Source organism: Staurois parvus, unplaced genomic scaffold, assembly GCF_062004578.1.
Source record: "Staurois parvus isolate SC_StPar_1 unplaced genomic scaffold, SC_StPar_1.0 ptg001112l, whole genome shotgun sequence".
Classification (NCBI taxonomy): Eukaryota; Metazoa; Chordata; class Amphibia; order Anura; family Ranidae; genus Staurois; species Staurois parvus.
This window is the reverse complement of record NW_028318908.1, coordinates 1-144,179: the sequence shown is the minus strand read 5'-3', so window position 1 is coordinate 144,179 and position 144,179 is coordinate 1. Positions and strand designations below refer to the sequence as shown.

General features: G+C 45.4%; 4 protein-coding genes across 6 annotated transcripts; 2 read left to right on the top strand and 2 right to left on the bottom strand.

Annotated features, from left to right (window-relative positions):
- Positions 1–27,803: 27,803 nt before the first annotated feature.
- On the bottom strand, positions 27,804–46,504 carry LOC149440100 (extracellular tyrosine-protein kinase PKDCC-like). Its single transcript, XM_089658944.1, has 7 exons — positions 45,989–46,504; positions 38,076–38,198; positions 35,588–35,859; positions 33,354–33,433; positions 33,157–33,258; positions 30,666–30,845; positions 27,804–28,308 (listed from the first exon to the last, which is right to left on the bottom strand). The coding sequence occupies exons 1-7, from the start codon at positions 46,502–46,504 to the stop codon at positions 28,187–28,189; spliced, it is 1,395 nt and encodes a 464-aa protein (XP_089515070.1). The 3' UTR covers positions 27,804–28,186.
- Positions 46,505–52,556: 6,052 nt separating this feature from the next.
- On the bottom strand, positions 52,557–81,711 carry LOC149440099 (cholesterol 24-hydroxylase-like). Its single transcript, XM_089658943.1, has 15 exons — positions 81,530–81,711; positions 78,785–78,862; positions 75,678–75,759; positions 75,307–75,377; positions 72,730–72,816; positions 71,220–71,358; positions 70,961–71,071; positions 68,245–68,401; positions 67,685–67,747; positions 64,582–64,654; positions 61,702–61,786; positions 58,411–58,521; positions 57,213–57,301; positions 55,749–55,815; positions 52,557–52,877 (listed from the first exon to the last, which is right to left on the bottom strand). The coding sequence occupies exons 1-15, from the start codon at positions 81,664–81,666 to the stop codon at positions 52,731–52,733; spliced, it is 1,497 nt and encodes a 498-aa protein (XP_089515069.1). The 5' UTR covers positions 81,667–81,711; the 3' UTR covers positions 52,557–52,730.
- Positions 81,712–93,672: 11,961 nt separating this feature from the next.
- On the top strand, positions 93,673–132,971 carry LOC149440098 (cholesterol 24-hydroxylase-like). Of its 3 annotated transcripts, none has more exons than XM_089658913.1 (15): positions 93,674–93,893; positions 96,905–96,982; positions 98,450–98,531; positions 103,048–103,118; positions 105,850–105,936; positions 108,856–108,994; positions 112,490–112,600; positions 114,523–114,673; positions 117,498–117,560; positions 117,642–117,714; positions 118,720–118,804; positions 124,734–124,844; positions 129,498–129,586; positions 129,703–129,769; positions 131,120–132,971. In XM_089658913.1, the coding sequence occupies exons 1-15, from the start codon at positions 93,757–93,759 to the stop codon at positions 131,264–131,266; spliced, it is 1,491 nt and encodes a 496-aa protein (XP_089515039.1). In that variant the 5' UTR covers positions 93,674–93,756; the 3' UTR covers positions 131,267–132,971. The 3 variants fall into 3 exon arrangements, with proteins under 3 accessions (XP_089515040.1, XP_089515039.1, XP_089515038.1); XM_089658912.1 differs by having other exon boundaries at positions 114,523–114,679; XM_089658914.1 differs by lacking the exon at positions 124,734–124,844 and having other exon boundaries at positions 93,673–93,893; positions 114,523–114,679.
- A 1,759-nt stretch (positions 132,972–134,730) lies between these two features.
- LOC149440097 (26S proteasome regulatory subunit 10B-like) lies at positions 134,731–143,983 on the top strand (the record flags this gene model as incomplete). The annotated part of the gene is made up of 4 exons (XM_089658945.1): positions 134,731–134,889; positions 140,391–140,470; positions 142,250–142,289; positions 143,931–143,983. Coding segments are annotated over exons 1-4 (300 nt in total), but the record flags the coding sequence as incomplete, so codon positions are not given.
- Positions 143,984–144,179: the final 196 nt, after the last annotated feature.

Genomic DNA, 144,179 nt, shown 5'->3' with positions numbered 1-144,179 from the left:
CTGCCCTGCACAGGATGACACCAATGTCACCATGCAGAGACATGACTGAAGTGTCACTAGGGGACACTTCAAATAAAGTTGAAAAAACAAAAGGAAGTTGTACAATGCACTGGAACACGCATCTCATGGTTCCTTGCCAGAGTCGACACTAACCTGCATAGGAAAACACTACATTTTACTGTGCAGGGATGTGGGGCCCTAAACTAAAGGATAACTAAACCCAAGAACAAATATGCCAAATATGTAATGTATAGCAGCTTACAGTCCCTAGATGTGGTGGCTGCTTTAGTTTTCTTTCTTTGCAAAAAACATTTTCAACAAGTACAGAAAACATCTGTTGATCCTGCCAAAAAAAATACAGTGTCCTTGTCACTGCCTGGGATCTGCGCAGAAGAATATCTTCTTTGCCAGCTATCTTCTTTAAAGTATCTACAAAGCATAACCATTTTGCTTTCCTTGCATTAAGGTAGAAAATATTTAAGCATCAATACCCATACCCCCCCCCCCTTGTGACTTCTATCAGTGTCCAGCTGAGCACTGGTTAATCTTGTTGGAGGAGTTTTCATTCTGCTCTGACTGTCCTATGAGGCTGCATAACCCCTGACCTCTGTCTGGACAGTGCTCATTGGCTCTGTGCTGATCACATGCACCCTCTCTTGCAGTACATGTGAGCAATACACACCAAACTGAGCATGTTCAAAGTGTCCCCTAGGGCTCTGTACTGTTAGCAGATGGACTGGGGACAATAGAAGAAGGGGAGGATCAGAGAAGACAGGATCAAACAGCCTTTTTACACAATGCGGAGGATTAACCCCTTAGGTTCCACAGTGAGTATAACAAGCATGCTTTACTGCATATACAGACTGATTTCACTGTTGTGGGTTTAATAACACTTTTCTCATGGAAAAACACTCCAAAAAAGTTTATTTTCTGCTCCTAGAAGCTGAAGCTCAAAAAACACTAATAGCCTAAAGTAGTGAGCATGACACATAGAACACTAGTTAGCTTCTAGGAGCAGAAAAAATGCTGATAACAGCTTCTAGTGCCTTAAAAAAATGCCAGTGTGCATGGAGCCTTACGGTGGGAATACACGATTAGAAAATCAACCGATCGGTCGTCCGACAACCGAGAGGTGTTCACCACATACGTCCCAATCTGATTGTACAATCACCAATAACTATGTGAAGCAAGGTCCTGCCTGATTGGATACAGATTGATTGGATAGTTCAGATTTGTCCCCATATTACATAGATGGAAGATCTAACATTGATTTACAGAGATAGTATGGTCCGATGGCAACGTGTGAGGTGAGCCTTAAGGTGGGAATACACGATTAGAAAATCGACCGATCGGTCATCTGACAACCGAGAGGCGTTCGTTCGTTGGTCGAAATCGTGGCCCACATTGACCAATCTAAAAAAAATCATCCGTCGGGCAATACGTAGTGTTGAGGTCTTCTGTACAAGTGGAAGTGATGCAATGTGCGTGTGACCTTGTAGCCACGCCCTTCCGGCCAGAACGATCGATATACACAACGATTACCAGCAATGAGTATAATATTGTTTATTACATGACCTATATACATAAATAGTGAGACATAAAATATAATCTGCACAATTCTGGTTTCATCATCTCATTAGGCCGATCGACTTTTAACATTTTGGATTTTTCGTTCGTGTTTACAAAGATTCCTTGGACATCAACATCCGGGTCATCTTCTGTTTCCGCTCATGCGTGATAGCGCTTGATAGATTCTTTTTCGTACCGTCATAGCACCGCATAGAAAATCGGTCGTTCGTATGCGAAACCACAAAATTTGTCACTGTTATTCAACCGGATTTTTTCGTTCACAATATCGTTATCGGTTAAAATATCCTGCTCATCAACGAAGAGAAAATCGTTCGATCAGCGGCTCCGCGGAATTGTTTGTATGATTTTTTTATCGTGTGTACGGGGCATTAGGTTGTTTTTTCTTTTTACAGATGATGGAAGAGGGCGGTTACACCCAATTTATTTCCCCGCAGAATCTATGATGAAACCGACTCCCATTTATCAAAACATCTAAAACATTTCTCCTTGAATGACATCATTAGGTCCCTTTGCACAGTTCCCATTGCTGATTTCCACATCAGCTTTGAAGAAACTTTGAGGGATCGCTCTTCCATGAGCTCATCGCTGTTACTGGGAGCTGATTCAGTGTTAAAAAAAACAACTTTCTCGGGGCTAATAAAATATTCTGATTTAATTCTTCCATAGAAGTCATTGCCGGGAGAATCGGTAATCGTTCAGTGAATCATTGGACTTATGCGGTGAAGTTACATCATTTTCAGAGACCACATCAGCCTCCGGGAGACTATATCCGGTCTCCCCGGACCCTGCATTCACTATATCAGGTCTCCCCGGACCCTGCATTCACTATATCTGGTCTCCCCGGACCCTGCATTCACTATATCTGGTCTCCCCGGACCCTGCATTCACTATATCCGGTCTCCCCGGACCCTGCATTCACTGTATCTGATCTCCCCAGACCCTGCATTCACTATATCCGCTCTTCCCGGACCCTGCATCCACTATATCCGCTCTTCCCGGACCCTGCATTCACTATATCTGATCTCCCCGGACCCTGCATTCACTATATCTGGTCTCCCCGGACCCTGCATTCACTATATCTGGTCTCCCCGGACCCTGCATTCACTATATCTGGTCTCCTTGGACCCTGCATTCACTGTATCTGGTCTCCCTGGACCCTGCATTCACTATATCCGGTCTCCCCGGACCCTGCATTCATTATATATGGTCTCCCCGGACCCTGCATTCACTATATCCGGTCTCCCCGAACCCTGCATTCACTATATCTGGTCTCCCCGGACCCTGCATTCACTATATCCAGTCTCACCGGACCCTGCATTCACTATATCTGGTCTCCCAGGACCCTGCATTCACTATATCCGGTCTCACCGGACCCTGCATTCACTATATCCGCTCTCCCCGGACCCTGCATTCACTATATCTGGTCTCCCCGGACCCTGCATTCACTATATCTGGTCTCCTTGGACCCTGCATTCACTGTATCTGGTCTCCCTGGACCCTGCATTCACTATATCCGGTCTCCCCGAACCCTGCATTCATTATATATGGTCTCCCCGGACCCTGCATTCACTATATCCGGTCTCCCCGAACCCTGCATTCACTATATCTGGTCTCCCTGGACCCTGCATTCACTATATCTGGTCTCCCCGGACCCTGCATTCACTACATCTGGTCTCCCCGGACCCTGCATTCACTATATCTGGTCTCCCCGGACCCTGCATTCACTATATCTGGTCTCCCCGGACCCTGCATTCACTATATCTGCTCCCCCACAGTACACACAACATGGAAATGCAACTATTTTCTCATCAGCAGTATATAGCAGCCTTGTGACCTCTATCAGTGTCCAGCTGAGCACTGGTTAATCTTGTAGGAGGAGTTTTATTTCTGCTCTAGGAGGATGCAGAAGCCCTGACCTCTGTCTGGACAATGCTGATTGGCCCTGTGCTAAACACATGCACTCTCGCAAGAAAAAAAAAATTATCTAGCAAACCACACCAAATTGAGCATGTGCAGAGTGACTCCACACTATATGTCTTATCAGGAGATAAGAGGGTGACATCAGAAGAAGGGGAGGATCAAAGAAGTCAGGATCAAACAGCATTTTTACACAATGCAGAGGGATTAACCCCTTAGGTTCCACAGTGAGTATAACAAGCACGCTTTACTGCATCTACAGACTGATTGTACTGTTGGGGGTTTAGTAACACTTTAATTGCAACAGTGAAAAGTCAGGTCACCACCAACCTGGCTGGATGGACGGAAATACAAATATTTTGGCAGATGGAGCAGCAGCTTCCTAATGAGGGAGAATGGAGACTCGCATCACCATAGGACAGCTGGACGTTTTCCTACCAACCTCCTCCTGGCTCTCTCTGGTGAGCGTCTCCACTGGGACCCCTGAGGGCTCCTTCTAGAAATCAATCCCAGGGGCAGAACCCTTCCACAGAGGCTTCCCCCAGCAGGACTGGACCTAGGAACACCGCACAGGCCTCAGATTATTTATGGGCTCTCTCACCACCTGCTGGGAACACAAAGGGATTGGCTGGAGTTCCATAATTATTCCGGCTGCCCACTCTGCGCTTCCTCCCACTATGATACTAGGATCCTCTAGAAATAATCAGAGCAGCAGCCCTAACCCCCGGTTCACATCTGTGCGGGTGGTGCCATGGCGGATCCACACGAAAATCCATGCAGCCGCACCACCTGCACAGAGAAATGCAGACCCTCAGGCGGGTGCCATTAGTTCTCATGGCACGCCGCCCGCACTGGGAAACGCAACCGTACTGGGAACCTTGGCTGCGTTTTCCAAAGAAGTGCCGGGACTTCTTCACTGCGTATCACAGGCACGGGAATCCATTCAAAGGAATGGGCTCTCATGCCCGTGCAAAACACGGCCCGCACAGCCGCATAGATGTGAACCGGGGGGGTCAATAATCGACCCCTTCTTCTCTTACAGATGAGCCAACTCCATTTACCTAGCAGCCTACTCTACACCAAGAGGGTGTGAGATTCACCCTCTCTATTGTAATGGTGACTGTTATCACAGAGAATGAAAATTAAAGAAAATCCTACATTTTGGGGTGTCACTAGAACAGGAAAAGCGGGTAAATCTTCCAGTGGGGATACTAGTTCCAGTGACCCTGATGATTGTGGCTCTGGGACAGGAAGTGAAAGGAAGCCTCCCCTATGGGGCACAGATAGTAAAATAAACCTACAAAGGGTAATAACACTCCCTTACTCTATCAAAAAAAGAGTTGTGCCTTAACCCCCCCCCCCTCCCCTCCGGTCACATCGAAGCCGATTTTGGAATCGTGTGATTTACAGTGAAGTCGCACAATTTCAAAATCGGGTGACCTGCCGATTTCAGTTGCGATTTGCAAGACATCTAACACAGATATCTATGCAAATGGCAACAAAAGTAGTGCAGGTACTACTATAGAGATTGGTGCTGCTCCGACCGAGTCAGAACCGCACCGATATGACCGTTCAAATAGCGGACAATAGGGTGCGACTTGGCATGCGATTTGAAAGTTGCAGGGCATACAAATCACATGCCATGTCACACCCGATGAGTAAGTTCTACTTTACCCCCGGTTCACATATGTGCGGGTGGTGCCGCTGCAGATCTGCACGAAAATCTGTGCAGCCGCACCAACCGCACAGAGAATTGCGGACCCGCAGGCGGGTGCCATTAGTTCTGTGCACCTGCACTGGAAAATGCAACTGTACTGGGAACCGAGGTTCCTGTGTAGGCTGCGTTTTCCAAAGAAGAGCAGGGACTTCTTCCCTGCGTATCACGGGCACGGGAGTCCATTCAAATGAATGGGCTCTTGTGCTAGTGCAAAACGCGGCCTGCACGGCCACATAGATCATGGTGGCCCTACATGACAGCAAGCATGACAGCATGACTCTTAAAACATGGCGCCTTCCTAATGCGCATGCGCCTAGCATATAAATTGGCGTCACACGGCTCGGCGTTATTGGCAAATCCCCCCAGACGACGTGCGTGTGCACGAAACGCGTAGGAGGAGCCAGGAACGCCGTGACGTCACGCCGCCGGAGCATCGTGGAGCTCCGGAGGCCATCTTTAACACTGGACGGTTAGTCCATGATTTCTCTTGCACAATATTGATCTTTATCCTCGTTTTATCTCAATAAAATACGTATCTACTACACTATGGAGATGTCTCTGTTTTGACTCCCTCGGGGAGTATCAATTCACAGCCATTCATCTCACCGCTGGGAAAGGAGCGTTTTAAGCACTTAAGGAGCAGTCCACAGGCCAACATCCGAGGGATCATCCTGATGTCCTAGCAATAACATCCAGGAGCACTGGAGGGAGGCCATTGGATTCCAGACCCTACTTTGACCAGCTGATGACCTCAAGGGAAATATATATTTACAAACGCTCATTAAACTGTGCGTCCTGGTGAGTGTGCATTCCTTCTGCACTATATCGCACAGCACCTTGTTACCAGGAGGATAGGAACAGATGAGAGCACTTGAAGTCACCTTGATATCATCATATGAACTGCTTATTTTATATTTATTTATTTATATACTTATAGTATTTCTTGTTCAGCGCTGCATCTTCTGATTTATATTATTGTTTTATAAGGTTTATGGTTACCTGGTGCACAGCTGCTACATTGCATTTGTAGGTGCGCTCCTATACATTTCCTTCACTACATGACAGCAAACACTGCAACTGTAAAGCAGAAAATACACTATATTGCCAAAAGTATTGTCCCCGCCCTCTAAATCATGTGATTCAGGTGTTCCAATCCCCTCCATGGACACAGGTGTATACAATCAAGCCCCTAGGCATGCAGACTGCTTCTACAGACATTTGTGAAAGAATGGGTCGCTCTCAGGAGCTCAGTGACTCCAAGCGTGGTCCCGGGATAGGTTGTCACCTGTGCAATAAGTCCATCCGTGACATTTCCTGGCTACTAAATATTCCACGCTCAACTGTTAGTGGGATTATAACAAAGTGGAAGCAACTGGGAACAACAGCAACTCAGCCACCAAGTGGTAGGCCACATCACATGACAGGGCGGGGTCAGCGCATGCTGAAGCGCACAGTGCGCAGAAGTCACCAACTGTCTGCAGAGTCAATAGCTAAAGACCTCCAAACTTGGTGTAGCCTTCAGATGACCCCAACAACAGTGTGTAGAGCACTTCATGGAATGGGTTTCCATGGCCGAGCAGCTGCATCCAAGCCTTACATCACCAAGTAACAGGGGTGGACTGACAACTCATGGGGCCCCCGGGCAACAGGGGATCATGGGGCCCCTGTGTCCTCACCCACACCCAAAAAAAGCCTATGAAAGGTACCAGGGGCATCTCATGGGGCCCCCTACTGACCCTGGGCCCTCGGGCAGTGTCCAAGTGCTCGAATGGTCAGTCCGCCCCTGCCAATATAAAAATACGTATAGACAGGCGCTCCTCAGGATGTAAATATTATCACATAAAAAAGCAGACTGTAATTCCTTACTCCAAACTAACTGTGCCAAAAATAAATCATGCCATAATATAATATGCAGGGGCGGACTGACAACTCATGGGGCCCCGGGCAATAGGGGATAATGGGGTTCCTGTGTCCTTGCCCAAACTCAAAAAAGCCTATGAAAAAGGTACTAAGGGCATCTCATGGGGCCCCCTACTGACCCCGGGCCCTCGGGCAGTGTCCGAGTTTCCAAATGGTCAGTCCGCCCCTGATAATATGTTATAACCCGTGAAAACAAAGATCTTCAATACTATCACATACGTGACTATAATCAATATTCTATGTGCTTACATAAGTGTCCAGGCAATATTATCAATCTATTTTTCAATATTTTTAAATGTCCATAAATAAATGTGCAAATTAGAACATATTCAATTGTGCAATCTTTGTAAATATTCATGCTTCTTGTTAAAACCCCATCACACTGATAAATCCACCGCCAGCCAAATGAAAGAAACTCACCAGAGCTCTATGCTAGTAATGTTATAAACCAGCTAATGAGCAGTGGCTCTGGGAGCAACGATCTGCAGGGAAGCCGACAACCTGTTCACCTCTTTGGATAAATCCTCATGTATATACAGTGAAGGAAATAAGTATTTGATTCCCTGCTGATTTTGAATGTTCGCCCCTCACAAAGAAATGATCGGTCTAAAAATCGAATGTTCGGTGTATTGTAACACTGAGAGACAGAATAGCAACAAAAAATTCAGCAGAAATGCATGTCTAACAAATGATGACTGATTGGCATGTTCATGAGGGAAATAAGTATTTGATCCCCTTCACAAAACATGACTTAGTACTTGGTGGCAAATCCCTTGTTGGCAATCACAGAGGTCAGACGTTTCCTGGAGTTGGCCGCCAGGTTTGCACACATCTCAGGAGGGATTTTGGCCCACTCCTCTTGGCAGATCCTCTCCAAGTCATTAAGGTTTGGTGGCTGATGTTTGGCAACTCGAACTTTCAGCTCCCTCCACAGATTAAGGTCTGGAGACTGGCTAGGCCACTCAAGGACCTAAAGCAGGCCATAGACGGGTCGAACATCGGCCGATTTAAAAAAAATAATGTTCGATCGGCCGACGTTACCACCAATGTTAAAAAAAATCGGCCGATTTTCAACCCGTCAATGGCCGGCATTAACCCCATAACTTCTGTCCCTTGCAGAGACAGGGGAGCGCACCATACAATGTGACAGCAATACAAATACATTATTTGGATTACAATGTTTTTATTTGGATACAAATGGATACATTGTTGCAACCGCAAGACTCTTCTTCTTTCTTCTTCCTTTCCTCTTCCTCCTTCTTTCTTCTTCCTTCCTCTTCTTCTTCTTTCTTCTTCCTTCTTCTTTCTTCTTCCTTCCTCTTCTTCTTCTTTCTTCTTCCTCTTTCTTCTGCTTCTTCTTCTCCTTTTTTTCTTCTTCTTCCTTCTTCTTCTTCTTTCTTCTTCTTCCTCCTTCTTTCTTCCTCCTTCTTTCTTCCTCTTCTTCTTTCTTCTTCCTTCTTCTTCTTCTTTCTTCTTCTTCTTCTTCTTCTTCCTTCTACTTCCTTCTTCTTCTCCTTCCTGTCTCTTCTTCTTTCTTCTTATTCTTTCTTCTTCTTCTTCTTCTTTCCCCATCATTGCTGGGAAAATCGGCCACGAATTTTCCAACATGACCGATAAAAAAAATGTGCAAAACCCCCAAAAAATGGCCGACCAATTAACCCACTAATGGTGCAAAAATCGGCCGATTTTTTTTCCGCCTCATCTATGGCCAGCATTAATGTGCTTCTTCTTGAGCCACTCTTTTGTTGCCTTGGCCATGTGTTTTGGGTCATTGTCATGCTGGAACACCCATCCATGACCCGTTTTCAATGCCCTGGCTGAGGGAAGAAGGTTCTCACCTAAGATTTGATGGTACATTGCCCCGTCCATCGTCCCTTTGATGCGGTGCAGTTGTCCTGTCCCCTTAGCAGAAAAACACCCCCAAAGCAGAATGTTTCCACCACCATGTTTCACAGTTGGGATGGTGTTCTCAGGGTCATAGGCAGCATTCCTCCTCCTCCAAACATGGCGTGGGGATCAAATACTTATTTGCTTCACTGTATATACCATATGAAAGGAAGACAAGAGGACGCTTCATAGTGTAAAACCATAAAATCATTTTTATTCCATACAGAGAGCATAAACCGCACTTACAAACAAAGTGTCATGGCCGACACTAGCAGTAACAGCGTGTATATACAAGACGGATGAGCTCCGGGCTCCACGAACACCGGAGGCTTACCCGAACGTAGTGATGTCACATCCAAAGGCCCGCCCTACACGTTTCATCATTTGACGTCATCCAGGAGCGGTAGCTTGCTACATTTAACCTTCTACATGCACACTGGAACATAATGGGGGAGGCTGCATATCACAGAATCATATAACAAGAAGCTGCAATGTGGTCCAAAAGCATTTGTGAAAAACCTGCTGATTCTCACTTCTATGGTGTCCTATGGGAATTGGATTAAATGGAAATTAAATAAACGCACTGACTTTGGCACATCTGCACCATTTGCTGGATACCATTCCCAGCATATGATTGTTCCCTGAAGCTGCTCTTTCAGGATTTTAGCTGCAATGTTTCTGTTAGAAGCAGGGGCGGACTGACCATTTGGAAACTCGGGCACTGCCCAAGGGCCCGGGATCAGTAGGGGGCCCCATGAGATGCCCCTGGTACCTTTTTCATAGGCTTTTTTGAGTTTGGGCAAGGACACAGGGGCCCCATGATCCCCTATTGCCAGGGGGCCCCATGAGTTGTCAGTCCGCCCCTGGAATGAAATGAGCCTTTTATAAATCCTGTAATGATTCCCATTAGGACATATTGTGCCCAAAGCGAGACGGATCTTAGATTAGGTTCCCCATCTGATTACCTGAGGTTTGTGATGTGCGGCTGACACTGCATTATATACAGAGACAGGCGAAAATCCTGACAATGGAGCAGAGAGACAGTACATGGAGAGAAGGATTGGAGACACCGGCCTCAGGGGACACAGAGCTCCTTCTAAATGTAAAATGTTAGATTTCTTCTTTTATTCTCCTTCTTCCTTTTACGCCTGATATAAATGTCCCGGCACTTTCCTGCGCCAAGGGAGCCGCACTTTCATGTACTTGGCTGTATGAGGCTGAACTCTTCTGAATGGTGATGCTTTTTTCATCTGTGTCCCCTTGGGGAAATTTCCCTTCACTTCCTGCCCCATAGCCAAAACAGTAAGTGATTTGGAATCCCTCCAAAGCGAGGGAAATCCCTGGTTGTTACCAAAACCAGTGTCCCCACTTGAAGATTTCCCCTCTATTCCTGTTCTGGTGACAACCCAAAGTTTAGGATGTTCTTTCACTTTCATGTAATTGGCTGCATGATGTCGAATTCTTGTGAATGCTGATGCTTTTTTCATCTGTGTCCCCTTGCGGAGATTTCCCTTCACTTCCTGCCTCATAGCCAAAACAGGAGATAATTGGAAATCCCTCCAAAGCAAGGGAATCCTTGGTTGTTACCAAAACCAGTGTCCCCACTGGAAGATTTCCCCTCTATTCCTGTTCTGGTGACAACCCAAAGTTTAGGATGATTTTTCACTTTCATGTAATTGGCTGCATGAGGCCAAACTCTTTTGAATGCTGATGCTTTTTTCATCTGTTTCCCCTTGGGGAGATTTCCCTTCACTTCCTGCCCCATAGCCAAAACAGGAAGTGATTGGAAATCCCTCCAAAGCGAGGGAATCCCTGGTTGTTACCAGAACCAGTGTCCCCACTGGAAGATTTCCCCTCTATTCCTGTTCTGGTGACAACCCAAAGTTTAGGATGTTCTTTCACTTTCAGTAAGTGAAAGCCTTGAAAAGCGTTCCAACTGAGTGGTGATGTCAGGCAGAAGAGGTTCCTGTCTCACAGAAATGTACATTGTAATAATTTTAACAGACCTACATTTTGTCTGAAGAAATGGCTGTCTGTTTGTCTGTGTCCATGTGCAAAATGAATTTGAATGGGAGTGGTTTTATAACTATCGATCAACTGCTAAACTTTCAGGGCTCTAATGAGGAAAATGGCAGGGTCTGCATCCCTTTAGACGTGAGTTCCCTTTGGGAGTATCTCACCAAAAAGGACATTTTTGTTACAGGGGATGCCCAAAATCTGACTTGTATCTTAGTGCAGACTGCCAATCACACGTGCAGGAAATTACATTTCTGGAGGGCGTTCTGTGTAGAGAACACCTCCAGGCTGCCATTTTGCATGGCTTTTTACAGAAAATGACAGCACTGAAGCCCCATGAGTTGTCAGTCCGCCCCTGCCTATGGGACATGTTCACATCTCTGCTTTTTTGAGCTGCTGAATTTTCGGAAAGGTTCAGGGACTTTTATAAACGCAAAAGGCTGCATTTTTGCTACAATAGATTTCAATGGCGAAGCTGCTGAAAAGCATGTAGTGGGCAAGGACACAGGGGCCCCATGATCCCCTATTGCCCGGGGGCCCCATGAGTTGTCAGTCCGCCCCTGGTCCCTAACCCTCAAGGGGCGTACAATCTAAAGTCCCTAACTCACATTCATACATACACATACTAGGGCCAATTTAGACAGGAACCAATGAACCTACCAGCATGTCTTTGGATTGTGGGAGGAAACCGAAGTACCCGGAGGAAACCCACGCAGGCACAGGGAGGACATGCAAACTCCAGGCAGGTGGTGCCCTGGCTGAAATTCGAACCAACGACCCTAATACTATCATTATCTCCTATGACTGTAAGCGCCACCTAGTGACCATAATGCAGTATTTTTTCAAAATACCTTAATCAGAAAACAATAGCGCACTGTGGTCACTAGGTGGCGCTTAGGAGACAATTATATTCCATAAAATACGGCTCGTTTCTTCGGGGCTGTGAGAATGGTTGTTACTTTAGTACAGCAAAGTTTATTTACATAGAACTCTGAGTATTCTTACCCATTGGCTTGTGAAAGTCTGTTTTCATACAAGCAAGCATAGAGCTGAATACATTTTGTTTTTCTTTTTCTATGTTTGAGTCTTGGGTGGCGCCCCCTGTAGAGGACAGACTCGCTGTCATCCTGCTGTTTGTGAAAACCTTGATAGATCAGACACTGATGTGTGCAAGAATTCGAGGGATGCCCCACTATTCCATCATCTGGCCCCTGACCAGGCTGGGGGGGGGGGAGATGTGGCAGCTGCATATGACATTGTGGCCAGGACCGGGGGCGGACTGACCATTTGGAAACTCGGGCACTGCCTGAGGGCCCGGGGTCAGTAGGGGGCCCCATGAGATGCCCCTGGTACCTTTTTCATAGGCTTTTTTGAGTTTGGGCAAGAACACAGGGGCTCCATGATCCCCTATTGCCCGGGGGCCCCATGAGTTGTCAGTCCGCCCCTGGCCAGGACTTTGTATGTCTGGTGTTTGCTGGTGGGATCATCTATGTGTACAGTGGGGGGGGGGGGGGTCTAAGCCTTCCGCAAACAGGTTGGTTCAGCTATACTAACACAGGCTGACTTTCCTAACAAAGCCATATGGAGAAAAATGAGTCCTCATTGGCCGTTAGGTAAACTTGAATGAAGGTGCCCGTGTCGATGCGGTGCAGGTATACATGGCCCCCAGGTCGATGCGGTGCAGGTATACATGGCCCCCAGGTCGATGCGGTGCAGGTATACATGGCGCCCGTGTCGATACGGTGCAGGTATACATGGCTCCCAGGTCGATGCGGTGCAGGTATACATGGCGCCCGTGTCGATGCGGTGCAGGTATACACAGCGCCCGTGTCGATGCGGTGCAGGTATACATGGCCCACGTGTCGATGCAGTGCAGGTATACACGGCGCCTGTGTCGATGGGGTGCAAGTATACACGGCGCCCGTGTCGATGTGGTGCAGGTATACATGGCGCCCGTGTCGATGCGGTGCAGGTATACATGGCCCCCGTGTCGATGCGGTGCAGGTATACATGGAGCCCGCGTTGATGCGGTGCAGGTATACACGGCGCCCGTGTCGATGCGGTGCAGGTATACATGGCGCCCGTGTCGATGTGGTGCAGGTATACATGGCGCCTGTGTCAATGCGGTACAGGTATACATGGAGCCCGTGTCGATGCGGTGCAGGTATACATGGAGCCCGTGTCGATGCAGTGCAGGTATACACGGCGCCCGTGTCGATGCGGTGCAGGTATACATGGCCTCCAGGTCGATGCGGTGCAGGTATACATGGCGCCCGTGTCGATGCGGTGCAGGTATACACGGCGCCCTGGTCGATGCGGTGCAGGTATACATGGCCCCCAGGTCGATGCGGTGCAGGTATACACGGCGCCCGTGTCGATGCGGTGCAGGTATACACAGGGCCCGTGTCGATGCGGTGCAGGTATACATGGCCCACGTTGCATTGCGGTGCAGGTATACACGGCACCCGTGTCGATGCGGTGCAGGTATACACGGCGCCCGTGTTGATGGGGTGCAGGTATACACGGCGCCCGTGTCGATGCGGTGCAGGTATACATGGCGCCCGTGTGGATGCGGTGCAGGTATACATGGCCCCCGTGTCGATGCGGTGCAGGTATACATGGAGCCCGCGTTGATGCGGTGCAGGTATACATGGAGCCCATGTCGATGCGGTGCAGGTATACACGGCGCCCGTGACGATGCGGTGCAGGTATACACGACGCCCGTGTCGATGCGGTGCAGGTATACATGGCCCCTGTGTCGATGTGGTGCAGGTATACATGGCGCCTGTGTCGATGCGGTGCAGGTATACACGGAGCCCGTGTCGATGCGGTGCAGGTATACATGGCCCCTGTGTCGATGCGGTGCAGGTATACACGGAGCCCGTGTCGATGCGGTGCAGGTATACATGGAGCCCGTGTCGATGCGGTGCAGGTATACATGGAGCCCGTGTCGATGCGGTGCAGGTATACACGGCGCCATTGTGATTGGACGGGCTGGCTGACCTTGTTATATTACATATGTTTTCCTTGTAGCCCGACGCTGGAGCCCCAACCGTCCTCTGTAGGTTCTACAATTCCATGACATTACCATTGGTCTTTGGTTGCAGGCCATGAGGTCTCCAAACAATGGCCCATGGGCCAAGAATTTATCCAGCCCTCTAAGATGAACTCTAATGTAAAGGGGGATTCTGATGTAAGGGGGGACTCTTACAGGAACCTCCTGATGTAAGGCAGGACTCTGATAGGAACCCTGTTGTGAGTGGGGACTTTGATTGGGGGCCCTGATGTAAGGGGGGACTCCAACGTAAGGGGACCTTGATGGGAACTCTGATGTAAGGGCGGACTCTGATTAAAGGGGCCCTGATGGGAACTCTGATAAGAAGGACTTTTTGTCCCTGTAAAAAGGTACACTGATGTAAGGGGGGACTCTGAAGGGGACCCTAATGTGGGTGGGGACACTGATGGGGACTCCGATGTAAGGAGGCCCTGATGGGAACTCTGATGTAAAAGGGTCTATGATATAAGAGGCTCTGATGAGAAGGACTGTTGTTGTCCCTGTAAGAATCTACACTGATGAATACTCTGATGTAATGGGGCACTAAAGGGGGCCCCTGATGTTTTGGGGGGGTTCTGATAGGGACCCTGAAGTAAGGAGGGACTCTGATGGGGACCTTAATGTAAGAAGGTAATCTGATGGGGCCCCTAATGTGAGGGGGGACTCTGATAGGGATCCTGATGTAAGGGGAGACTCTTATGGGGACCCTGATATAAGGAGGGATTCTGATGGGGACCCTGATGTAAGGGTGGACTCAGATGGAAATCCTGATGTGAGGGAGGACTCTGAAGAGACCACTGATGTGAGGGGGGACTTTGATGGGGATACTGATTTAAGGGGGGACTCTGATGGGGACCCTGATGTGAGGGGGGCTTTGATGGGGATACTGATATGAGGGAGGACTCTGGTGGGGCTCCTGATGTAAGCAGGGACTCTGATGGGGATCATGATGTAAGGAGGAACTCTGATGGGGATCTTGATGTAAGGGGGACTCTGATGGGGTCCCTCATGTGAGGGAGGACTCTGCTTGGGACCTTGATGTAAGGAGGGACTTTGATGGGGACCTGGATGTAAGGAGGGACTCTAATGGGGCCACTGATGTGAGGGGGGGGGGGGCTCTGATGGGGACCTTGATGTAAGGAGGGACTTTGATAAAGACCTGGATGTAAGAAGGGACTCTAATGGGGCTCTGATGTGAGGGGGGACTCTGAAGGGGACCTTGATGTAAGGAGGGACTTTGATGGGGACCTGGATATAAGGAGGGACTCTAATGGGGCCACTGATGTGAGGGGGGGCTCTGATGGGGACCTTGATGTAAGGAGGGACTCTAAAGGGGCCCATGATGTGAGGGGGGACTCTGATGGGGACCTTGACGTGAGGAGGGACTCTAATGGGGACTCTGATGGGGACATTGATGTAAGTAGGGACTCTAATGGGGCCCTTGATGTGAGGAGGGACTCTAATAGGGCCCCTGATGTGAGGGGGACTCTGACAGGGACCTTGATGTAAGGAGGGACTCTAATGGGGCCCCTGATGTGAGGGGGGCCTCTAATGGGAACATTGATGTAAGGAGGGACTCTAATGGGGCCCCTGATGTGAGGGGGGCCTCTGATGGGGACATTGATGTAAGGAGGGACTCTAATGGGGTCCCTGATGTGAGGGGGAACTCTGATGGGGACATTGATGTAAGAAGGGACTCTGATGGGGCCCCTGATGTGAGGGGGGACTCTGATGGGGCCCCTGATGTGAGGGGGGACTCTGATGGGGACATTGATGTAAGAAGGGACTCTAATGGGGCCCCTGATGTGAGGGGGGACTCTAATGTGGCCCCTGATATGACTCTGACTGGCTCAAGTTTATTCAGAATGTCTTTGCTTCACTTGAACTTCCTGAAGTTTTCTTCTCTTTGTCGATGGACCTCATAGATGTTTCTCTGCCATACAATACAATAGAAGGATTTTGCTGGAAAACGTTTGTTCTCAGAATGTTCGTTTGATTTCCTCATCTGTGGTTGAGGGTTGTTGTTGGCCGCAGTGCTGAGACGATTCCAAGGAGCGGGATGGAAGGATGGAAATGAAGGAAGGAATGTACAACGGTGAATGTGATTTTCATTCAATCAAAAGCCGAATGTCACCGGCAAACGTTCTTCCAACGACATTCATCAAAGTCATCGAATCTACTGATGAGAATTGTTTGGAACGTTTGTCTGAACATCTGCTAGTGTATGGCCTGCTTTAGATTGCTGTACTTCTCCTGGTTACTTCTGATCGTATTTCTCCAATTTCTGGTGGTATGAAAGTGATTGAATTGGTTGATAATGACTTGGGGGGGACGGCGAGCTGAGGTCCAGTTGGAACTTGTTATGTAACAGCTGGAATCGTTTTCTGATCCCCCCCCCCCCCAATGAAATCCCATAAACAAGGTGTGAATGAATTATCTCTGAATGGATACTATAAATCCCCCCTAATAAGGGAGATCTCAGGTCTCAGTGTGGTCATATAATGTAGGGAGGACCCCCCCAGTCTACCCTGCAGGTATGTTAATTGGACACTCACCCCTCCCCCGTCACCTTTCATGGCATACACCTAATGTATATTCATAGCATTTATTAGGACTTTTCCCAGTTCTTATGCTAATCCCATTCATCAGGGGCACTCCTTAGGGTAGCAAATCCCTTTCTGAAGGATGTCCAGGGTCATTGTCTGGGGCAGATTTCTCTGATTGAGGAGTGAAGAAAACAATGCTGTGTTAATTAGCAAATTAATCAAGATGAGACAAGGCGGTTACTGGGTGCGTCCGGGTGTGTCTATAGAGTCCTTCTCCTCCATGTGTATCCAGAGGGACTGGGTCAGAACAGAATGGGGATGCCATGCTTGTCCTGGGGGGCCCATGTGTATTGGCTTTGTGCTGTGGTCTGCCCTGCATTCAACATGGGTCACTTAGAAAGAAGTGTATGTCTGGCAATTGCAAATTAATTAAAAAAAGACATTCAGTACCAGGGGTGGATTGACAACTCATGGGGCCCCCGGGCAATAGGGGATCATGGGGCCCCAGGGGTGGACTGACAACTCATGGGGCCCCCAAGCAATAGGGGATCATGGGGCCCCTGTGTCCTTGCCCAAACTCAAAAAAGCTTATGAAAAAGATACCAGGGGCATCCCATGGGGCCCCCTACTGACCCCGGGCCCTCGGGCAGTGCTTGAGTTTCCAAATGGTCAGTCCGCCCCTGTTCAGTACATCTCTGCAATACAAGCTCATTCCTCTGTTTTATCTCCTTAAAAACAATCAGATACAGAAGAAAAATATCTGTTGATCCGGCAGAAATCCAGTCAATTCCTAATGTTTTGTGTGAGCTGACAACGCTGGCTATGCTGCACTGAAATCCCAAGAAGTGTTGTCAGCCATGGCCACTTCTTCTCTGGTGGACTACGGAATGCCTCCCTATATGTAATGGACATGAGGCGATGGGAGAGGTGTTCTGACTACAGAACGCCTCCCTATATATGTAAAGGAAATGAGGTGATGGGAGTGGTGTTCTGACTACGGAACGCCTCCCTATATGTAATGGACATGAGGCGATGGGAGAGGTGTTCTGACTACGGAACGCCTCCCTATATGTAATGGAAATGAGGCGATGGGAGAGGCGTTCTGACTACGGAGCGCCTCCCTATATGTAATGGAAATGAGGCGATGGGAGAGGCGTTCTGACTGCGGAACGCCTTCCTATATGTAATGGAAATGAGGCGATGGGAGGGGCGTTCTGACTGCGGAACGCCTCCCTATATGTAATGGACATGAGGCGATGGGAGAGGCGTTCGGACTACGGAACGCCTCCCTATATGTAAAGGAAATGAGGCGATGGGAGAGGCGTCTGACTACGGAACGCCTCCCTATATGTAATGGAAATGAGGCGAGGGGAGAGGCGTTCAGACTACGGAACGCCTCCCTATATGTAATGGACATGAGGCGATGGGAGAGGTGTTCAGACTACGGAACGCCTCCCTATATGTAATGGACATGAGGCGATGGGAGAGATTTATTTATTTCAGGTACTTATATATCGCCGTCAATGTACACAGCACTTTACATACATATATATTGTACATTCACATCAGTCCCTAACCCTCAAGGGGTGTACAATCTAAGGTCCCTAACTCACATTCATACATATACATACTAGGGCCAATTTAGACAGGAGCCAATTGACCTACCAGCATGTCTTTGGAGTGTGGGAGGAAACCGGAGTACCCGGAGGAAACCCACACAGGCACAAGGAGAACATGCAAACTCCAGGCAGGAGATGTCGTGGCTGGGATCCAAATCAATGACCCTATTACTGCTGGGCGGAAGTGCTAACCATTTAGCCACTGTGCTGCCCGATTCTGTTAAACGTTTTTTTTTTACATCACATAGGAGACAAAAAGTCCCCTATGTGATACATTTTTTTGACGACAGGTTCTCTTTAATGAGACATCAGGGGTCTACAGTAAGGCACTCCATTAGCTCTATTAGCTTTTTCCCCTGCCATACTGGCTGGGAAAAGTGACACCAGAACCTGGAAGTAGCATTTTACATGTCGCTTCCAGGTTCTTAACAGGAAGGGGAGATTATCAAATGACATTCACTGATCTCCTTGCCCATTACCCTCCAATGGGTAGGAAAAGCCTGGAAAACATGGTGAGGGTGCGTGGTGGGAAAACCAGCACTCACAGGAGTGTGTGTAAAACCCCAAACTGCTGCCAGACAGCAAAGGAGTCAAAAGCTAACTTTTGAATTATTTTTTATGCTACACCCATATTTAGGCTCTACAGCCCCCCCCCCCCCCCCCATCTGAAAACCTTCCCCCACTTAAAGGTTCTTTTCCTTCCTTGCTCCTGTTCAGGGCCATCTTTAATATTGATTGGACCCTGGGCAAACTTTTTCTTGGACCCCCCAACCTCCCTCACCCTGATGGCTTGCAATTTCACTGTCCACCTGCTCTAATACAATACATAGCAGCTAGACTCAAAATCAGTATACTGCAGCAGATCAGGCAGCGATTGTGATTGCTTGCCAGGGGTGGCAGCTCATCATCGTTGACTGGTTGCTAGAGCTTACAGCACACATTACGGCTCACTGATTAGTTGCTAGAGGTTACAACACATCAGGTTTGCTTGCTGATTGGTTGATAGAGGTTACTGCACATCATTACCGCTCACCAATTGGGGCTGGGGGGGGGGTGTGATCAGTGGTAGTGCTGGGAGGGAGGGGGGGAATCAATGGCAATGCTGGGGAAGGTGGGGAGGGTGTAATCAATGGCAGTGCTTGGGGGGATGGGATCAGTAACACTCACTTTCTGTCACCTGTCAATCAGCGTCCACTCAGTTCCCCCTGCCTGCATGTGAGGGAGGGCAGGGGGGGAGAGAGAGGGAAGATGAGAAGGAGACGGGTGTGAGAGACAGGGGTGAGAGAGAGAGAAAAGGAAGAGAGGAAGTGGGGTGAGAGAGAGGGGAGAGAGGGCAAAGGGAGAGAGAGGTGGGGAGAGAGGGCAAAGGGAGAGAGAGGTGGGGAGAGAGGGGGAGTAAGAGAGAGCGGGGATGAGAGAGAGAGAGGGGTGTTGAGAGAGAGAGAAAGAAGGGAGAGAGGGGGTGGGGGGGGGGGGGGTGACAGAGAGGGGTAGTGAGAAAGAGAGAAGGGTGAAAGAGTGGAGATGAGAGGGAGGTTGATGATAGAGGGGAGGTAAAAGAGGTGGATGATGGGGGGGTGAGAGAGAGAGAGTGAGAGAGGGGAAGAGAGAGAGGGAGTGAGAAAAGAGGGAGAGAGAGGGGGATGAGGGGGGGGGGGAGGCAGACAGGGGGTGTTAGAGAGGGAGGGGGATAAGAGCGAGGGGTGAGAGAGGGGGAGATGACAGAGAGGGAGTGGGGTGAGAGGGGAGGGTGAGAGGGGGGAGAGAGGGGGGATGGCAGAAGGAGAGTAGGACTGAGAAGGAATGACGGGGTGAGATAGGGGGTGGCGAGAGAGGGGGGATGGGGGGGCGAGAGCGAGACCTCTAGTCCTGCCCATGTCTGCAGTCCCTCCTGTACCCCTCTGCCGAAGTCCTAGTCTGTGGGTTGGTGAGTGTGATGCCTAGTACCTACCTCCCGCCCATCCTCATCCTCTGAACAGGGCCCCCGGTCAGCCTATCCTCTCGTTGATGTCGGAGCTGGGAGCAGAGAGGAGGTTCAATAAGGATGGCAGTGTTTGGGAGGTGTCGGGGATGCTACACCCGCTTCTGCTCACCTCGGTCAGGGAGCTGGTGGAGGTCTTGTCTCTATGGGGCTCTCGGTCCTAGACACCCTTGTTCTGCTTGCCTTCCTCATGTCCTCCGTCTCCGGGGTCGCCTGCTTGCTTTGTGGAGCAAGGCGCAATCATCCTGCCTGCACCCCGAGGACACGGCTGTCGGCACCAGATTTAGTTAAGCTGCCCTGCTTCCCGTTGCCACCAGACTCTTCATGACATGGAGCTCAAGGGGCAATTTTTTTGCGCCCCACAATAATGACTGGGCCTAGAGCAGCTGCCCCTTTTTCCCAGTGTTAAAGACGGCCCTGCTCCTGTCCAATGTTCGTGTGGATGGAGCTGCATCATTTATTCACAGAGAGCTGTGAATGTGAAAAATACAAGTCCCATCTGCCACCGCAGCAAAGGGACTGTAGTTCTCAATGGGGCACAAGTGCAGTGACGTCATCCAATGATACTGTCTCCAGCTCTGTAACTGAAGGTCTGTACCAAGGTGGAGGAAACGTCTGCAGGGACCGGGGCACCGGACTCCGGATCCACTGATCACTGCTGCAATGCTTTGCAGGCTCAAATACAAAAATTAATAAATAAATGCACATTTTTGCTTTTTGCTAAATGGGTACATTTATTATTTTAGTGGAATATCCACTTTGCTTCAGATTTTCCAGTCTTTAATTTTTTTGCCATTTAGCATTGTGCTACTTTGACTGGTAATTGCGCAGTCATGCGACACTAAACCCAAATTAAATGTATATCCTTTTCTCACACAAATAGAGTTTTCTGTTGGTGGTATTTGACCACCACTGGGTTTTTTATTTTTTGTGATATCGGCAATAAAAGACAAAACATTTTTAAAAAACAGCTAATATTGTTTAATTTCTGCTATAAAACATATCTAATAAAAAATGTTGGACAAAATGTATTCTGCTAAATGTCTTTGGTAAAAAAAATCCCAATATGTGTATATTGATTGGTTTGCGTGTAAGTTATAGTGTCTACAAACGGCGGCATATATACTAGATTTTTGTTTTTAATACCAGTAATGGCGACTGCAATAGTGCAAACGGGCAATCTAACACTAACTGACGCTGGGGGGTGGGACTGGCTAACTGCCACTGACATCATCAGGTACATTAATAAAGTGATCAGTGATAATATTATACACTGTCACTGTATTACTGACACTGGCTGGCAAGGGGTTAACATCTAGGGCAGGGGTCTCCAAACTGCGGCCCCAGGGCTGGATATGGCCCTTTGCTAACCTTTATCCGGCCCTCGGGGCACTATTCCTCCCACTGAGGCCAACAATGGGGCAGCACTTCTTCCATTGAAACCAATGATAGTGTTCTTCCCACTAATACCAATGATGGGGCACTACTCCTCCTACTGACCATCAACCCTGAGGCCATGTTTATTCTCACTGATGCTTGGGCCAGGAACGTTTCTATCCTCACTGGCCCTAATTCGGTTCTCCTAAAGTCTGAAGGACCGTATACTGACCCTTTGTTTGAAAAGTTTGGGGACCCCTGATCTAGGGTGATTAAGGGGTTAAATGTGTGCCTAACTATGTGTAAAGTGTGCTGATTTTTACTAATAGATATCTTAGTTTCCCATCCCTGCTTTGCAGGGATGAGAAACAATGAGATTGTTTTCTCTGTACAGAGCTCTGTGTTGATTGTCAGCACAGGGCTCTGGGCTGTGATTGGACACAGCCGATCAGGAGGTCCCGGCAGTGAATCATTGGCCAGAAGTTGCTGACAGGCTCCCACTGTGATTGTAGGCGCGCGCCCGAACTCCTGAAACAGGCATCGACGTATGTGTATGTCGCTTGGCCTGTGCCACACATCTGCAATAAAATGCGGGCGGTCCCCAAGTGGTTAAACACAAAATGGTACTAACACACTGGATCTAAATCCACAGTTATAGAATGTGATTGTAGGCAGGCGGGGGCGCACGCCCGAACCCCTGAAACAGGCATCAATGTACGTGTATGTTGCTTGGCCTGTGCGGGCCGCACGTCTGAAGTAAAATGTTGGCGGGCGGGTGGTCCTCAAGCGGTTAAACACAAAATGGTACTGTCACACTGGATCTAAATCCACAGTTATAGAATGTGATTGTAGGCAGGCGGGGGCGCGCGTCCGAACCCCTGAAACAGGCATCAATGTATGTGTATGTCGCTTGGCCTGTGCGGGCCGCACGTCTGAAGTAAAATGTGTGCGGGCGGTCCCCAAGCGGTTAAACACAAAATGGTTCTAACACACTGGATCTAAGTCCACAGTTCTAGAATGTGTAGTAGCAAATCGTTTTAGAATTTCCAGGAAATAAAATGATGGTGTATGGATCCCAGGCTCAAACAGCTATAAAGAAGGGTCATGTTGGAGGGCCAGGAGAATTTTGGACGATTTTAGCCCCTCGTACCGAACATCCATGTTAACCCGGCCATCACCAAAGTCAAATTTAAACATCCTGCTCCCCCCTTCATACAGGAGTCCCTGTTGGACTTCTGCAGAGAGACCACTGTTTCCACACAAAGCAAGGGCCTTCCTCTGCAGTATGCTGGCAGGGGACAGGCTTTTCTGTGCGGGAAAACAAACTGTGAACCTATGCACACCTTTTGTTGGGAGCAGGGGCGGACTGACCATTTGGAAACTCGGGCACTGCCCAAGGGCCCGGGGTCAGTAGGGGGCCCCATGAGATGCCCCTGGTACCTTTTTCATAGGCTTTTTTGAGTTTGGGCAAGGACACAGGGGCCCCATGATCCCCTATTGCCCGGGGCCCCATGAGTTGTCAGTCCGCCCCTGGTTGGGAGGTATAGAATGTATTTAGCTGGTCTACACTGAAATCCATATCAGGTTTTAATTGTTTATTGCTTTGTTTTGGGTTTACTGATTAAAAAGTCATAACTTGCAAACTCTGCTGGGGGGCATCATTAGCTCTGGCTAAATCCGTACACAAGTGAGCACATGAATGCACAGCCTTCTCCCTCCAGTAAACATGTCAGATGAAACTACAAGGACTCACCTCCCATTCTGCCAATAATTAATGGTGTAACCCTGATTAATATTCAAGGACACAGGGGAGAGGCTGGCACCATGCTGCTCTTTTTTAAACTTTGTTTTTTAAATGGAACATACCCCACCAAAGCCACCATTTTCTTCACAGGTAAGAAAAAGTCATAAAAAGCACAACAAATATAAAGGATATAAATACATTAAAACAATATAAATCAATTGTAAAAGATACTCTCCTAAACATGCCCCCTTGAGTCCTTTGATGAAGATCAGATAGAAATATGACAGGGTTGGATCGGCGGATTATAGCAGATCAATGTCGGAGTGTGTTTATTGGGTCTACCCAGGGGTGGACTGACGATTTGGAAACTCGGGGTCAGTAGGGGGCCCCCTGAGATGCCCCTGGTACCTTTTTCATAGGCTTTTTTGAGTTTGGGCAAGGACACAGGGGCCCCATGATCCCCTATTGAGGGCCCGGGGTCAGTTGAGGGCCCCATGAGATGCCGCTGGTACCTTTTTCATAGGCTTTTTTGAGTTTGGGCAAGGACACAGGGGCCCCATGATCCCCTATTGAGGGCCCGGGTTCAGTAGAGGGCCCCATGAGATGCCCCTGGTACCTTTTTCATAGGCTTTTTGAGTTTGGGCAAGGACACAGGGGCCCCATGATCCTTTATTAAGGTCCCGGGGTCAGTAGAGGACCCCATGAGATGCCCCTGGTACCTTTCATAGGCTTTTTGAGTTTGGGCAAGGACACAGGAGCCCCATGATCCCCTATTGCCCGGGGGCCCCATGAGTTGTCAGTCTGCCCCTGGGTCTACCCCAGTAAAAAGGTAAAGGGGAGGGTTAAAAAAAGCAAAATGGGGGAATGAACCCAAATGGAAGAAAAATAGATTTGAAATAGATTTTAAAAATATTCTTCCCAAATATATTGCCATATATTTGAAATGCTACAATTTTGGTTTCAAAATATAATTCAATAAATAAATATATTACACTGCATGTTGAAATGTGTGTTTATTACAACATAAATGAATAATATTTTTAAAAATACATTTAAAATATACTGTAGGTCTTTAAAAATACAAATCTTCATTTTTGGAGTGCATTTACAAATATATGTAAAAATATATGTTGAAATGACTTTTTTATATGTGAAAAAAAAATCTGAAGAATATATTGAAAAAAATATATTTTTAAACTTATTTTTTTAAAATATAGTCTTCAGATTTTTTTTTAACATATAAAAAGGTAATTTTTACATATATGTTTAAATGCATTCCAAAAATGTAGATTTGTATTTTTAAAGACATACAGTATATTTGAAATGTATTCTTAAAAATATTTTTCATATATTTTGTAATAAAAGAGGATTTCAGTATGCAGTATGTGTGTATATATATATATATATATATATATATACACACACATATATGTATTGAACTATATTTTGAAATATATTGAATATGGCCAAAATTGTAGCATTTCAAATATATGGCAATATATTTGGGAAGAATATTTTTAAAATATATTTGAAATATATTTTTCTTCCATATGGGAAGTTCCTCTTTAAATATGGAGGCAAATACCCAACTGCCCCTTTTGCAGCAGGCCCATCCTATAAATAGGCTCTTTCACAAGGGCAGCTGGGGGCGGTAAAAACAGGCAACTGATCTGAGGTTTTACCGGCTAAATTCTAGCATTACAGTTATACACATGCAGCAGCAGCTTTAACTCTCCTATGCAGAGCTTGACAGGTGGCACCAAACTTGCCCATTGAGGTCAATGGGAGTGTAACACACCCTGAACCAAATGCTTGACTCATGGTTGCGGTATGGCATTTTAAAGGAGTTCTGCCTCCCCCAAAAAAGAAAAAATTAAGTCAGCAGCTACATTATACAGTATTAGGGCACTTAACTGTCCAGGCATCCAGGGGTGTCCTCACCAGAGCTGATCCTTCAAATGGATATCGGGTGCTGGTGCCACCATCTTGACTAAGGGAAACTGGCAAGGAAGCCTCGTGGCTTCACAACTGGTTTCCTATTGCACATACGCAAAGCGTGGTGCACTTTGTGAATGGCCGCAGTCTTCTGGGAACTGTGCAGTGTCCCAGAAAGCTGCGGGGGAAAGTGGAGGGAGCCAGAATTGTGAGCGGGTACCTGTCGTACCTGCTCCCCTCCAAAAGGTGCCAAATGTGGCAGTGGAGGGGGAGGCAGACCCTTCCACTCACTTCCTCTTAGCCCAGCAGGTCCTGGACCCTCCCTCGGCCTGTGACTGGACAGTGAACGGAGAATCAGCGATGAGCTCAACTCTCTCTCACTCTCTTATCCTATCAGCATGCTTCTTGTCAGCACAAGAACTGGCTCCTTGTGCTGCTTCTTCTTCTCAAACTCCAGCCCTGCTGTATAGACTACAAAAGGCTGATACCAGGTCGCATTCAGGTACTGATACTGCTTGCAATTTAAAATGCATTTAATGATTTAAAATGATCTAAAATATTATGATTTTAACCCTAAAATAAAAAAAATTATTTCAAATACATTTAATGATGTAATAATGTTAACCGAGCTGTATTTACAAATAAAAGTTCAGCTTTAATATCTGAAACAATGAGAATGAGAGATGAAACTCAGTTTGTATAAAAAAGATTTATTATAACATCAAATATAATTTTTTTAATAAAAGAATACTTTCACTGAAAGCACATTTTTTTTTTATACCTACAAGGTCAAAAATAACCCACATCTAGACCGATGCCAAAATAATCTCCATTCATCAAAACTGGAGGAAGTAAAATGTGTGTGCTGCTTACAGTAACCAATCAGAGTCCAGCGGGTGCTGCGTAAAAAATGACAGTTGGGTTCAGTTTGATTTTTATGGATGACAAATACCCCTTTACAGTTTTCATAAATCACTCTTAGGTGATATTTTTCTTTCCTGTCTATTCATTGAAGTGAAGTGGTGTTCATGTAGGTGATGGCCATGCAAGGCATGGTAGGTCAGTAGGTAGGTCAGCCCAACCATAGGGAGACCCAATTATACTGGTGACTACCTTGTTTTGGGCTCAGGTTCCAGAGTTCATTTCCCAGATGGTAAGAGGATACAGACTTGCTGCAGAAGATGGTCGGAGGCTATGGACATGCTACATAAGATGGTAAGAGACTACAGACATGATACAGGAGATGGTCAAAGACTATGGACACGCTACAGGAGATGGTCAAAGACTATGGACACGCTGCAGGAGATTGTCAAAGACTATGGACACGCTGCAGGAGATGGTCAAAGACTATGGACACGCTGCAGGAGATTGTCAAAGACTACGGACACGCTGCAGGAGATTGTCAAAGACTACGGACATGATACAGGAGATAGTCAAAGACTACGGACACGCTGCAGGAGATTGTCAGACTACGGACACGCTGCAGGAGATTGTCAAAGACTACGGACACGCTGCAGGAGATAGTCAAAGACTACGGACACGCTGCAGGAGATTGTCAAAGACTATGGACACGCTACAGGAGATTGTCAAAGACTACGGACACGCTGCAGGAGATAGTCAAAGACTACGGACACGCTGCAGGAGATTGTCAAAGACTACGGACATGATACAGGAGATAGTCAAAGACTACGGACACACTACAGGAGATGGTCAAAGACTACGAACACGCTGCAGGGGATGGTCAAAGACTACGGACACGCTGCAGGGGATGGTCAAAGACTACGGACATGATACAGGAGATAGTCAAAGACTACGGACACACTACAGGAGATGGTCAAAGACTACGGACACGCTGTAGGAGATTCTCAAAGACTACGGACATGCTGCATGAGATTGTCAAAGACTACGGACACGCTGCAGGAGATGGTCAAAGACTACGGTCATGATACAGGAGATGGTCAAAGACTATGGACACACTACAGGAGATGGTCAAAGACTATGGACATGCTACAGGAGATGGTCAGAGACTACGGACATGATACAGGAGATAGTCAAAGACTATGGACATGATACAGGAGATGATCAGAGACTACAGACATGATACAGGAGATGGCAGAGATTGCAGACCTCCTACAGGAGATGGTCAGAGGCTATCAAAAGAATACAAGATCTGGTCAGAGACTGCTACAGGAGACGGTCAAAGACTATGGACATGCTACAAGAGATGGGCAGAGACTGCAGATGTGCTACAGGAGATGATCAGAGACTATGGACATGCTACAGGAGATAGTCGGAGACCACAGACACACTATATGAGATGATCAGAGACTATGGACATGACACAAGAGATGGTCAGAAACTGTAGACATACTACAGGAGTTGAACAGATGCTACAGACATACTACAGGAGATGGTCCGATGCTACAGACATCTACAGGAGATAGTCAAAGACTGTGGACATACTACAGGAGATGGTCAGAGACTATAGACATGCAATAGGATATGGTCAGAGACTATAGACATGATACAACTGATGGTCAGAGACTGCAGACATGCTGCAAAAAATAGGAAGAGCCTGAACATCCTATAGGAGTTGGTGCTGAATGGGGGCATGGTTCAGGAGACATAGACAGGTAGCACATTACATAAGACTACTAGCAACCACTGCTTTCACAGGGCAATAGAAAAACACAAAGTAGTGTCTGCAGGAGCCCCAACAGGCACAGAAAAAGTGTCAAAGGGCCACATGTGGCCCCTGGGTCGCAGGTTGGGCATCAGGGTCCTATGGACTTGATAGCATACTTTTGTACAGTTCATAATGTTTTTGATGCTGTTTGGATGCCTTTACGTATTAAGCACTTTAATGGGCGACAAGTAATACTTCAGTCTTTCTGTATATTTTGTACGTGACTTCCGTTGTTACTTGACTGCTTGACGTAGACAATCGAATTCTCATCCGGGATTAGCTGGACTCTGTTGCTTGTAAAGGACACAAGATAGCGACCTGTATAGACACAATGGAGAGGAGAACTTTTAGAAGTTTCAAATGACAGGTTCACTTTACATAATTGAAAACGGACAGCGCAGTCTGGCGCTAGAGATGGAATTGCGAATGGACAGAGAATGTCCCCGAGGCCAAATTTCCCCACAAAAACAACAAATTTTGCCGTCTTTGAGATGGCTATCGGGTGCTTTACAGCGTGCATATCGACTTCCACATTCTCTCACAAGCTTGAATGACCCCTTGGATGGGGACAAAAGGCATATGTAACAGATTTAAAAAAAAAAAAAAAATTTCCAGGATTATAAAAAAAAAAAGCCCAAAAAAAAAAAGTTGCGTACAAGTTCCAAGGTATCGTCAGCACCACGAGCCCTGTGACGCATTAGGCGCTGGCGTTCAATAAAAGTCTTTTTATTACAACAAAAATGTCCATCTTCTGGGCCGTGTGTATCTGTAAGAGACATCATACACTGCGGCTAAATGAAGGATAACCAGCCAGATACGGATATTAAGAGCTGACATCTGTAGGCGAGGGCGACCACAACCCAATATGAAGGAACAGCTATCAGGAACGGGGATCATGTAAAAACGAGGGTGGCAACCGAGAATAGATATAAAACAGGAAATTGCCCTGAAACCTGAAATTCAAAGGAAATTGAAGATTTACAGTAATTACATATCCCCAGTTACTTTTGTAACTTTTTTTGAGAAACGTTCACGTTTTACAGGTTTGCTGTTCCATATTTCAAATATTATAATTCATACACAGATTTAAAAAGGATCCCTCTAGTGGTCGTTGGTGTATCTGGGAAAGTAAGTGGCATCCCTGATAAATGACAGTTGACAGAAGTTCAGTTAGTCTTTAAGCCCAACTCCAGGCAACAACAAAAATTTCCCATGCAGTGGGGTCTATGCACACCGTGCTAATTTTTTTCTAGGGGAGAGAATGGAGACATACAGTACTTCTATGATCCTCCCAGCGCAAGTCTGGTCCAGCAACCCCCACACTCCAGCGGTCTTGAATAGTGGACTGTTCCTAACGTCATCACGCACAGTACAGACTCTACAGACCAGGAGCAGTCCACCACTGGACTGTAGGGGAGCACCATTTTCTCTAGGATTGAAGGATCGGGTGAGTATACAGCTTTTTGCTCACCCCTAGAAAAAACGAGCAGTTGACTTGTCCAGTGCAGACACAGCCCCACTGCATAGGAAAATTCTTTTTTTTCCTGAAGTTGGTCTTTAAGCTCACCACATACTGTATGTTACATTCTGATTGTACAATCTCCTTTAGGGTTCATTCACCCTTGCTTTGCGCTCTAAAGAGTGAATCTTGTTTTGATCAATCTTCAGCATTTGACAGGCGGTGAGGAGACCATATCACCATCTGATTTAATCCCCTAAATTCCGGACTACCATGTACACAATCACACATGTTGTGCTTGGTTGCAAGACGGTTGAAGCATGGCCCCTTTTTTTGGATGGGTTGCACTCAATGGTTGGTAGTGTCAACTGAGCATGACAGGGGAGTATAATTCCGGCAGTGGCATCCGTACACCCCTGCTGCTGCACACTGGATCTGTCTGGAGTGTACAGATAACTTTGTAGGTAACCACAGCCTGTACAGTACCCCCTAGACATAACAAGCTTTTAACTGCAGGACCCCACTGCAATTGTGGGTTTTTCATATTCCTGGACTTGGGCTTCAACAGACCAAGAAGGTACAAATATGAGAATGGGTAGCACAGTGGCTAAGTCGTTAACACATCCGCCTGGCAGTACTAGGGTCGCCGGTTCGAATCCCAACCACGGCACCACCTGCCTGGAGTTTGCATGTTCTCCCTGTGCCTGCATGGCTTTCTTCCGGGTACTCCAGTTTCCTCCCACACTCCAAAGACATGCTGGTAGGTGAATTGGCTCCTGTCTCAATTGTCCCTAGTATGTGTATGTATGAATGTGAGTTAGGGACCTTAGATTGTACACCCCTTGAGGGTTAGGGATTGATGTGAATGTACAATATATATGTAAAGCGCTGTGTAAATTGACGGCGCTATATAAGTACCTGAAATAAATAAATAAATATGAGAATGTAAATTTTGTCAATTTCGGGGTTCACATACACTGTATGACTCATCATTCTTGAAAGGACATGATAACTGCTGTGCTGTCTCTTTAGCTAACCCATAGAGCTTTGGGAATCCTTTTTCATGCAATGAGTGTTTAAATACTATGTACAGGTAAAAATAAAAATAATAAAACAGTTTAAAAAAACATAAAAACATTTACATTTGAATCCATAAAATACAAGTGAGCCAAAACCGTTCTATTTTCCCTACAGTAGGTGAATATAGGACACTCACCCGTCCATGTCCTTTGTTGGCTGATGACGAAGTTCCAGCAGCGAATGTGACTGCTGCAAAATTCTGCTGCCTCAGTGGCATTGTGCATAGACAACAGGCATCCCTGGTGGTTAAAGGATGGCCAGCACCGGAAATCCTTGGTCGTCTCATTAATACGAAATCCTTTCAGCACAGAGTATTCTGGAAAATAGCAAATCAGTGAGCTTAGAACACACGACAAATGTAATAATAGTCTAATCAATAAAATGTTCACCTATGGAAAGCAAATGTGGAACTGTTATCATAGGGATTTATAATTCCAGGACCCAATGACATGTTTATTCACGTGTTTTTTTTTACCCAATAGAAAGCAATGGGAAAGGGGGGGGGGGGCAGCCAGTTCTTAAAGGCTCAAAGCCCTATATGCCAAAAAAACATTCTCAAAAACACTTGTTTATTGCATTTACAGGCACTTCTAGTTAAGTAATTTAAGCATACGGGGAAAAAAATGTCCAATTCTAGTTCAAAAATGAGATCATGTACCTTTATGAATGTCAGGTGTTAAGCTACAGGTGCCTGAGCACTGATATGTGACTGTGCTCTATTTTAAACATATTTGTTTGTTGGGAATTTTATGGAGCTTTAAGGTACAAAATGTTTGGGGGTGAATGGGCCCAATTGATTGGCACCTTGTACTGCTTCTCCCTCTCCCAGTCTGAGCACTGCTGTAAAGGGACTGCAGAAGGCTAATACCAGGTCAATTCTAGTATATACACTGCTCGCATTAAAAAAAATGAACTGAATGATGTATTAATGTATTAATAATCTGTTTGTTTTACATCTGCCTGGTGTTTAGCTTTAAAAATAATCAGGTCTTGTGGATTTTGATGCCTGGATTTTCCACTGGGCAATGGGAAATCCAGATGGTTGACAAACTTGAAAAGAGACTTGAATGGGCAAGTGTTTGGGCTAGCCAAGCCCATAATGGAGCTTTAAAACTAAAGCGAATATCCAGCAGAGAGGAATCAGAGGACTGATCACAAACCTCTTTGTGTTTGCAAACTAAATTGTGTATCAATTTTGTGCTACAGGATGAAATTTATATAATGAGTTATCAATTTTGTAACAATTTTATATAATTTTGTGCCACAAGATACATTTTGTATCACAGGTTATCCATTTTGTAACAATTTAGTATCATTTTGTGCCACAGGATTAATTTTGTATCAGAAAATATCAATTTTGTAACAATTTTGTGCCACAGGATGAGTTTTGTATCACAAGTTATCGATTTTGTAACAATTTTGTATAATTTTGTGCCACAGGATGAATTTTGTATCATGAGTTATCAATTTTTTAACAATTTTGAATCATTTCGCGCCACAGGATAAATTTTGCATCACGAGTTATCAATTTTGTAACAATTTTGTATCATTTTGTGCCACAGGATGAATTTTGTAGCACGAGTTATCAATTTTGTAACAATTTTGAATCATTTTTTGTTACAGGATGAAAATGATACACAATTGTTACAAAATGGATAATTTATGATACCAAATTTATCCTGTGGGACAAAATGTTACAAAATCGATAACTCATTTTGTAACAATTGTGTATCATTTTGTGCTACAGGATGAATTTCATATCATGAGTTATCAATTTTGTATTATTTTGCACCACAGGATCAATTTTGTATAATGAGTTATCAATTTTGTAACAATTTTGTCCTACAAGATATATTTTGTATTACAAGTTATCGATTTTGTAACAATTTTGTATCATTTTGTGCTAGAGGATTCATTTTGTATCACAAGTTATCGATTTTGTAACAATTTTGTATCATTTTGTGCTAGAGGATTCATTTTGTATCACAAGTTATCGATTTTGTAACAATTTTGTATCATTTTTTGCTACAGGATGAAATTTGTATTATGAGTTATCTATTTTCTGACAATTGTATAACATTTTGTGCCACAGGCTAAATTTTGTGTCATGGATTATCCAGTTTGTAACAATTGTGTATCATTTTGTGCTACAGGACGAATTTCATATCATGAGTTATCAATTTTGTAACATTTTGTGCTACAGGATGAATTTTGTATCATGAGCTATCAATTTTGGAATCATTTTGTATCATTTTGTGCTAGTGAATTAATTTCATATCATGAGTTATCAATTTTGTATCATTTTGCACCACAGGATGAATATTGTATCATGAGTTATCAATTTTGTATCATTTTGCACCGCAGGATAAATTTTGTATCATGAGTTATCACTTTTGTAACAATTTTGTATCATTTTGCACCACAGGATGAATTTCATATCATGAGTTATCAATTTTGTATCATTTTGCACCGCAGGATGAATTTTGTATCACGAGTTATCACTTTTGTAACAATTTTGTATCATTTTGGACTACAGGATGAAATTTGTGAACTTTGTGATGTCATCTTTTTTAAAGTAACTTTCTTTACAACTTCAAAAAGTTGGAAATGGACACTTTGGGACTGACCTCTCAGATCCTGGGTCCAGCTCTGGTTCATTCCTGACTTGTAATAGCTCAGGACATCTTCAAAGGCCTTCAGGGTTTCATGAATCCCAAAGCGTAAATCACCTGCAATCAGAGCAGACATTTTATGGCGGGTCTGTCAGACGGGACACAGGCACTTATATGGGCTGGAAACAACTGTTTTTGATTGCTCAGAGTACCTGTTGTGTTCATGATGTCCTGGAGGAGAGGTCGAAGGGCAGGAGGTGAGGCATGGGGCAAGAGGTAAGTAAAGAAAAATCTGGAAAGACAAAACCGGCTACTTAAAATCCTGGAACTTTTAAGTTCAAAGCAAAGTACAGAATATTTTCAGTAGAGATGGCCACATGCTAACAGATTTTAGAACACCCTTAGTACAGTCGATGACTTGAGGGATGTCATTCGATTGTTCTTTCATTTGTTTTTAACAATCAATTTTGGAATGAATTTGATTTCTCAAATGAAAACAGCATAAACTGTTAGGAATTTGTTTGTTGGAGAAAAAATATCCATCATGCTCCTCCGAATTTTCTCATTGAGAGCGAAAAAAGAAAATTGAGAGCAAAATCAGAAGTTTTAGGACTGCACCCAACATTTTTCTGTACCCCTTTTTTTTTTAGAGATTTCTTTCACGTCCTGTGCTGGTGACACCCTGTGATATCCTGACACACAAGCTGTCACTGAAACAGAAAACAAAGGTAAATCTTTCAAACAGGAACACAGATTTAAGGAAGATGAGAGAGATTGTAACCCTTATCCTTTCATTAAAAAAGTTTTGTCTGGAGCTCTGCTTTTTTTTTAATGCATCCTTTTTTATAGAATGTTTTCACAATGACAATGAGCAGAAAAACATAGAAATACACAAGATACAGAGACCTAACCATCCACATACAAATTCAGAAAGGGCACTGATAGGATACGACTAGAAGTCTAGGTTTAGAATATTCAACATAGGTACAACATAAACCCACATTGGGTCTAATGTATAGCCCAACAGACTTCAAGAGACCAGAAAAATTATCACGGAGCTCTGCTTTAATTTTTTGCTAATACACTGATTTTCCAATTTCCTAAACCAGACACTCTGAAATGGTTTATGTCTCTTTCCAGTGGGTCAGCATAACAAACAAGAAACAAGTGCTAGTAATGGTGAGAAAAAACCTTTGAAGATTAAAAGTTCCCATCACTAATAGCACTCAAAGCTGTCTAGACTTTCGAATTACCATTTCTTAGCCCTGATAAAGGGGGACTTCAGTAGTGCCTGGGACATATTGGATTCTCTTCGTTGACTGCTAGGTCTATCTAATAAAGACCATTCTAGACCCCTTAGGAACCCTTCAATAATTAGGTCTCAGGGAACCCCTGCTAAAAACAATTCAGTGGTGGCCAATGGAAAGGATGGACCTCTGACAGTGGTGGTCACATTGCTACTTTTACAGACAGCTGACAAGATCATTGGCATTCTGAAGCTGACTCTGTCAAGTGGTGTTGGCCCTGGAACTACTCAGGTACCATCAAATGGGAGACCAGTCAATCACTGCTCAAGGAACCTTCACCAACTGCTGGAGGAACCCTATGGTTCCATGGAACCCTACTTGAGAATGGCTGTTTTAGACACCGACTAGTGGGTTGACATTTCCACCATTTCTTATCTTTGAAGAATTCTACAAGGACCTCCTGCAAGGCTGAAGTAGCATTGGCCACTATGCAAGTACTATCAAATTGGACATCAATTAGCTACTGCTCAAAAAACAATTGGCTGGAGGAACCTTCATTTTCCATGGAACCCTGCTTGAGAATGGCTGTTCTGGACACTGACTAATGGGTTGGCATTTTGATAATTTCTTATTTTTGGAGAATTCTACACAAACCTCCTGTATTGATGGGGATCTGCCAACTAAGCCCGCAAAAGAATATTAGGATCCATTGCCACCAAACCCTACTTTAAGGCTAACTCTACTTGAAGGCCCAGCACACTTTGAACCTCCTTTGGACTATTCATGATTATTAGACATAAACCCCACTTAACTAAGGCTGAGAAGTGGTAGTTCTAAAGTCTGGATGAAAAATTTATATTCCTCGTAAAAGTCAGCAGTTCAGCTTTTAGTTACAATCACCAATGGCACTCAAAATCAGTGCAAACTTCATAACTTTCATTTCTCAGCCCTGATGAAGGGGGACATCTTCCCCCTGAAACTCATTGGCTTTCCTACTGATACCTCTAATAAAGAACATTCTAGACACTGACTAGTGGGTTGGCCCTTCCATCTTTTTTTTTTATCTTCAAACAATAGAAATTTGACGGAGGTTCCAACCTCTCCCTTTATCCAAATTCATAAAAAGAGAAAATGAAAAATGTAAGTCAAGTAGGTTACAGATAATAGGAGAAACAGAAGTCACCATTGGTGTCTAGTACCTGTAGGCATTGTAGAGATTTCTCTTCTCATTGGCTTCGACGCAGGTCCCTGCTGCAGAGCATGTAACTCCGAAACTCCTGGCAGGAAAGGTGAGGGTGCAATCAGTGTCCTGCCTACACAATATCTCTTCATTCGTGGCGTCATCCAAATCCGTCAGCTTCAGACTCCCTTCCACCAGGATGAACTGGCGCGGCTGGAAATCCAGTAGGGCAACTGAACCCAAGGGTGAATTTGCCAGGTAATGCAATAACCGCACCAGTTCTAGACAGACCTGAGGCCAGATACAGACATAGAGAATGATTTGCTGCTGTCCAATAATGGTGTCGTACACAAAAATGCATGACTGGCTAACAGCTAATACATTTCACTTAGCTGTGCCGTCACAAATAATCCCTGTAATGTGCCTAATACGCATATTTCCTTTGATGGTCAGCTCCATTTAGCGGCCATAATGTAGTATTTTCCTGAAATACTGCAATCAGTAAAATATCACATTATGGCCTCTAGATGGAGCTGACGATTATAGGAAACACACATTTTAGACACATTACAGGGACTATATGTGATGGCTGACAGCAAATATGTTAAAAATTCAGGTGAAATGTTTGTCTTTTGGATGATTATGTTATATTGTTGAGTTTTCCTTTTCTTTTTTTGTAATGAAAAATTTAATAAAAGATTTAAATTTTAAAAAAATACAATACAAAGAGAATATTTCCCTTCCTCTCTCCATGGGCACAATTTGGGCATGTTCACCAGATGTAGATGTACATTTTTATACCATGCTCTTTCATTACAATGATCACTCAGTGGTCAAAAACTAAAAAAGGAATATACTTCAGCTTTCCAGTCTTTAGGTGTAATGGCTGCATTAGTTTTCTTTTTTTTTCAGGCTTATTTTTCTTTATTTTTTACCTGGTAACAGCTCCGTATCTGCCACCCCCCCTGCCAATCCCTCCACTGGCTTCCGATTGCCCAACAGATAAAATTCAAAATGCTAACATTGACGTATAAAGCTGTTCATAATACTGGCCAAAACTACATCACCGATCTGGTATCCAAATACCACCAAAAACGTACTCTCCGCTCCTCACAAGACCTCCTTCTCTCTAGTTCCCTGGTCTCCTCCTCCCATGCCCATCTCCAGGACTTCTCCAGGGCTTCCCACATCCTCTGGAACTCCCTACCCCAATCCATCAGACTATCACCTACTCTCCTCACCTTTAGGTGCACTCTGAAAACCCATCTCTTCAGGGAAGCCTACCACTCCATCCCCCACAGCTATTTCCTCCTGTACCACTATCCCCTCCCTCCTAGATTGTAAGCTCCAAGGAGCAGGGCCCTCGAACTGCTCGTGTATTGAATTGTATTTTTACTGTACTGTCTCTTGTACTGTCTCCCATTATCATGTACAGCGCTGAGCAAACTGTTGGCGCTTTATAAATCCTGTATAATAATAATATCACCCTAGGCTTCTCTTCTGATTGCAAATGCATCTTCTGCTCTTCATCTCAATTGCATGGGGGGAGGAGGGAGCTAGTTTACAGAAGGAAGATAACATTGTAGTTTCAGTTCAGTTAATCCAGCATTTCTGGCAGGTAAACTATTTGTCTGTCCTTGCTGAAAATGTTCTTATCCTGGAAAAAGAAAACTAATGCAGCCACCACACCTAAGGACTGGTACGTTGCAATTATATACATTATATATTTTCTTATTTTTTAAAGCTTGGATAGAATGGTTAATGCACAACTCCAGCTTCCTCACTGCAGCAAGCCAGATGGAGTCTGCCTCATTTTATGGCTGGAGGACATCCAACGTTATCTAGTTCTTTCCTCCCCAGCCTAACTTAACATGGCATGACCCTATAATTGACTGGATTTCAGTTCTTTCATGGAGGCTCAGCATCACATGTAGGCGTTACCTAGAGCCGTCGTTTCATGTGCTTGTGTTGCATTTATAAAAAACCAGCTGCCACATGTGCGTTAATGCGCTCCGCAGCGCCACCTACTGTAGATGTGTATTGGGGCGCCATTCTAAATGAATAGCACCCCGATACGCCACACAAAGGGTTGCAGTATCACTCAAAAAAGTTTTGAATCAGCTGGGTCCTGAGATGAGTGGATTGATCCATTGACATGACAAGTCTTTGTCAGATCCCTGACCTTTTCCAGTGTCATTTATGTAAACACAGACCCCTGCCATTCAAAACTGATTGATTGAACAGAGAATTGTCAACAGGCTGGTCTCCCCCATTGTGTTCTGGCCACTCACAGGCTGTTTGCACAGCTCTCTGCACTAATCCCTTCTGCCCATTGAAAACTGGACTCATTAACCACATCACAGTGGGAGGCCAGAGCTTTCCAAAAGCCACAGGTTTCCATCCCGCTCCCAGCTGTGAATGGGTTAATCCTGACCCCCCAGTAGGGAGAAGGGGGGGGTGGGCTATGAGAGCCACTGAAACAATTACCATTGTTTGCTTGCCCTTACTTTAAATCTCTCCTCCCAGGGGGCCTGCAGGAGTTGAATCATCTCAAGGGGAGTCCCCAGATCCAGCATGGCGGTGACCCTGAGGTCTGCGGGATCGCTATTCACATAGCACTGTCCATGGAGCTGCGGAGAGAAAAGAGAAATTGTCATAATAAAGCGAGGGCTGAACATGGGGCCCTACTCATCATCATTAAAAAAAACATGAAGAGGGTCCTATTGTTGTTCAGTGCAGTCAAATGCTATACAGGACACAACCGTCCCGCGTAGAAAGGCTCATTGGACTACATTGAGCATAAGACCCAACGCATAGACAATCAACCTTCTGTCCTATCAGTTCAGTAAACGGTAACGAGCTGCATTGGTGTGTGCTGAGGAAAAGGAGAACATGTTGCGTCATTGGGCAGCGCGTTGCGTCATCCTATTGTTGTTCAGTGCAGTCAACTATACAGGACATCAACACGCGATGTAGAAAGGCTCATTGGGCTACATTGGGCATAAGATCCAACGCATAGACAATCTGCCTTCTGTCCTATCAGTTCAATATAAGCTAACAAGCTGCATTGGTGTGTGCTGAAGAAAAGAGAACATGTTGCATCTTTGGGCAGTGTGTTGCGTCGTCCTATTGTTGTTCAGTGCAGTCAACTATACAAGACACCAACGCATGACGTAGAAAGGCTCATTGGGCTAAATTGGGCATAAGGCCCAATGCATAGACAATCAGCCTTCTGTCCTATCACTTCAGTATACGCTAACGAGCTGCATTGGTGTTTGCTGAGGAAAAGGAGAACATGTTGCTTCGTTGGGCAGCACGTTGCATCTTTGGGCAGGCGTTGCGTCGTCATATTGTTGTTCAGTGCAGTCAACTATACAGGACACCAACACACGACGTAGAAAGGCTCATTGGGCTACATTGGGCATAAGACCCAACACATAGACAATCAGCCTTCTGTCCTATCACTTCAGTATAAGCTAACGAGCTGCATTGGTGTGTGCTGAGGAAAAGGAGAACATGTTGCGTCTTTGGGCAGCGCATTGTGTCTTTGGGCAGCGCATTGCGTCATCCTATTATTGTTCAGTGCAGTCAACTATACAAGACATCAACACGTGACGTAGAAAGGCTCATTGGGCTACATTGGGCATAAGACCCAACGCATAGACAATCAGCCTTCTGTTCTATTAGTCCAATATACGTGAAAGAGCTGCATTGGTTTGTGCTGAAGAAAAGAGAACATGTTGCATCTTTGGGCAGCGCATTGCGTCGTCCTATTGTTGTTCAGTACAGTCAACTATACAGGACACCAACACTCGACGTAGAAAGGTTCATTGGGCTACATTGGGCATAAGACCCAACGCATAGACAATCAGCCTTCTGTCCTATAAGTTCAATATACGCTAACGAGCTACATTGGTGTGTGCTGAGGAAAAGGAGAGCATGTGGCGTCGTTGGGCAGCGCGTTGCGTCATCATATTGTTGTTCAGTGCAGTCAACTATACAGGACACCAACACGCGACGTAGAAAGGCTCATTGGGCTACATTGGGCATAAGACCCAACGCATAGACAATCTGCCTTCTGTCCTATCAGTTCGGTATACGCTAACGAGCTGCATTGGTGTGTGCTGAAGGAAAGGAGAACATGTTGCGTAGTTCAATGGAGAAGCTGCTGAAAAGCATGTAGTGTGTTTTTGCCATGTTTTACATTTTTATTCTGGCCACCAACTAAAAAAATTTCCCCTTAAAAAAAAAAAAAAAACCCCTGAAAAAAACGCAAAATGCATCACAAATGCAAAACCGCGTGACAAAAAGCAACATTTCATTTTAGTGGCTGTAACAATCATTTGTTCTAGCCAATGCGTAATTGCATGTACATGCGTCAATGACACCGGTGCTCTTCTCTCTGAAAGCAGGTCCGGAGCATTTTTGCCTCTAAATGCTGTTCTAAAATACAAATCTAAACACCACAATGTACATGAAAACATTGCCAGATATAGAGCTGTCAGGTTGTTTTTTTTTTGGTTTTTTTTATGTTCCATTGGGGAGAATTCCACTCACTTCCTATCCCAGATTCAAAAACAGGAAGTAGCAGGAAATCTTTCCATTGTGTTGTCACCAGAATAGGTGTCCCCATTTGATTGTTTTGCCTCCTGTCCTGTTCTGGTGACAATTATTATTATTATACAGGACTTATATAGCGCCAACAATTTGCTCAGCGCTTTACAATATAATCGGAGACAATACAGCAACAATACAGTTCAGTACAAGAGGGTTAGGAGGGCCCTGATCCTGGGAGCTTACAATCTAAGACAACATTCTGTCCAAGTGGCAATGATCATCAGGACAAAAGAGAGGGTACGAATCCTAGACAGCAATCAAAAACCTTCTGCATTCCATCAAATAGTAAACCATAAAAAGCCTTCAGATACACTTTATCACCAAATATCTCCATATATTGACAGATGAGGAATGTTGGGAATTTGATCAATCAGAGGCGCTGGGCCTTCCCTGCGGGTTTTGTCACACATCTGACACATGTTGAAGACCAGGCCTCTGCGTTTACCTAAGGAAGTGAACTGATGGAGGTCAGGCATAGACAGGGGCCCCCAACCCCCGCTTTGGGGGGGGGGGACAGGGCAGTGACATCATTGTTGCTACAAATGTCCCTTCAAATGGGGCAACTTGAGGTCATTCGACACCTTCCTGCCCAATTAAAAGTGCTTTTCTCATGCATGGTGGGGGATACTGAGGAAAGTGACAGTATTATTGCAGGAGTGGCCAGCTACAAAGTTCCTAATGATCTCCTTGTTGTGTTTCCCACTTTTATGGACTGCAGCACTTTGATGACATCTTCTGAATACAATGGAGCCTTCTGAAAACACACTGACATGTTACGACCAATCAGCGGGCACATATTTTAAGGCGATATTGTTATGGCGTTGAGTTTAGTTTTCTTAACCATTTTGCATTTGCTGCAATTTTTTACAATTTTTCACAAACACCTTAAAATTTGCATTTTTATTGCTAGGAAGTTACCCAAACCTCTGAGCAATCATCTGTTTTCTGAATGCAAAGGCTCTGCAGAATAAAATGACAGCGCCTGCTATTTATTTTAATGGCACAACATTTCTGCAAATGTTGATCAAGTCTACATTTTCAGGAGAAAAAATATACTCCAACACAATATATGATTGCCAATTTTTTGTATGCTATAAAAGACGAAGTTTCATTAAGTAAGTAGATACCAAACATGTCAAACCTTTAAACTGCATGTCAGAAAACTACAGAACCCAAAATTGTTCACAGGCGACACTTTCAAATTCTTTACTGGTTAGCAATTTGGAGTTCATAGCAAATGATGGGCCTGAGAATTATTTCTCCCACTCTGGCTGTTGTGCGGATATCTCATATTCTAGGCACACGGGTGATGCAATAGCATTTTTAAAAAGTGGATGATGTGCATTTTTCATCTGCTGTGGTGCATTGGCATCCCATTCATAAGGAATTGACTGCCCTAATGAAATGCACAATATCGCATGTGAATTAACACAAAGCAGTGGAATGCTTCAGTGTAAAGGGACCCCACGGTGATATATTGGAAAGAGAGAAACAGAGAAGAGAGAGAGAAACAAAAGAGAGAGAAGAGAGAAACAGAGAAGAGAGAAACAAAAGAGAGAGAAGAGAGAAACAGAGAAGAGAGAAACAAAAGAGAAAGAAGAGAGAAACAGAGAAGAGAGAGAGAAACAAGAGAGGGAGAGAGAGAGAGAAAGAGAGAGAAAGAGAGACAGAGAGAGGAGAGGGGAGAGATAAAAGAGAGGGGGGGGAGAAAAGAGACAGAGAGAAAAGAGGGAGAGAGGGGGGGTGAGAAGAGAAAAGAGAGAGAGAGAAAGAGAGGGGGGAGAGAGGAGAAAGAAAGAAAGAGAAAGAAAGAAAGAAAGAAAGAAAGAAAGAAAGAAAGAAAGAAAAGAAACGAGAGAAGGGAAGGGAAGAGAAGAGAGAAAGAAAACAGACAAGAGAGACAGTTGAAAGAGAGAAGAGAGGGAAAAAAGAGAGAAGGGAAAAAAGAGAGAAGAGAAAATGAGAGAGAGCAAAAGAAAAAGATAGAGAGAGGGAAGAAAGAGAGGGGGAGGTAAGAGAGAGAGGAGAAAGAAAAAAAGAAAGAAAGAGAGAGAATAGAGTGACTGAGAGAGAGAGAAATGAGAAAGAGGAAACAAGAGGAGGGAAGGGAAGAGAAGAGAAGAAAGAGAGACGAGAGAAAGAAAAGAGACAAGAGAGACAGTTGAAAGAGAGAAGAGAGGGAAAAAAAGAGAGAATAGAAAGAAGAGAGAGAGCAAAAGAAAGAGATAGAGAGGGGGAAGAGAGAGAAGATAGAGGGGGTCAGAGAGAAAGAGAGAGGAGAGAGAGAAGAAAGAAAGAGAGAGAGAGAAAAGAGAGAAAAGAGAAGAAGAAACAAGAGGAGGGAAGGGAAGAGAAGAGAAGAAAGAGAGAAGAGAGAAAGAAAAGAGACAAGAAAGACAGTTGAAAGAGAGAAGAGAGGGAAAAAATAGACAAGAAAGAGAGGGAGAGAAAAGAGATGGAGAACACAGAGATAAGAGAGTGGAAAGAGGGAGAAAAGAGGAAGAAAAAAAGAGAAGCAAACAGAAAAGAGGGAGAAGAGATACAAAAGAGAGAATGGGGGAGACAGAAGAGAGAGATGAGAGAGAAATATAGAGAAGAGAGAGATGGAGAGGGAGAAAAAAAAGAGAGAAGAGAAAGAATAGAAAGAGAGAAGAGAAAGGAAAGTTGACACCCATAGTACCAATTGCCTAGTAGTGTCCTTGCCTTCTATGGCCAGGTTTATGTCTCTCCCTCCTTGTGCAGCACACAGGTAAGTACTATATATAAATAATAGAGGAGAAAAACAAGAGCACTGAGGTCGGGTTCACACCTAAATGCAGACCATGTTCCTGTGCGATTCAGTGTCATGCGATTTTATGCCCACTCATTTGAACGGGTTGAAATCGCACTGGATCGCACAAAAAGAAGTGGCATTTTCCTTGTAGCACTGGAGCCAGCCTTGGGCTTCAATTCCCTTTGCACATAGAGTTTGCTTTGCACAGAAAATAGTTCATGACTGGGGTGGGGGCATCAGATCATAAGTTCCTTTGAGAGCAGCAAGTGGCCTTCTGTACTTTGTCGGTGCTAAACCAATGATTGAAATAACAGCTTCCTAATGTAATGTGTGACAAATGTATCAAATCTGTAATGAGTATCAAATCTGTATCTGGACAACAAACAGCCAGAAAAGTTAGAAAGTTTGATCCGATTGCCTAAAATATGTGACAACCATCTAACCTCCATGAGCATTTATTGAACATCTGTGGATGGCTGATCTTGAAATTAAAGTAGGTTGTCAGATATTCCGGGACAATCACCATCGTTTCCTTCCATGCAGTATAAGATCCAGTACAATCTGGTTGTACAATGTTTGTACTCTCTATATCCTTAAGGCCTGGTTCACACCAAGGCATTTTTTAGAGCTTTTTGCAGAAACACACTACAATCCATCTAACATGGTTCACTATGGGACACGTTCACATCTCTGCTTTTTTGAGCTGCTGCTTTTTTGGAAAGGGTCAGGGCAGGGGCGGACTGACAACTCATGGGGCCCCCGGGCAATAGGGGATCATGGGGCCCCTGTGTCCTTGCCCAAACTCAAAAAAGCCTATGAAAAAGGTACCAGGGGCATCTCATGGGGCCCCATACTGACCCCGGGCCCTTGCGCAGTGCCTGAGTTTCTAAATGGTCAGTCCACCCCTGGGTCAGGGACTTTTTTAAACGCAAAAAGCAGCATTTTTGCTACAATATATTTCAATGGTGAAGCTGCTGAAATGCATGCAGCGCATTTCTGCCGCATTTTGCATTTTATTTCGTTTCTGGCCAGAAGCAAAAACATTTTCGCTTTAACACAAAAAGCTGTAAAAAAAAGTGAAATGCGGCAAAAATGCATGTGGAAAAACGCAAATCACAATCCAAAAAGTATCATAAAACGGATCAAAAGCAAACTGCATAGGTGTGAAGCAAGCCTTAGGGCTCATTTAGACCTGTAAAAAAGGTGGTTAGCTGCATTTTTACCACCCTCCCTAAAGCTGCAAAGGCAGCCAGATGGGAATGCAGACGTGCCACAGCAAAAATGATCACCCTGCCGCGTTTGTTGGCAGTACCACCACAGAAAGCCACCTATTCAAGCGAATGGGACCTCGCTGTATGGCACGTAGTTGAGGTGCGTTATTCACCAGATTAAAACAAGGGGTGATAAGGCAACATATCACCGCCTCACTGCCTGTCAAAAGCCTTTGAAAAGTGATCCACAGAGAGCTTGCACCTCAAACTGTCTGTGAGCATGAGCTCTAAATGGTCAGGGGTTTGAGATTGAGGGCCCATTCAATGAACCTTTATGTACCCTAAGCTCATTTATATAAATATAATAAAAATAATAATAATGAAAAAAAAATATAATAGAAAAATAAATAAAATAAATGAGGTTGTTATATACACCCAATATATTTATCAGGACGCCATACCTGGGTGATGCCAGGGTGCCCCAGAATCTGTACCCTAAGCTCGTTTATATAAATACTATAGAAATAATAATAATAATAATAATGAAAAATAAAATAAATATAATAGAAAAATAAATAAATAAATGAGGTTGTTATCTACACCCAATATATTTATCAGGACGCCATACCTGGGTGATGCTGGGGTGCCCCAGAATCTGTACCCTAAGCTAGTTTATATAAATACTATAGAAATAATAATATTAATGAAAAATAAAATAAATATAATAGAAAAATAAATAAAATAAATAAATGAGGTTGTTATATACACCCAATATATTTATCAGGACGCCATACCTGGGTGATGCCGGGGTGCCCCAGAATCTGTACCCTAAGCTCGTTTATATAAATACTATAGAAATAATAATAATAATGAAAAAGAAATATAATAGAAAAATAAATAAAATAAATAAATGAGGTTGTTATATACACCAAATATATTTATCAGGACGCCATACCTGGGTGATGCCAGGGTGCCCCAGAATCTGTACCCTAAGCTCGTTTATATACATACTATAGAAATAATAATAATAATAATAATGAAAAATAAAATAAATATAATAGAAAAATAAATAAAATAAATAGATAAATGAGGTTGTTATCTACACCCAGTATATTTATCAGGACGCCATACCTGGGTGATGCCGGGGTGCCCCAGAATCTGTACCCTAAGCTCGTTTATGAGGTTGTTATATACACCCAATATATTTATCAGGACGCCAGACCTGGGTGATGCCGGGATGCCGCAGAATCTGTACCCTAAGCTCGTTTATATAAATACTATAGAAATAATAATAATAATAATGAAAAATAAAATAAATATAATAGAAAAATAAATAAAATAAATAAATAAATGAGGTTGTTATCTACACCCAATATATTTATCAGGATGCCATACCTGGGTGATGCCAGGGTGCCCCAGAATCTGTACCCTAAGCTTGTTTATATAAATACTATAGAAATAATAATAATGAAAAATAAAATAAATATAATAGAAAAATAAATAAAATAAATAAATAAATGAGGTTGTTATTTACACCCAATATATTTATCAGGACGCCATACCTGGGTGATGCCGGAGTGTCGCAGAATCTGTACCCTAAGCTCGTTTATGAGGTTGTTATATACACCCAATATATTTATCAGGATGCCATACCTGGGTGATGCCAGGGTGCCCCAGAATATGTACCCTAAGCTCGTTTATATAAATACTATAGAAATAATAATAATAATGAAAAATAAAATAAATATAATAGAAAAATAAATAAAATAAATAAATGAGGTTGTTATCTACACCCAATATATTTATCAGGACGCCATACCTGGGTGATGCCGGGGTGCCGCAGAATCTGCATCAGTGCAATCTCCTTCTGCAGTTTGTACGTAGCCAGTCGGTGACAGCCGACGCGGTCGCCATACGCCTTCATGCAGTTTTTCACGTCGTTCCCTTCGCCGTGGACCGTCTTGATTGCAATATCTTTGCCGTTCAATAAAGTCCCCTTCAGGACTAATTTGGTAAAGCCAGACCCGATATAATAAATCCTTGACAAATAAGAGAGGTCTTGGCACGTTAGCATCCCACGTAGCGGCGGGTCCGCTCCCAGAATCCTCAGCGGCTCATCCTCAGGACCTGTCCTTTGGGAACCCAGTAACATTTTATGGAAGGACCTTAGGTCCCTGCGCCTTTCCGTAATTTCCTTCCGCAGGTCAGGGCTGTGTGGGGACCCCAGCAGGGACATGTACTTGTCATTATAGGAAGCTTTTCCTTGGGGTGAAAGTTTGACAAAAATGCCAATAAATATGAGAGAGGCTCCAAGGAAAATAATGTGTCCTTTCATTGTGCTGCTGTGACCAGCTTCTCACCTCTGTCCCTTTACTGTAAATGAGTTCATTAAGAGAGGAATGCCTGTCCCTGTTTGTCTAATGGGGAGGGCTGATGGGCTCAGGGACTCCCACTGAGGAGGAGGCATTCCTTACCTGGGCTCAGGCTCTTCTATTCAGATAGTTGGCTCTCTGCTGCCACCCCATGGACAATGCGATGACAAGGACTCACAATATCAGCAGGGGCTTATTTCGAAATATAACTTTTTGGCATATTGCCATCTATAAATAGATTGCAACGCATTTATTGAAGCTAATTGCCTTTTGGTTTATTTTCACATAGATCTTCATGTTTACTTGGATATTTTAAAGCATTACTAAACCCACAACAGTACAATCAGTCTGTATATGCAGTAAAGTATGCTTGTTATACTCACTGTGGAACCAAAGGGGTTAATCCTCCGCATTGTGTAAAAAGGATGATTGATCCTCTCATCTCTGATCCTTCCCTTCTTCCATTGTCCCCTAAATATCTCCTGATAGGACATGTTTGGAGTCACTCTGCACATGCTCAGTTTGGTGTACATTGCTAGAGAGTTTTTTTTTCTTGGGAGGGTGCATGTAATCAGCACAGGGCCAATCAGTACTGTCCAGACAAAGGTCAGGGGTTTCACATCCTCCTGAAAGGAGAAAGAAAACTCCTCCTACAAGCTTTAACATGTGCTCTGCTGAAGTCAGAAGATTGTTGTAACGGCTGATGAGAAAAGATATTTAGCAGTTTATATTTACTAAAATAATTGCATTTCCATGTTGTTTGTACTGTGGGAGACCAGATATAGTGAACGCAGAGTCCGGGGAGACCAGATATAGTGAACGCAGGGTACGGGGAGACCAGATATAGTGAACGCAGGGTCCGGGGAGAGCGGATACAGTGAATGCAGGGTCCGGGGAGACCGGATATAGTGAACGCTTGGTCCTGGGAGAGCAGATATAGTGAACGCAGGGTCCGGGGAGACCGGATATAGTGAACGCAGGGTCCGGGGAGACCAGATATAGTGAATGCAGGGTCCGTGGAGACCAGATAAAGTAATGCAGGGTCCGGGGAAACCGGATATAGTGAATGCAGGGTCCGGGGAGACCGGATATAGTGAACGCAGGGTCCGGGGAGACCGGATATAGTGAACGCAGGGTCCGGGGAGACCGGATATAGTGAACGCAGGGTCCGGGGAGACCGGATATAGTGAACGCAGGGTCCGGGGAGACCGGATATAGTGAACGCAGGGTCCGGGGAGACCGGATATAGTGAACGCAGGGTCCGGGGAGACCGGATATAGTGAACGCAGGGTCCGGGGAGACCGGATATAGTGAACGCAGGGTCCGGGGAGACCGGATATAGTGAACGCAGGGTCCGGGGAGACCGGATATAGTGAACGCAGGGTCCGGGGAGACCGGATATAGTGAACGCAGGGTCCGGGGAGACCGGATATAGTGAACGCAAGGTCCGGGGAGAGCGGATATAGTGAACGCAGGGTCCGGGGCGACCAGATATAGTGAACGCAGGGTCCGGGGAGACCGGATATAGTGAACGCAGGGTCCGGGGAGAGCGGATATAGTGAACGCAGGGTCCGGGGCGACCAGATATAGTGAACGCAGGGTCCGGGGAGACCAGATATAGTGAATGCAGGATCCTGGGTTTAGTAACACTTTAAAGTCATATTATTTTTGTTTATTTGACCGCATTCACAGGGGCAGCAAAAACAAGCCCTGGTATGCCCACCTTTAACCTAATATGGCAACAGGAGGGAATCCCACACGTTGCTGCTGCGCTCCATACAGGCCTCATTGCACACTTGAGACCCAAACAGGCGCTTGACTTTTGTCATTTTCTTCTGCCCTTTTATGTTCACCTGGGTGTTCATGCACATGTAGGCATTTAGAGAAGTTCAGAGGCGGGGGGGGGGGGGGGGGGGGGGGGTTGGCAGATAAAAAGATTGACGCATGGCAACACATCTAAACACAGCTTAATGCTAGGCACGTTTAGCATTTAAGCAGTAATTTATATCAATCTGGAGTTTGCATGTTCTCCCTGTGCCTGCGTGGGTTTGCTCCGCATACTTCGGTTTCCTCCCACACTCCAAAGACATGCTGGTAGGTTAATTGGCTCCTGTCTAAATCGGCACTAGTATGTGTATGTATGAATGTGAGTTAGGGACCTTAGATTGTACACCCCTCGGGGGCGGGGACTGATGTGAATGTACAATATATGTAAAGCGCTGCATAAATTGATGGCGCTATATAAATACCTGAAAAAAAATATCAATGGCCAGAATAAATTATTATGCAGGATAATGACATGAATTAATGCCCAAGTGCTTGACGTGTAAAAACGTGTTATGGCATTTTTACAAGCGTCAAATTTTTTTTTTCTGCTACCGGAAGAAAGGCATGGGGCTGAGATAGCTAAAGTGTCCCGTGTATATGAGGCCCAAATCTGCATATTTTAATTGCTTTTCAGGGAGGGTAGTTAACAGTGCTGCCAGTGTGCAAGGTAGATTACCAGCAAAAACATGTTATAATCTGCAGTCTTTAAGGGGGTTAGCCCCTCTGCCATGTTTTTACTGGTGCCTGGGTCTCCTCTAGGGGACATTTCCCTTCCCTGTCAGTACAGGAAAGTGACAAAGTCTTGCCGACAGAGATACAGACAAAACCGCATAGTAGTAGATCGGGAAAGTTGGGGGAACAGAAAGTGAAGGGAAAACTCCAGCTGAGACAGCTATAAAAAAAAAAATATAATAGATTTGGGGATGGCTAGAACCCCTGTCACTGTTTTAATGCTGTCTGTGTTTCTGTTGCAGACTTTCCCTCTTCGTACTCTGTAATAATATATTATATAATGCTGTCACAGGAGCAAGAAGAGAGGGGAATTCTCACCAGCAGTGCACACACAGCAATAAAAACTGGACTGAGGTTCTAACCCTTCCACCCTATCCAAAATGTAAAAATAATAAAATGAAAACTGGTTATAGTATTAAAAGTCATATGTGGCTATTAAACAAGATAAAAATGACTAGTCCGTGGCCAGCAGCTCAGTAATCAGCTCATCTCTGTCACTCTGCTCTCTCCTCCTATTAGGACATGTATTGTCAGCACATAAACCGGATTTTCTCCTTGTGCTGCTTCTTCCACTCATACTCTGAGACAACTTACTGTACAGAGATTGCAAGAGGCTGATACCGGGTCACATCCAGATACTTACACTTATTGCAAGAGGCTGATACCGGGTCACATCCAGATACTTACACGTTATCAATACAATTATCCCCTGATAAGCGCCATCTAGTGGCCATGTTGTGGTATTTTCTTGAAAAGCCTTAAAAAAAAATCTTCAATATGGGCACTAGGTGGAGCTGAGGATCATAGGATATAATCATATTACCAACAATATGGCTGGCTTTCTTGGTGCCAGTATGAATGCTTAAAGACATCTGTACAGTGAACATTTTAAATCTATACTGGACAAGGGTGCGTTTCCCTATGCACCATCTGGCCAATTCATGAATCTAAAATATATAAACTTTATTCAAATATATATGCTGAGCTGTAATTAACACCTATTGAAGTGGAATGTACTGCACACAACAAAATGACTGAATACCATGTACATTCAAAAGGTGCTCCCAAAGAAAAAAAAAAAAAAAAAAAAAAAACACCTCTACATGTTTCACTCCAGAAAACAGCTTCCTCAGGAGTATAAATAATTTAAATAGGTCACATATTGTCTAGAAATTGTGCTCAGCTGCACATGGTGGCAAAATGGCCATTTTGTGTTTTACAGTGCGTCATTTGCATTCCTCAAGACAGTGATGTATTTTTGGTGGATATGGTGATGTATGGGGCTTACCCATTAGAGGCTGACATTGAAGCCTGTGGATGAGTGTACCCGTATTACATATCTGTAGCAAGATAGATTATACTATCTAATTCGTTTTGTCCATGATGATGATATATTCAAGCTGATAGGTTTATGATCAAACTACAGTGCCTCTTTGTATGCCATCACTTCATCTAAAACAGTATGATATTTGGTCTGGTGTTATTAACCATTTGGATGCAAGGTAAATAATTGCAATGGTATCTAGTCACTGTGCGGGGCAGCACAGCAGCTAAATAGTTAGCACTTCTGCCTGGTAGTACTAGGGTTGTTGGTTCAAATCCGAACCACGGTACCACCTGCCTGGAGTTTGCATGCTCTCCCTGTGCCTGCGTGGGTTTCCTCCCACACTCAAAAGACATGCTGGTAGGCTAATTGGCTCCTGTCAAAATTGTCCCTAGTATGTGTATGGATGAATGTGAGTTAGGGACCTTAGATTGTACACCCCTTGAGGGTTAGGGACCTTAGATTGTACACCCCTTGAGGGTTCGGGACTGATGTGAATGTACAATATATATGTAAAGCGCTGCGTAAATTGACAGCGCTATACAAGTACCTGAAATAAATAAATATTGTTGTGCATAGTACATTCCACTCCAATAGGCATAAAATTACAGCTGAGCATACTTTTATATATTTGAATAAAGGTTATATATTTTAGATTCATCAATTGGCCAGATGCTGGATAGGGAAACGCTCCCTCGTCCTGTATAGATTTATTTGCCAAAGATGATGATTTACAAGTAGGGTGTAGTTCAATAATGAACATTTTATACACAAAGCCTTTAGTATTGTGCTTTAAAATACACATATTATTTATTTTCTCTTTTAAGTTAAAAGTTAGGGAAAAAAAATTAAATAAAAATCAGGAAGCAAAAAGGAGAAAATACTAATTTTGTCTAACTTAAATTACAGCTTATATTTTTAATGATTTTAAATAGCTTGAGACTTTAGATTATTATTTACAGGGTTTATGTAGCGCCAACAGTTTGTGCAGAGCTGTACAATATAAAAGATTACAGCAATAACAATTCAATACCAAAAGGGTTAGGAGGTCCCTGCTCCTGAGAGCTTACAATCTATTAAAGGAGACTTCTGCTCTTAGTTGTCTACGTAGAGCGCCATCTGCTGACACGTCATAGGCAGCACATTTGAAAGTTGTTTTTTTTTATGCAGTACATGACTTTTTTCTTCTTCAAATATAAACCTTCAGCCAATGTGATGTAGTTATTAAAATGGGGGCCTGGGGGAAGGTAGCAGCTTTGCCCTGCTCCCGCTCCCTCTTTGCCATTGATTGCAATAGGAACAGAGAAGCCATTCCATTGTCTGTACTGGTATGGCCCCTCCATCAGACACCAAGGGGATTATTTATTAAAACTGGAGTGCGCAAATCTGGTGCAGCTTTGCAGAGAAACCAATCGGCTTCCAGGTTTTATTGCCAAAGCTTAACTGAACAAGCTGACGTCAGAAGCTGATTGGCTGCTATGCACAGCTGCACCAGATTCTGAGTGATCTTGTTTTAGTAAAACTCCCCCTCACTGTCCAAGTGCATTATCCCTTTTGAGCCCGGGTTCACACTGATGCAGTCCAGAATTCTCAGTGTTTTCTGCGCAAATTCCACACCGTATCAGAATCGCACCACATTCATGCGAACCGCTGCAGGTGTGTATGTTAACCCCCCCCGAAAGCGCTCCGCAAAATGCGATGTGCAGAATCGGATTGCATAGCTGTGAATACCCATGCGATCTGATTCTAGTGCGAACCCAAAAAAAGCCATACAAAATGTACGGCTCCAATCGTACCACACACACACACACACACACACACACACACACACACACACACACCTCATGGAATTTGCACAGGAATGCGGTGCGGTTCCTGTGTTCCGATATACCGCACCGCATGCATGTGAACCTGGGCTGAAGCGACAAGTAGGTGTACAGCTTTGACCAATTACACTATCCCCCCTGGTATACGATAGGGACATGAAGATTGTAGCTGGACCCCCTGGATATCCAGCTGCCTATTCTCAATAGAAGAATATGGAAATGTTTCATCTGCAAAAGGCTTACAGTAAAAGCAAAAATGAAAAAAAAAAACCCAGCAAGTTCTACAAAATGAAGCCAAACAGAGAAAAATGTACAAATATTTTAATGTAATACCCAGAGTTAGAAGAAACCAACAGTTCCTTACAGAAGCAACCCAAAATATCTTCAATAAGAGTTCCAATTCCCATTGATCAAGAATAAAGGGTTCTTTGGAAGTCTCCAGGTTGATGAAGTCTCTAGGTTGATGATTTTGAAGTCTTCTCAGAGCTTTTCCCGGAGTTTAAGATAACATCTGACGCCGTCCATGGGGCGCAGCGTGCCTGCATCCAAAATTGTAAGCCTCTGACCCGCCACCAGCTCAAAGTCAACTCTCTGCAGCAGTTTGGCCATTATGACTCTGGCCTCCATCTGTGTATTGGCAGAAAGAGCAAACGTGATCATTTAAAGCCGAGTTCCAGTCACACTGAAAGAAAAATAAGTCAGCAGCTACACAAACTGTAGCTGCTGACTTTTAAAAAAACAGCCAATCACCTGTCCTAAGATCCTGCAGTGTCCTCCCCATGGCCCGTTTCACCAGGCACTGGAATTTTCAGTATGGGCACAAGCTGTCACAGCTGGGTGCCTGCAGCGCATGCACGAGTAGCGCTGCGCTTCCTGAATGACCCCAGAGTCTTCTGGGACCTGTCACGTGTCCCAGAAGACTACGGGGATGACTTTGTCTTCCAATCGCCAAGCTGCTGCGGGAACATGTTGCATGTTCCACTCTAAAAATGGGTGGAACATGTAACATGTTCCCATAGGTGAACTTGTCCTTAAAAAAAAAAAAAATAGTATTTTGCTAGAAAATTACTTGGAACCCCCCACAATAATATTCATTTATCAGAGGCCCTAGAGAATAAAATGGTGGGTATTGCATTTTTTTTGTCACACAGTATTTGTGCAGCATTTTTTTTTGGGGGGGGGGGGGGGGATACCTTTCATTGTGCTGCTGTGACCAGCTTCTCACCTCTGTCCCTTTACTGTAAATGAGTTCATTAAGAGAGGAATGCCTGTCCCTCTTTGTCTAATGGGGAGGGCTGATGGGCTCAGGGACTCCCACTGAGGAGGAGGCATTCCTTACCTGGGCTCAGGCTCTTCTATTCAGATAGTTGGCTCTCTGCTGCCACCCCATGGACAATGCGATGACAAGGACTCACAATATCAGCAGGGGCTTATTTCTAAATATAACTTTTTGGCATATTGCCATCTATAAATAGATTGCAACGCATTTATTGAAGCCAATTGCCTTTTGGTTTATTTTCACATAGATCTTCATGTTTACTTGGATATTTTAAAGCATTACTAAACCCACAACACTGAAATCAGTCTGTATATGTAGTAAAGCATGCTGGTTATACTCACTGTGGAATCTAAGGGGTTAATCCTCTGCATTGTGTAAAAAAAGCTGTTTGATCCTGTCTTCTCTGATCCTCCCCTTCTTCCACAGTCCCCAATCCATCTGCTGACAGCATGTGCAGCTTGCCCCAAGGCTCTGCTCTCAGTCCGGTGTGTAGTGCTAGAGGGTTTTTTTTTTTTTATCTTGGGAGGGTGCATGTGATCATCACAGGGCCAATCAGCACTGTACAGACAGAGGGTCAGGAGTCATGCAGCCTCATAGGATAGTTAGAGGAGAATGAAAACTCTTCCTACAAGCTTTACCATGTGCTCTGCTGGACACTGATAGAAGTCACAAGATGTTCTGTGTACTGTGGAAGACCAGATATTGTGAACGTAGGGTCCAGGGTAGAGTTACACAGGAGCTAAAGTTATTGCTCTTGCTCTAATGTTCACAACAATACCTCACAAGTGTGGTGCAATCACTGTTTACATACATGTGCAGAACTTGCGTATGCATTTAGGCGTAGGCACGGGGTTGCTTTTTTTTGTATTATTTCTTATATTTTAATTATTTTTTTTTTTTACACTGTCTCTTTAGTCAGTCATGCCGCTGCGATTTAAAATTGCACGATTTGTGTGCAATTTCAGCACAATTTCAGGTGCGATTTCTGAAGCTTTTATTGCTACTTGTGAAGCTTTTCAACAATTTCTTGCAATTTGCAGTGCGATTTCCATTATATTCTATGTATGTGAAATCGCAACAAAACTGCAGAAAAAAGTAATGCATGAACCATTTTAGAAATCGCGTTGCAGCAAATCGCCCATGTTAAGACACTGACATTCACTAGATACGACTTTTGGTGCGATTTCAATGAGCAAATCGCACGGTGTCACCGGGCACTAAGCCCCCAGTTGCATCAAAGCTGGTTTTGAAATCGTGTGACTTACAGTCAAGCCGTACAATTTCAAAATCAAGTGACCTACCGATTTCAATTGCGATTTTGCAAGACAACTCACACAGATGTCTATACAAATCGCAAAAAAAAAAAAAAAAGTAGTGCATGTGCTACTACAACTCAAGTAGTGCACTTCCCACCTGTAGGACATCATATGATGTCCTTGGGTTGAAGTGGTTAAAAATGCTGAGATCCAGTAAATGAAAGGGACAGGCAAGGACAGTCAGGCTGGGGTGGAAAGTGCTATGCTGGATGCACAATTTTTGTGCAATCTCAGATGAGATTTCTGAAGACATTATTGCTACTTGTGAAGCTTTTCAACATTTCCTCCAGCCAGAAAAAAAAATTTAGGCGGGTGGGGAGGGCTCCATTTATTGCAGCTTCTAATGCACACTGTGGGAAGCTCACAGTGTGCAGTGAAATCAGAAGAAGAAATTTCAGTCCAGGACAGGGGCGGACTGATAACTCATGGGGCCCCTGGGCAATAGGGGGATCATGGGGCCCGTGTCCTCATCCACACTCAAAAACTTTACCCAAAAAAGCCTATGTAAAAAAAAAAAAAAAAAAAAAAAAAAAAAAAAAAAAAAAAAAAAAGAAGAAGGTACTAGGGGCATCTCATGGGGCCCCCTACTGACCCTGGGCCCTCGGGCACTGCCCGAGAGCCCAAATGGTCAGTCCGCCCCTGGTCCAGGAGAGGAGCCGGTACAACTGTGCAAGACTGAAGGGAAGGCGGGAGGTCAAGTTTAACAATCTTCTAGATTAGTGGGACAGGATTACAAGGTAATAAAAGGAATGGAAGATTCTTTTTTTTCACTTTTGGGGACACCATGCTGACATTTATCACAAGACTGGGACCCCTATATAACAGTATGGAATGGGATTGTGTTCTGTGCCAAAATTGATTAATCGATAGGAAACATGCTGAGATATAAAATGAAGCTCATACCTGTGCAAACACCTGCCCAATACAATTTCGCGGGCCCAGAGAGAACGGGAAATAAGTGTAGTGAGGCCTATTAAAAAAAAAAAAAAAGATAAAATACCAACATTACGTCATTCTGCTATGTCACTCAACATTACCAGGAAACTGGAAAATGTTTACCTGCAAAAAATGTAATTTTTGGAGCTGGAGGTCTGCCATCTTTATTAAAACAGCAGCTGGTTGAATTTCCATGTAAACTGGCCACATTACATTCAGTGGCGTCCCTGGGGGGGGGGGGGGGGTGCGGGCCGCACCGGGTGACACCATCACAGGGGGGTGCAGGATGCTGGCAGTGACAGCTGCCCCATGCCCCGATGTAGCGGAAAAATGAGCATCCCCTGAAGCAACTGCGCATGTGCCGGTTTCAGGCTCTGTGCTAAAGTTGGAGATCGGGTTCTTCGTCCTGAAACCGGCACATGCGCAGTTGCTTCAGGGGATCCATATCTTCACAGGATACTCATTTTACCACTACACCGGTACCGCTCCTTCCTGTCTGGAGGGGGTGACACCACAGGTTACCGCACCGGGTGACACCAACCTTAGGGATGCCTCTGATTACATCTAACTATAAAATCTCTGTAAGGGAATATATATCTATACACACACACACACCTAAAACACACACAGAATCCCTTTCCAGCACCACACAGGAATGCGCTGTCATTTGCTCGATGCATAGGGGAGCTATTAACAGTTAATGGCACCCACACACACCTGCAAACGCACATACGCTTGCAGCCACCAAAACACAGTACTGTGTAGTGCCATTTTAAAAATTGCACCTAGTATACTTTTTGCACATTCCCACGCATTTGGCAGCTAATTGAAATGAATGGGCTGTAAAAAAAAAAAAAAAAAAAAAAAAAAAAAAAAAAAAAAAACTTTGCTTTGTGGTTTGAACCGGCCCAAAGTCATTTATATTTGTCACCTACACAAATCACTCATTATATATCCAGCCATTTAGGCCTCATTTACACTAGCTTTGCTCTCTGAAGAGCGATCTGTATGCAGATCACCCTCCAAAGTGCTTTTTTTTTTTTTTTTTTTTTTTTTAATAGGCAGTGTGGAGGCATTTTATCGCTTTCTCACTGCCTGTTTTTTGCCCTTTAAAACCTGCACCAGTGTGCCGCAACCACCATGGTTTTACCACCTCCCAACCTGAACAAGAACATGCGGCTGTTCAGGGCAGTAAAATTCTGTGGCTATGACAAGAATGAATCCCTCTGTTGCGCTTAGTAGGCAGTACCACCAGCATTCAAGTTAATGGGGCTGTGGTGCAACCAACCTGTGCCATGTATGTGGTTGAGGCACAGTGGTTTGGTCTTTCAGCGATTAAAACAGATGGTGAGAAGTTGACAAAATTGCCTCCCAGTGGCCTGTCAATCGGCCTCTGATCACAAGGGTGGCCGGGCCTCTGAAGCAACTCACTTGGGAGAGTCAGGGCTGAATCTGTCTGGGTTAAAAGTGAGCGGATCTGGAAAAAACTGCTCCATCCTCCCAGTAACGTAGGTGTTCAGCTGTAAGAAAGAAAAAAAAAAAAAATAGAGAAATAAATAAGAAGATGCTGCAAAAATCCATGAAAGTCATCTAATACATTAGATTTCAGACAAAGCACAGCACTGTAGTGTAAACTTTCCGTCTTGCAGGGCTATATGCAGATATCTTGACACCTCAAGCACACTTGGCAGTGTATTTATAAAACATATGCATAGCTGTTCTTCATTGAAAGTCAAATGTAAATTCATTCTGGGCAAAAACAAACATTCTTAGGCTATTTTACCTGCAGATTGAATGTTATTCATTGAAACAAAATTGTGACGGGAGAATACCATATTATGGCCACTAGATGGCAATGAGCACTATACAAAATATGTATACTTCTCAGCTCCATCTAGTGGCCAGATTGCAATATGGGAAAATATTCACACTTTTTTATTTTTTTTAAATTAAAAAACACATTCAGATCAGGGGTCCTCAAACTTTTAAACAGGATGGGCTAGTTCACTGACTGTTGGGGGGGGAGGGGGGGGACTATAGTCTGAAAAAAAAATATTAAATTCCTATGCACATCGCACATATCTTATTTGTGGTGGAAAAAAAAAAAATCCACCACCACACGACAAATAAACCCATCACACAGGAAAATATTTAAAATGCAATGGACACCAAAATGCACTGTACCTGGTGCGTTCTTTCCTGTTGCTCCTCTGGCTGCAGCAGGTGAAATCAGGGGACTTCCAGGCTGTTGCTGGTTGGGTCCTAACGGCTGAGGACCCAGCGAGCAGCCTAGCCATTTGCCATCTGGCACCTTTTTTTCCAATTTTTTTTTTTCTTCTTTTTACCTGGCCCGGCAGGCCGAGTAAAAGGTCTTCGGCGGGCCGTGTCTGGCCATAGTTTGAGGACCCCTGACTTAGAGGAATGCAGGCTTTTTAGTTATCGGCACATTGATGAATGGAGCCCAATGCTACAATGGTCTCACTTTTCCATCAGTATAGTTCAAATATTAGTGTGTTTTTTTTTTTCCTAAAAAGGAAAAATGTCTTCAGCCTCCAGATCTTCCCATCATATAGGGAGCAGAAGGTCCAGGCCTCATGGGAAACGGTCGCTCATTGTTTAAATGCCTTACCAGAACAGATGTATTTTCCGGAATCCTAACTCCATCGATCACCAGCTCCTCTGACGTCAGTCGGGATGTTCCTGCTATGCTGGGGTACAACCTAAGAGTCTCTTTCAGCACCTGTCAAAAAAAGTGGTGGTTTGTATATGTAAGGGGGGACTTTTAATTGCCTTTCTGTATGGAGTAGGAGTTTGAAGACACCAGCAGATCATTTTTTGTTAGCTTCATTCATAACAGTGGGAAGGATATCTGTTCCCCTGGAATTCAGCAGTTCTGGTTTCAGAGTGGGTATTGAATGCGATAATAAACACACACTGTTTAATTTACATGGTCCCTTCTCTTTCTGTATGTACTCTAGTAGCACACTAGGGGGTACTACACACACAGTGTAGGTAAATGTATTGCGCATAACTCATGGTAACTGTGCGAGTATGTAATTAGGTCGGGGTACTGCAGGTCAGGCTGGAAAGTTTAACAGTTTGGAACTCTATTGTCTCCACCTGGTTCTGGAGGACTTCCAGAAGTCAGTGGGCAAAAAGGGTGGAGACCTAATCTGCATGTTTATGGGTATTTAACCCCTTTACGCCGATCGTAAGCAAATATGCAGCCCCACTAAACTGGGCTTTTTCCGTGGGGATGCCAACTTGCATACCTTTGTGTTGGGAGTGTGTGCAGCGCTCCCAGCACAAAGACTGGGTTTCACTGAAAAGCCCTGGGTCCCGTTCTAATGATCAAGACCTGGAACTCCAGATTCCAGGTCACCTGATCGCCTATCACAGTGACCCGTCACTGTGAACCCCGCCCCTCTTGTTTCTCTCTGAAAGGAGGAGAGAGATACATTGCATCTCTCTGTCCTTTCAGAGAGGGGAGAAAAATTTATTATATATATATATATATATATATATATATATATATTAAAAAAATACTAAAAATAAAATAAAATTTACCTAGATCAAGGTTTGATCCAGGTCAATGCCAAGGTTAATGTTTGGGTCAAGATTTTTTTTAAATTAGGATCAGTGTCAGGATAAACAAAATGCGCACTATTGTTAGAACCCAGAAACAACTAACATTCACATACAATATGTGGTATCGGTGCAATCGTAAGGAGCAGGGAGAAAATTATGTTGTGTTCTTTGGTGGTAGGTTATGGTAGTAGCTACAAAAAAAAAAAAAAAAAAAAAAAAAAAAATTTACGTGGTATAATCCATCTGGATACACATAGTAGCTGTCATGATATGTACAGTTTTGCTATGTGTATCCAGATGGGTTATACCGCATCATTTTTTTTTTTGGCAGGTACAAAGGCATTGGTGGTATATAAGAGGGGCAGCAAATGGTGTCATTCATAGTTGGAAATCACCAGTTCATACATGTGATGTAGGGCATTGCTCAGAGCAACCAATCAGTCTCCAGCACCTCTCCTTCGATTCTCTATAGTAAGGCCCACAGGACCACCAGTTCAATGGATGCAGTAGGCCCAACAGTGGCTGGAGTGGAAGGGGTAGTGACAATAGTTCTGAGCTTGCTTTGTATCCTCTGAAAATTGATTGTTAATGGTTTGATTTACTTTCTAGCTTTGAATTTGAAGATTGATTTTGTTAACTACCCCTTCCACTCCAGCCACTGTTGGGCCTACTGCATCCATTGAACTGGTGGTCCTGTGGGCCTTACTATAGAGAATCTAAGGAGAGGTGCTGGAGACTGATTGGCTGCTCTGAGCAATGCCCTACGTCACATGTATGAACTGGTGATTTCCAACTATGAATGACACCATTTGCTGCCCCTCTTATATACCACCAGTGCCTTTGTACCTGTCAAAAAATAAATAAATAATATGACTTTGAAAAGAAAGTGGCTGGTATCGTGGAACTGTGAGAGCAGGGCTGGTGCTTCCAATAGGCAAACTAGGTGGTCTCTTAAGGCGCACTACCACTTAAGGGTGCAGTACAGGCGGTCACTCTGTGTCATGAATGATAACCCAGCTGAGAGGAGGGGCAGCAGAAGGGAGGAAGAAAGGACAGAAGAAGATGCCTGGTGTCTGGGGCCAGTGCAAAACCTGAGCTGCTGCTCATTCCAGTGTTCCTCTCAGACTCAGTCCCTTAGTGCAAACTGCCGGCTGCTGATCACTGTGGAGCTCCAGCCCTCTTCTTCCCATTGATCAGCAGAGGCGGAGCTGTGCCTGAGGAGGAAGGTAATGTCCGACTCTGAGCAATGTGTCAGTGAGTAATGACATCACAATCCCACAGCCTGCTCTTCTAGCGCCCACTGATCTGTGTCAGTGGTGGATCTTTCAGTTCCGGTATGCTCTGTGTGTAGGTGAGCTGGGCTGCCACAGCATTTTACCTCCTCCCACCCCCATTTCCTGGGGAATGCCAGCCTGGGATCTGTCAGAGTGTGGATCCATCATCCTCCACTCACTGCGACTGTCACCCTGCCACTGCCAGCCACAGATACAGTTCGTCCAGGACACTGATCTTGTCTTTAATATTGGTGCTGGTGGCACGTAGCTGGTCTTGCCTAGGAGTCAGCAAGGCCCAGAGTGGATGCCGAAAGTAGATGCAAGTATATGCGAAGCATGTGTGACACTTCACGTTTGTGCTGCACCACTTGTTTTTGTACAAGTTTGTATTAATCGATATTATACAACAAATCCAATGGCTGTATGTTTCCTTCCATCTTGACATCAAAGTGTTAATGACATTCCAAAATCTCCATACTTCTGTACTAAGTTTGTAACGGAACCGACCCCACACTGCACTTGGGTACTTCCGTTAAAATACCGCTTCCCCATCCGAACACAGACAACAGACTCCACAGCCAACCATACAAGACTAGACGACACCAATCTTGAAGTAATCTAGAAGGTAGACTCCTTTATTTGAACACAGATAAAAGATATATACACTCAGGGGGCAATCCGCCCTCCCTGCATAATGACACAGATCGGGGCAATCTACATAAAGTAACAAGAGACACACAGGTATTCAAACTTCACACCAGCAGACCGTTCCATAAAGGAAGGAGGGCTGCTGGAGACACCCCCCCCATACTAAGCGAATACACAAACACATACATGCCATAACAGTTTGCTCCCAAACCAGACAGACAAACAATAGAACAATGGGATACAATCACATAGCAAAGCCCACACAATATTAGGACAGATCCCCCTGTATCCCGAACAGGAACAGGGTGACTTGCACATAATAGGGATATTGGGGAGCGGAGACAGGGGTCTCCCCACCTCTCCAAAGTGAGCTGGATTTCATGGGTCCCCCCAACCCAAAGTTATCTTACCTGAGATAGGTACTGGAGTTTACCCAGGTCCTCATAGTTGATGTCTCTCTTAGAACCGATGACCTCCTCCACCTCAGTTTGTGCCCTGTGTATCCATAAAAAAAAACAAAAAAAAAAAAAAAAAAAAAAAAAAAAAAGACATTTACTGGCTGTTTGACAACTAAAATCTCTTAAGCTCTTGGTGCCACACCTGTGGTCCATACAGCCCCTGGACCATTGATTTTGTAAGAGGGCTGTGATCTAGTAGTCTTGGGTAACATGTTCCCAGTCTTTGTCTCCTACAGGCAAGCATACCTCCAACCAGGGCTGCTCTTAGGTTGGCTGTATGGGGCCCTGTCATGTCTGACAGCCCCCCCCCCCCCCCAAAAAAAACAAAACAAAAGAAAAACAAAAAAGTTCACTATGCTTTAGTTATGAATGAAAACAGTGAGTGATTAGTACCAATCACACATTGTGTTCCTTTAGCAAAGGAAGGAGCTAGTAAACATGACATTTATTGGTCCGTTCCCCCACTCTTCATTCTGACTGATCCTGTTGTGTGCTTCCAGTCGCCTGTGGAAACGAGAGAAACCAGCAGGGGTGGGCACACATGGGGGCCTGGGCAGCAGGGGGGAAACTTATGATGCACAGGGAAGGTGATGGGTGCAGCAGGCGGGCAATTACTGGAACCGATCCCCTGTATGTCTCTCTCTGAGAGCCAGCGGGAGGGAGAGAAGAAACAAGCAGAGAGCCACACAGGGGATCAGTTCCACTAATTGTCCCCCAGCCGTGCCGATCACCCTACTGCCCACATCCAATTCACTCACTTGCCCCCAACAAAATTTTAACTGCTGCACTTAGAAGGCGCCCTTTTCCTTTGATCTCACAGCATCATGTGATCGGATGTGACACCAGCGTCTCCTCCAGTGCCTCTTCCTAGTGTCCCAGAACTCGCAGGAAATGCTGGGAGCCACCAGCATCGCCCCCGGACACCGGACCCACAACCTGGCACAGTGACCCAAATCTCTCCACGCAGCGGATGCCAATTACATGACAAGCGCTCTTCCACTAGGTCTTTCGTGAGTTTCCAGTTTTATACTTTTCATTAAAGAGTTTTACCAGCTGCATTTAGAAAGCGCCCCTCTTCTCTTCCTTTGATCTCCTCACAGGGTCCTCTCTAGCGCTCTACCGGCTGGCAGCCTTCAAGCAACGCAACTTTTAAGGACTACAATAGATCTAGAAGGACATGGTTTGGTTTACACCAGAACTTATATATACTTTCATACGGTTCTTAGGTTATGCTCATCATGCAGAAACCACTCCAGCCCTGAGTGCGCCAAATACCAGTTTATTTTTTGTTCTTACGTTTTAAGTGGCAGCTTTGGGCTCCTTTTTGCAATGCGCAAAAATGTGCATCTGCTGGCCGTGTTTGGGGTTCCAGTAAGAATTATGGCACCGCAATCGTGACACGTGTAATCCTGGACCGCGAAAGTGTGAATGGGGCCTTAGGATTCCACAGCTATGCATCCAAATTTTCCAGGTTTTGATTGCTGGTGGGATTCACTATTTTGTTTGTCCCGGGGAACATTAATACCCCAATTGATAGAAAGTCATAGGAAATCCAAAATGTTACAGTTGTCATTAAGACAGGAATCAAAGGGATAGCTTCCAAATGGGACAGCTGGTGACAACCTTGTACCAGGGGATCTTAATACAATGGCAGCTCTGTATTTCTCGAAGTACAAGAGAATAACCACTTGCCCTCCAGAGGATTTACCCCCCTTCCTGACCAGGCCATTTTTTTGCGATATGGCGCTGCGTTATTTTAACTGACAATCGCGGTCATGCAATGCTGCACCCAAATTAAATTTACATCCATCCTTTTATTTCCCCACAAATAGAGCTTTCTTTTGGTGGTATTTGACAGCCTGCGCGTTTTTTTTTTTTGGCGCTGACACGGGGGGGGGGGGGGGGGAACCTGACTTGGTGTCACTGACATCCTCAGTGACACCAATACAGTGATCAGTGCTAATAAGCACTGACCAGGGCCCGGAGTCAGTAGGGGGCCCCCATGAGATGCCCCTGGTACCTTTTTCATAGGCTTTTTTGAGTTTGGGCAAGGATACGGGCCCCATGATCCCCCATTGCCCGGGGGCCCCATGAGTTGTCAGTCTGCCCCTGGCACTGACACTGTACTAATGGCACTGGGCAGGAAGGAGTTAACATCTGTTGAGATCAGAGGGTTAACCGTGGGCTGTTTCACTATGTGGGCTTCACTGTAAGCACACTGCTTTGTATTGGTCTGCCATGCAGAGGCATACAAAGCAGTGTGCAGGAGCTGACAGGGGAGAGGTCTGTTTATACACAGGTCTCTCCCCTGGAGATACTCGGTGATCACTGGGTGCCGGTCAGGGGCGGACTGACCATTTGGAAACTTGGGCACTGCCCAAGGTCAGTAGGGGGCCCCATGAGATGCCCCATGTACCTTTTTCATAGGCTTTTTTGAGTTTGGGCAAGGACACGGGCCCCATGATCCCCTATTGCTCGGGGGTCCCATGAGTTGTCAGTCCACCCCTGGTGCCGGTGAATAATCACCTTCTGGGACCCGGTGATTGACAGGGGAGGCCGCCAAAGCTACACGATTAGGGTGGTGCACTTGCGCCCTCTACCTGGAACTGCAAAATCGTATATACGTGATTTTGTGCACCCATGCCGCCCTGTAGCAGTATTTCTGCTATAGGGCGGCACGGAACAGGTTTTTAAACAGGAAGTTTTCTCTTGAAGGAAAAAAAAAACAAAAACAAAAACAAAAAAACACAAAAAAACAAAAACAAAAAAAAAAAAAAAAAACACACCACGACTCTTTAGTTCTTTAACTCTACATTGCAATGACAGACTCACTTTTTCAGGATCTCCGGATGTTGTGCCAGTGATTGGACGGCAAATGCTAACTGATTAGCAGTGGTCTCCATCCCTAAAAAAATACAATATTTTTAAAAATGAGCTTCATTTACCAGTATGCATATCAGATTCATCAAAACTGAAGGGCTGAAAAAGAAGAGGTTGTCTTCCACAACATACAGACATTTGCTTTCTTCTTCCAAGTAGCATTAGAAGAATCACGTTTGGAGTGCGACTGCTCGCTGCTGACAAACCAGACACTTTTATCAAAGTTATTTTATAGATCGATTCAGTTATCTAGAATTTTCTTCCAGTTCACTTAGGGGCCCATTTATGGAGGAAAAAAAAAAAAAAATTGCTGTGCAAAAGTCTCACAGCAACCGTGAATAATCCCCATATTTTGTCCATTATATTTTTCCTATATATCAAAGATATATATAACCAGTTCCACGTAATACTATGCAATAAACCAACCAATCTATACCGGTAACAGCGTATACCCAGAGACTGACGCAGTCCTCCATTTTGTTAGGAACCTCCATCTTGGCAAAGGGGTTAACCATCCCGACAAACATATTTCCCCCTCATTCTCCCCCTCCCTTTCTGAGAGTCCCAGTGACATTTGGCCAGTGTGTATGTGTGTGAGGAGTGTCACAGGGGGCCAGGGCCCAGCAGGGGGCGAGGAGCTATAAGGTCCCCAAGGGAGCTGGGGCCTAGCTGGCCGAAGCACCTGTAAAATGTAACACCTCGTATAAGATAAGGCAAGCTCTCCCTGGAGTTCAAGACATTCCAAGGAAGGCGGGACCAGCTAACACTTTTAAAAAAATAAATTTTTCTCCTATGTCTCATATCTTGGAATATGAGAGACTTACATAAAAACCAGACACATCGTCAGATTGGCTAAGAGCAGACGAAAAATTTGATAGGTCACTGTCTCAAATACATAGGAAAGCCAAAAAAATAGATCTCGTGAACCGTTCAGAGTATAATTTCATAATTCATATCTAATCAATCCTCAGATGTGTCTGCATAATCTACCCGCGGGTGGCATGTCACTTGTGCTTAGGAAAAAGTTAAGAGCCAAAATATGAACTACACAAGATTTTGGCTCTAGTTTAGGTCCATGCCCAGACCTCCACGCCCTAAACGGGGTATTGGTCCTCGACTTCAGAGACACCCCCTGCAGGGGAACTACAAATTAGGCTGTAAGGCCTAAGAAGAGAGAGTTGTAGACGTCTCCCATTTTAACATCAGTACCACCTGGGGAGACCCGTGCCCTTTCGCTCTAAAACATGGACCTGCTAACCCAGGACTTTGGCAAGTACCTTAACCCTTTCACCTCTGTTTGCTGTTGGTATATAAATATCTATAATCAGTTACATCTTTTCTGTAAATATTTTTATTGCACCCGTTTGACCTTTTGGCAATAACTCTTTCCTACTGAAAGTGTTGAACTTTCTATAGCGCTTTATTGCAATTTACGAATTCCTGCCTCTAAAGAGAACACTACTGTGTTTGTTTAACCCTCTGTATAACCGTGTTATACAGACAATTACTTTAACCATTATGGTGTTATAACTGATATCACCGAGTTTTCTCTTTCTCTGTACAAAAAGGAGGTGGTGGCAGTGTGAAGGGTTAATTGCGTAATTAACCTGACCCAGTAACAATTGCTCAGGCTGCCGGTACATTGATCTGTGGTCCATTAGCTGGAAAAATTGTTGTGCAGGGTGCAGCTGGGTGTGGCATTGTTATGCACGTGACATTGCGGTTTTAGATTGGCTAGTCCTTCGGTCACGAGTTTGGTGAGAAGGTCTGGGGTCTGACGCCACGACAATACCCTCTAATTGTTCTTCACAAAGTGCTCCATGTCATCACCCAGATTTAAAAATAAAAAAAACCCACACACAAATGGTATCAGGCAAAATATGGAGATTTTTTTTTTTTCATGACAGCTAGGTAAATGCTTGATCCCATTCACACAGCAATTGTTTTTTGATAAATAGACCCCTTGAATTAAGTTTTACATACTGTAAAAAAAAAAAAAAAAAAAAAAAAAAAAAAAGCAATAATCAATATTTACTATACCTTGAAATGGATCCTGTCAGGTTTGTAAAAGATCAAAAATAAAAGTTCATTTATTTATTCTGTTTTTAGCACCTCTTTACTCATGCTTAAAGCCAGGGCTGGTTTAAGGAGTAGACCGAAGACACTGCGCAAAAAGGGTGGGACCTGTGAACTGTGTTTGAAAAGTTTGGAGACCCCTGAGCTAGTTAAATCAACAAAAAGGGCCAGTATAGGGTCCTTCAGCCATTAGGAGGGCCAGATTAGGGCCAGTGAGGATAGAAAATGTCCTGGTCCCAGCAGTGAGAATAAACATGGCCTCAGGGTTGATGGTTAGTAGGAGTAGTAATGCCCCATCATTGGTATTAGTGGGGAGAATAGTACATCATTGGTTTCAATGGAAGAAGTGCTGCCCCATTGTTGGTCTCAGTGGGAGGAATAGTGCCCCAAGGGCCAGATAAAGCATAGCAAAGGGCCATATTCAGCCCTTGGGCCGCAGTTTGGAGACCCCTGAAGTAGCTCATAGTTAATATAAAGAGGGGCGCACTTTGACCTTTTAGCCTTGGTTGCTACAGGGCTTTGTTCTGGCACTGCCTACTTCCCACCATACATGGCTCCTTAAACTAGCCATACACTAGTAGATTTTTGAATGGACATTCGTATGAAGATTCTCAGTACATTCGATGACTTGGTGACTATTATTCAAAAGTATATCAAAAATATGTTTGCTGTTAACATTCATTTTGGAATGAATGTAATATACTGAATAAAATCCACACACACTCTGTTAGACATTTGTTTGTTCAAGAAACATTTTCCATTCTGTGCCTTTTAAGGTTCTTGTCACTGCGGTCAAAAACCAAATGTTGAATGTCGAATTGAACGAATGTCCATAAAAAATTTTGAATGAATTTCTACAAGTGTATGGCCAGCTTTAGTCAAAGTTAGTGTAAAGAAGAGATCTTTTCAGAAGTAGAGTTTTGCAGGACATAATGAACAAAACTTGGAAGTACATTGGGAATTTGCAGAAGGTACACACCAGCAATGAAGAACGTTACAAAATTGTCGATCATGACCTCGATGTCGCAGTCATCTTCTAGAGCTGGAAAGAGAGAAGATTACTCCGATGTATAATGATACATTGTCTGTTTTCACAGATCTTACAGGATAACAGTAATTGTTCGCATTAACAAAAGATTAGTGAATTCCAACCTTTGCCTGCCTTTATCTGGCCCAAGGGGCACTCCCCCTCCCACTGTCACCACCTCCGAGGGGAAGACGCCCTCCCACTGTCACCACCAACGGGGGAAGACTCCCTCCCACTGTCACCACCAACGGGGGAAGACTCCCTCCCACTGTCACCACCAACGGGGGAAGACTCCCTCCCACTGTCACCAATTCCTCCTGACACCAACACAGGGGCAGTATTCCTGAAGGACAGAGTCTGGAGACCCCTGACAGATTTCACCTTTAGGATTAAGATTGGTGAGCGGAAAGGGCTCTGAAATGATTTGGTCATGGGGCGCTTTTGCTTTTAGTCATGTGCTTTGTCTCTGGAACATAGCGGCCCATTTTCTGGGAATGAGCGATGACACTCACCAGCACCTCTAAGGATCTGGGTCAGTATATCTCCGGGAACCTCTGCCTCCTCTTCTACCAGCTTCTGTCTCTTCTCTATACATTCTTTTCCCGTTTTACGGAGAAGAAGCACAGAGTCTCGGATCTCCCGGATAATGGAGCGCTTCGATGGAAGAACCTTTGTTTATAAGGAGCACAGACATGCAGATTTGACATTACTCTTTTCCATTTCATTGTTTTATCAAATTTAAAGGCCCAAGGTTATATCCTCCTAATATGTCTGTCTTTCTTACCACGTGTCAAATGCCTCTGAAAAGCAGTCCAAATGCAGATTGCTTTTCACATGCTTGGAAGTTTAGAGACAAGTCTAAAACTTATGCAATCCATACATCGGTCAATTTCCGAATGAAATTTCTTTAGAAAAATCAGAAATTTTGTGAGTTGTGTTACCCGATTGTGCCACCATTGATTTTGAAATTCAATCAACCAAGCTTTCAGTTTCACCTCATTTTGCTACAGAAAAGAATGTGGTCAAGAATTTCCAGGTCACAGCTCATGTGCATTTATTTCTCTTTCATATTTCTCACTCGGTCATTCCCATCATGGGTTCAAAATGTAACTTTTTTAAATTTGCAATATGCCCGATCACCCAAAATCGACGGTCACGGGGGGGACGGGGAACGGGGACCCTGCAGGTCAGGAAAAGAACAGAATGAATGAGCTCCCCCGAACCATTATCAGGCTACATGCCCTCAACATGGGGGTAGGGGGTGCTTTGGGGAAGGGGGGGTACCATGTACGCATTCACATAGGGGGCACCAAGATCTGGGGGCCCTTTTGTTAAAGAGGGCTTCCAGATTTCAATAAGCCCCCCACCCACGGACCCCCAGTCAGGGTTGTGGGGAAGAGGCCCTTGTCCCTCTTTCCTGTCCTGCCAGGCTGCATGCTCAAATAAGGGTCTGGCATGGATTTTTTTTTTGGGGGGGGGCAATGCTTTAACATTCAGATCTGCTGACAGCTTATGACGCGATACATTAGCGCATGTTTTCACTACTAAAATACTGCATGACTTCATAAAGTAACTCGTGGTATTTTAGTAGCTTTTTTTAGTGAATGCCAACAAACCTACTTGCGGTATCTTACCGCATTCTTGGATTTTATAAAAGTATTCTAAAACCACACATTAAAATTAGGCAACTGCTCACATGGCTAGAAGTATAAAACGGCATCACTAATATACCACGATCAATGCCTCGCGGGTGTAATGACGTCGCCCCTGTAGCTCCACTGACGCGTTTCGTCCTATGGGACGTTGTTACTGGGGTTTTCTATGAAGTTTTGTGAATCTTATCCATTTAATATTTAGTTTATACTTATTTAATGACAAGCACTTCTCTGTATGGTTTTTAAATCCTTGCCATTGGCTATAGATACATTTTAACCCCTTTACGGCCGACCAACACAAATACACGGCAGGAAAAGGGAAGGCTTCCTTGTCCACATGTTGTATATATTTGTTGCTGGGCAACCAATTTTTTTTTTTTGGACTGAGCGCGCTCACCGCATGCTCCCAGTATAAAGATGGAGCTGTCAAAGACAGCTCTGTCTATACTACAGTAAGGAGCCTGTGGGACCAGCTTTCAATCATGTGACGCTTTCACAGTGGTCACATGAGTGCCCCCTCGGTGTTCAGAACTGTTTAAAAAAAAAAAGGGATGCCAGGAAGCAATTTGTTTATTCATCCCTGGTATCCCACATGGAGGAAAAATATATTTGAAATGTAAATTTTAAAAACCATTCTTCCCAAATATATTGCCATATATATGAAATACTACAATTTTGGCCATATTTAATAAACACATGTTGAAATGAGTTTACAAAATATGAATATATTTTTAAAAATACACTTCAAATATGTAGTTTAAAGACATATACAATATTTTTGGAATGCATTTACAAATATGTTAAAAAATCTGAACATTTAAAAAGAATTGATTTTTAAATATATTCTTCAGATTTTTGTTTAACAAAAAGTCAAACATATTTTTACAAATATTTGTAAACGCATTCATAACAATGTAGATTTGTATTTTTTAAAGATAGACATACAGCATATTTGAAATTTATTTTTAAAAATATTTTATATTTTGCAATAAAAAAAAACACAAAAAAAAAAACAAAAAAAACGCATTTCAACATGATAGATATATTTATCGAAATACATTGAATATGGCCAAAATTGTAGTATTTCAAATATATTTCTCTTCTATATGGGATGATTTGCAGTTTATATAAAAGGCCCATTTACATTTTGGCGGTAGGTAATGTACATTTGTTATTGTGCATTAAGTTGGTCATTAATGGGCATTAAGGCAGCGCCCCCCCCCCCCCCCCCAAAAAAAAAAAAAAAGAATTTTTTTGCCTCTGCACCAAAATGTCCCCAAATCAGACATAGCACAAAATCCTTAACATAACACACCTCAAACCACTAAGGGGCATTGCCTTGCGGTGTGCTGCAACATGTTCGATGCCTTGATGTGTTGGGGCGCCATTCAATACTAATTGCACCGCAGCAACACATGTAACAATAGCAGGAGCTGTTTTCATTTTCATGTTTTTTTTTACCTTGTCTAAAACACTTTTTATATATAAAACTGGGTCTCTTCTGCAAACATACAGCTTTTAACAAAAATAAAAATGTTTTGTCCTTCTCAGTTTGTGTTCAGCCGACACTCACGCGGACGAGGGGATTTCTCATCTCAACCATGCCTTTCATGGCCATGAGGATGGCTCGTGGGAACGGCGTCTGGTTGTCATGTATGGTGTTCAGATCCATGTCAAACGCAACCTGTCAAATGTGCACATGGATAATATAAACATATGGACATCCACTGCATTATGTTGCTGCTCTATATAGAGGGGCAGGAGGGGCGAGGGGCGAGAGCCTTACCCCCCCCCCCCGTACCCCTCTGCTCACTAAGGTGAATGTAGTGTACCTTGGCAATGACATCCAACGTCACCTTACTGAACATATCATGCATTGTAACTTCTGTTTTCCCATCCGCCATCTCCACCAGCTTTTCCACCAACTCCTCCGCTTTATCGTTGAACATCCCCATTAAACCCATCAGGAACCTGCAACAAAGGCTCAACATCAACTCGGATTTATAAACTCTAAACACTGGGTGTGACTTGGCATGTGATTTGCATGCCATGCAACTTACAAATCGCACACCAAGTCGCACCCAGTTGTCCGCAATTACAGCGGTCATATTTATTACAGGTTCTTTATAGCGCAGTCAATTTACGCAGCGCTTTACATATATTGTATAGTCACATCAGTACCTAACCCTCAAGGAGTGTACAATCTAAGGTCCCCAACAGGGGCGGACTGACCATTTAGAAACTCGGGCACTGCCCGAGGGCCTGGGTCAGTAGGGGGTCCGGTGAGATGACCTGGTACCTTTTTCCATAGGCTTTTTTGAGTTTGGGCAAGGACACAGGGGCCCCATGATCCCCTATTGCCCGGGAGCCCCATGAGTTGTCAGTCCGCCCCTGGTCCCTAACTCTCAAGGAGTGTACAATCTAAGGTCCCTAACTTACATTCATACATACACATACTAGAGCCAATTTAGACAGGAGTTAATTAACCTACCAGTATGTGTTTGGAGTATGGGAGGAAACTCACGCAGGCACAGGGAAAACATGCAAACTCCAAGCAGGTGGTGCCGTGGTTCGGATTCGAACCAATGACCTTAGTACTGCCAGGGGGAAGTGCTAACCATTTAGCCACTGTGCTGCCGGTTAGAAAGATATGAGTGAGAGTACGTGGGTGACCTTTCCCTTCAATCAGCTCTCCTCACGGAGCTCTGCAGTATGTAATTTCAGCTCGTTCCCTTTGACAAGTGTATATATTCTGATAGAGGAGAGAGAGCAGCAGGTAAACAGGTACAACTTATGTAGGAGGATTTGTTTTGCATCTGTATATCACCTGAGGCCAGTCACTTCACTGGGTATATAGTATGTTAGGGTTTACAACCACTTAAATCAGCATCTGGGACAGTACTTACAATGAATGAGAAGTGTTTTTTGCGCTGGTGGCTGCTCTCCTTTGAAATCCTCAGTCCTCTGTGCCCCTCCCCCTCCCCCAACCCCACATACCCTTGCAGCTGAGATCTCCCAGTGCTGTAGTGGTTAATATGAACCACTGGACCGGTCACAGGATCTCTTCAAAAGAAGTGCTGATTATGCCTGCCTGCCCTCCGACTCCATTCATAGACGCTGTAGTATCGCTTCACGTAATAAAAATGAATGGAGGAGGCAGACCTTTCCATTCTTCATTCATAGAGCATTTTCATTGCCGGAAACTATTGTACATCATAAAGGGTGAATATTTCTTCTGCCTTTTGGTTTCTGCAGCTATTTTCTCCTCTAGGATTTTTGCTCCATGCATTGGCCGCACATTGCCCACCCACATATGTAATATTACTGGAGAGGGTTACTTACGATCGGCTGAAGGCAGGATCCATCAGTCGCCTCTGCGTATGCCAGTGCTCATAATCCCGGTCAGTCAGTAATCCTTTCCCCAAGAATCTAATGTAGGTGGAAAGCAGAAGAGACGGATTGTTGGATGAACAAAATATATATCATACCAAACAATGGACATTTCTTATTCCTTCCTTTTGGTCTGTTAAATACAGGGCTTTTTCTTCAAGGAGAATAGGTGCAGGAACTCCCCTCCTCTGAGTCGTCCCTTGGTCCCGCCCCCTACCCACCTTCAAGGAACGTCCCTTCGTCCCTACCCACCTTCGAGGAACGTCCCTACCCACCTTCGAGGAACGTCCCTACCCACCTTCGAGGAACGTCCCTACCCACCTTCGAGGAACGTCCCTACCCACCTTCGAGGAACGTCCCTACCCACCTTCGAGGAACGTCCCTACCCACCTTCGAGGAACGTCCCTACCCACCTTCGAGGAACGTCCCTACCCACCTTCGAGGAACGTCCCTACCCACCTTCGAGGAACGTCCCTACCCACCTTCGAGGAACGTCCCTACCCACCTTCGAGGAACGTCCCTTGGTCCCTACCCACCTTCAACTACTGCTCCTTTTAAAGAATATGGAGTCAAGTATCATTTTTTTGTGCCAAGTAATTTAATAACAAGAACAGTATAAAATGGAAACTAAATCCCCTGAAGCCAGCACCAATAGATGCCCCGCAACAATAGATTCCCCTAGCAACAATAAAGCCCCCCCAGCAACAATTGATCCCTGCAACAAAATACTACCCCAGCAACAACAGTAGGTCTCCCAGAAGCTAGCATTAATATACTCCAACAGCCAGCAACTGACCCCCTCCATAACAATAGACCTCTCCAACAATACACCACTATGCAAAAATAGATCCCCTTCAACAACAATATATCCCCCAGCAGCCAGCAACAATAGATCCCTCCCTCAGTAGATCCCCAACAGCCAACATCAATAGACTCTCCAGCACACCCCAGTTGCCCTTGCCATTACATACATTCAGTGCTGGAACTGCATTCCCCCCCGCATTCCTGCGGAGAAAAAGCCCTGGTTAAATATACCATTGAAAGGGGTTGATTTACTAAAGGCAAATGGGCTGTGCACTCTGCAAGTGCAGTTGTTCCACAGCTTAGATGGAGGTTAAGCTTCACTTTGCAAAGAACTCCCAAATCACAGGCAAGGAAAAATTACAAAAAAAAAAAAAAAAAATTATGTTGCTTGCACATGATTGGACAATGGAAGTCAGCAGAGCTTCTGCTCATTTACTAAGCTCTGGAGCAACTGCTCTTGCAGAGTGCAGTTTGTCTTTAATAAATCAACTCCAAAAAGGGTTGTACTCAATCTGTTCAATAAATGCAGATTTTTTAAAAAAAAAAAAAAACCTGCCAGAAATCCAGTTAGCTGATAACTTCCTGTGCAGAAATATGCTGATGCTTGGCAGGCATGGCCCTAATCATCTGTGTGAATGTGGCCCCAATTACCCATAGACCACCTACACCACCACAAATCAATATCCTTGTTCTCCAATACACAATCCACTACTTTATAGCCCTGTCATCTATTTACTATTCAATTGTTTCTTACTGTGTTTTTCTGCCTGCTTGTAACATCTTCCATGAGCTCCCAAACCTTTTCCCCCTCAACTTCCATTTGCTTGGAACGAGCAGTGAACATTAGTTGCAGTCATGTACACTGTTCTACACACCCCATAGTAGTCTATAGTTCATCGAGAGGCTGGCTACGTTCCTACAGTGGGACCATGGAGAACGAACGTAGCCATCCTTCAACAGTAAGTCAGATCGCAGCAGCAAAAACCAGGAATTTGGGAGGAAACTTTTTTTAAAAAGGAATTTTGAATAATCTTTTAAGAGTATAGTGTCACTTTAACCTTTAATCCAAACCCCAATGTAACACTTAACCAGGGGCGGACTGACAACTCATGGGGCCCCCGGGCAATAGGGGATCATGGGGCCCCTGTGTCCTTGCCCAAACTCAAAAAAAGCCTGTGAAAAAAAAAAAGAAAAAAAAAAAAAAAAAAAAAAAAAAAAAAGTGTACCAGGGGCATCTCATGTGACCCCCTACTGACCCCGGCCCTCGGGCAGTGCCCGAGCTTCCAAATGGTCAGTCTGCCCCTGCACTTAACCCTAGCTGTAACCCCTGAATCCTAGATTCTATACTTTCCTAAATGATTTTGTGCCTAAAAACATAGACACCAAAACCCCTGTAACCAGATCAGCTACTTTGACGACCCCCCCCCCCCCTCCCTTTGTTCACCACCTGTGCATACACACCACATTCTATAGATAAAGCATTATTTGTATTTCTTGACCTTTTTCTTCATTTACTTTAATATGCTGGTTGAGTCTATAAGGCTAGTTTTACACTTGTGGTTGAGGGGCAGTAAAAACACATGGCTTAGCTGCGGTTTTACCACCCCCACCACAGCTGCTCCCCTTAAGATGCAAAGGCAGCAGATGGGGGGGGGGGGGTGTACCTTTTTACATTTTGCCACAGGAGCCCTCTCTGTTAGTTATAATCCTGTCTGTGCCACTTACCGTACTCCAAACAAGTAGAATATTTCTTCATAAAACTGGTCCTTCGGGTGCTTTGACGACATCAAGAGTTCCTAAATCAATAGGAAATGCAGAATAATTCGTCAAGACGATTGCAGTATCCAGGTCCTACCAGTAGAGGGGATCTGAGTGTGGTCTTGGATGACAGGTGCAGGGTCCACACCAGGGGCAGACTGAAAACTCATGGGGCCCCCAGGCAATAAGGTATCATGGGGCCCGTGTGTCCTCACCCACACCCAAAAAAAGCCTATGAAAAGGTACCAGGGGAATCTCATGGGGCCCCCTACTGATCCCGGGCCCTTGGGCAGTGCCCGAGTGCTCAAATGGTCAGTCCGCCCCTGGTCCGTACTTACCTTTATTCCTTCAGGATCAGTAACAAGTATGAAAACCTTGTGTAAGCCATTGAGACGGACAACTGGGCCGTACTTCAACACCCTGCAACAAAAACACTTCAGTTAGGGCTCATTCACACTTGACTTTATTTCTAACTCTTGCCAAACGCCCCTATAGGTTCATCTACCTGCTGCTCCTCAGACAGGAGGCTTGTTCTGCTGAAAACCAACAGACCTACTGGCTGGATCACCAGATTAAGGTAGAAGAAAGAAAGCCTAAAAATAGAAAACGAATACAGCCATCACTTCTAAAAATTTATGGAATGATTGGCCACTTATTGCATATCCGCCTGGAGAGGAGATCTAGTCTTTGGAGCCTATACTTGAGGGGAGATCAGTGTGGAGAGTTTGGAGGAGTCCCATGCATGATGGATCCATTGTAGAGATCCTAAAGGCATTTTGGCCCTGTGTGGGTCAAAACAAGGAGGTGAGCGGGCATTGCAGTCATTTTTGGATATCATCATAACACCTGTCATCACCTTTTGGTTCACCTTCAAAGAGTTTGATACTTTATAGGTGTTATTCACCTCCCGGGACTTGTTTGTTATACGTGTTCCATTTTTACCTTTTTGTGTTATGCATTTTTATTCTTTGAAAACACATTATGTCTATTTGATATTATGGTCTTATCACACATGCACCGTTTTGCTAATTCTAAGTGACACATTGTTTTGTTTGTATGTGGATTGGGATCTTTGCCTTAGTGCATTCTTTTGGGGGGGTGTTGTAGCACTTGTGTGTGCAGTCCCAGTTTGGACTCTTTCGCAGGCCATAGACTGGTCGAATATCGGCCGATTTGTAGGCTGAAAAAAAAAAAAAAAAAAAACAAAATCTGTATGCGTGGGAAGGAAGGACAGGAAGGACAGGGGGGAAAGAAGGAAGGACAGGGGGGAAAGAAGGAAGGACAGGGGGGAAAGAAGGAAGGACAGGGGGGAAAGAAGGAAGGACAGGGGGGAAAGAAGGAAGGACAGGGGGGAAAGAAGGAAGGACAGGGGGGAAAGAAGGAAGGACAGGGGGGAAAGAAGGAAGGACAGGGGGGAAAGAAGGAAGGACAGGGGGGAAAGAAGGAAGGACAGGGGGGAAAGAAGGAAGGACAGGGGGGAAAGAAGGAAGGACAGGGGGGAAAGAAGGAAGGACAGGGGGGAAAGAAGGAAGGACAGGGGGGAAAGAAGGAAGGACAGGGGGGAAAGAAGGAAGGACAGGGGGGAAAGAAGGAAGGACAGGGGGGAAAGAAGGAAGGACAGGGGGGAAAGAAGGAAGGACAGGGGGGAAAGAAGGAAGGACAGGGGGGAAAGAAGGAAGGACAGGGGGGAAAGAAGGAAGGACAGGGGGGAAAGAAGGAATTCCAGTCCGCTATTATATTTGACATGAAAAAGTATAGCAGTTGCAACAATGTATCTATTTGTATCCAAATAAAAACATTTGTATTTGAAATGGATACATTGTTGCCACCGCTATACTTTTACATGTCAAATATAATAGAGCTCTCTGCAGGGACAGAAGTAATTAAATGCCAGCCGTAGACGGGACAAAAATCATCCGATTTTTTTTTTTACCATTGGTGGTAACGTCGGCCTATTGAACGACTGATTTTTTGTTTTGTTTTTTAAAAAACGGCCGGTTTTCGACCCGTCTATGGCCTGCATTTGACTTAAGTTTTAGTTTGTTTTTCAAATCACCTCTGCATCCAATTTTAGGATCTTTTTGGGCATCATTGATTGGTCCCATTTGGACTATTTTGGCACTTTTATGTACTATATTTGCACGCGTTTTGTGTGAGTGTTATAGACACCTGTCATTATTATCACTTTGTATGATTTGTGTTTATTCATTATTAATATTTTTATTATTTTATCCATTAATTTTTTGGGGTTTTACATGGTATTAGCGCCACATCATTTTTGTTTTTTTTAAATGGTATTAACGCTCCGCAAACGCCTCACAACAGCACACGTCGGCCAGGCGTTTGCAGAGCGGCACCATAGACTTTAATGGGAGGCTTCAACTCCTCCTGACTCTACCAGAGGCATCAGTTTTGCCGCGATGTGACGCTAATGCACTGTGTGCTGCCATGTGCAGAATTTTGGGAGGAGTTGGAGAAGAGTTAAAAATGCTTCCCAAACGCCTGTCTGATGCCGGCTGACAAAGCTAGGGTGAACGTAGCCTTAACGTTCTTTAAAGGCTGCTCTCACACTGCTCTGTTGCAAAAATGCTGTAAAGACGCATATGCGTTTTTGCTGCATTATCAGTATGTTTTGTATATGTGAAAAAAAGGATGGGACTTAAACAAAAAAAAAAAAAAAAAAAAAAAAAAACGCAACCGCAGGTGCATTTTTGATGCGCTTTTGCTGTGTTTGTGGGAAGGGTGGTGGTGGTGGGGGGGGGGGGGGGGGTGTGCTGCATTTTTTATTGTGTGTGATCCCCCTTAAAGTCCATACCAGCCCTGAAGGGTCTGGAATAGTTTTTTTCCTTTTTTGGGACAAGTCACTGATTATGTGGCCACCAGCTTTCTAATTAGCCAGAGGGGAACTTTGGCAAGCAACCAAACTAAATGGCTGCTTAGCCGAGTTGAACCAAACCGCTGGCTGCAGCTGGAAGCAGGGGCGGACTGACAACTCACGGGGCACATGTCCTTGCCCAAACTCAAAAAAAGCCTATGAAAAAGGTACCAGGGGCATCTCATGGGGCCCCCTACTGTCCCAAGCGCTGGAATGATCAGTCCGCCCCTGGCTGGATGTCAAACAGCAGCAGAAATCTGCCATTTCTGCTGCTAAATGTGTGACTTCCAGCTGCAGCCAGCGATACGGTTCGGCTAAGCAGCCATTTAGTTTGGTTGTTTGCCAAACCTCCAAAATTCGGGGGCTTATCCCTAATACTCATTCAGCAGCCGCCTATGCGCCCATTGTATTGCTGGATGCATGTATATGTACACCAATGTGACATCCATAGTGTACTGAATGAGAAAAACTGCATTCTCCAGAGTAAAGAGAGATGACCACAAGATGTAGAATAATCCTGGTTTATGATTAAGAAGCATTTTCTACTACAGAAATATCCAAAATATTTACCAGTCAAGGAGAGTGTCATAAATAACACCGTTGTTCTTGGACACTTTCATGAATGTTGAGGAGTGACCCGTGAAGAAGCTGTAATAGAGGTGAATGAACGATCATTGAAAATTATAATATTTATTAAGGTGCAGTGAAAATTGTTAAATCTTCCTCCTCATGAGTGATTGGTGCACAGACTTGCCCACGCCCCCTCCCTCCCCAACATCTGATTGGTTGAACACAACACTATGGGGTGCATTTAAAAAAAAAAAAATATATAGCAATTTGTCTAGCGAAGCTGCTGGTGCATTCATTCTGAGCCAAATCGAATGTTTTGTTTTTCTACAGGTTGACTGTTAATTCATAAAAAAAAAAAAAAAAAAAAAAAGGGAGTAATACCGCATTATGGCCAGATGAGGGTTATTAGAAAAAAATTATTTCCCGTGATCCTCAGCTATGGGGCATGAACTGGGGAGGACATCCAGCATCATCTATGCCCTCCCTGAGGTGGTAAAGTGTTACTAAACCCACAACAGTGAAATCAGTCTGTATATGCAGTAAAGCAAGCTTGTTATATTCACTGTGGAACCTTAGGGGTTAATCCTCCGCATTCTGTAAAAAGGCTGTTTGATCCTGCCTTCTCTGATCCTCCCCTTCTACGGTCCCCAATCCATCTGCTAATAGAACAGAGCCTTGGGGGGCAGCTGCATGTGCTCAGTTTGGTGTGTATTGCTAGAGAGTTTTTTTTTTCCCCTTGACAGTGCATGTGATCAGCACAGGGCCAATCAGCACTGTCAAGACAGAGGGTCAGGGGTTATGCATACTGATAGGATAGCCAAAGCAGTATGAAAACTCCTCCTACAAGCTTTAACCAGTGCTCTGCCGGACACTGATAGAAGTCACAAAACTGCTCTATACGCTGTTGATGAGAAAAGGTATCCTTGTGATTGACAGCAGGCAGTGGGCGGTTAGCTGGCCAATACACAGCTTGCTATTGGCTGTGGAATCCGTCCTCTGCCTTCTGCCAATCACAAGGGGAGCGGACCTGATGGGGGACTAGTGTCTCCAAAATCCCCATCAGGCTCCACCCACTGCCCTAATACCCAGTGACAAGAGAGGAGGGGGTAGCAGTGGCAAACAGCAGCACTCTGCCTGTCTCTGTATGCCAAGGTAAAGTTGGTCTTAATCACCTCCGGTTTCACCATCTATGTCCTGGAGGTAATTATTTTTGGAATTTGGTGCAGGAATAGCATCAAATGCTATTGAAACGGGTAACAGCGATTTTTTTTAAATCTGGCACAGGCCATTTTATAGGGCCATACCTCCAGGAAAATGTTTTCAGAGCTTTATTGAATTTTCCCAAATATTCAGCAAGATAGTGACAGGAATAATGCACAGGTGAGAGAACACAAATATAATGAAATAAAAGCGCTCCCCTTTCATCAGAATTATGTGTCATTAAAGTTTAGTGACGGTTTATGAAGATGACCTTGTATTATAAAACAATAAGGACTGATACAAAGTTGCAAGTAAGTTTTCGTTACCTTTCAGGTCCAATTTGGGTTCCCCCCCCCCCCCCGGTCACATAAAGCCTGACTTTGAAATCATGCGACTTACAGTGAAGTAAGTCGGAACCACCCTGATATGAACGCTGTAATTGCGGACAATGGGGTGCGACTTAGCATGAAATTTGCAAGTCGCACCCAGTGCAACTTGTCATGCGCTTTGACAGTTTCAAATCATATGACAAGTCGCACCCTACTGTCTGCGATGGAACTGTTCAAATCAAGTGAGACTTCGAATTAGCAGTGCTGCACCGATTCGACAAACTTTTTGCGATTTCAGGTGCGACTCGCATAGATATCTGTGCATGAAGTCGCAGAGATGTCAGCCAAGCGGCACCTGAAGTCACACTGACATGTGGCTTTAAAATCATGGTTAGCACTTCCGCCTGGCAGTACTCAGGTCGTAGGTTCGATTCCCAACCACGGCAACCACCTGCCTGGAGTTTGCATGTTCTCCTTGTTCCTGCGTGGGTTTCCACCCACATTCCAAAGACATGCTGGTAGGTTAATTGGCTCCTGTCTAGATTGTTCCTAGTATATGTATGTATGAATGTGAGTTAGGGACCTTAGATTGTACGCCCCTTGAGGGTTAGGGACTGATGTGAATGTACAATATATATATATAAAGCGCTGCATAAATGGACGGCGCTATATAAATAACTGAAATAAAAAAAATAAGTTGCAGAATTTCAAAGTCAGATTCAGTGTGAACTGAACTTTAGCCTGGGTTCACACTGATGCGGTGCAGAATTTGCAGCATTTTCAGTGCGAATTCCACACCACATCAGAATCGCACCCCGTTCATGCAAACCGCCACGGGTGTGTATGTTAAGTTAACACCCAAAAGTGGTCTACAAAACGCAGTGCAAGGTGCAGAATCGGATCGCATAGGTGTGAATACCCATACAATCCAATTCTAGTGCAGACCCAAAAAAGGGTCCTGCACGTTTTTTTGGTGCGGTGCAAATAGAGCCATACAAAATATATGTATCCAATCGCACCGCACACAAATCGCATGTGATTTGCACAGGAATGCAGTGCAGTTCTTGTACGAATCACCTGCGACATGCCGCACCGCATAGACGTGAACCCGGGCTTACTGTACTACCTGAAACTTTTTAGTCTTCCATACAAAGTTGCATGTTTGATACATTTCTATCTCTTATATCTTCACCAATGCAAAGTAGCGAGTGCTCACCTGTCCCTGGGGGGCCCCGGGATGTGGTCATACTTCAGGTGGATGTAATGGATGAAGGCAGAGTAGAGGAGGAATAAGAAGATGGCCAAGCCCAGCAGAATCAGGCCAGCCCAAGAGAGGAGATCCCACAGCCCCATGCTGGTTGCAGTAGGCTCTATGACGTTCTCCTGCTTGTCAGACTACACACAGGTGTGCCTGGTACTGCAGGTATCAGGTGTGCAAAGTAGTGGGGCGGAGATCAGGGTGGAGCCTTTCCTATCACTCAGCAGTGTCAGTTATCAAGAGGGAGTGGTGGTTGGCTTAGCATTGCACTGCTGGGAACTCCCTATTTCTAATCTGATGTCCCTCCAATATTAGGGGCACCTGCCTCTGGAGTACAGTGATTGGCAGGCAATCCCTCAGGTATGAGATATACATGGTACCATGGGGCCAAGCTGGACCGATATAAAGCTGGCCATACATTAGTAGAGTGTCGAATAAACGTTCATACGAACATTTGTATGGGAATTCCCATCAGAACACTCAATGACGTGACAAAATGTTGGAATGAAGGTAAAAAACTAATTCTGTGTGCAGCACCCCCCCCAGTATTCACAGGGGCCCCATCTCAATCCAGTGATGTGCACAAGAGATTTGGCTGCCCCGGGACTCCCTCTTCTCATTGGCAAAGACAGCAGCGGAAGCCACTGGCTCCCACTGCTGTGAATTACAGCCACGAGCCAATGAGGGGCCGAGCTGCAGCTGTGTGTGAGGACTGGTCAAGGGGGAGGAGCCAAGAGCGCTAATGGGGGACCTGAAGAGAGGAGGATCTGGGCTGCTCTGTGCAAAACCACTGCACAGAGCAGGTAAGTATGACACGTTTGTTATTTAAAAAAAAAAAAAACCCTTTAAAATGTTACTAAACCCCGGACCTTGCATTCACTATATCCGGTCTCCCCAGACCCTGCATTCACTATATCTGGTCTCCCTGGACCCTGCATTCACTATATCTGGTCTCCCCGGACCCTGCATTCACTATATCTGGTCTCCCCGGACCCTGCATTCACTATATCTGGTATCCCTGGACCCCATATTCACTATATCTGGTATCCCTGGACCCTGTATTCACTATATGCAGTCTCCCCGGACCCTGCATTCACTATATCTGGTCTCCTCGGACCCTGCATTCACTATATCTGGTCTCCCCGGACCCTGCATTCACTATATCTGGTATCCCTGGACCCCATATTCACTATATCTGGTATCCCTGGACCCTGTATTCACTATATGCAGTCTCCCCGGACCCTGCAATCACTATATCCACTCTCCCTGGACTCTGCATTCACTATATGCATTCTCCCCGGACCCTGCATTCTCTATATCCGGTCTATCAGACCCTGAATTCACTGTATCTGGTCTCCCCAGACAATGCATTCACTATATCCGGTCTCCACGGACCCTGCATTCATTATATCTGGCCTCCCCGGACCCTGCATTCACTATATTTGGTCTCCTTGGACCCTGCATTCACTATATCTGGTCTCCCCGGACCCTGCATTCACTATATCTGGTCTCCTTGGACCCTGCATTCACTATATCTGGTCTCCCCGGACCCTGCATTCACTATATCTGGTATCCCTGGACCCTGCATTCACTATATGTCAGGACGCGGGTGTTCTGCGGCATCGCGTCGGGCGGCGCATGCGCAGAACACCAGCATCTACCACCAGGTGAGCGATAGGATCTGGGCACGCACGTCGGCTGCGATGTTCGCGCATGCGCACTCGCGATCGCGGACACCAATGACAGCACGAGGCGGACTATTTAAATGTGGAATCAGGTATGTCAGATTGCCGTTTGGTCTTACCTGCTTTGTTCCTGATTGTGTTTCTGTGTTATTCCATTGCCAATCTCTGCTTGTACCTGACCTGATTCTCCTGATTAACCCCTGGCTTGCCTGACAATTCTTCTGCCTGATCCTTGGTACCGCGCTGCCCGCAACCTGCTGAACCTGGCTTGTGACCCCGACCATTCTCTGCCTGCTCCTCTTGTACCTCGCTGCCCACACGTTACCGACCCGGCTTGTCTGACCACACATACCTCACCCGACCACCAGTAGGTCTGTCTGCCTCTTCCAATCAGATTCCGTCCCTGCACTCCCCTGCCAGTACTCTCTACCACCGCCGGACGCACTCGGGGGTCGCGACCTGGTTCTAGTCTGCACCAAGGCCATCCCCACCATCAGGGGCCCTGGTGAACAGCAGGCTGGGATTTAGACCCCGCGCCCTGAGGAAATCCGTGCAGTGGGCTGCTAGAGACTCTGCCAGGCGGCACCTAACAGTACCAAACGGCCATCAAATGGCGGAACCTGGAAGAGGACCATCCCCCCTGGAAAGTATGTGCCAGCACCTGGCGGCTCTTACTCAGGCGGTAAGGGCGCTGGAAGAGGGCTACAACCACCTGGACGGTCGGATCCAGACTCTGACCACCGCCAGTTCGGCCCCTCAAGATCCTATTCCCTCATCTTCGGCCGACAGTACTTCCGGAACCCCGGCTGTACCAGCAGCACCTACATCTATGCCAGAACCCCATGTTCCTGTCCCAGAGCGATTCAGTGGGAATCGCACCAAATTCAGAGCATTCCGCAATGCCTGCCTGTTGTACTTCAGGCTGCAGCCGCAAACATTTGCTACAGAATCTGTGAAGGTGGGGTTCATCATTTCCCTGCTACTGGACGATCCCCAAGAATGGGCTCATCGATTATTGGAGACCCAGCAGCCACCTCAGCTGGAATCTGTGTCAGCATTCTTTGAAGCAATGGGCCTTCTATATGATGACCCCGAACAAGCAGCATCAGCCGAATCGGCCCTTCAGGCTCTCAGACAAGGTCGTAGGTCTGCGGAGGAGTATGCGGCTGAATTCAGGCGTTGGATGGGAGACACACAATGGAAGGATGCGGACTTGTGCAACCAGTTCCGCATAGGCCTGTCCGAGTCCCTAAAAGATGAACTAGCCAGGGTAGGCATACCAGCCACACTAGAAGAACTCGTTACCCTGGCTATCCAGATCGACCGACGCTTGCGGGAGCGCAGGATGGAAAGGTCAGGTCAGGGTCTGAGGCCTGCATGGATGTTACCCCGTGCTCCAGGACAGGTCAGTAGCCCTACAGGGATTTGCAACCCAGAAACTCTGGGGCCACCTGAACCGATGCAAGTCCGGCTAGCTCGTCCCTCCCTAACACCTGAAGAACGTCAGAGACGCCATCGCAACAACCTGTGCCTCTACTGTGGGGAAGCGGGCCACATGGTACGTTCCTGTCCGGTGAAGGCAGGTAAGTGCGCATCTGTTTACTCTGCCAGATCTACTATAGCCAGTCACAATGTCATCTATTTAGCGGTACCCATCCCATTCCAGCTCCCTGGAAGGGTCGTGACGGCAACAGCGATCGTTGACTCCGGGGCCTGTAGCTGTTTTGTGGATTTGGACTTCGCGGCTCGATTCCAGATCCCCATACAGGTTAAAGAATGTGGGTTCAATATTTTCTTGGCCGATGGGTCCCGGATCAAGTCTGGGGTGGTGGACCGGGAGACCCCACCTCTCTGTGTGACTATCTCCGGAACCCATCGGGAATTCCCTTGTTTAAACGCTATCTCTTCCCCTCTGTTTCCAATTATTCTGGGGCTTCCATGGCTGCGAGCCCACGACCCCCAGATTAATTGGAAAGCCGGTACCCTCCGGTTCGGCTCACCATACTGCCAGGAGCATTGTTGTCCACCTGAGCCGGAGGCTCCACGCGCACTATTATGTGTAGATAATGACATAGAGCTGACACAACTCGTCCCTCCAGTTTACCATCAATACCTTGACGTATTTAGCAGGCGTGGAGCTAACAATCTTCCCCCGCATAGGGCCTATGACTGTCCGATCGATCTGCTTCTGGGATCTGAGGTACCCTTCGGGCCAATCTTTCCCTTGTCGAAAAGAGAATTGGGGGTACTAAAGGAGTATATTGAGGAGAATCTCCAGAAAGGGTTCATACGCCCCTCCACGTCCCCGGCCGGGGCGGGTATCTTCTTCGTTGAGAAGAAAGACAAATCCTTAAGACCCTGTGTGGACTATAGGGAGCTTAACAAGATCACGGTAAAAAATCGTTACCCACTTCCCTTAGTACCCGAAATTTTTCAGCGACTCAAGACTGCATCTGTTTTTACGAACTTAGATTTGAGGGGGGCTTACAATCTGGTCCGTATTCGGGAGGGAGATGAGTGGAAGACTACTTTCCGTACTAGGTTCGGGCACTTCGAGTACCTGGTAATGCCCTTTGGTCTGGTATCCCTGGACCCTGTATTCACTATATCCACTCTCCCTGGACTCTGCATTCACTATATGCATTCTCCCCGGACCCTGCATTCACTATATCTGGTCTCCCCGGACCCTGCATTCTCTATATCCGGTCTATCGGACCCTGCATTCACTATATCCGGTCTCCCCGGACCCTGTATCCACTATATCCTGTCTCCCTGGACCCTGCATTCACTATATCCGGTCTCCCTGGACCCTGCATTCACTATATCCGGTCTCCCCAGAACCTGCATTCACTATATCCGCTCTCCACGGACCCTGCATTCACTATATCCGGTCTGCCCGGACCCTGCATTCACTATATCCACTCTCCCCGGACCCTGCATTCACTATATCCGGTCTCCCCAGAACCTGCATTCACTACATCTGGTCTCCCACAGAACACACAACATTGAAATACAATTATTTTAGTAAATATAAATTGCTAAATCTCTTTTCTCATCAGCAGTTAGAGCAGTCTTGTGACTTCTATCAGTGTCCAGCAGAGCACTGGTTAATTTTGTAGGAGGGGTTTTCATTCACCCCTGATTGTCCTATGAGGCTGCATAACCCCTGACCCTCTGTCTGGATAGTGCTGATTGGCCCTTTGCTGATCATATGCACTCTTCCAAGAAAAGAAAAACCCCTCTAGCACAGAGATAGACAACCTTAAAGAGGTGAAGATCTACATGAACAACAAGGGAGAAGTCAAAGATCACCGGGCACAGTGCCACCGCCTCACACCTGATTTAAATCTCTAATTGCTGTACTCCCGTGTCGCAATCATGTTCATTCCACGGCAATCGGGTTCACATCAGGTGGTGAGGAAGGAATATATCGCCTCCTCACCACCCGTCAAACACACTTGGGTCGCTTCAGAGGAGCAGCAGTAACTGCTGCACTTGTGAATGAGCCGTTAGTTGCATTTGGCAATGTCACCCTTAAGGCTTGTTCACATGTAAAGTTGGGGTGGGGGTGGTAAAACCCTGTGGTTGAGTTGCGTTTTTACCACCCCAAATCCCTACACACACACCCCTTTAGGTATACACATGCTGCAGAAGGAATTAAAACCCCCTGTTGCTTTTGGTGGGTGCTATCGCCTGTCGATACCCATTCGTAACCCATTCAAGTAAATGGGGCCACTCTGCAAGCTCCCCGACAACTATATGCTTCTGCGGGGTCCAAGGGGTCACAGCCAGTGGTCTGCAAGCAACACATCACTGCCTGCATTAACCCCTTGTTTGCTGTACTGCATGGCTGCAGGCACTTACAGAGCGGCCTCATTCACTTGATCGGGTCAGGTGCCACATCCACCAATCATGACGAGGGCGTATAACTCCTGCTGCAGCTGCGACATGTGTACACCTCTGGCCACTGCAGCTAAAGTGGGGGCGGTTAGTACAGGGGCGGTAAAAACACATCATAGGAATGGGGTTTTACCACCCCCCAAACTGCAAATGTTAATGAATCCTTACTTTTCTGAGCCCCCTATAAAGTGTTTTCACACTAACGGGCTGAGGTTTATCTGCACTGCCGGTGCAGCGCAGTGCATCTGCGACATTCCTGGGTTAGCTGGGCTTTGCCATAGACTTCTATAATATCCTGCAGGCAGGGGCGGACTGACAACTCATGGGGCCCCCGGGCAATAGGGGATCATGGGGCCCCTGTGTCCTTGCCCAAACTCAAAAAAGCCTATGAAAAAGGTACCAGGGGCATCTCATGGGGCCTCCTACTGACCCCAGGCCCTCGGGCAGTGCTGAGTTTCCAAATGGTCAGTCCGCCCCTGCCTGCAGGTGTGGTGCACTTTCCTGCAGGATATATAAGAAGTCTATGACTAAGTGCAGCTAACACGCAGAAAGGCTGCAGGCACACTGCACTGCTCCCGCAGGGTGGGTAGACCGCAGCACAAAAGTGTGAAAGCAGCCCTATACTATCATGCCCTCTGTATTGCTTCACACTGACCTGAAGATCTCTTCTTTCCTGCTGCTGACACCACTCTGGAGACCACTAGCCGGGATAAGAGGTGGAGTGCAGTTGGTATCACTCTGCATAGGACAGGAGCCGCACCACAGAGGGGGCATTTCATTTATGCGGCTCTTGCTCCCTACTGCAGCACCAACTTTACAAAGTAGTCCCTCTGCATTGCACTCTGTTTGATGCTCTGGGATGGCGGGACCAGTCACCTGGCCGAGATCTACTGGTAGATTGCGATGTACTGGTTGCTGACTCCTGCTCTTCAGATTTTATTTGCAGTAAATACTCTTTTTTTTTACCTTTTAGTTCCATTTCTGGAATTCTTGCCTAGGCGAGGATGATGTCACTGGCCACTCACTGCTTCTTGGGATGTCTACGTCACAGGAGGCAGTTATGTGAGATCACGCACATGTGCATACAGTCAGGGGCGGACTGACAACTCATGGGGCCCCCAGACAACTCATGGGGCCCCTGTGTCCTTGTCCACATTCAAACCATACCCAAAAAAGCCTATGAAAGGTACCAGGGGCATCTCATGGGGCCCCCTACTGACCCCGGGCCCTTGGGCAGTGTTCGAGTTTCCAAATGGTCAGTCCGCCCCTGCATACAGTATATATCCTCCAGGTCTCTGCCTGTTCTGCCAGTCTGTTACCTGGCAGGGACCTGTGGTAGGTTCCATTTTTTAATGGAACAGTGGCCTTCCGCCTAGCAGCACTCGGGTTGTTGGTTCGAATCCCAACCACAGTACCACCTGCCTGGAGTTTGCATGTTCTCCCTGTGCCTGTGTGGGTTTCCTCCAGGTACTCTGGTTTCCTCCCTCACTCCAAAGACATGCTGGTAGGTTAATTGGCTCCTGTCTAAATTGGCCCTAGTATGTGTATGTATGAATGTGAGTTAGGGACCTTAGATTGTACACCCCTTGAGGGTTAGGGACCTTAGACTGTACACCCCTTGAGGGTTAGGGACTGATGTGAATGTACAATATAGATGTACAGCACTGTGTAAATTTAGCGCGCGCTATAAAGCGGAGTTCCACCTGAAGAAAAAAAAGTCAGCAGCTACAAAAATACAGACACTTACCTGTCCCTCGGTCCAGCCGTGTCCTCACCATAGTTGGTTTCACCAGCCGTCTTCTCTCCCTGGTGCCGGCATCTTCAGTGTGGGCACCCGGCTGTGACAGCTTGTGGCTTCATAGCCGGGTGCCCACTGCGCATGCACGAGACGCGCTGCGCTTTGTGAATGGCCCTGTAGTCTTCTGGGACCTGTCATGTGACAAGGAAGAATACAGGGAGGGAGGGGGGAAGGACAACTTCCGCTTCCAATCACTTAGGTGATCGCAGCTGAAGTGGGAGCGGGTACCCCTTCCCAAAGGTGCCAATCCTTAATGGGGAGCAGAGGACAAAGTCTTAAAGCAGAACTTCCCCTTTTGGGTGGAACTTCGCTTTAAGCCTGGGTTCACACTGATGCAGTGCAGAAGTCACACCGGTGTCTGTGGGATTCCGGACCGCATCACAATCGCACCCCGTTCATGCAAACCACTGCAGGTGTGTATGTTAAGCTAACAACACCCTGAAATTGGTCTGCAAAACGCAGTGCGATGTGCAGAATCGGAACTCATGGATGTGAATACCCAATGCGATCCGGTTCTAGTACGAACCAAAAAAAGGGTCCTGCACCCTTTTGGTGCAGGTGTGCAATTTGAGCCATAGAAAATGTACGGCTGAAAATGCACCGCACAGAATTTGCATGTGTTTTGCACAGGAGTGCGGTGCGGTTCCTGTGTGAATCATATGCGATATGCGGTTCCTGTGTGAATCACATGCGATATACGGTTCCCGTGTGAATCACATGCGATATGCGGTTCATGTGTGAATCACATGCGATATGCGGTTCCTGTGTGAATCACATGCGATATGCGGTTCCTGTGTGAATCACGTGCGATATGCGGTTCCTGTGTGAATCACATGCAATATGTGGTTCCTGTGTGAATCACGTGTGATATGCGGTTCCTGTGTGAATCACGTATGATATGCGGTTCCTGTGTGAATCACATGCGATATGCGGTTCCTGTGTGAATCACATGTGATATACCGCACCGCAGGCGTGTGAACCCGGGCTCAATAAATAAATAAGATGTTGGCTCAGGGGCAATGCAGCCCAAGGAGAACGTAGCCTGCAAGGATGACAACGCTGTATTCCCTGGACTAGTAAGTATGTATTTTTTAAATTTTTCAAATGAAGAATGTGATAATTATTAGGAGTTTAAAATCCACCGCAAATTGCTTTTCAGAGGGCAGCTTTACCACTTGTCTCAACGTGGGTTTACATACATGCGGTGCGGTATATTGCATGTGATTCGCACAGGAACCGCACCGTATTCCTGTACAAATCACATGCGATTTGTGTGCGGTGTGATTGGAGCCGTACATTATGTATGGCTGAAATCGCACCAAAAACGTGCAGGACCCTTTTTTGGGTCAGCACTAGAATCAGATCACATAGGTATTCACACCCAGTGGTGTCCCTAGGCAGGTGCGGGGGGGTGCACGCACGGGGTGACACCGGACCCACTCCATGAAAAGGTAAGTTTTAAAGCAAGCCGACGATCCCTGCAGGATGGATCGGATCTACGGATTGAGCATAATGAATCAGAGTCCATTATGCTCCCCAATCTGCAGATTACAACTTACCTTTTCGTGGAGCGGGTCCGGTGTCACCCCCTATAGGTTGCACGCCGACAATCCCCTCAGGATGGATCGGATCTGTGGATTGGGGAGCATAATGGATCAGACTTTGATCCATGATGCTCAATCCGCAGATCCAATCCATCCTGAGGAGCTCGTCGGCATGCAATCTATATGGGGGTGACACCGGACCCGCTCCACGAAAAGGTAAGTTGTAAAGCAAGCCGACGATCCCCGCAGGATGGATCGGATCTGCGGGTTGAGCATAATGGGTCAGAGTCCAATCCATTATGCTCAATCTGCAGGTCCGATCCATTCTGCGGGGATCGTTGGAGGGGTTGTCACCAAGTGTTATCGCACCGGGTGACACCAACCCTAGGGACGCCCCTGTTCACCCCTATGCGATCCAATTCTGCACATTGCACTGCATTTTGCGGACTGCTTTCGGGGTGTTGTTAACTTAACACACCCGCATCGGTTTGCGTGAATGGGGTGCGATTCTGATGCGGTGACAGAAAATGCTGCAAATTCCACACCGCATCAGTGTGAACCAGGGCTAAAAGAGCTGCATGGCCACTAGATGACTATGACGATCAAAGGAAATCAACATATTAGACACATTATGGGGATTATTTATGATGGTGGTGCGAATGCCTCAAACATTTAGGCTCCGACCCCTGCAGGCGGCACAGGGTGTGATTCCCCTACGAGGCTCTGACCCCTGCGGGCGGCACAGGGTGTGATTCCCCTACGAGGCTCCGACCCCTGCGGGCAGCACAGGGTGTGATTCCCCTACGAGGCTCCGACCCCTGCGGGCAGCACGGGGTGTGATTCCCCTACTAGGCTCCGACCCCTGCGGGCGGCACGGGGTGTGATTCCCCTACGAGGCTCCAACCCCTGCGGGCGGCACGGGGTGTGATTCCCCTACGAGGCTCCGACCCCTGCGGGCGGCACGGGGTGTGATTCCCCTACGAGGCTCCGACCCCTGCGGGCGGCACAGGGTGTGATTCCCCTACGAGGCTCTGACCCCTGCAGGCTGCACAGGGTGTGATTCCCCTACGAGGCTCCGACCCCTGCGGGCGGCACGGGGTGTGATTCCCCGAGGAGGCTCCAACCCCTGCGGGCGGCACAGTGTGTGATTCCCCTACGAGGCTCTGACCCCAGCGGGCGGCACAGGGTGTGATTCCCCTACGAGGCTCCGACCCCTGCGGGCGGCACAGGGTGTGATTCCCCTACGAGGCTCCAACCCTTGCGGGCGGCACAGGGTGTGATTCCCCTATGAGGCTCGGACCCCTGCGGGCGGCACGGGGTGTGATTCCCCTACGAGGCTCCGACCCCTGCGGGCGGCACGGGGTGTGATTCCCCTACGAGACTCCGACCCCTGCGGGCGGCATAGGGTGTGATTCCCCTACGAGGCTCCGACCCCTGCGGGCGGCACAGTGTGTGATTCCCCTACGAGTCTCCGACCCCTGCGGGCAGCACAGTGTGTGATTCCCCTACGAAGCTCCGATAAATTCTGCGTTTTTCAGTAAAAGCACACCCTCAGCCCAGAAGCACTGTGATTAATGTTTTGGTTGTATGATAAGAGCACACCTTGAATTCTAAGTGTTCTTCATTTGAGATCAAAGTCCAAAGAGCTGACAGTTCAGTGAAATATTGCCAATAGCAGCGGAGGTTTCCTTTGTCACCATAAAACGGCCAATCCCGACCTGGATGTGGTATGAATGCCAATGTGACCTAATGCAGGAAAGTCCGGGTTCCTTATATACAAGTCATACATAACTTCAGCCCCGCAGGACATTTCCTATATTAACCCCTCGCCTACCGGGCACTTTCACCCCCTTCCTGCCCAGGCCAATTTTCAGCTTTCGGTGCTGTCCTACTTTGAATGACAGTTGCGCGGTCATGCAACACTGTACTTAGTTTCTGTTATATTTTGTAAATAAGTAATTTTTCTCCTTCACTGATGTGCACTAATGAGGCTGCAGTGATGGGCACTGATAGGAGGCACTGATAGGTGGCACTGATGGGCATTGACAGGCATCGCTGATGAGCACCGAAAGGCAACACTAATATATGGCACTGATAGGCAGAACTGATGGGCACTGATAGGCAGCACTGACTGGCACTGATAGGCAGCACTGATTGGAACTGTTAGGTGGCACTGATGAGGAGGCACTGATAGGCGGCACTGATGGGTGGTGATAGGCGGCACTGATGAGGAGGCACTGATGAGGGGGCACTGATAGGCGGCACTGATGGGCATTGACAGGCACTGATATGTAGCACTGATAGGCAGAACTGATTGGCACTGATAGGCGGCACTGACTGGCACTGATGAGGAGGCACTGATAGGCGGCAATGATGAGGAGGCACTGACAGGCGGCACTGATGGGCATTGACAGGCATCAGTGATGAGCACTGAAAGGCAACACTAATATATATTTTAGGTTTTTTTAAAACATTTTTTAGTTTTTTTACTTTGTTTTATGTTTTTTTTTTAGTTTTTTTACAGTTTTTTTTACACTTTTTTAGTTTTTTTATGCTTTTTTTAGTTTTTTAATTTTTTTTAATTTTTTACAGTTTTTTGTACAGTGTTTTTTACAGTTTTTTTTTACAGTGTTTTTTTTACAGTTTTTTAATACAGTTTTTACGCTTTTTTTTGTTTTTTTTTTACTTTTTTAATGTTTTTTTTCCTTTTTCTTTAGTTTTTTGTACAGAGTTTTTTTACAGTGTTTTTTTACAGTTTTTTTTTTACAGTGTTTTTTTACAGATTTTTTGGACAGCTGAGGGCCAGTGAAACCTCCCTCAACCCCCCACCTGAATGAGACCTAAATGAAGGTCGATACATCAGTATGGACCTGGGGCTGGCGGAATAGTCTGCAGGAGCCCGTACATTGCACCCGAGCATGGTGGCAGTACTTTGCAGAACCAAATGTTACAAATTAATAAATGCAAATTTTTTTTTTTGCTGTTTTCTATATGGGTTCATTTATTACTTTTTTTTAAAAGGTGGAGTATGTCTTTACAACCAAAGAGTCTGATCATGTGATGTGTCAAGTCTTTGCAGTGGCTTGCTGGGGGCTGTTAGAGGAATTCTAGAGTCTGTACTGCCTCTCCAGCCTTCTCAATGGACATAACAAATCCTCCCTCTGGGTGACACTTCCTGCTCAGAGAGAAGACCCAGCCCCGCGTTCACCTCCCATACACAGAACGCACACGGAAAGTGACAGCTGGGCGACCATTATCATGACACTATGGGAGATTATCTCCTGGGCTACGCTCCTTATACTGGGGCTGATCCTATTCTGCTTCCTCCTCTACTGTGCCTACACCCACTACATCCACCTGAAGTATGACCACATCCCGGGGCCCCCCAGAGACAGGTGAGCACTCCGTACCTTGCATTGCATTGTTGGAGATATAGGCTCTATGCGTCCCTGCGCACTACTTTAGGCTATTAGCATTTTTTGAGTTTCAGCATCTAAAAGCAAAAAAAAAAAATTGTTTTGTAGAGTTTTTTTGGAGTGTTTTTCCAGCAGAAAAAAAACGCTAAACACTCCAGGATGCTACTAAAACAGTTTTTTTTTCTAGCTTTTTTGTCTACATGTACTGTTAGGGTCCTTTCACACGGGGCGGACCTGTTTAGTGGATCCGCTTGCTCTCCCCGCTGATTCCTACTCAGCAAGTGGATGACAGCTCTGTGTCCGCTTCGCTGTTGCACATGTCCGTTTACACCCACCGCTCCATAGAGGAGAATAGAGGTTCCGATCGGGTCCAAATGAAAAAACGAACAGGCGGCCCCCGATCGGAACGTCTGTGTGAAAGATCTCTAAAAACACTATGGGCAGCACAGTGGCTAAATGGTTAGCACTTCTGCCATGGCAGTACTAGGGTCGTTGGTTCGAATCCCAGCCACGGCACCACCTGCCTGGAGTTTGCATGTTCTCCCTGTGCCTGCGTGGGTTTCCTCCAGGTGCTCCGGTTTCCTTCCACACTCCAAAGACATGCTGGTAGGATAATTGTCTCCTGTCTAAATTGTCCCTAGTATGTGTATGTATGAATGTGAGTTAGGGACCTTAGATTGTATGCCCCTTGAGGGTTAGGGACTGATGTGAATGTACAATATATATGTAAAGCGCTGCGTAAATTGACAGCGCTATATAAGTACCTGAAATAAATAATATAATCAAACGCTGATGCTCCTAAATGATTTAAAATGCTACAAAAAATGCTATTACCAGCATTGTTTTTTGAGCTTAAAGTGTTACTAAATCCAGGACCCTGCATTCACTATATCTGGTCTCCCCGGACCATGCATTCACTATATCCGCTCTACCAGAACCCTGCATTCACTATATCTGGTCTCCCCGGACCATGCATTCACTATATCCGCTCTACCAGAACCCTGCATTCACTATATCTGGTCCCCCCACGGACCCCGCCTTCACTATATCTGGTCTTCCCAGACCCTGCATTCACTATATCCGGTCTCCCCGGACCCTGCATTCACTATATCCGGTCTCCCCGGACCCTGCATTCACTATATCCGGTCTCCCCGGACCCTGCATTCACTATATCCGCTCTACCAGAACCCTGCATTCACTATATCTGGTCTCCCCGGACCATGCATTCACTATATCCGCTCTACCAGAACCCTGCATTCACTATATCTGGTCCCCCCCGGACCCCGCCTTCACTATATCTGGTCTTCCCAGACCCTGCATTCACTATATCCGGTCTCCCCGGACCCTGCATTCACTATATCCGGTCTCCCCGGACCCTGCATTCACTATATCCGCTCTACCAGAACCCTGCATTCACTATATCTGGTCTCCCCGGACCCTGCATTCACTATATCCGCTCTACCAGAACCCTGCATTCACTATATCTGGTCCCCCCCGGACCCCGCCTTCACTATATCTGGTCTTCCCAGACCCTGCATTCACTATATCCGGTCTCCCCGGACCCTGCATTCACTATATCCGGTCTCCCCGGACCCTGCATTCACTATTTCCGCTCTACCAGAACCCTGCATTCACTATATCTGGTCTCCCCGGACCATGCATTCACTATATCCGCTCTACCAGAACCCTGCATTCACTATATCTGGTCCCCCCCGGACCCCGCCTTCACTATATCTGGTCTTCCCAGACCCTGCATTCACTATATCCGGTCTCCCCGGACCCTGCATTCACTATATCCGGTCTCCCCGGACCCTGCATTCACTATATCCGGTCTCCCCGGACCCTGCATTCACTATATCCGCTCTCCCTGGATCCTGCATTCACTTTATCCGCTCTCCCTGGACCCTGCATTCACTATATCCGGTCTCCCTGGACCCCGCATTCACTATATCCGGTCTCCCCGGACCCTGCATTCATGATATCTGGTCTCCCCGGACCCCGCATTCACTATATCCGGTCTCCCCGGACCCTGCATTCACTATATACGGTCTCCCCGGACCCTGCATTCACTATATCTGGTCTCCCCGGACCCCGCATTCACTATATCCGGTCTCCCCAGACCCCGCATTCACTATATCTGGTCTCCCCGGACCCTGCATTCACTATATCTGGTCTCCCCGGACCCCGCATTCACTATATCCGGTCTCCCCGGACCCTGCATTCACTATATCTGGTCTCCCCGGACCCTGCATTCACTATATCTGGTCTCCCCGGACCCTGCATTCACTATATCCGCTCTCCCCGGACCCTGCATTCACTATATCCCCTCTCCCCGGACCCTGCATTCACTATATCCGCTCTCCCTGGACCCTGCATTCACTATATCCGGTCTCCCACAGTACAGAAAACATGGAAATGCAATTATTTTAGTGAATATAAACTGCTAAATACCTTTTCTCATCAGCAGTATATAGCAGTCTTGTGACTTCTATCAGTGTCCAGCAGAGCACTGGTTAATCTTGTACGAGGAGTTTTCATTTCCTTCTGACTGTGCTATGAGGTTGCATGACCCCTGACCCTCTGTCTGGACAGTGCTGATTGGCCCTGTGCTGATCACATGCACCCTCCCAAAGGAAAAAAACAAAAGCTGTCTAGCAATACATACTAAACTGAGCATGTGTTGAGAGCCTCCTAGAGCTCTGTACTATCAGCAGATGGATTGGGGACAGTAGAAGAAGGGGCAGTTTAGAGAAGACAGGATCAAACAGCCTTTTTACACAATGCAGAGGATTAACCCCTTAGGTTCCACAGTGAGTATAACACGCATGCTTTACTGCATCTACAGACTGATTGTACTGCTGGGGATTTAGTAACACTTTCATTTTACTAGTCATTCAGCATTGATCTATAAATGGATTTCATTAGGTTTGTTATATTTATTACATAAAATACGTTACGCCAGATAAATATTATACTATTTTTTTTTTCAGCTTCCTTCTGGGTCACACACCCACACTGATGAAAGTAATGAAGGGAGGCCGCCTAGTGCACGAGCTTTTTCTTCAGTGGTAAGTTTGGAATGCTCACTGAAATGATTGTGTCTGTTGTCAGAGCCAGGGGTGGACTGACAACTCATGGGGCCCCCAGGCAATAGGGGATCATGGGGCCCCTGTGTCCTTGCCCACACTCAAAGTACACCCAAAAAAGCCTATAAAAGGTACCAGGGGCATTTCATGGGGCCCCCTACTGACCCCGGGCCCTCGGGCAGTGCCCGGGTGCCCGAATGGTCAGTCTGCCCCTGGTCAGAGCTGAATGGTGGAAACCTTTACTATTCACAGAATGGACAGAACCTGCTGTTTTGTAAAGGAGTATTTACGTATACATTGGAAAATATGTGCGCTTTATTGCATGTTTCAAGGAGCATTTTGAACATGTTTTACATGCAGTGCAGTACAGGAGTGGACTGACAACTCATGGGGCCCCCGGGCAATAGGGGATCATGGGGCCCCTGTGTCCTTGCCCACACTCAAAGCTCACCCAAAAAAGCCTATAAAAAGTACCAGGAGTGTGGAGAGGAGAGGACGGGAGCCCTGTCCGTTGGTTCTTTCTGGATCCCACTATCTACTGTGCCAGGAACTGGTGACCTCAGAACTAGCCTTAAACAGCACCTGGGTATCCCTGGGGTACTTTAATTAATAAGGGATTAAAACATACTCACAAACAATTAAGAAATTACAGCATGTAGAGCCACCAGCTTGTGGCACAGTGGAAAGTGGGACCCAGAAAGAACCAATACAGAGTAGACGCTGTCTGGGATCCAAAAACGGCTTATGCATTTCGAGGGTAACCCCTCTTCTTCACTGTGGCTCTGATGAAGAGGGGTTACCCTCGAAACGCGTAAGCAGTTTTTGGATCCCTGACAGCATCTACTCGGTGTTGGTTCTTTCTGGGTCCCACTATCCACTGAGCCACTGGTGACTTTACAACTAGCCTGAAACAGCACCTGGGAAGATGAGACAAAGTACTAGATGTAGTTTTTCCCCTATTTTTAAAAAAAAATTGTCCAGCCCCGCCCACCCCCTTGCATGTTTTTTGCCTTGGGCCGGCACTGTCCTCCCTTTGCCTCCTGGGATGTCACATATTCCAGAAAGGCAAAGCCTTTCATTCAGTAAAGATGGAGGGGGTGGGCCTAGCAGGGCATCATCAGGAGACACACCGGCTGAACCCAGAACAGCCAGCAGCCCCTTGATGACCACCAAAACATGGCTGTATGAAACCAAGCGCTGTCAGAAGAGCGGGGGATCTCAGCTGGAGAATGCTGGATTCCACTGGGTGGGTATCTGAAATGTGCAGAACTTACCATCAGGTAAGGAGGGGTTTAAAAAAAAAATGGGGGAGGGGGGAATCCACTTTAATGGACATATTAATAATAACAGTATGTTAAATGTGTTCCATCCTCCATAAATAAAGATTACATGATAATCATATAGTTAAAGGCAAAACTTTTAGTTTTTTTTTACTTTTTTGTTTTTCAGGTCACAGATCTACGGTCCAATTGTTCGTATTTATGTTTTAAATAGAGTTATAATATTGGTCACCAGTCCCAATACTGTTAAGGTAACTTTACTGTAAGAGAAAGCTGCAATATATATTTTATTGATTACAGGTACATACAGTATAGAGCACCATAAATTTACACATATTGTACATCCACATCAGTCCCTAACCCTCAAGGGGTGTACAATCTAAGGTCCCTAACCCTCAAGGGGCATACAATCTAAGGTCCCTAACCCTCAAGGGGCGTACAATCTAAGGTCCCTAACTCACATCCATACATACACATACTAGGGACAATTTAGACAGGATCCAATTCACCTACCAGCATGTCTTTGGAGTGTGGGAGGAACCTGGAGTAAACCCTGGCAGGTTAAAAAAAAACATGCAAACAAGCCTTGGCTGGGATTCGAACCGACGACCTCGACCGCTAGGTGGAAGTGCTAACCACTTAGCCACTGTGCTGCCCCACTATATAATGTCATGCTTAGGATAGCCACTATAATGCCGGATATCTGTAGAGAGGGTCACTAAAGGTGGCCGTATACTTCAGACTGAAGAAAGAAATCCTGACAAATTCCTCCATGCATGCTAAATAGTGTGGATGGACGAATCTCCCCTGCTGGATATTGTATTATTATTATTATACAGGATTTATATGGCGCCAACAGTTTGCTCAGCGCTGTACATTACAATGGGAGACAATACAGTAACAATACAATTCAATACATGAGGGGTTCGAGGGCCCTGCTCCTTGGAGCTTACAATCTAGGAGGGAGGGGATAGTGGTACAGGAGGAAATAGCTGTGGGGGATGGTGTGGTAGGAGGAGTGGAGGAGATCGGTATTCTGACAGCTAGCTGAATACCCAAACAGTGCCTGCTTCTGATGGGATGCAGGAGCTGTTCGGTCAACAATTTTCCACCCAACTCCTTTAACAAAATTCGAGTATGTGTGAGTTACCAATAGGGCACCTAAGGTTGGAACTTTGTTGGATTCAGCACAAAACCACCGAAATTCAAGCCATCTATGCCATCCTTAAAGTATAACTAAAAGCAAAACTTTTTTTTTTAGTTTTGGATAGAGTGGAGGAGGATTAGCTCCCCTGTCAGTTTTTATTGCTGTCTGTGACCCCATTAGGGAGATTCCCCTCTGTATTTTTCCTGTTTACCATTATCATTGAAAGTGAAAGTAAAAGAAAATCCCAAATTTTGGGTAGTCCCCAGAAAAGTATTAGAGAGGAAATCTTCCAATGGGACCTGGCGGTCCTCAAGGAATTCCCTTAATGCAGGCCATACATGGTTCGAATTCCGAACAATTTTTCGTCCGAAAATCAAAAACATTGTTCGCTCGGTAATCCGATGGTGCCATCAATGATTTCGAAAATCGGCTGACCGAGTCACAAAGGTCACCCCATATAACAGGCAAAACTTCTGTTCCTTCCAGGTTACGGCTCATGCGCATATTCTTTTTGGAAAAATGATCGTACGATTTGACCATCATTGAGTCGAAAATCGGTTGTTTTTCACAAATTTTCCAACATGCTCGATTACCGAAAAAGGGAGGAACCACGAAAATCGGCCGGTGCCATTGACCCACTAACAACGAAAATCGGCTGATTATTCTTAGGTCTGCTTTTTGGATGAAAATTCAGTCGAATTTTGACCCATGTATGGCTGGCATAACTTGCAGGGATTTCTTCTCGCTTCCTGTTTGGCTATGGGACATGAAGTGAAAGGAAATCGCAGTTGGTGACAAAATAAAATCTGACGGGTTATAATCCTCCCTTTCTCTATCCAAAATGAAATAAAAAGTTTTGCCTCTAGTTCTAGATGAACCTGGAATAAGAGGCTATAGAGGTTGCCTGGTTGTCATGCTGATCCAATGGCATCAATACTTTGCATCAACGACCTGGGATGTAAGGAAGTTCTGGATCCAGTTTGCCTTTCTAACTTGCTTGCTTTGGCTCAGAAACTATTGAAGTTGGAGAGCCATGAAGTTCTTCAGCAATGGTGACCAAGCAGAACAAGAGGCTGGAAGTAAAAAGAGATTTTGTGTGTATGGTACTACCCTAAGCAGTCTATGTACCCGATCAGTAGATGGAAAGTGGCCTTAGCCTAGGCTCCTCCCTGAGCTAACGCGTTTCACTTCGCCCTTAGTCATAGAGGACTCTCTGACCGTATGACTAAGTCCTGTGGCTGGGGTGAAAGGAGTCAGAGTTGTGGAATGGGGGAGCCTAGGCTGAGGCCGCTTTCCATCCACTGATCTAGTACATAGGCTGCTTAGCAGTGCGGCATCTCCGAGTCACAATTTGCAGAGGAGGCTATGATGGGCTCTTAAGATGCTGACTCCCGAGAGTAGTGGGTAAATGGAGCAGGTTGGATGGGCACCTAGAGGGACGCTCTATAAAACAAAATAGGTCACTGCCAAAGAAATTGTTTGGAAAGTTGAATAAAAAAACGCACGTTTACAGTGCCTTGAAAAAGTATTCATACCCCTTGAAATATTCCACATTTTGTCATGTTACAACCAAAAATGTAAATGTATTTTATTGGGCTTTGATGTAATAGACCAACACAAAGTGCCACATAATTGTGAAGTAGAAGGAAATTGATAAATGGCTTTCAAATTTTTTACAAATAAATATCTGAAAAGTGCGGTGTACATTTGTATTCCACACTTTACTCTGATACCCCTAACTAATATCTAGTGGAACCAATTGCCTTCAGAAGTCACCTAATTAGTAAATAGAGTCTACCTGTGTGTAATTTAATCTTAGTATAAATACATCTGTTCTGTGAAGCCCTCAGAGGTTTGTTAGAGAACATTAGTGAACAAACAGCATCATGAAGGCCAAGGAACACACCAGGCAGGTCATAGATAAAGTTGTGGAGAAGTTTAAAGTAGAGTTAGGTTATAAAAAAATTTCCCAAGCTTTGAACATCTCACGGAGCACTGTTCAATTCATCATCCGAAAATGGAAAGAGCATGGCACAACTGCAAACCTACCAAGACATGGCTGTCCGCCTAAACTGACAGGCCGGGCAAGGAGAGCATTCATCAAAGAAGCAGCCAAGAGGCCCATGGGAACTCTGGAGGAACTGCAGAGATCCACAGCTCAGGTGGGAGAATCTGTCCACAGGACAACTATTAGTCGTGCACTCCACAAATCTGGCCTTTATGGAAGAGTGACAAGAAGAAAGCCATTGTTGGAAGAAAGCCATAAGAAATCCCGTTTGCAGTTTGCAAGAAGCCATGTGGGGGACACAGCAAACATGTAGAAGAAGGGGCTCTGGTCAGAAAAAATTTAACTTTTTTGGCCTAAAAGCAAAACGCTATGTGTGGTGGAAAACTAACATTGCACATCACCCTGAACACACCATGCCCACTGTGAAACATGGTGGTGGCCGCATCATGTTGTGGGGATGCTTTTCTTCAGTAGAGACAGGGAAGCTGGTCAGAGTTGATGGGAAGATGGAGGGAGCCAAATACAGGGAAATCTTACAAGAAAACCTGTTAGTCTGCAAAAGACTTGAGACCGGGGCGGAGGTTCACCTTCCAGCAGGACAACGACCCGAAACATCCAGCCAGAGCTACAATGGAATGGTTTAGATCAAAGCATATTCATGTGTTAGAATGGCCCAGTCACAGTCCAGACTTAAATCCAATGGAGAATCAGTGGCAAGACTTGAAAATTGCTGTTCACAGACGCTCTCCATCCAACCTGACAGAGCTTGAGCGATTCTGCAAAGAAGAATGGGCAGAAATGTCCCTCTCTAGATGTGCAGAGCTGGTAGTGACATCCCCAAAACGACTTGTGGCTGGATTTGCAGGGAAAGGGGGTCCTACAAAGTATTGACTCCGGGGGGCTGAATACAAATGCTGCCACACTTTTCACAGATTTATTTGTAAATAAAATTGAAAACCATTTCTCATTTTCCTTCCACTTCACAATTATGTGCCACTTTGTGTTGGTCTATCACATCCAGGGGCGGACTGACCATTTGGAAACTCGGGCACTGCCCGAGGGCCTGGGGTCAGTAGGGGGCCCCATGAGATGCCCCTGGTACCTTTTTCATAGGCTTTTTTGAGTTTGGGCAAGGACACAGGGGCCCCATGATCCCCCATTGCCCAGGGGCCCCATGAGTTGTCAGTCCGCCCCTGATCACATCAAATCCCAATAAAATACTTTTAAGTTTTTTGGTTGTAACATGAAAAAATGTGGAAAATTTCAAGGGGTATGAATACTTTTTCAAGACATTAGATATTTGCTGAGCCTGCCGCTGTATGCAATGAGTTGATGTAGAAGAGAACAAGGAAAATCAGCCGGGGAAACTTCACGTTGAATTCCTTCTCTCCGATCATTCATTGTCTGCTCATGGCTAGGATACGACTTATACAAACATTTTGGAAGGGTTTTACAAATGACCTGAATACTATAACTCACAGATTTTGGTAAGTGTAGAAGGGCAGCTAGGAATGTAAAGATAAAAGGAAAAATAATAACCGCTCTATGACAACTGTAAAATTTGGGGATCTTTGTAATGTTCAGTAAAAATATGTTTTTATATACACTTCAGGAAGTTCTGATGTCACCCACATTCACAAAGGACTTGGTCTACAAGAAAGCTTTCCATCTCTTTGGTGTAAGGTAAGTACTGGATCTACGATCTATAAAGTCCTTCCAACCCTCTCCTAGTGGGCAGTTGTCTTCTCTTTGTTGTCTGTACTTCACTATTCATTATTCCTCTTACAATGGGCGCATAGCTAGTCCTAAAGGGGCAATAAACCCAAAACTAAAAACATAATATATTGCAGCTTACCAATCCTTAGATGTGCTGGCTGCATCCGATTTTATTTTCTTTGGCTTTTCCCCCCTCTGTTGTCACCTGGTGATCTGGCCAGTATCACCTCCTGAGACACCACTCTGGATGAATGAGCACAGCATCCACGGCATACAGCATCATTGTCAGTCTGTGGGGAAAAGAGTGTTAGATGCAGTGGCATCCCGAGGCAGGAGTGCGGCCCGCACCGGGTGACACCGACCGCACGGGCTGACACCGGACCCGCTCCATGAAAAGGTAAGTTGTAAAGCAAGCCGACAATCCCCGCAGGATGGATCGTCGGCGTGCAACCTATATGGGGGTGACACCAGACCCACTCCAAGAAAAGGTAAGTTGTAAAGAAAGCCGACAATCCCCACAGGATGGATTGGATCTGCGGATTGAGCATAATGGATCGGAGTCTGATCCATTATGCTCAATCCGCAGATCCGATCCATTCTGCGGGGATCGTTGGAGGGGGTGTCACCAAGTGTTACCGCACCGGGTGACACCGACCGCACGGGGTGACACCGGACCCGCTCCATGAAAAGGTAAGTTGTAAAGCAAGCCGACGATCCCCGCAGGATGGATCGGATCCATCCTGCGGGGATCATCAGCTTTCTTTACAACTTACCTTTTCTTGTAACGGGTCTGGTGTCGCCCCCTATAGGTTGCATCCGGACGATCTCCGCAGGATGGATTGGATCTGCGGAATGAGCATAATGGATCGGAGTCTGATCCATTATGCTCCCCAATCCGCAGATCCGATCGATCCTGCGGGGATTGTCGGCGTGCAACCTATAGGGGGTGACACCAGACCCACTCCAAGAAAAGGTAAGTTGTAAAGAAAGCCAATGATCCCGGCAGGATGGATCAGATCTGCGGATTGAGCATAATGGATCGGAGTCCGATCCATTATGCTCAATCTGCAGATCCAATCCATTCTGCGGGGATGGTCGGAGGGGGTGTCACCAAGTGTTACTGCACCGGGTGACACCGACCGCATGGGGTGACACCGGACCTGCTCCATGAAAAGGTAAGTTGTAAAGCAAGCTGACGATCCCTGCAGGATGGATCCGAGCTATCCTGCGGGGATCGTTGGCTTTCTTTACAACTTACCTTTTCTTGGAGCGGGTCTGGTGTCACCCCGTATAGGTTGCATCCCGACGATCCCCGCAGGATGGATCGGATATGCGGAATGAGCGTAATGGGTCAGGGTCTGATCCATTATGCTTCCCAATCCGCAGATCCGATCCATCCTGCGGGGATCGTCAGCGTGCAACCTATACGGGGTGACACCAGACCCGCTCCACGAAAAGGTAAGTTGTAAAGAAAGCCGACGATCCCCGCAGAATGGATCGGATCTGCAGATTGGGGAGGATAATGGATCGGACTCCGATCCTTTATGCTCAGTCCGCAGATCCGATCCATTCTGCGGGGATCGTCGGAGGGGGTGTCACCAAGTGTTACCGCACCGGGTGACACCAACCCTAGGGATGCCTCTGGTTAGATGTACCAGCAGATTTAGATACACTAACTAACTGAAGCCAAAATCCAGCTCACATTTTATAATCGGTTACAGCAAACATTTATTTTCTTTTAAGATAAAGGTTTTGCAAGAATAAAGAAAAGTCGATCATTGTACTCACCCCTGCCAGTGTTAAGTGGTTTGTTACATCCATGTAAACCGATACATTCTGCTGGATAGCTTTAGCTTGTGAAAAACCACTATATATATATTGAAATATATTTTGAAATATATTAAATATGGCCAAAATTGTAGCATTTCAAATATATGTCAATATATTTGGGAAGAATATTTTTAAATATATTTTTCTTCCATATGGGTATGACCACTGTGACAGTTAAATACCAAAACTTTGGTCATGTGAGGTTTAAAGAGTAACTTCACTTGTGTTGAGAAAAAAACATTCCCCTCTGGGTGATCTAAGTACATTGCAGGGATTTTAACAACCTTTGTTGCAGATTCCTACCTTTTTGTTATTCTGAAAAAATAACTGTTGGTTTGTCTGTGTCCATGTGGAGAGTGAATGTGAAGGGAAGTGATTTTATCATTATCAGCTGCTTTACTTGCAGATTTCTAATGAGGAAAGTGGCAGGGTCTGCATCCCTTTAAATGTGATTTCCCTGTGGGAGTATCTTACCAAAAAAAACTTTTTTTTTCTGTTGCAGGGGATGCCAAAATCTGACTTTTATCTTAGTGCAGACTTCTGGACAAATCAGTAAACCAATCACACAAGCAGGAAATGACATTTCTGGGGGCGTTCTGTACACCATCTGTGTACGGAATGCCTCCAGGTTATCATCTTGCATTGCATTTTACAGAAAATGACAGCGTTGCAGATTGAAATCAAAAGGTCATTTCTAGTAACAATAGATTACAATATGACTTGTGTAGCAATCGTATATGCTATATTTATTTTGTTGTTTGCAATTTTTTCCTCTGTAAAAGTAGGTTGGGGGGGCTGCTGACCAAAGTCCACTCCATGTATGGCCAGCAACCAGCGCCTCAGTTGTTTACTGATACATGTCTTGCAGGTTTTTGGGGAATGGCCTGGTGACAGATCGTGATAATGAGCATTGGCACAAGCAGAGAAGGGTGATGGATCCCGCCTTTAGCAGGACGTAAGTCAAAGCTGAAATCCAGGTTACACTTTTTGTATTTTGCGCAGAAGTCTTGAATGAGAAAACACATGCACTTTGCTTCTGTGCAGGAACTTCCTGTTATAAAGACCAGTTTCTGCTGATCTCTCCCCTTGTGCAGGATAACTGGTCTTGTCTCCGCCCCTTCCTGTAGTTTTCAGCAGGCAGCCTGTAGGGGGTGGAGCCTTATGGGCCCCTCCCATAGCTCTGCTGCCTGCACAAGCTATGTATAGCACAAGGATAATATCACTGCTGCATTTTCAAGGTAATATTTATGTCTGCATAGGCATTTTGTGCACACAAGGTTGATTTATATTATTTGTTGTTAATCAGGAATATATTTGAATGAAAGTTTTTGTGCCTGGGGATCAGCTTTAAAAAAACCCTGTTAGTTCCCTAAAATAAATACAAAATGTCAAGTCCCTACAACAGGGGTGGACTGACCATTCGAGCACTCTGGCACTGCCCGAGTGCCCAGGTCAGTAGGGGGCCCCATGAAATGCCCCTGGTACCATTTATAGGCTTTTTTTGGTGTGCTTTGAGTGTGGGCAAGGACACAGGGGCCCCATGATCCCCTATTGACCAGGGGCCCCATGAGTTGTCAGTTCGCCCCTGGTCACGGCTGAGTTCTGTAGTGATAGAGGACTCCAATCACTGCTGTTTTGCCAAGTTAGATTTTTCAGCACCTGACTTTTTTTGGGGTGTATTGGATATCAGATTCTCACTACTGCTTGCTGTGGCCTCTACAATCCACCATCTGCTACCCTAGTCAGAGCTGCAGGGAGATACCTCCTGATGAATGTTGCAGCAATGTCCAGTTACAGGAGCCCCTGAGGATGATCTCAAATCAGCGTTCGTGTTGGAGGCCTGAAGACAAGATTAGCAGTGATGAGGAGATCCTCCAACGTTTGTCCAACCAGCCTGGAATGCAGCCTCTCATCCGCAGAAACTGTGGCCTCTCTACTCTGTCTCTTAGTCCATAGTAGTTTATAATTTGTCATGCAACTGGACCTCTAACTATCATAATTGGCTGTTGAATGCCTAACCTGACTCTAGCCTATGCTGGTTACTGAGTCCTGAGCCATAACTAGCTAAAGAATTGAAGACCTGAAGGGACAGGGTTAACTAAAATAACAGCAGCTGCAATAAACAGGTTCACCTACTAATATAGTGGAAGGTGACTACTACATACATACAGTAGCAAAGACCTAAGTATCTGGCATTGGGCACGTGAGATTATAACAATAGGAAAGTGATACTCTTTTTGCCACAAGGTTTCAGATACACACTCAAGAAGCTATCGGCAACTGCAGTTAAAGTAATAAAACATAGGTATACTTACATAATAGTCCCTTCTGGCCTGTACTTAGCGGCATACACAGGACATGGAGCTAAGACTTTCTATCTCTCGCTCCACTTCCTCCTTCTGGGGTTTTTAAGCCAGTCACCCAGAGACAGGAAATGCTAATACATAATGATCCATAACACTATGATATTAGCAGCTGACAGTAGAGGTCTGCAAATCCCTACACATGTATTTTGCTAAGTTGTATTTTACAGATGACATTAACTCTGCTTTTATTTTGCATTCACAGTCCCCCTTCATCAATATGCTAACAGTTTTAAATAAAACCTTTCAGTTTTAATTGCATATCTTATTGTAGACTTATTCTCTGTGCTTTTCTATGCATGCAGGCAGATCATGGCAAATGGGAAGGTGGAGGAGTTATGCAAATATCAAAATGCCTTGATGGATGGATGTCAGTCTGGAGAAGTGGCTGCTTTTGCACGTAGGCCCCCTAGACAATGCTCACATGTGATGCTGAGCCATTAGTGACTATAATGCAATATTTTCTGCATTTACACATTTGAACTGCAGAAAATATAGCCTAGAAACATCTGAATTTACCCAGGGCCTGTGCCAAACTATTTTGCACCCAAGACAAGACCAGCTACTTGTTCCCTCCCCCAAAATAAATAAATAAATAAAACAGTAGAATATAATAAATCAACAAAATATGAAACTGCCAATTTTCTTTTAATTTGCACAAATAAGTGCCATAAGATGCCACCGACACCAATATACAAAATCAGAGTCACGGATGGACTGTATCTGTGGCTGGCAGTGGCAGGGCGACATTTGAAGAGAGTGGAGGATGATAGATCCACACTCTGACAGATCCCAGCCTGGAAATCCCCAATCAATGGGGGGGTAAAACATTGTGACAGCAGGCAGCTGAGCTGAGCGATCCCATACAGTTCAGATCCAACACAACACAGCAACACTGACACAGATCAGCAGGCCCAGCAGGCACTAGAAGAACAGGCTGTGGGATGGAGATGATGTCATCACTCACAGACACATTGCACATGTGATGGATGTCCGGCTGGCCGGGTCACTTTCACACAGACAGGAGACATCAGAGACATTACCTTCCTCCACAGGCACAGCTCCACCTCCACTGATGAATGAGAAGAGAAGGGCTGGAACTTCACAGTGATCACCAGCTGCTAGCAGTAAGGGACTGAGTCTGAGAGGAACACTGGAAGGAACTGCAGCTCAGCTGCTACACTGGCCCCAGACACCCGGCATCTTCCTCTGTCCTTTCTTCCTCCCCTCTGCCACCCCTCCTCTCAACTGAAGGATCATTCATGACGTGGCGGTGTCCCACACACAGAGAGAGTACAGACCTGTGCTGCACCCAGGCGCCCCTAGGTGACAATGTGCCCTAGATGGCTGCCTAGTTTGCCTATTGGAAGCACTGGCCCTGATTATGCCCCATTAACACAGTTTTAATGAACAAACAGCTGTACATTTTTTTTTTGTTTTAGAGTATCTTTTACTACCGTCTACAGGTGAGAGTTTAGCAGCGATGGAAACTTGTGTTTTCTTCTTTGCAGGTATCTGATGGGATTGATGGGGACTTTCAATGAAAAAGCAGAGGAGCTGATGGAGCAATTGACAGAGAAAGCAGATGGGAAAGCAGAGTTATCAATGCATGAAATGATGAGTAAAGTAACACTGGATGTCATTGCAAAGGTAACTGAGAAAAATGTAAAAAGTTGCTCGGGATGCAAAGGGGTTACAGCTGCAGACTTCAGGGTGTCATGCTCATCCTGGATCCTTACATAGAAATCTGCTATTCTGGAATAAGCATGCGGCTAGTAACTAAAAGAAAATGCAAACTGCCAATCTTTGAGAATGGTCCAAATCTGTTACCATAAGTCAGCAAACTCTGATCTTATATTTCTTGTGTAGCGCTACCCCCATAGGGGCTGCTGGTAACTGCTGGTTCTTTCCTAATAGTACAGAGGCTGCCTCCCACCACAAGCACCAGTCCATGCACTGCAAGTCCAATAACCCAGTCTAGGGGATGTCTTTCTGAAATGTGTTACTTGAAGAACTGGACAGGAGTTAAGGCATTGGATGCTCCAAAATGCTGCCCAGTGAGCAGGAGGGCACTCTTCTGTAGGCTCACACTTCAGGATTCTGCTGAGGACAGGGAAATGGCCAGAACTACAAGTCCCTATGAGACCCGTCCAGGGGTGGACTGACAACTCATGGGGCCCCTGGGCAATAGGGGATCATGGGGCCCCTGTGTCCTTGCCCAAACTAAAAAAAGCCTATGATAAAGGTACCAGGGGCATCTCATGGGGCCCCCTACTGACCCCGGGCCCTCGGGCGGTGCCCGAGTTTCCAAATGGTCAATCCGCCCCTGGACCCATCTCAGTGCAAGCTACCTCTGACACTTATGCAGGCCATAGATGGGTCGAAAAGTGGCTGATTTTTCGGCTGAAAATAAATTCACCCGATTTTCCGGCCGAAAATAAAATCGGCCAATTTTCGGATCATTAATGGGTTAATAGGTCGGCCGTTTTTCGGTATTTTGACAGATTTTTTTTATCGGTAAAGTTAGAAAAAGATCGGCTGATTTTTCCGATCGGCCGATTTTCGCGGCAATTATGGGCAAATCGGTCGATCTTTTTACCGATTAAAAAATCTGCACATGAGCAGTGACCTGCAAGAGGAAGACAAAAAGAAGAAAGAAGAAGTGGATGAAGAAGAGGAAGAAGAAGAGGAAGGAGAGAAAGAAGAGGATGAAGAAGAAGAAGAGGTTGATGAAGAAGAAGAAGATGAAGAAGCTGAAGAAGAAGAAGAGGAAGAAGAAGAGGATGAAGAAGAAGAGGAAGAAGAAGAGGATGATGAAGAAGAAGAAGATGAAGGAGAAGAAGAAGAAGAAGAAGAGGATGAAGAAGAAGAAGATGAAGAAGAAGATGAAGAAGAGGATGAAGAAGATGATGAAGAAGAAGATGATGAAGAAGAAGAGGATGAAGAAGAAGAGGATGAAGAAGAGGATGAAGAGGATGAAGAAGAAGTAGAAGAGGAAGAGGATGAAGAAGCAGAAGAGGAAGAGGATGAAGAAGAAGAGGATGAAGAAGAAGAAGAGGATGAAGAAAAAGAAGAAGAGGATGAGGAAGAAGAAGAGGATGAAGAAGAAGAGGATGAAGAGGAAGAGGATGAAGAAGAATTCCAGTCTGGAAAAATGTGTCCCTGCAGAGAGCTCCGCTATTTCTTTGACAGTTCTTTGACATTTATAGCGGCTGCAACATTGTATCTATTTGTTTCCGAATAAAAACATCTGTATCCGAAATGGATACAAATAGATACAATGTTGCAGCCGCTATAAATGTCAAAGAACTGTCAAAGAAATAGCGGAGCTCTCTGCAGGGACACTTTTTGCCGGCTGTAGACGGGATGAAAATCGGCCGATTTTTTTTCTTTACCGTTCCTGGTAACGTCGGCCGATTGAACGACCGATTTTTCGGTTTTTTTAAGAAATATCGGCCGGTTTTCTCCCCATCTATGGCCTGCATTACACTCACCCGCCACTTTACTAGGTACATCTGTTCAATTGCTTGGTAACACAAATTGCTAATCAGCCAATCACATGGCAGCAGCTCAATGCATTCAGGCATCTAGACGTGGGGAAGACGATCGCTGAAGTTCAAACCGGGCATCAGAATGGGGATGAAAGGGGATTTAAGTAACTTTGAACATGGCATGGTTGTTGGTGCCAGACACGCTGGTCTGAATATTTAAAAAACTGCTGATTTACTGGGATTTTCTCGCACAACCATCTCTAGGGAAATGGAGACTCATCAGACCAGGCAACGTTTTTCCAATCTTCTGTTGTCCAGTTTTGGTGATCCTGTGCTTATTGTAGCCTTTGTTTCCTGTTTTTAGCTGACAGGAGTGGCACCCGGTGTGGTCTTCTGCTGCTGTAGCCCATCTGCTTCAAGGTTCGACGTGTTGTGCTTTCATAGATGGTATTCTGCCTACCTTGGTTGTAACAAGTGGTTAATTGAGTTACTGTTGCCTTTCTATAATCTGGAACCAGTCTGCCCATTCTCCTCTGACCTCTGACATCAACAAGGCATTTTTGTCCACACAACTGCCACTCTCTGGATATTTTCTCTTTTTCAGACCATTCTCTGTAAAGACATGGTTGTGCTTAAAAAATCCCAGTAGATCAGCAATTTTTTAAATACTCAGACCAGCCCGTCTGGCACCAACAACAACACCACTTTCAAAGTCACTTAAATCCCCCTTCTTTCCCATTCTGATGCGTGAAAATCACAGTAAATAAGCAGTTTTTTAAATACTCAGACAAGCCCGTCTGGCACCAACAACCTTGTCACGTTCAAAGTCAATTAAATCCCCTTTCATCCCCATTCTGATGCCCGGTTTGAACTTCAGCAAGTTGTCTTCACTACGCCTACATGCCTAAATGCATTGAGTTGCTGCCATGTGATTGGCTGATTAGCAATTTGTGTTTCCAAGCAATTGAACAGGTGGACCTAATAAAGTGGCTGGTGAGTGTATATCCCAGCCACTAGGAATCCATTCAGAGTCAAAACTCACAAGTCCCCAGGACACCTGCACTCATTCCAGCTTCTCTCAGACATGGTCCAGTGAGGGAGACAATCTTCTTGACCAGATCCCTTCAGTGAAGTCTTATAGCCAGCTCATCAGGGAGATCACTCCAGGCCCTCAGCCCTGACACCACTGAGACCCCAAGAACAGCTACACAGTCACAGGCTACAGCAGCCCCCCTAAGGCTTGGAACCTTTCTTGGGAGATCTCTCCAGGGCTTCAGACTATTTATCACCTTCCCTGCCATCTTCTGGACACTCCTCTCCAGAGATTGGCCAGGCTATGATAAGTATTCGGGTTGGTCATTTCAATCTCCCTCACTATGTTCTGGAAGCTTCTTCCAGAGACAAGGGAAAGTAGTCAACCACGGCTCCCTAAATTTGCCTAGCATCCTATGCTAGGAGGTGCCACGCTTGTCCAGCGGGTTAATTATGCCATGTGGCTGATTTTATATTATGGTGAAATCCGTGTTATGGAGAAATTCCCCGATAACTAAATTACATCATCATGATAAAATTGATTTTAAAGTATTTTCAAGATTTTCAGAAGCAGAATGGACCAGATGTCACCAGATCCACTGACATAGTGTGCTATTTGCAGGTCGCCTTTGGAATGGAACTGAACTCTCTGCATGATGACCAGACCCCCTTCCCTCAAGCCATTTCCATGGTCATGAGAGGTGTGGGCGAGACCCGGAATCCTTTGGTAGAGGTTGGTGTGTTCTGTGTGCTGCTTCGGATTGTCACCTGCGCCATTAAAAAAATAACCTGCATATTGGCCAAAGGTGGAAGAAGTAACAGGTTCACTTTACTATATGAAACATAAGCTGTGTGTACTTACCTTCCTCTCTTCTTGTCTGATAATGGACACAGCCACTTAGCACAGGGATGGTGAGAACCCCTCAAAATGGACACAGCAGGTGTGCAGACCTGGAAACTCAGCACTGGAATGGTAGTTGACCCTCATAATGGGCACAACAAGTGTGTAAACCAGAGAGATCAGCCCAGGGATGGTGAGAACCCCTCATAATGAACACAGTAGGTGTGCAGACCTGGGAACTCAGCACTGGAATGGTAGGAGACCCTCATAATGGGCACAACAAGTGTGTAAACCAGGGAGTTCAGCCCAGGGATGATGAGAACCTCTCATAATGGGCACAGCAGGTGTGCAGACCTGGAAGCTCAGTGCGAGGATGGTGGGAACCCCTCATAGTGGGCACAATAAGTGTGTAGACCAAGAAGCTCCACCCAGGGATGGTGAGAACCCCTCATAATGGGCACAGCAGGTGTGCAGACCTGGAAGCTCAGTGCGAGGATGGTGGGAATCCTCATAGTGGGCACAAGTGTGTAAACCAAGGAGCTCCACCTAGGGATGCTGATAACCTCTCATAATGGGCACAGCAGGTGTGCAGACCTGGAAGCTCAGTGCGAGGATGGTGGGAACCCCTCATAGTGGGCAAAAGTGTGTAAACCAAGAAGCTCCACCCAGGGATGGTGAGAACCCCTCATAATGGGCACAGCAGGTGTGCAGACCTGGAAGCTCAGTGCGAGGATGGTGGGAATCCTCATAGTGGGCACAATAAGTGTGTAAACCAAGAAGCTCCACCCAGGGATGGTGAGAACCTCTCATAATGGGCACAGCAGGTGTGCAAACCTGGAAGCTCAGTGCGAGGATGGTGGGAACCCCTCATAGTGGGCACAAGTGTGTAAACCAAGAAGCTCCACCCAGGGATGGTGAGAACCCCTCATAATGGGCACAGCAGGTGTGCAGACCTGGAAGCTCAGTGCGAGGATGGTGGGAATCCTCATAGTGGGCACAAGTGTGTAAACCAAGGAGCTCCACCTAGGGATGCTGATAACCTCTCATAATGGGCACAGCAGGTGTGCAGACCTGGAAGCTCAGTGCGAGGATGGTGGGAACCCCTCATAGTGGGCACAATAAGTGTGTAGACCAAGAAGCTCCACCCAGGGATGGTGAGAACCCCTCATAATGGGCACAGCAGGTGTGCAGACCTGGAAGCTCAGTGCGAGGATGGTGGGAACCCCTCATAGTGGGCACAATAAGTGTGTAGACCAAGAAGCTCCACCCAGGGATGGTGAGAACCCCTCATAATGGGCACAGCAGGTGTGCAGACCTGGAAGCTCAGTGCGAGGATGGTGGGAACCCCTCATAGTGGGCAAAAGTGTGTAAACCAAGAAGCTCCACCCAGGGATGGTGAGAACCTCTCATAATGGGCACAGCAGGTGTGCAAACCTGGAAGCTCAGTGCGAGGATGGTGGGAACCCCTCATAGTGGGCAAAAAAGTGTAAACCAAGAAGCTCCACCCAGGGATGGTGAGAACCCCTCATAATGGGCACAGCAGGTGTGCAGACCTGGAAGCTCAGTGCGAGGATGGTGGGAACCCCTCATAGTGGGCAAAAGTGTGTAAACCAAGAAGCTCCACCCAGGGATGGTGAGAACCCCTCATAATGGGCACATCAGATGTACAGACCTGGGGACTCAGCACAGAGATCTGACCAATGGAGCCCATGAGAGATAGTAAAGACGGTAGGTGATCTAACGCTCCGATATCTACCAAATATCAGTTTTGGGTGAACCGACTGCCTGTAATTGTTTTATTATTTTCCAAACAGTACAGCCCAGGAAAACGAGGTTTTGTCAGGGACGTCCGGGACAGCGTTCGGCTCCTCCGCCAGACAGGGAAAGAGTGCATAGAGAAGAGACAGAAGGCCATGGAGGATGGGGAGGAGATACCCATGGACATATTATCACAGATCCTCAAAGGTGCATGTAAGTGACGAGTTTGCAAAGGATCATTCGCTTTCCCAACAAAGTCAGAAACAGATCTGAGATTTAGAACTTTGTTTTTTTACTGTAAGACATTGTAGATGTGCAAAATATACCTTCACTCCAGAGAGTTGCCCCACAGCACTTTTGTTTTCAGCCACTAGATGTCTCCAGTCTAATGGCCAGCATAATTCAACTTACTTCCTCTGAGCCCAGACTGTCCTGGATTTGTCCCTGGCCTGTGCCTGGACAATGAAAGAATATGCAATACAGCGATGAGATCATCTCTGTGTCACTGTGCTCACTCTTCATGAGTTTAACTTCACATCAGAAGCATCCCTTCACATCAGAGGTCCCCCATCACATCAGAGCACCCCCTTTACATGAGAGATCCCCCATCACATCAGAGTCCCCCTTTTTTCTCAGAATCTCCCTTGCATCTGAGTCCCCCCTTTCATCAGAGTCCCCCTTTACAGCAGTGTCCCTTTTCCATTACAGCACACCTTTATATCATAGTCCCCCTTTAAATATTTACCATACTACAGCTGTGCCAGCACGGCAGAAGTGGGGGATAGAGCAAGACTGTACAGAGGGAAAAGAGTGCTGAAAGGAGGCAGAGCAGTGTTGGAAGGAGGCATGGCAGTGCTGGAAGAAGTCAAAGCAGAGCAGTGCTGGGAGGAGGCAGATCAGTGCTGGAAGGAGGCAGATCAGTGCTGGAAGGAGGCAGATCAGTGCTGGATGGTGACATGGCAGTGATCCGTGCTGGAAGGAGACATGGCAGTGCTGGAAGATGGTGGAGCAGTGCTAGAAGGAGGCTTGGCAGTGCTGGATGGTGGTATGACAGTGCTGGATGGTGGCATGGCAGTGCTGGAAGGAGGCAGAGCAGTGCTGGATGGTAACATGGCAGTGATCAGTGCTGGAAGGAGACATGGCAGTGTTGGAAGGTGGTGGAGCAGTGCTGGAAGGAGGCTTGGCAGTGCTGGATGGTGGTGTGGCAGTGCTGGATGGTGGTATGACAGTCCTGGATGGTGGCATGGCAGTGCTGGAAGGAGGACGAGCAGTGTTGGAATAATGTTGGAAGAAGGCATGGCAGTACTTGAAGGAGGCAGAGCAGTGTTGGAAGAAGGCAGAGCAGTGCTGGATGGTGGCATGGCAGTGCCGGAAAGAGTCAGAGCAGTGTTGGAAGAAGGCATTCCAGTGCTGGAAGGAGTCAGAGCAGTGCTGGCAGAAGGCATGGCAGTGCTGGAAGGAGGCAGAGCAGTGCAGGAAGAAGGCATGGCAGTGCTGGAAGGAGGCAGAGTTGTGTTGGAAAAAGGCATGGCAGTGCTGGAAGGTGGCATGACAGTGCTGGATAGTGGCATGGCAGTGCTGGAAGGAGGAAGAGCATTGTTGGAAGAACACATGGCAGTGCTGGAAGGAGGCACAGCAGTGTTGGAAGAAGGCAGAGCAGTGCTGGATGGTGGCATGGCAGTGCTGGAAGGAGGCAGAGCAGTGCAGGATGGTGGCATGGCAGTACTGAAAGGAGGCAGAGCAGTGTTGAAAGGAGGCAGAACAGTGCTAGAAGAAGGCATTGCAGTGCTGGAAGGAGTCAGAGCAGTGCTGGAAGAAGGCATGGCAGTGCTGGAAGGAGTCAGAGCAGTGTTGGAAGAAGGCATGGCAGTGCTGGAAGGAGTCAGAGCAGTGCTGGCAGAAGGCATGGCAGTGCTGGAAGGAGGCAGAGCAGTGCTGGAAGAAGGCATGGCAGTGCCGGAAGGAGGCAGAGCAGTGTTGGAAAAAGGCATGGCAGTGCTGGAAGGTGGCATGACAGTGCTGGATGGTGGCAGAGCAGTGTTGGAAGAACACATGGCAGTGCTAGAAGGAGGCAGAGCAGTGTTGGAAGAAGGCAGAGCAGTGCTGGATGGTGGCAAGGCAGTTCTGGAAGGAGGCATGGCAGTGCTGGAAGGAGGCATGGCAGTGCTGGAAGAAGGCATGGCAGTGCTGGAAGGAGGCACAGCAGTGTTGGAAAAAGACATGGCAGTGCTGGAAGGTGGCATGACATTGCTGGATGGTGGCATGGCAGTGCTGGAAGGAGGCAGAGCAGTGTTGGAAGAACACATGGCAGTGCTGGAAGGAGGCAGAGCAGTGTTGGAAGAAGGCAGAGCAGTGCTGGATGGTGGCATGGCAGTGCTGGAAGGAGGCAGAGCAGTGTTGGAAGGAGGCATGGCAGTGTCAGAAGGAGGCAGAAGAGTGTTGGAAGAAGGCATGGCAGTGCTGGAAGGAGGCAGAGCAGTGTTGGAAGAAGGCAGAGCAGTGCTGGTTGGTGGCATGGCAGTGCTGGAAGGAGGCAGAGCAGTGTTGGAAGGAGGCAGAGCAGTGCTGGAAGGAGGCATGGCAGTGCTTGAAGGAGGCAGAGCAGTGTTGGAAGAAGTCATGGCAGTGCTGGAAGGTGGTGGAGCAGTGCTGAAAGGAAGCATGCCAGTGCTGGAAGGTGGTCATCCTCTTAATGCTGGGGGCAGCTGTGGATGCAGCCCACCCTAGTTCAACATTATGCATTTCAATGGTGTGGGTGAACTGGCCCACCTGCACCTTGCAGACTAATGAGGTCTGGCAACAGCTTTTCCATGGGATAAACTGTATCCTGTCTGGAAGCAATATGGGAGATAGTTTGTCATCTAGAAATTTAAATATAATATGGATGGGTCTCAGCTCTATATGACACCCCTTGAAGTGGCGCCTTAGGCATGTGCCAAACCCTAGATAATCCACTGAATAGCAAAACATTACGGCAGCATGTAAGAGAGCCATGATCCCTGAATAACCTCACATGTTTGTGTCCTCACAGCGATGGAGAAAACATGTGACATGGAAATTTTATTGGATAATTTTATCACCTTCTTCATCGCTGGTAAGTAAAAGGTTTATCTTACAATTACCAATCTACTAATCAGTCTTCTGTTATGGTAATTAATTGATTATTAATTTCTAGGACAAGAGACAACAGCCAACCAGCTATCATTTGCAGTGATGGAACTGGCACGACACCCAGAGATATTAGAGAGGTATAGGGCTTTTTTCAGCAGGAACGTGGCAGAGGTGCTGGGGTGTGCTGGAGGGTTTATTGATGCTGGCCACTGGCTGCTGGGGGATCTATTGTCATTGGAGGGGATCTGTTTTTGCATGGTGGTCTATTGCTGGGAGGTCAGTTTCTTCCAGAAGGGGCCTACTGTTAAGGGAGGGGTCTATTGTTGCTTGCTGATGGGAGATCTGTTGTTGCTGCTGGGGGCTATTGTTGCTGCAATGTTATTTTGTTGTGGGGATCCATTTTTTCTGGGGGAATCTATTGTTGCTGGCTGCAGGGGATTTATTTTACTGCTTTTCTTGTAATCATTAACAAATTCCCTACAAAATGATACTTGGCTCTGTATTCTTTAAAAAGGGTGGTACTGGGAGGTGGGTAGGGGGTGGAACCAAGGGACGGTGCTCGGAGGTGGGCAGGGGGCGGAAACAAGGGGTGACCCAGAAGAGGGGAGTTTCTGCACCTATTCTCTGAGAAAAAACTCCCTGCAGAGGTATGTCACTGAGAAGCCTTAAGAAGGTGGAAACAAGGTGGCAGTACATAGCAGAGCTTTGTGTACCCCATAACATTTGTTTAAATGTACTTGTTTTTAGGTTTGTCTCTCTTAGGAAGGACATTTTAATGTTTGCCTTTTCTTCATCTTATGTGTTATAGTACATGTAGAGGAAAATCATTTTTAAGACCCACAAACTCAGAAAAAAAGATTGTCCTGGACAATTTAATTGAGGAATTAGACAAAACCTACTCTTGAAATACCCCCCCCCCCCACACACACACACTTTCCCTCCCAACACCGCACAAATCCCTGCACTGCAAAAATTAAAAGTTTATTAGCCTAGGGGTGCAGGACTGGGGTGTAATAGCTATCTTTTCCTGACTCAGGCTGTCTTCCTTCACCCATGCTACCAGACCAGCGTTGCAACCTCTCTAAGGTGCTCTCTTTTAAGTAGAATCGTTTTATAAAATGATACAATTTTTTATTTTTCAGAGTCCAGGCGGAGGTGGACGAGGTGATCGGTTCCAGAAGGGACATTGAATATGAAGACTTAAGCAAACTGAATTATCTGTCCCAGGTATGCAAGAACCTCTTCTATATATAAGTAGTTTATAACTTTGCTACATTGTTGGTTACAATGTTATATACAGCTGGAATACAATATTTAAAGGTATTGTCCATTTATCAAAAAATGTTGTAAAAGCCCCAACGATTATAAAATTGTAAATGTGCATTTATTATATTTTGGCATCCAGGCCTGCAGTGCATTGCATCAGTGTCTTATAGGTGCAATGCACAGGTAGCCCCAGGTTCATATAGAGGTATGTATCTTCCACCGTGGCCTGGCTTGTATTATTTCTATTCATCCATCCCCGGGGCACCCCTGCTCCCTCCATGACCATCTGACAACACAGCTAGCAAGGAGACGGCTGCTTTGATAGATGGCACTTTACTCTGTCTTCAAGCACTTGCTTTAGATAAGCTCCTCATGAGTTCTTGGTAGCAGAGGAGAGTGCCATCTTTTAAAGCAGCTTTCGTCTTGAAAAGCTGCATAGGAAAGGATGCCCTTTCTCCCTCCAAGGGGGTCCGGCCACACAGCTAGCAAGGAGATGGCTACTTTAACCGCTGGAAGAAAACAACAGTGCAACCCCATAGTGTAGCATCAATATAAAATATATGACAATTTATTGAAAAATAGAAACACACTCACAAAAGTACACATGCGTAAGACATGGCATGAAGGTAACTTGGGAGCCAGGAAAGTCCAAGGGGCAGCCAGAGAACCACCAGCCTTGGGCATCAGCTGGGGATGAAGTGTGCTGAAATTGGAGGAAGCCGTTGTCATTGTAAGGGCAATCGGTGCTCAACTAAGGACTGCAATCCCCAACACAAAAAGTCTCCCTATTGGATTTTCAAGTTTTGAAGTTTTCACCCTCAGGTAAGGAGGCTGGAATGACCTCAATCACATGTACCCTCAGACCACTCGGGTCCTTCCCATGATGCAGGAGTCAGTATCTGGATGTCAGGGCAGGGGCCGGGGAACGGACAGGCAGGCCTAACAATGTAACGCACTGGCTGACGACAACCACCACCCACAGACCGAAGTCTCTCAGGGCACGGAGTCTAAGTCCCAGGCTGCCCTTCACCAGGGCCCCTGATGGTGGGGATGGACTTGACACAGCCAGGAACCAGGTCGCGGCCCCCGAGACACCCCAGGTGCGGTAATGGCCGCCGCCAATGGCGTGTAGCAGGTGGAAGAGACAAAAGAGTAGTCAGACAGGCCGAGTCAACAACAATAGGACAAAACAGTACAGGACAGCAGACGAGAATCACAGGTCATGAGCCGGGTTCAGCAACGGAGAGTCAGATCAAAGGAGAATACAAAGAATAGTCGAGTACAAGCCGAATCAGATACCAGGAGAGTCACGAGAGTCAGAACAGAGTAATAGCAACACAAAGACACAAGACACAAGTGCAAAGAGCATGTGCGGGCCACAGGCTTATATGTCATCAGCCACACCCCTCTGGGGGATGGACCTCAGAGACCTGAAGGCATAAAAGGATTCCCACCATGCACAGCAGAATCCAAGATGGACGCCAGCACATGGAGTAACATAACCTCAGGGAAAAGGTAGGACCTTGACACTGGAGAGGCTAAATTTGGGTAAACCATTCTGTACATTCCTGCAATGTTCTCTGAAGTGTGTCCGGAGAGGTCTTATAGTTCTGCCTACATATAGTATTCCACAAGAACAGTAAATGCAATAAACTACAAATGATGTAGAGCAGGTAAAAAAAAACATCAATTGGGTAAGGGTGGCCCTTGTGATCCAAAAAGGACTGTTATCCATGAATAACATAGGCACAGGTTAGACCGTTGACTTTCTTGGATTTGTACATACCTTTAAGTGCCAAAAAGATGGGTATGTTTCTGGCAAGGGCTGTATCTACCTGTTGCGGATGTTTTTCAGGTAGTTTGGGGCCTAGCTTAGGATTGCATTTTAGAATGCTCTGATGTTTTTGTAACCGCTTGTTGCTTGTTGGATAAATACTTGTTATTGAATTGTGTGCTGAAAATTGGCCCGATTGACCTGGCGGTATCAGAAGCTATGTCTTGAACTGTCATCTCTGTAGTTGGGCCCAAATCTTCAGTCTATCTAGACCCAACATGGAGGTGGTTATCATATTGGGCAAGGCACCTACCAAAGGCCAGGTTTTTGGATCCTACAATGTACCCTCTTTGTGTGAATCTTTGAGATTGGGATATGTAGTCTTCTTTGAGGGTACAGTTCCTGCGTAACCTAGAAAACTGACTGACCGGAATATTCTGTTTCCAAGATGATAGGTGACAACTTTTGTGGTGCAAGTAGGAATTTCCTGCTGTGGAATTTAAATGTATTTAGGAACAAATCTTGCCCGATGTGTCATGGAACAGGTCAACATCCAAAAAGGTGAGCATATCCTTATGCAAAACTGATGTCAATTGGATTCCAAAAGGATTGTTGATACAATAGTCAGTGAAGGTGAGTAAAGACTCCTCTCTCCACCTTGCCAAATCATGAGGATGTCATCAATGTATTGTCCGTAAAGGACGATACACTCAGCATGAGCATTATTGAACCAAATGTAGAGGTCCTGCCAGTACCCCATGGAAAGGTTCATATAGCAAGGACCAAAGCTTGCACCCATAGCTGTGCCCACCATCTGGAGAAAAAATTCCCCCAAAAAATAGTTGAGCTGTAATGTGAAATGGGTGGCTTCTATGATAAAGTTGGCCTGTTTCCTGCTGAAGCTATTAACTTTGGCTAGGAAACATTGAAGTGCTCTTAGTCCCGCCTTACAAGGGATAGAAGTGTAAAGGGATGTGAGACACTGTCACGTACCTGATGGGAGACTGAAATGATGAGGTCGGCTTCACTTGTGTCACTAGCCCTGACCCCACTGGAGTTGGAACAGAGGGTGTCTAGGGACCAGGGGGACAAGAGCGCCAGTAGATGTTGTTTGCAACTCTTGCAGATGATGACTTTGGAAGACTAATGAACCTCCAATTCAGGCACAGTGGTAACATGCAGAGCTGGTATGGTAGATCGCCAGGTGTGCACCAGAGCAAGGCAGCAAGCAAGGGTGAGAGACAGGAGCAGTGTCATAGGAATTGCCAGGGTCATCAACAGGCGGACAGCAAGGTACACCATCTGAAGCAAAGCCGAAGTCAGGAACCAGCATCAAGCAGGAGAGTAATCAGAGTCAGGTCAGCAACAAGGGAATCACACAGGAACAAGCAGGACACGGGGGGTAATGAAGACCAGTCAGCACTCAACATGGGCAGAGACACCCTTTAAATAGTCCGCCTGGTGCCAATCTTCGCCGTGCGTGATCACGCATTTCCGCGCGCATGCACACAACCGATCACTATTCTCCGGACGTTTCTATGCGCATGCGATTTCTATTCGTCTCACCGGAAATCCCTTACAGACACCCAATAGTAATGATGTTCCCACTTGTATTCAGCCAGTATATTCAAAATGTGGCCTGTGTCCTTGATGTAAGCAGGTAAAGCTGTAACTAGTGGCTAATCTATATAATCTGATAATCTACTAGTTAGGCTATTCATTGAGGCCACTATTGAGTCACCTGGAGGGAAAGCTGGTAGACAGTAGAAGTATGGTGTGTTAACATACTCGCAGTGCAGACACTCCTTTTCTTTCTTAGAGAGAATGCCATCGGAACAGGGGCGGACTGACCATTTGGAAACGAGGGCCCGGGGTCAGTAGGGGGCCCCATGAGATGCCCCTGGTACCTTGTTAATAGGCTTTTTTGAGTTTGGGCAAGGACACAGGGGCCCCATGATCCCCTATTGCCCGGGGGCCCCATGAGTTGTCAGTCCGCCCCTGCATCGGAAGCAGTCTGATCGAACAATGTGCGGAGCTCCTGCTTGAATGCTGGTAATGGATCTCTAGGCAATGAAGTATAGGTGTTTTTGTCCCCAATGAGTCTTTTAGCCTCACACACATATTCGTCCTGATCCTAGATGACTATGCTGCCCAGGGCCGGTGCAAAGATTTTTGTCTACTTAGGCGAAAGTGCATGAAAACTTCCATGCTGCGCACACTCTCTTACCGGGAGCACCGTGGAAGTATTAGTTTGTCTGTCAGGGGGGCACAGAAGACATAAAAATCCAAATCCCCAGCAAGTGGCTGGGGATAAGGGTTTTACCACCCCAGCCCAGTGCCCTAAGGCGGCTGCCTATGCTGCCTTATGCTGGGGCCGGCCCTGATGCTGACTACCTTGTCATCCTCTCGAATGACAAACTCCTTTTGGCTATGGAGAGCCAACCGTGCTTGTAATTCAAGATGGCCCTTTGCTCTGATGGCCCTTTGTTCTAATGGCCCTTTGCTCTGTTTCCAAGCACTTTTGGAGAAGCTTGTCTTTGGCAAGTGCTTAGAAATGGAGAAAAGTGCCATCTGTCCAATCAGCTGTCTCCTTGCTAGCTTCGTTGTCAGACGGCTGTAGGGGAAGGGAGGGCACCCTGTCTGACCTCACTTTCTCCCATCTTCCTATGTGCTAAGGCTAGCTGTGAGGTTTAATAGGACGTCCCTTCTCCCTCCATGGCCTTCCGAGTATGCAGCTATCAAGGAGACTTGAATGGAGCTGCTTTTAAAGATGGCACTTTTCTCTGCCTCCAAGAACTCAGGAGGAATTTCTCTAGGGCTTGAAGACAGAAAAGTGCCATCTATTGAAGTAGCCATCTCCTTGCTAGCTGTGTTGTTGGATGGCACTGAAGGGAGAAAGGGCACCCGTCTGAACTCACAGCTAACTATAGACAGCGCATAGGAAGATGGGACAAAGTACTACATGTACTCTGTCCCCTGAGAAGCAGAACACATTACTACATATCAAAGAGAGACTTTTTCTATACCCCTACTGTAACAGCAGCAGTTGTATATTATATATTTAATGGTTGAACTGGATGGACTTTTGTCTTTTTTCAGCCAGGCTAACTATGTAACTATTAAATATAAGGAATGCGCTAAATAAATAAATAGTACAAAATAAATGTGAAAAATAAAAAAATTATAAAAAATGTTCATAAATCAATAAGTATTCAAAAGTCTTCATATAATGTCCACACTGTGTTGAATCCACCACCAGAGAAAATTGTAACACTCACCAGAGCTCAATGCTGAATAAATCATTGGACTAACCACAAGCACTTTTTGCTCTGGGACAATATATAGCAATCCAGTTCCTAAATGCAAAGCTGTGCAATTGAACGACCTCTCCTCAGATGAATAACCACCATTCAAAGATATAGGTAATTTCCAGGGATAGAACTCATCTTTCTTTCATATATCTCCATACCATTGGGACCATGTTTAAAGGTAAGAGAAAAAGGTCATTGTGCAGCGAGTTTCACAAAAGTACCAAATTTGAATGGATGAAATAAAACTCACAAGTAAGGTGTCTATACCGACACCAGTGTTACAAGCATAGATTTAGGCAGCAGTATTTGGCCGTAACTCCGTTCACCATGGATCCCCTCCCTTCACATCCAAAGACTATCTCAGACGTCGGCATCCAGTAGGCCACGCCCTACGCATTTCGTCACCAACGACGTCCTCACGGGGCCGTCTCAGAGGACATTATTTGAAGACTTTTGAATACTTATTGATTTATGAACATTTTTTATAATTTTTTTATTTTTCACATTTATTTTGTACTATTTATTTAGCGCATTCCTTATATTTATTTGTTTGAGCAAAAAATTAATCTATGATTTTTTGAAGTGGGAATTTGCTTCTTTTGAGATTTAGGGTGTGGCGCTTTTCTAAAAATACTGATAACTATGTAACTATGTATGTAAATTTTCCTTTCCATCCCACTGACATGTTGCAGGTACCTGACACTTCCAGATGTGTTGGCTACCCACCATATCCTGTGGTTGTTCCCACAGGCCCCTGTTTCCTGCATTGACAAACACATCATGGTCTTTACACTCCATTTCCCAGGTCCTGAAAGAGACCCTGCGTTTATACCCCTCGGTACCGGGCACCTCTCGCATCCTGGAAAAAGAAATGGTCATTGAAGGGGTCCGTATTCCTCCAAATGCCTCTTTAGTGGTAAGTCACTAAGTCGCTATGTTCCACTGTAGGCATTGATCAATGCACCACATGTCGAAAAATATTTCACCAAGCCAGGGGCGGACTGACAACTCATGGGGCCCCCGGGCAATAGGGGATCATGGGGCCCCTGTGTCCTTGCCCAAACTCAATAAAGCCTATGAAAAAGGTACCAGGGGAATCTCATGGGGCTCCCTACTGACCCCGGGCCCCTGGGCAGTTCCCGAGTTTCCAAATGGTCAGTCCGCCCCTGCACCAAGCAACCAATCAGATTACAGATTTCATTATCATAGTACAGGTTGGAAAAAGGAACCTGTCCCTGACTGGATGATGGAGGCTGCACAGATACTCTTGGCAGGGGCGGAATGACAACTCATGGGGCCCCCGGGCAAAAGGGGATCATGGGGCCCCTATGTCCTTGTCCACACTCAAAAAAATTCTATTAAAGGTACCAGGGGCATTTCATGGGGCCCCATACTGACCCCGGGCCCTCGGGCAGAGCCCGAATTCTTGAATGGTCAGTCCGCCCCTGCTCTTGGGTTTTTTTTTATTTCCTTTTAATAAATTTACTGGGGTTGGCTCTGCACAATGTCCATGCTTTTTATGGGTTACTCTATAAACTATCCACTGTGGACGGGGCATAGAAGCATATCCCATGATTTTTAATTGTTTCTTCCTTTGATAACAGTATTTTTTTTCTGAGCCTACAGTTGTTTCTTTATGGAGTCATAAACCCCTTACTAAACATCTCTCATACTCAGTCCCAATCCATGAAACATGACACTGTAGGAGCTGCAGTTTGAAAAGGTTATTGGTAAGGTTTGAGGCAATAAATCTGTTCTGACATTTAACCCCTCGCCTTCCTGAGGATTTACCCCCCTTCCTGAGCAGGCCATTTTTTGCATTACGGCACTGCGTTACTTTAACTGCAATTGTGCGCTCATGCAACGCTGCACCCAAATTTTAAAAAAAATTTCCCACAAATTGAGCTTTCTTTTGGTGGTATTTGATCACCTCTGCATTTTTTTTGTGCTAATAAAAAAAAAGACAATTTTGAGAAAAAAAATATTTTTTTACTTTTTGCTATTAAACATGTCCAGTAAAAAAAATTTAAAAATCAAATTTCGTCATAAATTTAGGCCAAAATGTATTCTGCTACGTCTTGCTAAAAAAAAAAAAAATCCCTTTACGTGTAAATTAATTGGTTTACATGACAGTTATAGCATCTACAAAAGGCGGTATATATACTGGAACGTTTTTTTTATTTATTTTTTACTAGTAATGGCAGTGATCAGCGACTTATAGCAAGACTGTGGTGGGCATTCTGACACTGGGGGGGGGGGGAACTGACTTGGTGTCACTGACATCCCCAGTGACACCAATACAGTGATCAGTGCTAATAAAAAGCACTGTCACTGTACTAATGGCACCGGGCAGGAAGGGGTTGACATCTGGGGAGATCAAAGGGTTAACTGTGTGCTGTTTTGCTAACTGTGCTGTGTGTGTATTTTACTGTGTAAGCATGCTGCTTTGTATGACTGTGCTATACAGAACCATACAAAGCAGTGTGCAGGAGCTGACAGGGGAGAGATCTGTATTGTTTACATACAGGTCTTTCCCCCATCCAGGGGTGGACTGACCATTTGGGAACTCGGGCACTGCTCGAGGGCCTGGGGTCAGTAGGGGGCCCCATGAGATGCCTCTGGTACCTTTCATAGGCATTTTTGGGTGTTGTTTGAGTGTGGGCAAGGACACAGGGGCCCCATGATCCCCTATTGCCCGGGGGCCCCATGAGTTGTCAGTCCACCCCCGCCCCCATCCATGATTCTCGGTGATCGCCAGGTGCTGGTGGGGAATCACCGGCAGGGACCCTGTGATTGACAGCCGAGGCTTTAGTGCTCACCCTCCTGATGTAAGCCTGATTTAAAATTTAAGTCAGTGTGCAAGGGATGATGACATTTATCATAAAAAGGGTTGCACCAATACCATTTTTTTTGTTACCGATGAGTAGGAGTACGTATACATTCGGTCAAGTACTCGCCGATACCAAAAACCAATAATTTTGCGGTGCAGTTTGAGCCCATACAAATTGAACGGGCTCAAATTGCACTGTAAAGAATTGCATGTGATTTGAACAGGAATGTGATGCAATTCCTGTCTGAATCACATTCGGTGCCCCTGCAGACAAAATGATACAAAATGAATGGCTCAAATCGCACTGTAAATCGCACTGTAAATCGCACCACACCCAGGGGTGTATTTACCACAAGGCAAACAAGGCATTTGCCTAGGGCGGCATTTTTCAGGGGGGGCAGCATTGCCCCTCAGAAGAAGGGATGGAAGAAAGGACACACACGGCATGGGGACCTGGTGGGTTCCAAAAGAGGCTGCGGGTTTCATGATATTTTACCCACAGCCCTACTCTCATTCCTGGGGATGTCCGGAGCTGTGAAGGTGAGCGTCCTTCTCTCTCTCGCCATGGGGGATGGTGGGTGGAGTATGGGGGGCACTGGGAGTGGAAGGCTGTCTCGGGTGAGGGGCAGGGGTGTTCTTGGTCAATGTCTGGCTCTCTCTGCTAGGGGGGGCGCCAATTTTTGTGTTGCCTAGGGCAGCACAAAACCTAAATACACCACTGACCACACCCGCAGGCAGGGGCGGACTGACCATTTGGAAACCTGCGCATTGCTCGAGGGCTCAGGGTCAGTAGGGGGCCCCATGAGATGCCCCTGGTACCTTTTTTATAGGCTTTTTTGAGTTTGGGCAAGGACACAGGGGCCCCATGATCCCCTATTGCTCGGGGGCCCCATGAGTTGTCAGTCCGCCCCTGCCCGCAGGGAAACTGCATGTAATTCCAGCAGGAATCGCACCGCAACTTCAGCTGATTTTAGTTCAAATCACATGCAATTCTTTGCGGTGCGATTTCAGCCGCTTCATTTTGTATGGGTTCAATTCGCACAGCAAAGGTATTAGTTTCAGGTATCGGAGTACTTGTGCAAATGTTTAGTATCGGCCCCGATCGGTGCAACCCTGATTATAAAGAATGATTATGGGTTGTTGCAGTGCCGCGTTCACATGAATTACATTCTACATCTCCAGAGGGCTTTAACCACTTGAGCTCCTGAGGATTTACCCCCCTTAATGACCACGCCTTTTTTTGCTGTTTGGCACTGCACTAATTCAACTGATAATTGCACGGTCATGCAATGCTATACCCAAACAAAATTTACGTCCTTTTTTTTCACACAAATAGAGATTTCTTTTGGTGGTATTTGATCACCTGTGCGCTTTTTATTTTTTGCGCTATAAACAAAAAAAAACAGAAATTTTGAAAAAAAACTATATTTTCTACTTTCAGCTATAAAAAATATATAGTAAACTCAAAGTTAGTCATAAATTTAAGCCAAAATGTATTCTGCTCCATGTTTTTGGTAAAAAAAATCCTGTGCATTAGCGGGCAAATTGGCGCTATATGGGAGGGGCGCTAACACTATCGGAAGTCACCAGTGACACTAATACAGTGATCATTAAAATCTGTTCACTGTAATCAATGACACTGGTGACAGGGCAGTGAAGGGGTTAACTGGGGGGGGGGCGATCAAGGGTTAAATGGGATTACTGGTGTACTGGCGGGCAAACTGGCGCTATCTGGGAGGGGCACTAACACTATTGGAATTCGCCAGCGACACTGATACAGTGATCAGTAAAAATCTGTTCACTGATCAATGACACTGGTAACAGTGCAGTGAAGGGGTTAACTCGGGGGGGGGGGGGCGATCAAGGGGTTAGACGGGATTACTGGTGTATTAGCGGGAAATCTGGCGCTATCTGGGAGGGGCGCTAACACTATCGGAAATCGCCAGCGACACTGATACAGTGATCAGTAAAAATCGGTTCACTGATCAGTGACACTGGTGACAGGGCAGTGAAGGGGTTAACTGGGGGGGGGGAGATTAAGGGGTTAAATGGGATTACTGGTGTACTTGCGGGCAAACTGGCGCTATCTGGGAGGGGCGCTAAGATTATCGGAAGTCGCCAGCGACACTGATACAGTGATCAGTAAAAATCGATTCACTGATCAGTGACACTGGTGACAGGGCAGTGAAGGGGTTAACTGGGGTGGGGGGCGATCAGGGGGTTAAATGTGTCCTAGGCGTGTTCTAACTGTGGGTATGTGCTGTTTTACTCACTGTTTGGATGTCTTCTTCTGTGTCTGGAACGGAATGTGTCCAGGCAGAGAAGAATGACATCATATCCTGTCCTGTGTAAATGTCAACACAGGACAGGATAGGACAGGGACCGATCATCTGATTTCAGCCAGACATCACTGGCTGAAATCAAATGATTGATCCCTCCGGGATCGAATGGTGTCACCCGCGGGTCAGCGGGTGTGCGCGCGTGCGCCCCCTGCCGGCGAAAACGTTGGGAGCGTGGAACCCGTTTTAAAACGTGGTTTTGCACCCCAGTGCCGCCCTGCACACGTATATATACAGTGGCAGTTAAAACATCAGCTTCCATGTGCAGCGTTTGCTGAATATACTCATTGTTCTCACTTTGACTTGGCTGTGCTTTGCTGCCATGCATTTCCATTATCTGCAAGGATTCTTGGAAGCCGACATCATCGTTTCTTTTTTTTTTTTCTTGTATTATTTGTAGTTTAACTTCTATGTCTATGGGAGAATGGAGCAATTTTTTAACGATCCACTGAAATTCGACCCAGAGAGGTTTGGTCCGGATTCCAAGAGGTAAGAGTGTTACCGGTCAATTTGTATGTATGCTTCGAATGGTAGCAAGCATTTTTTGCTGTTGGAGACGCCAGGTGTTAATGCTCTTCATTCTTCTTCGTTCATTCTTCGTCTAGACCATACTTCACATACTTTCCGTTTTCTCTGGGGCCTCGATCCTGCATTGGACAAGTGTTTTCTCAGGTAAGAGCAGGTGAAACTTAAAGCGGATGCTTAATCTGCTTACATACTGCATTCCGTTTCCTATACCCCCCCTCCCCCCAACAACATGGAAATTAAATGTTAAAAAAAACTTTCCATTTTTATTACACACCTTATTATAGACCCATTAATGTCATCTCTGGGTCTCTGTGCTTCTCTATGCAATGCAGGCAGATCATGGCTGGTGGGAGGTGCCTTTAGGGTGATGTACATAACTTCCTGAAAGCCTTAGTACTCCTCTCAAGAGTCCTCAGCCCTGATGATGCCTGTTCCAATGCCTTCAGTCCAGTCATGTGATGCTGCTGGATCTTCTGAGTGCAGTCAGCCTGATAGGGATCGGTAAAACCTGGAAGACTGAAGGCATCTGGTGGCCAAAAAGAGGTACTGCAGGGGTGGACAACTCAAGATTGAAGGTGCGTATTGCAGCCCGTGCTGCTTTTGTTTTTTACACCCCGGTCACATCAAGCCAGACTTTGAAATCGCGGGACTTACATTGAAGCGGCACAATTTCAAAATCGGATGACATGCCGATTTGAGGAGCGATTTGCATAGACATCAGACACAGATGTCTATACAAATCGCGCCAAAAGTAGTGCATGTACTACTCTGGAAATCGGTGCCCTTCTGACCAAGTCGGAGGCGCACCAATATGACCGATGTAATTGTGGACAATAGGGTGCAACTTGGCATGCGATTTGCAAGTCGCAGGGCATGCATATTGCATGCCAAGATGCACCAGATGTGACTGGGGTGTTAACCACTTCCCGACCGTAGGACATCCATAGACATCCTGGGTTGGGGTGATTATATTGGGATGATGCCTGCAGCTACTGATGTGGTCCAGAATTTGCAGAGTTTTCTGTGCGAATTCCGCATCAGAATCACACCCCATTCATGCGAACCGCTGCAGGTGTGTATGTTAAATTAACGACACCTTGAAATTGGTCCTCAAAACGCGGTGCGATGTGCAGAATCGCATAGGTGTGAATACCCGTGCGATCCGATTCTAGTGCGGACCAAAAAAAGGTTCCTGCACCTCTTTGGTGCAGGTGCGGTGCGATTAGAGCCGTACAAAATGTATGGCTCCAATCGCACCGTACACAAATCTCATGTGATTTTCACAGGAATGTAATGCGGTTCCTGTGCGAATCACATGCGATATACCGCACCCCATATATGTAAATCCGGGCTTAAAGAGAATCTGGGCAAAGTGACAGGTTCTCTCAATAGGTCACCCCACCACCACCCACCGACACTCACCTTCCTGTGCTCCCCTTCTCCATTCATCTGTGGGAGCCCCGGATCCAACCCCCTGTCTTTGTTGTGTCACAGATGGAAGCCAAAGTGGTCATGTCGAAACTACTGCAGAGGTTTGAATTCGAGTTGGTGGAGAGACAAAGCTTTGACATAGTAGACAACGCAACTCTTCGTCCCAAAGACGGTGTCATCTGCAGGCTGCGGCCCCGAGCACAGAAATAATTCACACACTTTTATTCCATCATTGTGTCATTTAGTCCTTAGTAGCATTCATGTACAGATACATCCCACATGGAAGAAAAACATATTTGAAATATATTTTAAAAATATTCTTCCTAAATATATTGCCATATATTTGAAATGCTACAATTTTGGTCATATTCAATATATTTCAAAATCTATTTCAATAAATATATATACACTGCATTTTGAAATGCGTTTTTATTACAAAATATATGAAAAATATTTTTAAAAATACATTTCAAATATACTGTATGTCTTTAACCATTTGACGCTCGGCCTATGGCCAAATGGCGTCCGTAAAAATGTATTAGCTTTCCGGGAGGCCGCCATATGGCGTCCTCCCGCACATGCGCAGTTCGCGCACTTGCAGAGCCGCGCAGCGGCACGATCTGTCACCGGCCGTGTACCTCGGACAGGGTCTGAGTACCGGCCCCCTTTGCTGGTACCATGTGACCTGCTGTGACCAATCACAGCAGGTCACATGACAGTTGTATACAATGGAAGGCTTCATTCATGCCATCCATTGTATACTAGTGTCTAGCTGTGAATGGTCACAGCTAATCACATGCACATGTCATGTGATTAGCTGTGGCCAAATCAGAGCTAAGCTCAAAAAAAAACCCCTGAATGAATCTGTCATTCAGGTAAATGCTTGCTTATAGCAAAGTAATTCTTTGCTATAAGCAAATTGTGTAAGAAAAAATACTAATCACTTCCCCAAAGTAGTACAATGTTACTATGGTAACATTGTACTACTTTGGACAGTGAAATATGAAAAAAAATCTTTAAAAAAAAAAAAAAAAAAAATGTAATAAAAAATTTTAAAATAAAAAAAATAATAAAAAATATATATATATTTTTTTTTTTCATACTGTCACCAGTCAGTGTCCCTGATCACCGCCATGCCAGTTATATGATGACGCTGTACTGCACTGGTGACAGTATGTAAAAAAAAATAGTGTAAATAATTTTTTTTATTTTTTCATTTTCTGAAAAATTATGACAAAAAAAATACAACTTCAAAAAACTCGCCATGCCTCTTCTGAAGTACATCGGACTGTCTACTCTGCAAAAAGGGGTCATTTGGGGGATATCTGTACTGTTCTGACATTCTTGGACCTGAAGAAATTAGATTGGCCATCAGTACTTCAGGATTGATCAATATTCAGATCTATACCATAGTTTGTGAACTCTATAACTTTCCTACAAACTAAATACATCCTAATTTGGGTTATTTTCACCAAAGACATGTAGCAGAATACATCTCGGCCTAAATTTATGAAGAACAATTATTTATTTGCAAACTTTTATAACAGAAACAAAGAAAAATGTGGGGTTTTTTTCAAATGTTCGGCCTTTTTTTTGTTAATTTAGCAAAAAATAAAAACCCCAGTGATGATTAAATACCACCAAAAGAAAGCTCTAGTTGTGTGAAGAAAATGATAAAATTTTAGTTTGGGTATAATGTTGTATGACCGCGCAATTGTCATTCAAAGTGTGAGAGCGCTGAAACCTAAAAAATGGCCTGGGCAGGAAGGTGTAAAATTGCTCGGTATTGAATTGGTTAAGAATACAAATCTACATTTTTGAAATGCATTTAAAAACATATGTAAAAATATATTTGCTGGGGCACCATGCTGTGTAAGTGCAATGAGTTTTAAATAAATAAGAAGATTTTAAAGTACTGCACCATGAGTTTTTTGTTCTCTTATATCCCGAGTGCTGGTCTGAACATCTGAGGAAGTGGTGGCTATTAATGAAGTGGATCTATATTGTCAAGCATTCCCTGCAGAGTATTGCTCCTTGAATATCGGATACTAGCTTCAGTGCTGTTTCATCATCCCGCAGAGTATTGCTCCCAGAGCAGAAAGCGCTTATGCTGATTTATAATTTGATCAGCATATTGCTCTGGTGAGTTTATTTAACCTCCCTGGCGGTATTCCCGAGTGTAGCTCGGGGTAAAATGTCAGTACCAAAAGCAGTAACCCCGAGCTACACTCGGGCTTACCATGCGGCGCTGCATAGGGAGTCCCTGCAGCACTTACCTTGTCCTTCGCTCCCGCGATGTGTCCCCTGCAGCGTCCCCGGCCATCTCCTCCGGCTGATGCCGGCATCCGGCTTCTGTGTTCCGGTCCCTGTGACGTCGGGACGTACGGCCGCCGGCGGCGGCGGCGGCGAGAAATTTGACAATTTAAAAAAAAATTTTTTCCAAACAAATTTTACATAGTAAAACATTGCTGTTTCAAACCATTTCACATACATTTTGTCCCGAGTGCTTTGTCCGGCGCCCTGCCTTCATTTTGTCTGTTCTTTCTGCCTGGAAACTGAGAAAAGTCCATGGCGTCCAAAAAGCATCCCTTTAGGTCAAAAGCGGTTTTAGACCGGCTAGAGAACAGCGATAGCAAATCAGAACCACTTGCAGAATTGAGTGATAATGATTCGTGGGGGAAATTCATCATCAGACACTGAAAACGATTTTGCGACTTTGCTCAGCGATGTGCGAACTTGGCGCTCTATTTCAAATTTCAGTGTTTTTGGTTTGATTATATTATTGAATTAAATGTATTATTATTATCTTATTATTTTTTATGATTATTTATTAAATTATAATTTATGATTTCGTGTTTCAAATTTTATCATACCCGGGATGTTTAATAGACTCTTGTTCGGAAAGATTTCAGTGAGTTATTCCTAAAAATTACAGGCCTACAATAAAAAAAATACATATTTCCATGCAAAATAATGGTATCGCTTTCAGCACCAAAAATCTGAAATAATCATACCGCTAGGGAGGTTAATCTATCTGGTGGTGGATTGGCACATGGTGGAATTTGTTGGACACTATATAGTTTTTTTTTACTGCAACACAATATTTGGACTTTATATTCTATATCACATATATATATATAATATTTTTTGGACACTCATAATTAGCGCAACCTGTTTGGTTTATTAAAGCTGTACCAATGCCAGACAGAGGGGTCGCTATGTCTCTATTGACTGCGCTGGGAAGCTCCACAGAAGGCTCAGAGTTGCAGTACCATTGCCAAACAGAGGGCTCGCTGTGTCTTCATTGGCCGCGCCAGGAAGTTCCGTGGAAAGGCTGAGAGTTGCAGTACCACTGCCAGTCAAAGGGGTCGCTGTTTCCTCTTTGAACTTACTGTTGCGCTCAACATAAAAGCTCAGAGATGCATTACCACCACTAGACAGAGAGGTCGCTGTTTCCTCATTGGCCGTCCTGGGAAGCTCCGTGAGGTTCCGGGCTGCAGTACCATTGCCAGACAGTCGGGTCGCTGTGTCTTCCTTAGCCGTGCTGGGAAGCCCTATACAAGGGCTCAGAGCTGCAGTTACCACCTCCAGACAGTAGAGTCGCTGTCGCTTTCTCGACTTCTGTATCAATGCCAAGGACTGTCTTTCCAGCGGCGCGTTGGGCGGAGCGTCTCGCTGTCCGTACAGTCCTCCTCCTCCGGCGGCCATGGCACTTCCCGGCATTCCCTATGAGCAGCGGCTACTCATCATGGCGGAGCCGCGGGAGAAGGCGCTGCAGGATTACAGGAAGAAGCTGCTGGAACACAAAGAGATAGACGGCCGGCTGAAGGAGTGTGAGTGGCGGGGGAGGAGAAGGGAGAGGAGGCCGGAGGAGAGCCCCCGAGGGCAGAGCTTCTCACACCCGCACACAATCAGCTGTGTCATGCCGGCTCCTGGGGAGGACTAGGCCGCAGAGCCTGCCACTGGAGTCCCCGAGCCCAATCTCCTCCTCAGTCCTGACTGACTGCCTGCTATTTGGGGGAGGGACAGCTGTTGCCCATAGCAACCAGCCCCATTGCAGCTGTTCTGAGTAACAATGGAGCAGTTGCCCATGGCAACCAGCCAGCTTATTGAATGAAACTGATTGCTGTGTGGAAGGGACCCTCCATTCTCTCCACCATCATCTCCATGTAATTCCCATTCCTCCAATGTGAGGGGTTTCCTGCACAGGTGTGCTTGCAGGAAGGGCAGATTTAAAAAAAAAAAAAAAGTGCATGACTTTTTTTTTTTTGTCTTCAAAGCTTTAATATCATGCGATTTGGCACACAATAGGAAGGTGTGCTGAGGGTCTGGTAAGAATTAAAGTGGAATTCTGGAATAGATTTAACTAATCATAACCACCTTACACCCAATTCCTCTCCTACATGTAAAAATCATCTGGTTTTTTTTTTTTGTTTTGTTTTTTGATGCTAGACAATTATTTAGAATGTTTTAAAGCAGAGGCCCTAGAGAATAAAATGGTGGGTGTTGCGTTTTTTTTTTTTTGCCACAGTATTTGCTGTGACAAAAACTACATTTTTAAAAACAAAAGAAAAAAGGCGTTTGAAAAACCACCACGGTTTTCAAACTGTTTTTTTGCTAAAAATGTGTATTAGTGAATTTTTTGGCAGGAAAACAATATAATACCCAGTTGTTTGGTAAGATATAAAAGATAATGTGCCAAATATCGAACATGTCACATTTTGGAACCGTATGCTTGTGGAACGGCACCAAACTGCGGTGCCTAAAAATCCTCCTAGGTGACACTTTAACCACTTGTCTTCTGAAAGTTTTACCCCCCCCCCCCCCCCTTCATGACCAAGTCATTTTTTCCCCACACAGAGAGCTGTATTTTGGTGGTATTTGCTCACCACTGGGTTTTTGCTTTTTTTTTTTTTTGCTCTATAAATGAAAAGAGATCGAATCTCTTGAAGGAGAAAAAATATTTCCTATAAAACCTATCAAAAATATAAAAAAATTTAAATTAATGTAACCGCAAGTGCGACATACATTTCATAAATGCACGCAAACCCACGCAAGTTTTACTTTGTTGAAAACAAATTATAAACCGTGTGATGTGCTGAAACCGAGCATCACACCACCTGAGAAACCGCGGAGCGTGCTACTGGACATCTAGTTTGCACTGGCCACAGCATTCACCTCATCCCCATGTCTTCTCGCATCACTGCGTGTGACGTCACCATCCCTCCTGGAAGATTCCTCAGGGAACAGAGAGCAGGAAAAATCAGCAAGAAGACATTCTAGTCTATTGCAAGAGTGTTCTCTCATGAGATTTGGGCTGCTTTACATTCCCCATCACAGAGCATGATGTCATACTCTCCTAGATACCATAAGTGGAAGATGGGGGTCAGGTAAGTGTAAATTAGCCTTTCCCAACGTTTTACCTCCGAGGATCACCTAAAATAATTTTCAGGAACTCCCTACTAAAACCAATTTCTCAGGGGTCAAGAGGAAGAATGCTCCTTACCTTGGGGCGGGCAGTGGGAGGAATTTTCCACTTACGTTGGGGGGGTTGTCAGTGGGAAGGATGCCCTTTAATGTGGGGGGTGTCAGTGGGAAGGATGCCCTTTAATGTGGGGGGTGTCAGTGGGAAGGATGCCCTTTAATGTGGGGGGTTTCAGTGGGAAGGATGCCCTTTAATGTGGGGGGTGTCAGTGGGAAAGATGCCCTTTAATGTGGGGGGTGTCAGTGGGAAGGATGCCCCTTAATGGGGGGGGTGTCAGCAGTGGGATGAATGCCCCTTAATGGGGGGGGGGGGTTTCAGCAGTGGGAAGGATGCCCCTTAATGGGGGGGGGGGTTTCAGCAGTGGGAAGGATGCCCCTTAATGGGGGGGGGGGTTTAGCAGTGGGAAGGATGCCCCTTAATGGGGTGGGTTTCAGCAGTGGGAAGGATGCCCCTTAATGGGGGGGGGGTTTCAGCAGTGGGAAGGATGCCCCTTAATGGGGGGGGGGGGGTTTCAGCAGTGGGAAGGATGCCCCTTAATGGGGGGGGGGTTTCAGCAGTGGGAAGGATGCCCCTAATGGGGGGGTTTTCAGCAGTGGGAAGGATGCCCCTTAATGGGTGGGGGGGGTCAGCAGTGGGAAGGATGTCCCTTAATGGGGGGGGTTTCAGCAGTGGGAAGGATGCCCCTTAATGGGGGGGGTTCAGCAGTGGGAAGGATGCCCCTTAATGGGGGGGTTCAGTGAGAGGAATGCCCTCTTACATTGCGGGGGTCAGTGGCAAGAACGCCCCCTTACGTTTGGGGTCAGTAGGGAAAATACACCCTAATACCACCATAGTTTTACTTATAAGCACTGTCGCCCCTTACACTGCGGGGGGTCAGAGGCAAGAATGCCCCCTTAAATTGCGGGGGTCAGAGGCAAGAATGCCCCCTTAAATTGCGGGGGTCAGAGGCAAGAATGCCCCCTTAAATTGCGGGGGTCAGAGGCAAGAATGCCCCCTTAAATTGCGGGGGTCAGAGGCAAGAATGCCCCCTTAAATTGCGGGGGTCAGAGGCAAGAATGCCCCCTTAAATTGCGGGGGTCAGAGGCAAGAATGCCCCCTTAAATTGCGGGGGTCAGAGGCAAGAATGCCCCCTTACGTTTTGGGTCAGAGGCAAGAATGCCCCCTTACGTTTGGGGTCAGAGGCAAGAATGCCCCCTTACGTTTGGGGTCAGAGGCAAGAATGCCCCCTTACGTTTGGGGTCAGAGGCAAGAATGCCCCCTTAAATTGCGGGGGTCAGAGGCAAGAATGCCCCCTTACGTTTGGGGTCAGTAGGGAAAATACACCCTAATGCCATAGTTTTGCTTATAAGCACTGCTGCCCCTTACATTGGGGGGTCAGTGGGAAGAATGCCCCCTTACATTGGGAATCAGTGGAGAAAATGCACCCTAATGCAATCATTTTGCCTATAAGCACTTTCACCCACGTATTGGGGACAGCGTCTATGATAGAACCTTACACTGAGGTGTGTGATTTTTGTGTTTTTTAGTAGAAAAGATGGGTCAAATGTAATGCAGAATAGTCCAGCTGACAAGCTAGATTGATACATTTTGCGTGATTCGGTGGATATGCAGTTTTCAGGACAGATACCAGAGTGTGGCTGTAAATTTAAAGTCACTAATGGTGTACCACAAGGCTCAGTTCTAGGTCCTGTTCTATGTGATCTATATGTAAGTGATAAAACTAAAGGGTTGTTGGGTAAGGGGATGTCTTTGCTGATGGTACAAAGGTGTATAATAGGGTTGATATCCCTGGAGGTGTCTGTGACATGTATCATGATTTGGCATTGCTGGAAGATTGGTCAAAGAAGTGGAAATTGCAGTTCAATGTTTCTAAATGTAAAATAATTCACCTACGGAAAAAGAATCCCTTGAGAGAGTACAGGTTTTGGCCAGCACAACAGAGGAAAAAGATTTGGGGGAACTTATTTCAAATGATTGCAAAATGAGCAAACAGTGTGACCAGGCAGTGGGGAAAAGTGAATAGAATTCTAGGATGCATCACTAGAGGGGTCACCAGCAGGAGGAAGGAGGTCCTGATTCCTCTATATAGATCTTTATATCACTAGAGGGGTCACCAGCAGGAGGAAGGAGGTCCTGATTCCTCTATATAGATCTTTATATCACTAGAGGGGTCACCAGCAGGAGGAAGGAGGTCCTGATTCCCCTATATAGATCTTTATATCACTAGAGGGGTCACCGGCAGGAGGAAGGAGGTCCTGATTCCTCTATATAGATCTTTATATTACTAGAGGGGTCACCAGCAGGAGGAAGGAGCTACTGATCCCTCTATATAGATCTTTATATCCCTAGAGGGGTCACCGGCAGGAGGAGGGAGGTCCTGATTCCCTATATAGATCTTTGTCACTAGAGGGGTCACCAGATGGAGCAAGGAGGTCCTGATTCCTTATATAGATCTTTATATTACTAGAGGGATCACCGGCAGGAGGAAGGAGGTCCTGATTCCTGTATATAGATCTTTGTCACTAGAGGGGTCACCAGCAGGAGAAGGAGATCCTGATTCCTCTATATAGATCTTTAGTTAGACCTCATTTAGAATACCGTGTCCAGTTCTGGAGACCTCACTTACAAAAAGATATTGATCAGACAGAACGAATCCAGAGACGGGTAACAAAAATGGAGAAAGGTCTGGGGGGGGATAAGACAGATCAGGAGAGACTTCAAGAATGTAATGTATACAGTCTGGAGGAAAGGGGAGACATGATTCAAACCTTTAAGTACATCAAGGGGGTGAAAAGGGTTCAGGAGGGCATGGCTTCAATATGAAACCAAAATCCAGAACACGGAGACATAAACTAACTAGAGGAAAGTTAAAAACTAATCACAGAAATTATTTTTTTACAGAGAGTGTAGTTGATGCCTGGAATAAACTTCCAGCAGAGGTAGTGAGCCAGGCAACAGTAAATGGTGTCAAACATGCTTGGAACAAAGATGTATACTCCGACAAAAAAAAGTTAAAACAAAATATAAACAAAAAACAGGCAGACTCGATGGACAACTTGGTCTTTTTTCTGCTGTAATTTTTCTATTTTTCAGATGTTGCTCTTTTGTAGCGTTTTAACAACCAGTAGAACCAGTGACCCTTCAGTTGTACAGCACTGTAGGGAATGGCAATGCAGGACATGCGCAGTCAGTTTGTGACGTGACTCGGCGGTTTGTAGCCACGTTTGGACAATCCCCTGAGGTTTCTTCTCTGCATGGTAGGGGGCTGGTTTTAGCCTCGTAATGCTGGCTGTACACCTGGCAGCTTGGTTCAGGTCTTCCTTAGTAAAGCATATTATGATGGAGAACCATAACACCCATCATACGTCTAGCTGGATTTACACTGAAGTAATAGTCATTTGTTGACTGGCTTTGGGCTTTTGTGGATGGCATGAAGTTGAAAAGCTTGAGATCATTCATTGACAGGTTTGTTTGAGCTGCTTCCAGTGGGTTTTGCGTTCACATTGGCTTGTTTGGGAACGCAAAACCTCCATGAGTCAAACAAGCCTGTGGACATAGGCCCTAAAGCTGCCCATATAACTAAGGATACGAGATGAATTTTTGTTTTCAGCAGAATTGGGAGACCGCAGTCTCCTGTCTATGATACAGCGACTGCATATGTCACTGCACAACCCCCCCCCCCCCCATCTTTATGTCTAAGCAGTAATTGTGGTGCTCGAGGGCAGTCGGATAAATCAGCCATGCCTTCCTGCATCTAGGGATCAATAATTGCTTTACCAACTAAAATTCTAGTATTTAAAATGACAAATTTATTTTTTTCCCACATTAATAAAACCTTTTGTTTTTCAGTAAGAGAGCAATTAAAAGAACTCACTAAGCAGTATGAAAAATCAGAAAATGACCTCAAGGCTCTGCAGAGTGTTGGACAGGTATGGTTTATTTGGTTTAACATTAATAAAAATCCAGTTAGGTCCTGTGTAGTCTGGGCTAGTTACTGGATCTCAAAGTCCTTATATCCTGTAACTGTTTAGCCGGCAGGCAATTTGAACATTAAAACATTAAAATTGTCTTCTGAACGAGCAATTTGTCCCGAGAGCCGCATCTCAAAGCAAACCCGCTATGGTGAAATGAATGGCAGTCTCAACCCGGATTCCTGCCAGGCAAAGCAACCAATGCGTTTTGCACCTCAGGATTAAGTTCTGATGGGTTGAGCGAAACGCGTTGGTAGCGAGACCTGGCAGGAGTCAGGGTTGAGACTTCCATTCACTTCACCATAGTGGGTTTGCTTTGATGTGCGAGTCTTTGGACACATTGCTTGTTTACTTTACATTTAGAGCTCTGTCGCTGGCTGGCACGAACATCAGTCGACACAGAATTGGTATCCTCTACAGCCTGAGCTGCACACATCCTTCTCTTTTTGGTTCGCATTAAAATTGTCTTCCTATTTACAACAAATAGGTTTCCTATTACATTTTCTTCTAAAGCTGGGCATACACAACCTCTTTGGTTGCCTGGTTTTGGGACAACCCAATCTGGAACATATATGGATGCTTTGAATTTGGGGACCTTAGGATCCATTGGTTAAGAATCACACAAACTTATTGTAGCCTTTACATGGCCACATCATTCCTCATGGCTTTCTGTTATCTGTTGAGCTCAAAGGTCTTAGGCTTCTAATTCTCGGTTTTATTATTGGTGGAGTTGGCTAATGGTTACATGTGACTCTCTCCCCCATGATCAATGGTTACATGTGACTCTCTCCCCCATGATCAATGGTTACATGTGACTCTCTCCCCCATGATATGTGAAAATGACTTAAGCCAGTTGCACAAGGGAGTAATAATGTACTGATGTTTACACTCAGGATCTTGTTGGCAGAAAGATCCTGTAAAATGTTCCATAAAGATCTTGCGTAAACATCCATATAGGTATGTAAAGACAAGTAGATTTCCTCTTCGTTGCCAGTGTTGTAACATACGCATTTATGCCCTTGTAAACATGCTTGGGGTCCTTTTCATACGGGTGTTCTGGTGTTTTTTGTTTTTTTTTGTTTTTTTTCTTCAGTTCAGTCATGTTTTTTCAAAGAAAAAATGGATGAGTTTTCATCCGTTTTGGTTTCATCTGGTGTGTTTTTGTTTTTTTCCCATCTGGTTTTGGTCCATTCCGTTTTTTATTTGCAGAAGAAAAATAGGGTTTTCTTCCGTTCAAAAAAACAGATGTTAATGGATGTGGACATTAACAGATGTAAAAAGATGTTCATCCATTTACATCTGCAAGTCCATAGATACATATAGGTCCGGTTTTCATCCGTAAAAAACGGACAGATGAAAAACAGACATACAATACGCACGTGTAAAAGGATCTTATAGACCTGTAAATTACTGCACCAAAATTTTCTGTTTTACAGCTCTGTACTCATCACTGTATTATTGATTGGGTTTTTTTTTTTTTTTTTGTACTCCCCTGTGCTGCCTGCGTGCCACATTGACACAAAATTAAAATTTTGCTGAGCTATTTCTACCACAGTGGCCCATCACTGTCGGTATGCTAGGAACTTGTGCTCTCAAATCACAAAACTCAGAGTCTACATAGTGACCTCAGAGAGAAATTTTGACCTTTTCTATATATGAGTAACAGGTGCAAAATATTTAAGGTTTTTTTTTTTTTGTTCTTTGAACCTTTTTTACATTTTTGCTACCTCTTTTCAGATTGTTGGTGAAGTTCTTAAACAGTTAACAGAAGAAAAATGTAAGTATTAATTTTTATAAAGAACTGAATGTGTATTTTGTTGCATGTGTTATAAAGTGAAGAAAAAATAGCTTTTTAATTAAAGTGGTTTTAAACCTCAGACGTAAAATATAAACAAAGCATATCCCTCTATAGTGTGTAGGTTGTCTTAGATGGTAAGCTCCTAGGATCAGGGCCCTCCTATCCCTCTTGTATTGAACTGTATTGTTGCTGTATTGTCTCCCGTTTATACTGTAAAGCGCTGAGCAAACTGTTGGTGCTATATAAATACTGTATAATAATGCTCTCAATTACGAGTACAAGTACCACTTTTGTCCTCTGTCAGTCACTCCTGATACGTTTTCCTGACACCAAGAGAAATATGGTGATAGAGGGCCCCCAGCAAATTGACAACCTCAGCTCTGTTCCTGTGAGCTGTGTGTGTTTGGGAAGGGGGGGGGGGGGTTGTCTCTTCCCTCCCAATCAGCTCTCAGAGCTCTCCTCACTGAGCTCTGCAGGGTGTAATTTCAGCTCTCTGCCCCCCTTCTTTCTTTCTTTCTTTCTTTCTTTCTTTCTTTCTTTCTTTCCTTCTTTCCTTCTTTCTTTCTTTCCTTCTTTCTTTCTTTCTTTCTTTCCTTCTTTCCTTCTTTCCTTCTTTCCTTCTTTCCTTCTTTCTTTCTTTCTTTCCTTCTTTCTTTCCTTCTTTCTTTCCTTCTTTCTTTCCTTCTTTCTTTCCTTCTTTCTTTCCTTCTTTCTTTCCTTCTTTCTTTCCTTCTTTCTTTCCTTCTTTCTTTCCTTCTTTCTTTCCTTCTTTCTTTCCTTCTTTCTTTCCTTCTTTCTTTCCTTCTTTCTTTCCTTCTTTCTTTCCTTCTTTCTTTCCTTTCTTTCTTTCCTTTTTTTTTTTTTTTTTCCCCTGAACTCAGAAAAGCTTTATAGTTTCCGGATTTTGAACAGATGTAGATTAGAGAAGACTGCAGATAAATAGGTACAACTTTAGGAGGATTTGTTTCACCTGAGTCCAGTCACTTCACTGGGTATATGTAAGGGATTACAACCACTTTAATGTCTTCGTTTTTTATCATGTGCTCTGTAGCTGCTCGCTCTCAGCCCTAAAAGCCAGAGTCCCTACTGATGATTGAGCAGGTTCCTGTCATGTTTGATCACTGTCTGCTCTGACAAAATGATTACATGCAGGTTGGAGGCTCCTTTGACAAAATGGAAAGACTACAGCATAAAGATGAACACACCCTACAAGCTGCAGGATTTATCTGCGGTGTCAGTGTTTTATTTTAATTATTTAACTTGTCATTGTCAGCCTGTAAGTGTTTTTTGTTTTTTTTTTTTGTTTTTTAATGGTGTACCAAATACAAATCTGATGTCCCTAAAGGATATGTATACATTTATTTATTGGGTAACATTCATCATAAAGTTGTTGAGTTGATGTGCTAACACTGCAAAATTGTATCCTGAGCACCTAGTGACCCCATGAAAAGGTTAAGAGAAAGTAGATCTGAGTTGTAGACAGATCTCAGTGGGTTTAATTGCTGCCTAATTCCATACAAAATAATGCGTAGGCCCTAGCAAAGCATCTCTTATAGCTAATCTTTTACTAATAGTTTTTGTCATGGCATTCATTTTAAACTTTACCATGTTTTCTTCCAGTCATTGTCAAAGCAACAAATGGACCAAGATATGTTGTTGGCTGCCGTCGACAGGTAATTTTTCAGTGATGCATCGATATATCGGCCTCCGAAAAATATTGGTTGAAAAAAGGGTTATCAGCGTTTTGCTGATGATGGGGGGGGGGGGGGGGGGGAATGGTGCCAATTAATTGACTTCAGTGCAAAAACTCCCCTATTTAGGTTTAGTTTTACATATAGTTCATTTTATTTTCTGTCCAAATTTTGTGTT

Bases quoted from the DNA above. Each gene is read 5' to 3' on its own strand.
- LOC149440100 (XM_089658944.1), bottom strand. From the start codon at position 46,504: ATGAAAGGACACATTATTTTCCTTGGAGCCTCTCTCATATTTATTGGC. The intron at 33,259-33,353 runs GTACTCTGAGCA...CTCTGATTGCAG, and splicing joins GGACATCATGAACACAACAG to GTGATTTACGCTTTGGGATT. The intron at 28,309-30,665 runs GTGAGTGTCCTA...GTGTCTATACAG, and splicing joins CCAACAAAGGACATGGACGG to GTCGCTATCTTGTGTCCTTT.
- LOC149440099 (XM_089658943.1), bottom strand. From the start codon at position 81,666: ATGGGGCTGTGGGATCTCCTCTCTTGGGCTGGCCTGATTCTGCTGGGC. The intron at 68,402-70,960 runs GTGAGTGTCGGC...TTATAAACAAAG, and splicing joins TGAGAAATCCCCTCGTCCGC to GTTCTTCCATCGAAGCGCTC. The intron at 61,787-64,581 runs GTGAGTCTGTCA...ATGGATACACAG, and splicing joins CATCCGGAGATCCTGAAAAA to GGCACAAACTGAGGTGGAGG.
- LOC149440098 (XM_089658912.1), top strand. From the start codon at position 93,757: ATGACACTATGGGAGATTATCTCCTGGGCTACGCTCCTTATACTGGGG. The intron at 108,995-112,489 runs GTAACTGAGAAA...TGCTATTTGCAG, and splicing joins CACTGGATGTCATTGCAAAG to GTCGCCTTTGGAATGGAACT. The intron at 118,805-124,733 runs GTATGCAAGAAC...TCCATTTCCCAG, and splicing joins AACTGAATTATCTGTCCCAG to GTCCTGAAAGAGACCCTGCG.